The sequence below is a fragment of the Oncorhynchus tshawytscha genome, linkage group LG12 (assembly GCF_018296145.1).
Source record: "Oncorhynchus tshawytscha isolate Ot180627B linkage group LG12, Otsh_v2.0, whole genome shotgun sequence".
Lineage (NCBI taxonomy): Eukaryota > Metazoa > Chordata > Actinopteri > Salmoniformes > Salmonidae > Oncorhynchus > Oncorhynchus tshawytscha.
The window spans coordinates 69,880,295-70,024,473 of NC_056440.1; the positions used below are offsets into that span (position 1 = coordinate 69,880,295).

The 144,179-nt window shown below is 44.4% G+C and overlaps 2 protein-coding genes across 5 annotated transcripts; one reads left to right on the forward strand and one right to left on the reverse strand.

The window, feature by feature from the left end:
- The first annotated feature begins 596 nt into the window (after nucleotides 1-596).
- LOC112249333 (adenylate cyclase type 2) lies at nucleotides 597-75,794 on the forward strand. 4 transcript variants are annotated; one of them, XM_042331005.1, is made up of 28 exons: nucleotides 597-786; nucleotides 14,516-15,033; nucleotides 32,368-33,255; nucleotides 49,209-49,406; nucleotides 50,663-50,830; nucleotides 50,956-51,105; nucleotides 52,508-52,668; nucleotides 55,659-55,770; nucleotides 56,315-56,442; nucleotides 57,104-57,262; nucleotides 57,496-57,628; nucleotides 57,727-57,915; nucleotides 58,158-58,198; nucleotides 58,965-59,024; nucleotides 62,490-62,567; nucleotides 62,865-62,934; nucleotides 64,650-64,747; nucleotides 64,915-64,999; nucleotides 66,019-66,156; nucleotides 66,387-66,491; nucleotides 66,763-66,947; nucleotides 67,247-67,361; nucleotides 67,456-67,614; nucleotides 71,939-72,085; nucleotides 72,198-72,305; nucleotides 72,499-72,613; nucleotides 73,816-73,940; nucleotides 74,094-75,794. In XM_042331005.1, exons 3-28 carry the CDS (start codon nucleotides 33,091-33,093, stop codon nucleotides 74,238-74,240), a joined length of 3,339 nt encoding a protein of 1,112 aa, XP_042186939.1. In that variant the 5' UTR covers nucleotides 597-786; nucleotides 14,516-15,033; nucleotides 32,368-33,090; the 3' UTR covers nucleotides 74,241-75,794. The 4 variants fall into 4 exon arrangements, with proteins under 4 accessions (XP_042186939.1, XP_024274952.2, XP_042186941.1 ...); XM_042331006.1 differs by lacking the exon at nucleotides 597-786 and adding an exon at nucleotides 14,013-14,399; XM_024419184.2 differs by lacking the exon at nucleotides 14,516-15,033.
- Nucleotides 75,795-75,883: 89 nt separating this feature from the next.
- Nucleotides 75,884-83,632, reverse strand: LOC112249339 (bromodomain-containing protein 7). The gene is made up of 17 exons (XM_024419191.2): nucleotides 83,487-83,632; nucleotides 82,987-83,168; nucleotides 82,529-82,634; nucleotides 82,313-82,370; nucleotides 81,578-81,722; nucleotides 81,285-81,395; nucleotides 80,784-80,956; nucleotides 79,660-79,786; nucleotides 79,431-79,506; nucleotides 79,122-79,229; nucleotides 78,596-78,731; nucleotides 78,154-78,256; nucleotides 78,001-78,060; nucleotides 77,224-77,326; nucleotides 76,789-76,929; nucleotides 76,251-76,391; nucleotides 75,884-76,043 (listed from the first exon to the last, which is right to left on the reverse strand). The coding sequence occupies exons 1-17, from the start codon at nucleotides 83,527-83,529 to the stop codon at nucleotides 75,982-75,984; spliced, it is 1,875 nt and encodes a 624-aa protein (XP_024274959.2). The 5' UTR covers nucleotides 83,530-83,632; the 3' UTR covers nucleotides 75,884-75,981.
- Nucleotides 83,633-144,179: the final 60,547 nt, after the last annotated feature.

Genomic DNA, 144,179 nt, shown 5'->3' on the forward strand with positions numbered 1-144,179 from the left:
TTTAAGGTATATTGCTGCTCCCTGGTGTCATTCCTGCACCCTAACAGGGAGGAAGGGTAACGGAATAGCTGTAAAGACAAAATCATGCAAGCAACACCAATCTGGGGAGACATGTAGGCTGCGTTTACACAGGCAGCACAATTCTGATAGTTTGTTCACTAATCTGATCATAATTGAAAAAAATATTGATGTGAAAAGATGATTTGTCACAAGGCCAATTAGTGTGTGGAGGGGGGGTTAACTGGGTTTGCCTGTATAAACACAGGACGTGTCTACCCTGATAGGTGTTGCTTTCTTTATCTAGTGGTTTAAGTAGATTTATTTTATTGGGAAAGTGTTCACAGAGCACAGAAGACAAAGTGCAATGCTGCTATATAGACTGGCAGTAGATATCCCTCACTACCATGATGAGCTGTATTTCACACAGTGAGACGGATTTGATTGATATCCCCCCAGTTGTTACATAATTGTCCAACTCATAAACGCCAAACAATCAGTTAATACATGAGAGTGGAATGGCTTTGGCAAAACCGATAACTATCTTCTGTTCACTCTTAAATGTGGGTGTGAGTACACCGTAGCTACTTGATGAACATCTTTTCCGCATTCAAAAGCAAGTCCTCAAGAGCGCACGCAGAATGCACACCGGGACCCAGAGAACATTTCGCTCGCGGGGGAAGTAAACTTGCAGAGTGGACAAGAGAATAATTCGTCCACCACGAACTCGTCTCTAGAATACGTTCATTCTATATTTGGAGACAACCGGTATACGTTTGCCTACAACAGGTAAAACGCATTCTTAATTTGGGTTTGCGCTAGTGTTAATACGATGTAAACTACTGAGAGGAATTGTATCTTTGTGGTGCGCTACCCCAGTGTAAATAGTTGCACATTTCAAAGTATGTTGTCTATCCGTGTTACAATGTTGGTTTTAATGTAGCCTACGAATCCCACTACATATCGCAGTCTCACCTTCGCTTTACGTAAGTAGAGAGGTAGTCCATTGTAGGGGGTAACCAGTCGGTCTCGTGCAGGGCTGCCCAATTCCGGCCTTAATGGGCCGAAACACTTCTAGTTTTTATCCTCCCAATCATGGACTCATTCAGACCTGGGACACCAGCTGAGTACAATTTAACTACCAGGTAGAAACAAAAAACAGAAGTTTTTCGGGCCCCAGCACCGGAATTGGGCAGGCCTGGTCTAACAAACAGAAACTAATAAAAGTGTATCTCGTTTGAAGACCGTTGAATCAACTTTACCTTGTCCTCTTAAATAAGTGGGGACCTACCTTTTTGTATTGTAGCGCATTACAAAAAAGATTTGCCTAAGTACACATCTACTCAACCTACAATCAGTTTCTGATCTGCACAATGGTAGCCTATATAATAATAATTATAGGCATATTTATCCAAATATAGAGAACCAGATCTGTAGTGTCTGTGACATGTCCATCTAAAAACGATCCCATTAAGAAATAATAAAGGTTATGTTTTTAAATATGCAGCTGTATCTCTAAGAATATTATTTCAAGGGTTTATCCCCTGATATTTACCCTTTCAGCTAATCAGGTTTCCTTTGTTTCTCAGTGGTCTGCCCATGGGAGATAAACAGGATGAATCTTCTGCTTATTCCCTACAAAAACAGGGAATCTGAAAGCCTCGTGTGTTTCGTCACATAATAATACCATATGTTACAATTAGAAATACAGTGAGTGGTGTGCATTGATTTGCCCCTTATGGCCTCCAAATCGGAGAGTATTACTGTATTTGACTCAAAAATTGTTGAAAGAATGAAAAATAACATCTGAGGTTCTCCCTCTTAGTAGGCTACCAAAAATTGTATTCGTGAGATTGAGCAAGGTTTATTTTTCTGGAAAAGAGCCTAGTTTAAAGATTACATTTACTGGGGGCATAAATTGGGCATTTCCTAACCCAAGTTTCTAGATCGAGTATGTATCTCGGACTAGCAGTAGAACACTATACCACTGTGTGACGCGTTTACCGACATGTGCCTGTTTGGCAACGCTTTGGTCAGAGTTCTGATTCGGAATGCATCGGCGAACGGTGCCCAGGAAATAATGAAATCCAATTGTTAGACGCTACCAGCCCTTCCTCCCAAAGCAAAACCAAATATGGATTCCATGTTGTTCTCGCGTTGCACGTTCAGTCTGTGTTTCACACCTGTTTATCCTAGCTAATCAGCCTTGCAATACCGGTAACATGCTTGGTCTAGAAACCGGGCTAGTCATCTCTTTGTTTGTGCTCTGATGAACTGTCACTGTAGCAGACAGACCAGTAATGAACTCAGCGCAGATCAAATAGTCTGGTCTACAAGAGCTTTCGATTTGTGAGGAATGGTTATTGGCTTGACCTTCAGTGGTGATTTCACAGGTAAAGAGCAAAATGGGTGTTTACCTGTTATATAAAATCTTAAAGAACAATATACTGTTCAGGTTATGGACAGCATGGATGCTGCTATCATCATGCAATCAATGCAATCTTATTCGGTAAACAATAAGGAGCGCTGACATATTTTTTCCCCATGTAATTCAATTGGAAAAAAACAATAATGGCTATGCATGAATGTGGATTTAAACAAGCTTATGCAAGTTACAGTGAACGTGTCTCATCCTTTGCCACACAGCTGGGTGTAACAGCTGGCCACTGCAGACTGTAGTGCCTTCAACTTGGGTCAGAATGGGGCATTGGCACTACCCCAACAGCACCATCCTCAGTCCGCATCATTTCCCTTGTGTGGTGAATTGCATATAATATAAAACTGCGTGTTGACTAAAACAATGAGTTGATTTATTCAAAACACAGTTTTTAGGTGAGTAATGACATTTATGTAGCAGACGTATTGTTGTTTTGGTAGAGGATTTATTCCTCTCTATGTTATGTCTGGTTGTAAAAAGTGATTTATTTGTAGTGTGCCGCTTGGCAAGTCGTGTTCTGGGCTTATTGATGCCATTTCAATATCTCTTATGTCAAACAGCTCCGTCTGCGCTAGCATAGAAGAACCATCTGCATATAGATGTCACCAGTGCATACATTGGGCTTTGCATATGCTATGTGTATCATTTGGCTGATTACATCACTAACCCATTGTCATTTTGACTCAGTGGAGAAATGTATGCACCTGCCAGTAGCAGAACTAAATGCATACAGACAGACACATTGAGGCAGGGGCCTGCTGCTCATGGATCTGTGAGTCAGTGTTTAGTGTCCTCGTAGTAGAGCAGTCAGATCAGTCTAAACAGTGAAGTGTTTTAACGTTTTCCATTGATTTTGTAATCATCTATTGTGTTCTCTCAGTAATGTGTTCTCTACTGCTCTGCGGTAGTTATGGAAAGGCTGGTACTTTGATAGATTTGACAGTTTGACGAGTTGGGACGGAGCAGAGCAGGCCTTAGTACTACACTGGCTGGACAGATGCCAGGTTCTCCATCCTCATTGAGAGTTTTGTGTTGAATCTCTAATCATTGTTTTGCCTGAGTTGTTTTTCCTACATCGTGGGGTGTTTGTCCTATATGGCTCTGTCTGACCCTGTTTGTTTGCATGTCGGACCATATTGCAGGCAAATATTCTGATTTTTCAGCAATTATTAACTTCCCTAAAATCCTTAACTTTTAGGGGCCTGATTTTAAAGGGGAATAAATATATTCAACAGTTTAGCTGTTGAATCCACTGGATCGGAGGAAGAAATATATTCAACTGGGTCATGGAACCTACAGTATGGGTGAAGACACGATGAGGAACATGCTGTATGCAGCGCCATGTTGAATTCAACATCTTACCATTGGTGGTAAAGACAGTACAGACAGTGAAGATATACAGGCAGTTACAACAGGAAGTGAAAGTGTCTGTTTGCAGTGTCTCTTGAGAACGGGGGTCGCCACAATCTGTCAGAGCCACCCCCGCGTAGTGGAACATGTACACACACACTCCCCTACTAGCTCTCCTGTGTGGATGACTAGTGCTGCTCCTCCACCTCCTGGAACCCCTGAGTGTTTCAAATGCTCCATTTGCTTTAGTGTTCCCTCTGCTTCCGTACATCAGTGTTTCACAGAGAGTTTACTTTGTGTGTTTCAATTTATAAAATAATGAAAGTTCAGCCTCAGAGCAGATACTGGCATGATGATGATTTGGCTGGCCCCAGCCTGATCCTCTCTCTTATCGCTGTGTTTTTGGTGGGGTCCAGACAGATCTACATCTCCCTAGTGCTAAAGACTTCCTTCCTCTATCTCCTGGGGAAGAATTTGTGCCCCCCACCAAAGCCCTCCCCCCCTCTCCCTGGTTGACATGAGGAGGCTTCAGTGTGGCCAGTGTGCTAATCCCTGGGAACACACAATGAGGACTAATCTGACTAATTAACCTTGACTGCAGGGCCTCCAGCCAAGGCCTTCTACTAATCCTGCTGTACCACAGCCCTCACCACAACCACCCACCCATCATGATCATACTGTATGCATGCAACACAGACTGACAAATGTTATGCACTCTCAGTGAGATATGAAAATTGACTAAAACAATGAGTTTATTCAGTCAAAACACAGTTTCTAGGTGAGTAATGACATTTATGTAGCAGATGTATTGTTGCTTTGGTAGAGGATTTATTCCTCTCTATTATGTTATGTCTGGTTGTAAAAAATGATTTAGGAGGGGGTTGGATGTAGGCTATAACTGTGCATTTAGCTTTCCATTGCTGTTGAATGCTTTAACGCAGAATGTGTTTGATCTATTTGCTGTGTGCCGCTTGGCAAGTCGTGTTCTCCATACCTGTTCCCTTCAACATAGCTCTGAGGTCAAAGGAGCATTGGGTGGACATGACCTTTTGGGTGAAGTCCCCCTGTTGTCACTCCCAGGATATCCGCCTCTTTTGTGTTCTGTAAGCATAGGAAGTTTACCCCCTGAAAAAGATGGGCATGAGGACGACATTATTGCAAAGTTCCTCCGAAGCAGCTAAAGGATAAGAGACCATTCTATATGATCATCTACATACTAACCTTAGGCTGTTCTTAACTCCTCTGTTCTAAAAGGCCCAACTTGACAATTTACCTTTGTCACAGCCATGCACTAATGTAATGTGTTCTGTGGGAGGGTTGCCGTTGATTTAATGGAAACAATCACATTACCATTAGGTCAAAACACGTCACTGTTGACCTGTTGAAGTTCCCGTATCATTATGTACATCAAGTGTTATTTGTTTTATTTAGATTTGAAGGTATGCCCTTTTATATACAAATTAGTACAGCTAACAATAACACTGTATATTATGAAAACATTTTGTTCATTTTACCAGATGCTCTTATCCAGAGCTACTTTCAGTAAGTAGTTAGTGCATTCATTTTTTGTACTGGTCCCCTGTGGGAATCAAACCCACAACCCTGGCTTTGCAAGCTCCATGCTCTACCAACTTAGCCACATGGGACCCATTGCAAACATTTGTTTAATAATTGTATCATTACTGGCATACTGTGAGCTGGCACACTGACTAGGATATTGCTCAGCCAAGAGTCAGGACACAACAGACAGTTGGCTGTCTGTCTGACTCAGCCTGCCATTATCACAGTTGTTGTTGTATCAGGACAGACTGAGCCTCTAGTCTGCTACTCTATAATGATTCAAGTCTTACTACCTCTCTTCCTCAGTCAGCTACTCTACAGTCAATGACACTCTTATTACAGCCTAGAACACCTGCAGTCAGCAGTGTTTGGTTGTGTGCTGCCTTTTGTGAGGTGTGCCACTACCTACCCAGCCTTAGTAGCCAGCCAGGCAGGCAGTCTTCACACCTCATTTAAATGATGATTACCAGACCACTGTTAGCAGATTGGAGAACTACTGGATGTAATTGTTGGAGAATTACTGGATGTTATTGTTGCAACATCGAGGAGGGAAACTAGATGGAAGGCTTGACCTCCTTCCACTATTCCCAGCATATGCTTAGGTTGTGCAGTACGGGGGTATGGTAGCTAAGTTTGGTTGTCATATGATTTTCCCTGTGACTCCAGTAGTCAACTTGGATAATCATTGATGAGTGCACTAATCACCACCACACCAAACCCAAATCAAACAGGCTAATTTCCCCCATGTCAAATGAAAAGTTGTTGACAACATCTCTTGATGTGAACAAAACAGACCCTAGGTACAGACCCTAGGACTAACCTCTGACCAGGTGGTCTGGCTAATTGCCTGGATCCATACGAGAAGTCTGTTTATAAGGAGTTGCTGAGTGTCATGTAATGGAGGAATGTCAGGCACCAGCCTTTGTCTGAATGTCATCTCTGTTCTCTCACACGCTGATGGACAAGTCTGAGGGAGCTGTGACTCATTAGTTTACCTCAGGACAGACTTGTTATGTGGTCTTTTTACTGTCAAAAATGACTAAACTTTCTGAGTCTGTCAATAATATTGAGTTAGATTTCCTCGAAAGGACATTGGCAGTACACTGAACAAAAATATAAAGTGTTGGTCCCGTGTTTCATGAGCTGAAATAAAAGATCCCAGAAATGTTCCATATGCATAAAAAGCATATTTCTCTAATTTTGTGCACATATTTGTTTACATCCCTGTTAGTGAGCATTTCTCCTTTGCCAAGATAATCCACCCACCAGACAGGTGTGGCATATAGAGAATCTTATTAAACAGCATGATCATTACACAGGAGCACATTGTGCTGGGGACAATTAAAGGCCACTCTAGTTTTGTCATGCAACACAATGCCACAGATGTTTCAAGTTTTGAGGGAGCATGCAATTGGCATGTTGACTGCAGGAATGTCCACCAGAGATGTTTCCAGAGAATGTAATGTTAATTTCTCTACTATGGTGCATTTCTGTTTGTAATAAAGCCCTTTTATGTAGAAACACTCAGTCTGATTAGCTGGGCCTGGCTCTCAAGTGGGTGGGCCTATGCCCACCTATGGCTGTGCCCTTGCCCAGTCATGTGAAAAATTCATTAGGCCCTAATCTATGGTTATTTAATTTGATTGATTTCCTTCTATGAACTGCAACTCAGCAAAATCTCTGAAATTGTGTGCATGTTGCGGTTATAGTTCAGTTTACAGTGCCTTCAGAAAGTATTTAAACCCCTAGACTTTTTCCACATTATGATACGTTACAGCCTTATTTTAAAATGGATGAAATAAATAAAAATCCTTAGCAATCTACACAGAATACTCCATCATGACAAAGTGAAAACAGGTTTTTAGACATTTCTGCAAATGTATTAAACATAAAAACAGAAATACCTTATTTACTTACATACAGTTGAAGTTGGAAGTTTACATACACTTAGGTTGGCGTCATTAAAACTCGTTTTTCAACCACTCCACACATTTCTTGTTAACAAATATAGTTTTGGGAAGTCTGATAGGACATCTACTTTGTGCATGACACAAGTAATGTTTCCAACAATTGTTTACAGACAGATTATTTAATTTATAATTCACTGTATCACAATTCCAGGGGGTCAGAAGTTTACATACACTTAGTTGACTGCCTTTAAACAGCTTGGAAAATTCCAGAAAATTACGTTTTGGCTTTAGAAGCTTCTGATAGGCTAATTGACATAATTTGAGTCAATTGAAGGTGTACCTGTGGATGTATTTCAAGGCCAACCTTCAAATTCAGTGCCTCTTTGCCTGACATCATGGGAAAATTGTAGACCTCCACAAGTCTGGTTCATCCTTGGGAGCAATTTCCAAATGCCTGAAGATACCACGTTCATCTGTACAAACAATAGTACGCAAGTATAAACACCATGGGACCACGCAGCCGTCATGCCGCTCAGGAAGGAGACGTGTTCTGTCTCCTAGAGATGAACGCACTTTGTTGCGAAAAGTGCAAATCAATCCCAGAACAACAGCAAAGCACCTTTTGAAGATGCTGGAGGAAACGGGTACAAAAGTATATTTTTCCACAGTAAAACAAGCCCTCTATCGACAACCTGAAAGGCCGCTCCGCAATGAAGAAGCCACTGCTCCAAAACCATAATTAAAAAAGACTACGGTTTGCAACTGCACATTGGGACAAAGATTGTACTTTTTGGAGAAATTTCCTCTGGTCTGATGAAACAAAAATAGAACTGTTTGGTCATAATGACCATCGTTATGTTTGGAGGAGAAAGGTGGATGCTTGCAAGCCAAAGAACACCATCCCAATCATGAAGCACGGGGTGGCAGCATCCTGTTGTGGGGGTGCTTTGCTGCAGGAGGGACTGGTGCAGTTCACAAAATAGATGGCATCATGAGGTAGGAAAATTATGTGGATATATTGAAGCAACATCTCAAGACATCAGTCAGGAAGTTCAAGCTTGGTCGCAAATGGGTCTTCCAAATGGACAATGACTCCAAACATACTTCCAAAGTTGTGGCTTAAGGACAACAAAGTCAAGGTATTGGAGTGGCCATCACAAAGCCCTGACCTCAATCCTATAGAACATTTGTGAGCAGAACTGAAAAGGCGTGTGCAAGCAAGGAGATCTACAAACCTGACTCAGTTACACCAGCTCTGTCAGGAGGAATGGGCCAAAATGTACCTAATTTATTGTGGGAAGCTTGTGGAAGGCTACCCAAAACGTTTGACCCAAGTTAAACAATTTAAAGGCAATGCTACCAAATACTCAGTGAGTGAATGTAAACTTCTGACCCACTGCGAATGTGATGAAATAAATAAAAGCTGAAATAAATCATTCTCTCTACTATTATTCTGACATTTCACATTCTTAAAATAAAGTGGGGATCCTAACTGACTTAAAACAGGGAATTTGTACGAAGATTAAATGTCAGGGATTGTGAAAAACTAAGTCCTGTTTGGCATCCTGTTTCCATTGGTCGTCCTTGATGTTTCTACAACTCGATTGGAGTCCACTTGTGGTAAATTCAATTGATTGGACATGATTTGGAAAGGCACACACTTCTAACCGATCGCTGCAGCTGTACATAGTCCATCGGTAAATAGCCCACCCAATTTACCTACCTCATCCCCATACTGTTTTTATTTATTTACTTTTCTGCTCTTTTGCACACCAGTATCTCTACCTGCACATGACCATCTGATCATGTATCACTCCAGTGTTAATCTGCTAAATTGTAATTATTCGCCTACCTCCTCATGCCTTTTGCACACAATGTATATAGACTCTTTTTTTCTTTCTTTTTTCTACTGTGTTATTGACTTGTTCTTGTTTATTGTTTACTCCATGTGTAACTCTGTGTTGTCTGTTCACACTGCTATGCTTTATCTTGGCCAGGTCGCAGTTGTAAATGAGAACTTGTTCTCAACTAGCCTACCTGGTTAAATAAAGGATATATATATATATTTCAGGTCCCACAGTTGACAGTGAGTGTCAGAGCAAAAACCAAGCCATGAGGTCGAAGGAATTGTCCGTAGTTAACAATATTGACGAATACGCTGATTCGGTGTGCGAGTTCATTAGAACGTGCGTTGAAGATGTCGTTCCCATAGCAACGATTAAAACATTCCCTAACCAGAAACCGTGGATTGACTGCAGCATTCGCGTGAAACTGAAAGCGCGAACCACTGCTTTTAATCAGGGCAAGGTGACTGGTAACATGACCGAATACAAACAGTGCAGCTATTCCCTCCGCAAGGCTATCAAACAAGCTAAGCGTCAGTACAGAGACAAAGTAGAATCTCAATTCAACGGCTCAGACACAAGAGGCATGTGGCAGGGGCTACAGTCAATCACGGACTACAAGAAGAAATCCAGTCCAGTCACGGACCAGGATGTCTTGCTCCCAGGCAGACTAAATAACTTTTTTGCCCGCTTTGAGGACAATACAGTGCCACTGACACGGCCTGCAACGAAAACATGCGGACTCTCCTTCACTGCAGCCGAGGTGAGTAAGACATTTAAACGTGTTAACCCTCGCAAGCCTGCAGGCCCAGACGGCATCCCCAGCCGCGCCCTCAGAGCATGCGCAGACCAGCTGGCCGGTGTGTTTACGGACATATTCAATCAATCCCTATACCAGTCTGCTGTTCCCACTTGCTTCAAGAGGGCCACCATTGTTCCTGTCCCCAAGAAAGCTAAGGTAACTGAGCTAAACGACTACCGCCCCGTAGCACTCACTTCCGTCATCATGAAGTGCTTTGAGAGACTAGTCAAGGACCATATCACCTCCACCCTACCTGACACCCTAGACCCACTCCAATTTGCTTACCGCCCAAATAGGTCCACAGACGATGCAATCTCAACCACACTGCCCTAACCCATCTGGACAAGAGGAATACCTATATGAGAATGCTGTTCATCGACTACAGCTCGGCATTCAACACCATAGTACCCTCCAAGCTCGTCATCAAGCTCGAGACCCTGGGTCTCGACCCCGCCCTGTGCAACTGGGTACTGGACTTCCTGACGGGCCGCCCCCATGTGGTGAGGGTAGGCAAGAACATCTCCACCCCGCTGATCCTCAACACTGGGGCCCCACAAGGGTGCGTTCTGAGCCCTCTCCTGTACTCCCTGTTCACCCACGACTGCGTGGCCACGCACGCCTCCAACTCAATCATCAAGTTTGCGGACGACACAACAGTGGTAGGCTTGATTACCAACAACGACGAGACTGCCTACGGGGAGGAGGTGAAGGCCCTCGGAGTGTGGTGTCAGGAAAATAACCTCACACTCAACGTCAACAAAACTAAGGAGATGACTGTGGACTTCAGGAAACAGCAGAGGGAACACCCCCCGATCCACATCGATGGAACAGTAGTGGAGAGGGTAGCAAGTTTTAAGTTCCTCGGCGTACACATCACAGACAAACTGAATTGGTCCACTCACACAGACAGCATCGTGAAGAAGGCGCAGCAGCGCCTCTTCAACCTCAGGAGGCTGAAGAAATTCGGCTTGTCACCAAAAGCACTCACAAACTTCTACAGATGCACAATCGAGAGCATCCTGGCGGGCTGTATCACCGCCTGGTACGGCAACTGCTCCGCCCACAACCGTAAGGCTCTCCAGAGGGTAGTGAGGTCTGCACAACGCATCACCGGGGGCAAACTACCTGCCCTCCAGGACACCTACACCACCCAATGTTACAGGAAGGCCATAAAGATCATCAAGGACATCAACCACCCGAGCCACTGCTTGTTCACCCCGCTATCATCCAGAAGGCGAGGTCAGTACAGGTGCATCAAAGCTGGGACCGAGAGACTGAAAAACAGCTTCTATCTCAAGGCCATCAGACTGTTAAACAGCCACCACTAACATTGAGTGGCTGCTGCCAACACACTGACACTGACACTGATTCAACTCCAGCCACTTTAATAATGGGAATTGATGGGAAATGATGTAAATCTATCACTAGCCACTTTAAACAATGCTACCTTATATAATGTTACTTACCCTACATTATTCATCTCATATGCATACGTATATACTGTACTCTATATCATCGACTGCATCCTATGTAATACATGTATCACTAGCCACTAACTATGCCACTTTGTTTACATACTCATCTCATATGTATATACTGTACTCGATATCAGCTACTGTATCTTGCCTATGCTGCTCTGTACCATCACTCATTCATATATCCTTATGTACATATTTATCCCCTTACACTGTGTATAAGACAGTAGTTTTGGAATTGTTAGTTCGATTACTTGTTGGTTATTACTGCATTGTCGGAACTAGAAGCACAAGCATTTCGCTACACTCGCATTAACATCTGCTAACCATGTGTATGTGACAAATAAAATTTGATTTGATTTAGAGCTCAGAGACAGGATTGTATCGGGGCACAGATCTTGGGAAGGGTACCAATTGTTTTTTTTAGCATTGAGGGTCCCCAAGAACACCGTGGCCTCCATCATTCTTACTGTGGAAGTAGTTTGTAACCACCAAGACTACCTAGAGCTGGCTGCCCGGCCAAACTGATCAATCGGGGGAGGAGGCCCTTAATCAGGGAGGTGACCAAGAACCCGATGGTCACTATGACATCGCGCTCGAGTTCCTCTGAGGAGATGGGAGAACCTCCCAGAAGGACAACCATCTCTGCAGCACTCCACCAGTCAGGCCTTTATGGTATAGTGGCAAGATGGAAGCCACTCTTCAGTAAAAGGCATATAACAGCCCGCTTAGAGTTTGCCAAAAGGCACCTCAAGACTCAGACAATGAGAAACAAGATTCTCTGGCCTGATGAAACCAAGATTAAACTCTTTGGCCTGAAAGCCAAGTGTCACGTCTGGAGGAAATCTGGCACCATCCCTACGGTGATGCATGGTGGTGGTAGCATCATGCTGTGGGGATGTTTTTCAGCAGCAGGGGCCGGGAGACTAGTCAGGATCGAGGGAAAGATGAACGGAGCAAAGTACAGAGAGATCCTTGATGAACCTGCTCCAGAGTGCTCAGGACCTCAGACTGGGGCAAGGGTTCACCTTCCAATAGGACAACGACCCTAAGCACACAGCCAAGACAACGCAGGAGTGGCTTCGGGACAAGTCTCTGATTGTCCTTGAGTGGCCTAGCCAGAGCCCGTACTTGAAATTGATCGAACATCACCGGAGAGACCTGAAAATAGCTGTGCAGCAACGCTTCCCATCCAACCTGACAGAGATTGAAAGGATCTGCAGAGAAGAATGGGAGAAACTCCCCAAATACAGATGTGCCAAGCTTGTAGCGTCATACCCAAGAAGACTCAATGCTGTGTTTGCTGCCAAAATTGCTTCAACAAAGGACTGAATACTTGTGTAAATGTGATATTTCAGTTTTTTTAGCAAAAATGTCTAAACCTGTTTTTGCTTTGTCATTATGGGGTATTGTGTGTAGATACATTTTTTATTAATTTATTTTACTTTATTTAACTAGGCAAGTCAGTTAAGAACAAATTCTTATTTTCAATGACGGCCTAGGAACAGTGGGTTAACTGCCTGTTCAGGGGCAGAACGACAGATTTGTACCTTGTCAGCTCGGGGGTTTGAACTAGACCAACGCTCTAACCACTAGGCTACCCTGATGAGGGAGGAAAAAACAATTGAATACATTTTAGAATAAGGCTGTAACGTAACAAAATGTGGATAATTCAAGGAGTCTGAATATTTTCCGACGGCATTGTAGATTAGTTAAATTCCCCTAAAGTAGACCCACAGTCTAAGGATGTGCTTTCTTTCAACACTTTCAAACAAGTCATGACCAGATTAGTTTGCATGTGCAGGTTTTTCTTTTCCAATAGGCTTCAATGTTTTTACCAAAAAATATCAAATTAAAGTTTATTTGTTGTGTACACAGATTTGCAGATGCTATCGCAGGTGCATCAAAATGCTTGTTTTAAGCTCCAAGATGTTTGGATGTCAGTGTGTAGCATTGAAATATGCAGTATAGCAGTATATACAGATTTCATCCAGCTAGTATTACCTTGAGCCTCTCTGTCCCGGGCTGCAGTTCTGAGCACCGGCAGTCTCTTCTGAAGAGCTGAGAAGACTAAGTGAGACTGCCTTGGGGGCGTATTGGCCTATTTGAATCCTATAGACTAAAAACCATATGTGCATTTATAAAAAATAATTATAGACTTGATGAATCATTATAAGAAGTATGGCAAGGAGGTATGAAATTAAAAACTTGCATACATAATTGTGTCGTCACATTTCTCTTTCAGTCTTTCAATAATGAGACTTTATGTGGTAAACACATTCCAAAAATGTGATATTTGACCATATCATAATTTTTGTAAAGTAACATAAATGGGTCTTTGTTGCAAGGGCTCATTTGTTTCTCCTGTTTGAAGTGGATGGGTGTTATAGTGATGTGGTGCTTAGAGAAAGTGCTCTTCACGTTATTGTCCAGTTAATTGTTCCATTTCCAGGAAACCACTGGTAGCCCTTGTGAAACCACTCATCAGAATCCACCATCATGGGGCTGGGCAATAAAACATTCCAACGTGAACTCACACTCCCTAGATGTTGGGATGGATAAAAGTCCACAGTCTGTGTGCTTGTGTTTGCAATTAGCTACAAATACTTCTGCATATGCTCTAGAGATCACAACTCGATGCATGTGTGTAAGTAGACAGAGTCAATGTGTGCGTTTACACTGTGTGCGTGTTTCTGCCTAGCGTATGATTGTGTGTGGGTGTTATTCTCTTTTTCGATCCTGTTATTTTTTTGCGTTCTTTATGCTTGCGGCTCAAGGACATTGTGTTATGCCTATGACAGCACCCTAACTGGATAAGTGCCATTTGACGATGCCAAGCTTTTCACAGCTCACCTAGCGACAGTATTTTAGCTGGGTGTCCTTTTTATCAAAGACAATGCCATTTGGGGATTAGTCAGAGTTGGCATTTTGAGTTGGAACAAATAAGTATGAATAAGTGGGGTGACTTCATCGCCATTACTGTCCTATTGGAACAGAGTGTTAGAGGGTGCTGTCCTTGGTTTGGTGAGTGTTTATCTGAATACTTTGCTAATATGGAAGTACAATGCATTGCTAATGTAAAAGATGCTAACTCTCATTATTACAAGGTGATTCTAATGATGCAATGTTATGTCTTACAGGTTGTGTCGTGGACCTGGACTGTAATGTATGATTTGTTCCTATTGTTCGGGTGTACTGTATGCTCTCTCTCCGATGGGTATTTCTTGCTTGCCACAGAGAGGTTTGCAGTAGCTGGAGGGACGGTTGCAGACTGGAAACATGTTCAACAGACCTTCATTGTGCTCGGTTAGTTAATGACTGATTTTTCATGATTGGGTCTCTGTTTGAAGAGAGGTTGTTGAGGACCTGTTTGGCTGAATAGTGAGGAACACACTGACCCTAAGCTGGAGGAAGCAGGAAGGGATGCAGGGATTGGATGGACTTTGGCTGGTCTATTGTTTTGAGAAGACCGCACCACAGTGAGCGAATGGATGCTTTTGTGTTTTGCCCTGCGAGCAACTGGATCCTCTAGATGTGGCCGCCACCCCACATATCATCCTTTATCATGCTGTCAGTCACACAAGGACCAGGACTGTCATCAGTTGTATGTGATGCACTGGCCTCTACCTGACAGTGGAGAGCTGAGCATTGATTTCAGGTAAGGTCAGAGGTGAATTGGAACATCTTCATGTAATACATTACTCATCAAGCCAACTAAGTATGTTCTGTCTTCCAGCTCAGGGTTTCCCAAACTCGGTCCTGGGGCCCACCCTGGGTGCACTTTTCGTTTTTCCCCCCCTAGCACTACACAGACGATTCAAATAATCAAAGCTTGATGATGAGTTGGTTATTTGAATCAGCTGTGTAGTGCTAGGGCAAAAACCAAAACGTGCGGGGGGGGCGGGGCAGGACCGAGTTTGGGAAACCCTGTTCCAGCTGACAAAGCACAACCTTTAGCTATAGAAATGGCCTTGCTGTTTCTATACAGCAAGGCCATGGCCTATGGTCGATCCCCTTTTCAATATATGAACGTATTGTAACCCTATGGAGTTCTAAGCCTATTGCAACATAGTTGGAGGGCTGAACTGAAAATGACATGGTCCTTGTCGGATACAAAACCATAGCCTGCTTCTAACAGAGTTATCCAGAAAACAGATTAATTTATATATTTTGTGCTCCGGTAATGACATCTATCATTGCTTTCACTAACATCATTTGTCAAAGACTGAGGCTGACTGACTGTTGCAGCTGTTGAAGCTTCCCTTTATGAACATGTCCTTGCCCTGTTGTCAGGGAAATGAATCACGGTTGCTAAGGAAATGAGACTGTGTGGTTGACTACGGTGTTGACTAAGGTTCGCCTTGGCAAGACTATTTTGATGCGAAAGTAGACCCACATGCTTGGATGCAGTGTGAAAAAGCCATCAGGATTCATTTGGAGATCCATTTCTCCCATTGTTAGCTGATTATGCATGTGAATTAGTGGCTTTATTGACATTTTCACTCTGTAAAACACTTAACCATGTTTCTGTTGTTTTTTGCTTCTGAATGCAAGAATAAGTGGGGTTAATCAGTTCCCTAAATGTGCTCTGTGTGTGTGTGTGACTGAGGAAAAAGAGTGAGAGAATTAGAGACCGAGAAAGGGGAAATTAAATTTCCTCAACCTTGGTTGCCTTGATGCTGTTGTCTGGGTTTCTATGTTCTTATATTAAAGGCATTTAAATGCTGTCAGAACCACTGCCGGGTAATCCACAGGTGGTTGAGAGCGAAAGGGGGGGGTGTGTGTGTGTAAAATACACATGCTATTACAACTCATACAGTACCTACATACCTCAGTCTTTCCATGACATCACTCCTACTGTAGGCATGGTTTTCACTTCTAACAAGCCGTACTTATGAGAGGTGATACAATTAGGAAAGAGGACTATAACAACTGTATGTGGAGTAAAGTATGCTACTGCTCTGGTGTGTAAATTAATGCCATGAGAAGGATAATACCTTTTTTTAAAAAAAAAAGGAGAAACTGCTAAATGGCATAGAACCCTCAAATTAAAATCTGGACTTCGAAGCTTGTTCCACTGCTTCCCCCCCATTCTTCCCTTCTAATCAGGCACTGGGACACCAGGTGTATGCATTTAATTATCAGGTAGAATTGAAAACCAGCAGGCTCTGGACCTCATAGGGTAAGAGTTATATACTCCTGGCATAGAATAATGGCTCTTTATGCCGTTTTCAAGTCAGCGTCCAGTTTTTAATTGGACACATCTGTGTAGTGAAAGTAAGTCGGCATGTGTGTGTTTGTTGTTTTCTAACACCAGCCGGTAAGTGAACCCGTGAAGGTTCTGGACAATGGAGCTGTGGAATCCAGTGAAAGGAGGAAATTCCTGTGGCGTTCAGGCTGAACTATCTTCCATCCTCTGACTAAAGTCAGCTCGGTTGCTCGTTGATATACTGTTGCCTATTTCCTGGAAAGATGTTTCATTGGTTTCCTATCCTGTAGTTATTTAACAGCGCCCAGTCAAGATCATACCACTGAAATGAGTCATTACCATGTTGATATGGTATACTACTAGCAGTAACACTTGGAGTGTACACTTCACACTTGTATGATTTTGGCTGAGAAACACTGAGTAAGGGCATCTGGCAATGACTTGTGTTGAGGCGGAGGAGTAGGCTGTCATCTCCATTCTCCAGCCCCACCACAGTCTCTAGTACACCAGACACATCCAGCTATAGAGTAGCCTCTCCTTTAGCTCAACTCTCTACCACAGTAGGAAACTCTCCACCAGGAAGGGTGCTGGTTGCTTCAGACATTCCTGACTGTGTGGTTGTTAGACTGAGTCCTTTTTGGTTACATTCCTTGGTGAATACAGGAGGAGCTTTAAAAAGAAACTGTAACCCTAGCTCTGCACATATGGGTTACCCGCTGGCACAGACAAGGGATGCATTGAGAGCTGTGTAAGGCTCAGGACCTGAGAGGAAATCGGGATATATTAGTGTAGATACAAAACTCCATCCTAGGATCAGGACGTTTAGTGATAATTCACTGGGCAGGCCCCAACGAAGGACACAGATGCAGCCAAAGAGGCTGTGCCCTAATCATCAATAATGACAGGACTTGTGCACATTGGGGATGGGGAGGAAAGGGGGATGCATTAGGCATTAGTCTTCTCCCGGCTCCATCCACTCCAGTAGTCCTCAAAGAAGGCAGTGAGGGTAATGAGAGCTCCCTGTGGTCCCTGAGCTTCTCCTGCGTCACTCCTGCTGTCTGGTTGGTTGTTCTCCGCAGCACAGCTGTAATTGAGAACCTAACAGTGCGTGCTCTCTGCTACACTTAAGGCACATGTAGAGTTGCCCTCTCCAATGTCGTCTTTTGTAGCTATTGTCACCAGCAGCAAGGGATCACAATTCCAGTAACTGGGTGAGGCTGATGCTTAACCGTTGCTGTCTGGCCCTGTCCTCTGTAGTCCTGTCCTCTGGCCCTGCTCTGCGGCCCTGCCCGGAGGGTGTGTAGACTCTCTGATCTGGTCCTCAATGACTGAGTCTGGAGGACTGGAGTTGGGCCAAGCAGCTGCTAGCTTTGAGTGTTCTGGCTCTCTGGCATATGGGGTGACCGACGATCACTCCCTGCTGTCAAATCCCCACTACACACGTCACTAAGTTTTTAAAGTCTCCCATGCTGCATACACACATAAGCTGCCATTTACACACACTCCTTTCAAACAACACACACACACACACACACACACACACATCAATGCACTGACATGTTTGGCATCAACTGGTAGTAAAGCTTCTAAGCACTGCCTCAGGCCTTCACGGTATGCTCAGAATGAACACTACTTTTTCTATTTGTGCAAACAGGCAGTCTGCACCACCTCTTTCAAGACTTGTAGAAAACACTTACAGGTGAACATCTTAAAGAGGACATTGTACGCCCGATGAGATCAACTTAAAGGCCACCATGCCTGAATGACATTACTGTCCGTCTCCTTTCTGTAATCAAGTCACCCATGTCACTGCCTCTGCTGCTGATGCTACAAGTCAGAAATCACAAAATGTTTGCTCAATCCTACGTATTTTACATGCTGCTGAGCATTCCTGTAAACCCTAACCCCCTGTCCCTTTTACAGACCTGGGTTCAAATTAATGATATGTATTAACCCTAGATGACTGACAGACACCTTAATGCATACTTTAAATTATATTAAGTGAACATGACAATTTTGAAAGACTAAATGACATTCCTTAAATTATATTTTTTGGGGGTACTAATGTTATTGACCCTACTACAACAAAGAAATGCTTTTTAAAATATGTAATTTATTGAATTACTGTAGAATTCCATTCATTCCCATGGAGGTCTGCTCCTTCTGGGGAGTGCCAATATGGTGGCCGTAGGCCTCAAAGCCTCTCATTGGCCATTTTACATAGCATCCACAGTCCTGAATTTCTGCACATCATTGGTTCAAATACAATTTAGGGTATTTCAATTACTTTCAAAAACATTTCGAAGTATTTGAATATGTTTTCTTAGAAAATATAAGTAGTTGAATATTGCCATGTGTTTGAAAATACTGAAATACACATTCGAGTGTATTTTCAAATACAAATATTTAAATACATGCATTTAAACATGCACTATGCAGAAATCGCTCTGCTATTTCCTGGTTGCTAAAAGTCTAATAGCCTAATTTGCTTTTGTGACAAAACAATCAGTCATTGTGTAGATAATCATTGTACCATCTAAACCTCTGTGAAATATATTTTCCATAACCCAAAATATTGTATTTTCAGCTGTTTTGAAGCTGTTGAACTAAGCCGAAAGTAAAAGATGCAAAAACAAAACTTAAGAACGGGAAGCATAGAAATAACGCACATAGAACAGGATCTACCACTTGTTAGACTTGCTTTCAATGAGAATTAAAGATCTAGAACTTGCATTTCTATGTGAATTTGTCCGGGTAGCCCAAATAGTTACATATTGCAGTTTTTAAACCCTGGTCTGTTTGGTCCTAGGGTAATTTGAAATAATGTATTTGAAAATAGTTTCAAATAGTAGGCTAAAAACACAAAAAAACTCAAATAAATATTTAAAATACTCAAATGCACATTTATTTGAACCCAGCTCTGCCTGGTGATAAAACATGTTTTTTTCCTAGTGCTTTTCAAGCACCGAAAGACGCTTGTACGATAAGCCCATCTCTCCTTACTACAAGGCACCATTTAACTGATGTGAACTGTCTGTATATGTTAAGCCCCAGAATGAGGACAGATGTGGCCATCAGACCTACCCGCAGGCAGCGTCTGCCTGACCCAGAGCCCTAAGACCCTCAGCTGCTGCTGCTCTGGAGGAATTACTGGAGGATTACATTTTTTGATTTGTGGTGAAGCTGTAATCCACTAGCCTGGCTAAACCAGACTGAAAACTACAGCGCCTGAGTGTAGCGGCGTCATAGACCTTAGGAATTAGAACACTATAGTAATTTAATGAGCGGCGTTCAGTCTATTTTAACCAGGCTAGTAGGCCTAATCCACATGCCGTCTCTATTAGAGACTAAACCTCAGGACCGCCTGTGGAGAGACTGTGGGTTGGCGGGGCAATGAGAAGATGAACTGTGTGTGGAACCAGATTAAATGATGGGCCTTGTACACTAGTACTAGGAATTAAATAGTATGGTGGGATGGATGAAGTCAGTCTGTGCACAGACTAGAGGTTGACCGATTATGATTTTTCAACGCCAATACCGATTTATTGCAGGACGAAATAAGCAGATACCGATTAATCGGCCGATTGTTATTTATTTTATTTATTTTTTAACTTTTTTATTTATTTATTTTTAAAAATTTATTTATTTGTAATAATGACAATTACAACAATACTGAATTAACACTTATTTTAACTTAATATAATACATTAATAAAATCAATTTAGCCTCAAGTAAATAATGAAACATGTTCAATTTGGTTTACATAATGCAAAAACGAAGTGTTGGAGAAGAAATTAAAAGTGCAATATGTGCTATGTAAGAAAAGTAACATTTCAGTTCCTTGCTCAGAACATTGAGAACATATGAAAGCTGGTGAGTCTTCAATATTCCCAGGTAAGAAGTTTTAGGTTGTAGTTATTATAGGAATTGTAGGACTATTTCCCTCTATACCATTTGTATTTCATTAACCTTTTGACTATTAGATGTTCTTATAGGAACTTTAGTATTGCCAGTGTAACAGTATAGCTTCCGTCCCTCTCTTCGCTCCTCCCTGGGCTCGAACCAGCAACACAACAACAACAGCCACCATCGAAGCAGCGGTACCCATGCAGAGCAAGGGGAACAAATACTAGAAGGCTCAGAGCGAGTGACGTTTGAAACGCTATTAGCGCGCGCTAACTAGCTAGCCATTTCACTTCACTTTCATCTTGGGAGTTGATAGGCTTGAAGTCATAAACAGCGCAATGCTTGACGCACAACGAAGAGCTGCTGGCAAAACGCACGAAAGTGCTGTTTGAATGAATGTTTACGCGCCTGCTTCTGCCTACCACTGCTCAGTCAGATACTTAGATACTTGTATGCTCAGTCAGATTATATGCAACGCAGGACACGCTAGATAATATCTAGTAATATCAACCATGTGTAGTTAACTAGTGATTATGATTGATTGTTTTTTATAAGATAAGTTTAATGCTAGCTAGCAACTTACCTTGGCTTACTGCATTCGCGTAACAGGCAGTCTCCTTGTGGAGTGCAATGAGAGAGAGGCAGGTCGTTATTGCGTTGGACTAGTTAACTGTAAGGTTGCAAGATTGGATCCCCTGAGCTGACATGGTGAAAATCTGTAGTTTTGCGCCTGAACGAGGCAGTTAACCTACCGTTCCTAGGCCGTCATTGAAAATAAGAATGTGTTCTTAAGGTTCTTAACTGACATGCCTAGTTAAATAAAGGTCTAAAAAATATTTAACAAATTGGTAAATCGGCACCCAAAAAGACAGATTTCTGATTTGTTATGAAAACTTTAAATCGGCCCTAATTAATCGGCCATTCCGATTAATCGGTCGACCTCTAGCACAGACTCACAGGGGGGATTTTAATCCTTTGATCTAAAAGCTTTCGTCTAGTGCTACAGTAATGAACTGCTGCATTTGAACATTAGATTGGTCAGTCTTGACTGATTTGATATTACTGAGGGTCAATCAATGCTTTGTGAAAAGTGTGTGTGGGTGTGTTACCCGGTGTTGCAATAGTAATCAAGGGCTCTTCAATTATTGCGTAATAAACCCTTTGTTAATGTGATAAAGAAATCACATCTGTGAAAGACTGGCTGGCCTTAATTTGATATTGATTACAAACAATCTCACCACCCTGCTCTACAAACACTATATCTAGGAGAGAGGTTATATAAATGGCCACGGGAAGATGTGAATTTTTTTTCCCGTGCTGCTGACTGCTGTTTTGGTTCACTCTTACAGGAATAATTAAGGCCCAGTGCACTACTTTGATGAGATTTATTTTGACAAATCAGAATGAAATAAAACAAATATTTCCCACGGCTATGGCCGTTTTATAGTTGCCAGGTGCACAGTGTTTCCTCCGACACATTGGTGCGGTGTTAAGAAGCAGTGCGGCTTGGTTGGGTTGTGTATCGGAGGACGCATGACTTACAACCTTCGTCTCTCCTGAGCCTGTATGGGAGTTGTAGCGATGAGACAAGATGGTAGCTACTAACAAAAAAACAATTGGATACCACAAAATTGGGGAGAAAAAGGGGTAAAACAAAATGACTATCATGATATTTTTTTATATTAGTAGTTATTGAAACTGTTACTACTTCTAATGTTGCATCTATCAATTGTCCCATTAACAATCACCCATATTAGGAAACTTATTTCATTTTAAACCTCACATTTCTCTAGTAGGGCCCTATCGGTTATTTATCGTACTGAACAATATCAGCCAAATGCCCACGATAAGTGGACGGTTTGGTCGATATCGATAATGTTCTGTTTATTGTACCAGCTCTAGGTTTTTAGGTCAGCCTAAATTTAGTGTGAGTATGGTTTCAGTTTCCATGCACAGTAGGTTATGTTTAATGGTCCCAGAAGAACATTTTTGTTCAATGCATCACTAAACATCATAGTTGGTCATAAACACAAACATTCTAGAATTGTAGGACCTGAGTTTAGTCACATTATGAGCCTGGCTTCATGTTCAGGAGAGCGCAGATATAGGCCTAGATGTTACACACACACAATCAAAGTGCTGCTACTATAGTATGCAGTGGACTCATGCTTATGGAAAGTCACACCTGCCCAGTTTGCAGCTGTGTAAAAATAGTCTATACAGTAGAAAGCACATACTGTATGCATAATATTGATGTCAGGTATATTCGTTCATGTACTTATAGTTAGATCATTTTCAATCTGAGGAAATAAATACAGCTTCTGCCCTCTGGAAGCTCAGTTGTGACTGGTTCACTGAGGTATGTCATTCAACACTGGTATAAAAAATGGTATATTGTCCGGTATGTTCATGTATTCGCTGTAAAAGAGAGTCTAGTCCTGACTGGTTCACCAACTGACTGACTCATGATTCATTGGAAAATTTACAACAACCAGGTTATGACAGCTCAGTGTTCAAAACATGGACCATATGGCCATGTCAACACCCTTAACTGTATGGCACCATGGAAAATTACCCTCATTAAGCCTAGCTGGTGCTGAAGCTGGTGTCTCCCTCCCTTTCTCCCTACAACACCTTAGTAGCAGAGGTCAACACTGTCTAGACATCAAATCTACTTAAGTGATAATGCCCGAGAAGCCGGTGTTTGGAGGATATATTGGCATGGGTGTTGTTGCAAACCGTGCCAATGTATCTTCTAAACACCAGCTTCGAGGGCATTATCACTTTTATACAATGGGTTACCAACACAATCAAATAATGATTGACATATTTTCATTAACATTATTTTGATGAATTTATTCATTTGTATTTAGTTATTCATTACATGCTTGTTTGTTCTATTGGTTCAGTTGCCAGAGACACGACTCAGTCATTAAGTATTTTTGTTCCAGTCTTTGTTATAAATGTTCCGTTGCTATACTGGCTGGCAACCTTCTTATCCCTTGCTTGCTAGCTAGTCAACTTTGGCTAACACATTCACGTCAAACAGTGCAGCCTGTCACGCCTGCTCCCGCTTCCCCTCTCTGAAGCTCGAGGGCGCCAGGCCTGTCACCATCATTGCGCACACCTGCGCTCATTGGACTCACGTGGACTCCTTCACGTTTTGATTGCCTTCCCTATATCTGTCTGTTTCCTCTGTTTCATCCCCATGTCAGCATTGTCATTTTTGTTTTCTCCCTGTCCAGACGCTGTCCGTATTCTGTTCCTGTCCGTGTTTCATTAAATGTTCTCTCCCTGTACTTGCTTCTCTTCTCCAGCGTCTGTCCTCACAGAATGCTGACACCACTATTTGAAGCATCAGGGAGTTCTTGATTTTGGTGGTGACGTCGGTTCAGGGTGCCGCTGCCGATGGAACCAGTGGTGCCTCAGCTGGCTCGTCGTGCTTTCTCGCCTCGGCCGGTTCGTCGGGCTTTCTCGCCTCGGCCGGTTCGTTGGGCTTTCTCGCCTCGGCCGGTTCGTCGGGCTTTCTCGCCTCGGCCGGTTCGTCGGGCTTTCTCGCCTCGGCCGGTTCGTTGGGCTTTCTCGCCTCGGCCGGTTCGTCGGGCTTTCTCGCCTCGGCCGGTTCGTCGGGCTTTCTCGCCTCGGCCGGTTCGTCGGGCTCCCATGCCTCGGCCGGTTCGTCGGGCTACCATGCCTCGGCCGGCTTGTCCGGCGCCCACGCCTCGGCCAGGTGGAACACCAGGTGGCGCTCCTAGAGGGTGGTGTGGGGTGGGGGGTACTGTCACGCCTGCTCCCGCTTCCTCTCTCTAGCGTTCGAGGGCATCAGGCTGCCCTTCATCACGCACACATGTCACCATCATTACGTGCATCTGCGCTTATTGGACTCACCTGGACTCCTTCACTTTTTTTATTGCCTTCCCTATATCTGTCTGTTTCATCCCCATGTCAGCATTATTGTCCTTTTTGTTTTCCCCAGTCCAGACACTGTCTGCATTCTGTTCCTGTCTGTGTTTCATTAAATGTTCACTCCCTGTACTTGATTCTCGTCTCCAGCGTCTGTCCTCACACAGCCAGAATGAAGTATCTGCATTTGCGTTTGTTTAAGCTGTTTTCCAGTTATTTTTTTGGGGGGGAGGATACATCTATAAAAATGAGCGATTTCGCCTGGCATAGAACATTTGCTCTCTCGCCAGGCCATTGTTCAGAAGAGATAGCAAACACAATCACTTCAGACTGAAGCTGGAATGACAGCAAACTAGCTGCATTTCGTGTTTTTCTATTGACATTTCTTTGTAAATACGCATAAAAATTATGCTGATTCATGATTTTGACTGGCTGAGAAAAGCTGCCAGTCTGTCTCGTCCCAACTCCGGATACGTTCATAGGACAGCTGGAGATCGAATTTCAAAGTTGAAACAATGTTGCAAATGTCGGAGAGACAGACCAAAGGTTATTACAATTCTCTGCTGTTGAAACACAAATGCTAGTCTAAAAGAAATGGAAGACGAAGTCCAAATGCTTTTTTACAACGAATATGTAAATTGCTTGGCAAGGTTGATGAGACAGTGGATTGCACAGTCAGATGGAACTGTGTAAATAGGCATTTCAACGTCAGATTTAGCCAGTGGTATCTTGTGGAATAGACACTGTCTGGAATGCGATTTTTTTTTTTATTTTTTTATTTTTTTAAACCAATCAGCATCCAGGATTAGACCCACCCGTTGTATAATCTACTGTACTGCACTCTGTTGGGATTATGAGGTGGCGTCAGTAGTTCATTGGCTAGCGTACTGAGTAGTCATTATGGCTCCATGATCAGTGCCGTGGTGGTGGAGGCCAGGGAGGACAGGGAGGGCCGTGAGAGGGGTCCAGAGCCAGACCCTAGCAGGCTGCTGTGGGTTGAGAGGTCCTGGGCTGGGGCACTTAGCCAGCTCGCCTCAGCCTGGCCTGGCTCTGCTAACAGAGGGGTTATGAAACCAGAAATAGGGATGTGGTTGGCTGCACTGACTGGAAACAATGCTCTCTTCTTTCTTTCCTTTTCTTTCCTCCTCCAGTGTTTTCTTTTTGTTTCCATTTTAGAAAATGCTTTACTCTCATGCACAGGGAGTTATTGATTATTCAGTATGGGAAGGAAGGAACACTTATGATATTGAATGTGCAGGCAGTGGTTCTCATGTCCATAACTAGCTTCTCTTGAGAGAACAGGAAATTACCCAATCTGATTGATTCAACCTAGATATGGGCTTTTAATGATTAATTTTCTATGAATATCACTGTTCAGGACCATTCATTGTGTGTGTCATGTAACAAAATGGATGGCTCCACTTGTGTGTATGTGACACAGCGTTTGGAACACTTGTGTGTGACAAGGGCCCGGCTTCCGACCCACGCTTTCGCTCTCGCCTGTACTTCCTGTGTTTATCATAAACAAGCTATGATAAAGTAAAGAGCTGAAAACAGCCTGAGATAACATCCTGTTAATGTCATTGTCTTTCGGCAGCTCTCCCTGCTGCACCAAGCTAATTCAATACCACTGGATGATGCTATGGGGGTTGTGGGAGGAGGGGGTGATGGGAGCCTGATCTAATTTAAGGACAGTGCATTACTGTACATATTTCAGTCAGCTGTGAGACCATGCAGACAGGGTCCTGTTGTGTGGTGAGTTGGTTGACTCTGGTAGCCTGGTTAAACGAGACTGAATGCAGCGCCCTGCTTGATATACAGTGCCTTCAGAAAGTATTTACACCCCTTGACTTATTCCACATTTTGTTGTGTTACAGTCTGAATGTAAAATGGATTACAATGAGATTTTGTGTCACTAGGCTACACACAATACCCCATGATGTCAAAGTGGAATAATCTTTTTAGACATTTTTACAAATGAATAACCAATATAAAGCTGAAATGTTTTGACTCTAAGTATTCAACACCTGTGTTATGGTAAGCCTAAATAAGTTAAGGAGTAAAAATGTGCTTAACAATTAACATAATCAATTGCATGGACTCATTCAGTGTGCAATAAGAGTGTTTAACATGATTTTTGAAAGACTACCTCATCTCTGTACCCCATACATACAATTATAGGTCCCTCATTCGAGCAATGACTTTCAAACACAGATTCAACCACAAAGACCAGGGAAGTTTTCCAATGCCTTGCAAAAAAAGGGCACCTATTGGTAGATGGGTATCAATAGGTGGTATTTGTATTTATTATGGATCCCCATTAGCTGCTGCCTTCTTCCTGGGGTCTGGCAAAATTAAGTCAGTTATGCAATTTTAAAAACATAACAATACATTCATTACAGAATTCACAACACACTGTGTGCCCTCAGGCCAATACTCCGCTACCGCATATCTACAACGCAAAATCAGTGTGTGTGTTACTTCACAGTCCCCACTGTTCCATAAGGTGTATTTTTACCTGCTTTTTAAATCTGATTCTACTGCTTGCATCAGTAACCTGATATGGAATAGAGTTCCATGTAGTCATGGCTCTATGTAGTACTGTGCACCTCCACATAGTCTGTTCTGGACTTGGGGACTGTGAAGAGACCTCTGGTGGCATGTCTTGTGGGGTATGCATGGGTGTCCAAGCTGTGTGCTAGTGTTTTAAACAGACAGCTCGGTACCTTCTGCTTGTCAACGCCTTTTACAAAACAAGTAATTATGAAATCAATCCCTCCTCCACTTTGAGCCATGAGAGATTGACATGCATGTCATTAATGTTAGCTCTCCGTGTACTTTTAAGGGCCAGCCGTGCTGCCCTGTTCTGAGCCAACTGCAATTTTCCCAAGTTCCTCTTTGTGGCACCTGACCACACTACTGAACAGTAGTCCAGTTGCAACAAAACCAGGGCCTGTAGGACCTGCCTTGTTGATAGTGTTGTTAAGAAGGCAGAGCAGCACTTTATTATGGACAGACTTCTCCCCATCTTAGCTACTGTTGTTTTGATCCACGGTTATCCCAAGCAGTTTAGTCACCTCAACTTGCTCAATTTCCACATTATTCATTATGAGATGTAGTTGCAGTTTAGGGTTTAGTAAATGATTTGTCCCAAATACAATGCTTTTAGTTTGGGAAATATTTAGGACTAACTTATTCCTTGCTACCCATTCCGAAACTAACTACAGCTCGTTAAGTGTTCCAGTCATTTCAGTCGCTGTAGTAGCTAACATGTATAGTGTTGAGTCATCTGCACCCATTGGCCCGCAAAACACCAGTCTCAACGCCTTCTAGGCAGAGTTCCTCTGTTCAGTGTCTGTGTTCCTTTGCCCATCTTCATCTTTTCTTTTTAGTGGCCAGTCTGAGATATGGCTTTTTCTTTGCAACTCTGTCTAGAAGACCAGCATCCCGGAGTCGCCTCTTCACTGTTGACATTGAGACTGGGGTTTTGTGGGTACTATGTGATGAAGCTACCAGTTGAGGACTTGTGAGGCGTCTCTTTCTCAAACTAGACACTCTAATGTACTTGTCCTCTTGCTCAGTTGTCCACTGGGGCCTCCCACTCCTCTTTCTATTCTGGTTAGAGACAGTTTGCTCTGTTCTGTGAAGGGAGTAGTACACAGAGTTGTATGAGACCTTCAGTTTCTTGGCAATTTCTCGCATGGAATAGCCTTCATTTCTCAGAACAAGAGTAGACTGACGAGTTTCAGAAGAAAGTGCTTTGTTTCTGACCATTTTGACCCTGTAATCGAACCTACAAATGCTGATGCTCCAGATACGCAACTAGTCTAAAGAAGGCCAGTTTTTTTTATTGCTTCTTTAATCAGAACAACAGTTTTCAGCTGTGCTAACATAATTGCAAAAGTGTTTTCTAAGGATCAATTAGCCTTTTATAATGATAAACTTGGGTTAACCAACACAATGTGTCATTGGAACACAGGAGTGATGGTTGCTGATAATGGGCCTCTGTACACCTATGTAGATATTTCATAAAAAATCTGCCATTTCCAGCTACAATGGTAATTTACAACACTAACAATGTCTACACTGTATTTCTGATCAATGTGATGTTATTTTAATGGACAAAAAAGTGCTTTTCTTTCAAAAACAAGGACATTTCTAAGTGACCCCAAACCTTTGAATGGTAGTGTACATTTTAAATGTGAAAAATCATGGAATTGCCCAGCTGTGGCATACTCTGACTCATTAAAATGTAGTATGAATGGTGGTCTCCTGCACAACAATCCTACCAGGTCAAATAAAGTTTGCTCCCCTTCAATTGTAGTGGCAACTTTTTTCATTTCCTAGCCCTCAAATGTTGCGAGGCCAAAGAGAAGACGACATCCAGTCCCTTGAACTTCACAACCCCTATCTTGTGTTAATGCATGTTGTCTGTTTGCGACAGCAGCCATGTGCATTCTCATTCTCGTGGCAGGGATCTGAGTTGGCGATTACGTCTGTAGTTTTGTGCTGCGGCTGCTCCAGGAGTCAAATGACGCCAGTTTGCGAGGCCTCTGTGAGAATGCCTCGATTTGCCTCAGCTCTTTCAGAGAGAAAGGCCTCCCAGACAATGCAGTGCAGTTACTGCTATTCATCCTGTTCTTGAGAGACTCCAGCCTATTCAAGCCAGGCCGCTATTCCAGCACTGCTCCGCACGACTCCACTCAGCGGCAAAGACAGACAGAGATCCGCTGCATCGGTCCTTTGCCATGGCAACTTTAGAATTGGAACATAAAGAGGTTGTCGCGCTGGGAGCTGTAGATATGCGGTAGCGGAGTATGGGCCTGAGGGCACACAGTGTGTTGTGAATTCTGTAATGAATGTATTGTTATGTTTTTAAAATTGCATAAACTTCCCTGGTCTTTGTGGCCGTTGTCTCACAAACAAGCGCTCTATGGCGGTGTTAAATGGCTGCCTCTGAACAAAACATCCTGGAATGATCAGTACTAGTGTCCTACTGTCCGACTGAGACGGACCTATTCACTGATTGTTAACATCGTGGGGAACTGGGCCATCTGCCCCAGTACGAGGCTGCTCTCCAAATGTCTTCATTATTTCCTCACTGTCCTGACCTCCTAACATTGGAATGCACCCAGACAGTATGTCAGGCAATGAAAGTGATCCCGGTTTAACTAACATACAAAGTAGGCTACAAAGCCACTGAAAAGCACGAAAAATACATTGCGAAAGAGCACCCTCTTGTCATGAGCTGCTTGGCTTAAGTGAACAGGAAGTGAACAGGAAGATGCGCAGATTGAAAGGAGAACCATCATCCTGAGTTCCATTGATAAGCAGAAGTTCCCTGGAGCCTTCTAGATAATAAGTCTCCCCTGACTGCTCTCTGAGATATACTGTCTCAGTGCCATTTCACCGTTCCTTTGTCCCAGAACCATTCTCTAACAGTACCACCCTTAATGGTCTATTTAGACTTCCCTCACAGTTGTGGCTCATTGTCTATCTCCATCTGTCTATCTCTGCCTCTGTATCTCTCACTGCGGACTCATAACTTACTCTCTAAGTCTCCCTGTTTAAGGGTGATAACACCAACCTACCATGCTGCATTATCCAAGAGATGAGTAGTCATGACAAAATGGGACCTTTGGTCCTTTACTGTCTGCCATTGGGGCCTGGTTATCCTCACATTCATTCAACCTCCTCCCTACTGTTTACTCTGGTTGCATGCATGAGCAGTCATCTAGCCTGTGGGTTGAAGGGTCTGAAGGAGCTAAATCAGAGATATGATCTCATATTTCACAACACGTCTGATGTAAGGCTTGTAGTGTTTTGTGTGGGTGTTCTTTTTGAAGGAGTAATTTCCTTCATATGAACAGTGTGTATATCATAGATCTGAGGGGCCCTGACCTCCAAGGCCCCAGCTGTTTTCTAATAGAGAAGACAGATCCCTTACCAGTATGTGCTTTACCTCATCCTCTGCTTTAACTCCCTTACTCTGTCTGTTAGTCAGACTGCAGCATAGCCTGGGTAGTACAGGATAGGGGCTGGGTAAAGTGTTGTTAGTTGTTTGGCAGTAATAGTCTTAAAGTTATAAAAGGAACAGTTAAACAGCAAGGCTGTAAATTGCTGACCGGACCTCCATCAACACACGGCCTGTTGTGACAGAGCAGGTTGTCACTATGACTGGAGCATCCTGGGTGGTTGGCTGGCTGGGATATCCATTCACACAGCCCAACAGGTGTCCCTCCCTCTCTGGCCTTTAGGTACATAACCTCATCAGCCTTTGCTATTTTATGGCACATGGCAACTGTTGCAGTTGCCATGCTAAAAGACAAACCGGCAACAATGCTTCATACTGTTAGGACAGGTCCAGGAGTCGGGACTATTAGCAACTTCTGAGATGAGGTTGATATTAACTAACATTATGCAAGGTTCATTTCATATTTTTTTTCAACCCAGCAACATCTGGCGCCTCCCAAACACACCAGCCTGTTTATGAAGCCAAGAATATAATCCCTCCCCCAAAATGAGAGGTGATATCATAATCAGTCTCTGAGCCCAATGGTTTACTGTCATGCCCATATTGTAGCTGTGCTATTGTGTTCTGTGATTTTATTACCAGGTGAGACAAAGACCAGCCGCTGAGCCCTCTTTAAACCAACCAGAAAGGATGCCTAGTACTTCCTACTGCGTGCTTGAGACGATAGCCTCCCAAATGTATTTTTTATTCAGCCTTAGTTTTGTAAATACAACGTAGCCTCTGATTCACTGAGCAAACTTCCTGTGTGCCAGGGAGCCAGCCAGCGAGGGCAGACGGACTAAGGGGAATCAGACTCCTCATATACTGACTGGCTTTAGTGGCCTCTGCTCTGTGCTCATTAAGACTGGAGCAAAGTACATACTCTGCCCAGCCAATGGGATCCTAACAAAACATAGACCTGGTTTATTTTCCTACAGCTTAATACACCTTGATTTATTGATATTTAATGTAACTTCTAAGGGGCTGCATTCATGTCCTTAATCATTTAGTAAGATTGCAGTTTCACGTAAAGAAGAACGGTTTGGCCATACCCCAGTGCCGGAGATTTAAAATATGCCTCTTTCAGAGAGGACAAGTTATTTTTGTCCATCTTTGAAATGTGTTACATATTAAAACTATGAATGACAATCTCCTTAAACTCTTGTGAATGATTAGTTGCTAAGGTAAAATTCTTGGCAGACATAGACTGAGACTCTTGGCTAGCATTTAAACTCCACAATGCTGAATGCGTTTTGTCAGAGTAAATTTAATAAGATAGAAGTAAATGAAGTTGAGGCCATGATGCAAGAGTTCTTCCCTCGATGGCGTATTCTCGAGTAAAGTGCTCCATGGAGAGTTTATTCATTAGAAGGGCTAGGTGTCATCATGCCAGTTCTCCATGGAGAGTTTATTCATTAGAAGGGCTAGGTGTCATCATGCCAGTTCTCCATGGAGAGTTTATTCATTAGAAGGGCTAGGTGTCATCATGCCAGTTCTCCATGGAGCTGTGGCCAAACCGGGACAGAGACTGAGGACTGGGGCTGGGACTGAATACAGACAAACCAAGCTTTCTTGATCGTGGGAACAACTGCAGGGCTTGGGTTGAATGAGGATTGAAGATTCACTCACGTGTGTACATATTTACACCCTTGGCTAAAACAACATATGAAGGGACTCACTGTACTGTACTCTCACTGTGTACAGTTTGGCAGACAGTTATGTAGTTTCAAATCACATTGCTAAACTGTACATTTTTTTTATGCCAGATAAAAATGTAATCTATTTATTAAAACTTAACAAGCTTAGTGAGTGCATCGACATTTTCTGACATGTCGACAAGAGAAAATGCTTTGAAGAGCCATGCCCCTCAAGTGTTGTGGATTGCTATTTCACTTTACTTCTGTCTTTTATCAGTGGTTCCAGTAAGCTCACCCAGTTTGTCTCTGTTGTCTCCTCCCCAGGCCTCTGACTGTGACAGCTCCAGTGGGTGGAGCTACATTGGGCCCCTCTCTCTACCCGCTCAGCACTGATGGGACAGAATCCTGAATCCTGGAGGAATCCTTGACGACCCCTCTTTCTTTCTCCGCCCTCCCAGGCTCCACCCTCTTTCCCCTCCTCCTCTCGTCTTTCCTTAGACTCTCCTCCTCCCCCAGTCTCTTCTCTCAGCACTGGGATCATTATTCAACCCCAATGAAGAATGGAACACAGTAGCTGGCAAGGATGAACTGGGTCTGCCTGCCAATGCAGAAAAGGAGATAAAAGAGGGAGAAAGAGAGAGTGAAAGAAAAGCGAGCGAGAGAAAGTTCTAAACCTGTGAGTGAAAGAAGAGGTACATATTAAAAATGCCCTTGAGGGAGAAAATCGACAACTGCACTTGAGCAGTATGAGCTAGAAGACCTCAGCAAACCTGCCGACCTGGATGTGTGGATCTGTAGACACACACACACACACACACGACTGTCTCAGTCGCAGCAGAAGACGGCTCCTACCCTGCCCTACACTGTGGGGTGGTGTTTTCAGCGTTATTCCCTGCCTACCATACCTGTGTGAGGAGTGGTGGAGAGGAAATTCAGCAACTCTTAGAGGACAGTGGAAGTTGATAGAAATGCTTCTTTGTTAAAACCAGCGTGTTTTGGGCCGTAACCTTTTATCAGGGTTTTAGTAGTGAACAGGTCAGCACCACCATGCCGGCTAAAGGGAAGTACCTGTTAAATGACCAGGAGCTGAAACATGAGGCCCTGTACAGGAAGTTCTCCTGTATCAGCCAGTACCGGCCTCTGGTGCTGCTACTGGGCCTCTCCATGCTGTCCTGCGGAGTCCTCATCATCCTTTTCTTCGCCCTGCACCTGGTGAGTGTGAGTGTGAGTGTGAGTGTGAGAGTGTGAGTGTGAGTGTGAGAGTGTGTGTGTGTGTGTGTGTGTGTGTGTGTGTGTGTGTGTGTTTAGCTGATGTGGAATTGCTAGCGGCCGTTGTGTAAGTGACATCATCTACCGAGACCTAGAAGTGTGTGTGCACCTACCCATGTATGAAGTGACAGTATGCTACACATCAGAGCCCAGCTACTTACAGCTTTTTTGAATGACTTAGTAATATCCCGTTAGGGGGTGTGCTGTCCTCTCTGGATGAGTTGACCGATAATGGATGGAGATTAGCACATTAAAGACGCCATTGTAGTATGATATTTTTCTGTAGTACAGTAACTGTGCCTAGATACTGAATTAGAGGTCTTTGGGTTTTTTCTCCTCGAAATGACTTTCTGTGGCAATGTTTTTGGTGTAGACTTCAGAGTTTAAGAAGCAGGTAATCACTGTGTTTGTGTAGCAGGTAAATATGTCACCAGTCTAGAGTTTTAGTAGACATTTTAGGTTACATGTACACCACTGTGTAGAGCAGTAGGTAATCACTCTGACATGTAAAGCAGCACTTACACTACCGTTCAAAAGTTTGGGGTCACTTCCTTGTTTTTGATAGAAAAGCAAATCTTTTGTCCATTTTTAAAATAACATCAAATTGATCAGAAATACAGTGTAGACAATGTTAATGTTGTAAATAACTATTTTAGCTGGAAACAGCTGATTTTTAATAGAATATCAACATACAGTGGTTGCTCCACTAAAAGTTTTGCGATCATGCTGCGGGACTTAGAGGTCATTTGAGGTTTAGTACGGTACCTTGCGTCACTACTTCATTGCTCCAGACCAGCACAAGGGGGAGTTAGAGTACTGATTATGTTTTGGGTCCTACTGTGTCTCTAACTGACAACGAATGGGTGACATAAACCTAAATAGAAACTGATAATTGTGCACGACTTCAGTAGTACTTACTAAAACTGTTGTTACACTAAGGTTTTTATTGTTTTGTTAGAATTATTTTGGTTTTACTGTAGTACTGTAGCCCACTCCTGACCAGGCATGAGGTACAGCGTCTGAGTGGTGCAATGGTCTAAGACACTGTGTGGCAGAGCAAGCTGTGTTGCTTCAGATGCTGGATCAATGCCCGTGCCACACTCGACTGGGAGACTGTAGGTTTTTGATTTCTCTCCCTCGGAAAACAGAAATAAAATATTCTAAATAACAAACTGGCCTCTTTCTCACAAATGTTACATTATTTGAAAACAAAACCATCTCCAAAGTATATTTTTTTTAAACAAACCAATTTATTATTAATTCACAATTATATAAAATCCCTTTGGATATTCTTACAGATATATTATGAATCCTGTTATTAGCAGGACAATATATATTGGTCATGGCTCCAGAGGGGCGCACAATGGGATTGCCTTGCAGTTCTCCAGCTGTATCCACTGAAACAGTGGTGGGTGCGTGAGGTTCAAGGCATGAGGGCAGGGGGCACGGGATGGGCTGCAGAAGACGGACCTAGCCCATGGGGAAGGGAGGAGGAAGGGGTAAGGGGGGGCACGGGATGGCGCACAGAAGACGGACCTAGCCCATGGGGAAGGGAGGAGGAGGAAGGGGTAAGGGGGGCACGGGATGGCGCACAGAAGACGGACCTAGCCCATGGGGAAGGGAGGAGGAGGAAGGGGTAAGGGGGGCACGGGATGGCGCACAGAAGACAGACCTAGCCCATGGGGAAGGGAGGAGGAGGAAGGTGTAAGGGGGGCACGGGATGGCGCACAGAAGACAGACCTAGCCCATGGGGAAGGGAGGAGGAGGAAGGGGTAAGGGGGGGGGGCACGGGATGGCGCACAGAAGACGGACCTAGCCCATGGGGAAGGGAGGAGGAGGAAGGGGTAAGGGGGGCACGGGATGGCGCACAGAAGACGGACCTAGCCCATGGGGAAGGGAGGAGGAGGAAGGTGTAAGGGGGGCACGGGATGGGCACAGAAGACGGACCTAGCCCATGGGGAAGGGAGGAGGAGGAAGGTGTAAGGGGGGCACGGGGAGAAGACAGACCTAGCCCATGGGGAAGGGGAGGAGGAGGAAGGGGTGGGGGGGGCACGGGATGGCGCACAGAAGACGGACCTAGCCCATGGGGAAGGGGGAGGAGGAGGAGGAAGGGGTAAGGGGGGCACGGGATGGCGCACAGAAGACAGACCTAGCCCATGGGGAAGGGAGGAGGAGGAAGGTGTAAGGGGGGCACGGGATGGCGCACAGAAGACAGACCTAGCCCATGGGGAAGGGAGGAGGAGGAAGGTGTAAGGGGGGCACGGGATGGCGCACAGAAGACGGACCTAGCCCATGGGGAAGGGAGGAGGAGGAAGGGGTAAGGGGGGCACGGGATGGCGCACAGAAGACGGACCTAGCCCATGGGGAAGGGAGGAGGAGGAAGGGGTAAGGGGGGCACGGGATGGCGCACAGAAGACGGACCTAGCCCATGGGGAAGGGAGGAGGAGGAAGGTGTAAGGGGGGCACGGGATGGCGCACAGAAGACGGACCTAGCCCATGGGGAAGGGAGGAGGAGGAAGGTGTAAGGGGGGGCACGGGATGGCGCACAGAAGACAGACCTAGCCCATGGGGAAGGGAGGAGGAGGAAGGGGTAAGGGGGGCACGGGATGGCGCACAGAAGACGGACCTAGCCCATGGGGAAGGGAGGAGGAGGAGGAAGGGGTAAGGGGGGGGCACGGGATGGCGCACAGAAGACGGACCTAGCCCATGGGGAAGGGAGGAGGAGGAGGAAGGGGTAAGGGGGGCACGGGATGGCGCACAGACGACGGACCTAGCCCATGGGGAAGGGAGGAGGAAGGGGTAAGGGGGGCACGGGATGGCGCACAGACGACGGACCTAGCCCATGGGGAAGGGAGGAGGAGTAAGGGGTAAGGGGGGGGGGGGCACCCACCCCGCCACTCTGGGTAGCACAGAGCAACACTTTTAAGGGGCATTGCACTAATAATGGTGCTAACTAGGGAAATGTTCCCACTGTTCTTAGTGCAAGTCTGCACGTTCAAACTATTAGACCTCTCACTAAAGGCGTCAGTCAAAAGTGATACTTTAATCCGAAGTGGATTTAACGAAAAATGACACAGCACACATTTGTAAATCCCAAACTCTAAAAGTAATTGGAAAGATAGATACAAATTATTTGTGACATTGTGGTTACAATAAAGAATGTAAACAAGATGCTGTGTTTTTATTTACAGTAGTGATGGACAGCTGGTGGCATTTTGAAAACACGTTTTCAAACACTTGTAGCCCGATTAGCAGGACAATAGACTCTTTATAGCCTGGCTACTGTAGGTGTGAACATCCCCCTACCTGCAAAAAATGACATTGGGACCAAAGAGAACAGACGAAATGGACATTTGTTTTCATCAAGCTAGCTTCTTTCTATGTTGCTACCCGTTCCAGGACTTAACCACAAGAGGACTTGAAAATGAGCCGAAGCTGAGAGAATCACCAAAACTAAAGGTATTTTGGTTTCAGTGCATTTAAAAAAAAAATGTTGGCATACTGTGTAATAAAATCGATAATTAAATGACAGTTAAATAAATAAAAATATTGTGTACTAAAAACGTGAATGTGTTTTTACAATGCTGGACAACAAAGGGCTGGACAACGGGCCGCACCGAAAAAAAACTCATGGTTGCCAAGAAAGCGGATAGTTTTGCTAGATTCTTGAAAGCATTTGTGTGTTAGTCACGTTTGAATTCTTAATTGATCTACTGTTTCTATCATAGGCGACTGTAATCGATGGGGGCTCAGGGTGGTACCATTCTGCTCATCTGAGGATGGTGCACATGGATCAGATTCAAACTTTGAAGACCAAGATCGAGTCATTAAAGGCAGACCAGCAGAAAGAGAAACATTATTGGAGGGCAGAGATACGGGCGACAGCTGATGCATTGGTCCAGAGCCAGGCGGCATAGGCGGAGAATGACGCATTGAAGAGGGCGAGGAAAGAGATGGAGTCACAATCCATGCCAGGCACACCTGTGAGCTCTGGAACTCCACCTCCTACAGGCAGAGTCAACATACCTGGCGAGTTCATCGTCGGTTCACCCTGACATTTCCATTCCTATTCTGACAACAGAACTTGACCAACTGCTCACCAGGCACAGTAAGGGCCATCCAGACCGTTATGCTGTTCTGCTGCAGCCTAATAAACAAATGCAGGTGGCTTATATCTTCAAAATGCTTTATTATCCACATGTAAAAGCATATACTGTACAGTACTGTATTTCTTCATCAGCATCTTTATGCTTTTGTTAATAAAATAATTATAAAAATACTCTTTCAAAATGCCAATGTTTATTTAGTTATAGATCCATAACTAATTACTATGGGAATAAACATCACTGAATTACAAAAATATTGGAACAAAGTTGTCTAATAAAGGAAAACAAATTGTTGCTTACTGGAAAATATTATTTCAAACACACACACAGTCACGTTGTACAGCGCCATTATGGCTATTAGCAGGGCTATATTTCGGCCTATTATGGGCGGTGCACAATTGGCCCAGCGTTTCTCTCCCTCTAAAAACAAATGTTTTGGCCTTTTTATTCAGATTACAATCACTCACTTTAGTTTTTTTGAAAACGAAATAACCTCCAAAATATCGTTATATATTATCAAGTTGATGGCACAGTCATATAGCCAGCACCTACATAAAGCTGAGTGACTCACTCATTCATGGCTTTAGATCAAAATAAGTACCAACATTCTTTCTGATAGTCTTTTAATAAATACATATTTTTGTTATCCTGACCTGGACACCATGTACAGTATTATAATAGCCCATTATGGGCTATTGGCAAGACAATATACCTTTACCAACACCTCTCTGTATTTTCATACTTTGTGGATGGGGGCTCCCGCAGTGCAAAATGTGTTGCTACAGATGCAGGTTCAATACCCTTGCCGGCCGCCACCGGGAGACCCATGAGGCGGCTTTTGGTTTTCATTTAGAGTCCTCCAATCCTCTATATGTAATTATTGGCAGAGAGTCACATCATATTTTTTGATATACTGTAGGCCTACCGTAGGCGACATGAGTCTCACTAGTGTTGAGTAATTTGCTGTTAAAAGTGGTGTAGGTCTTATTTAAAGAGCATATTGCAGTTAGAAGCAATAAGATTTGAAGCAATAGCCTACAACTATTTTAGCACCGTTTCATGCTCTGAGACAAGCATGGGGACTGGTCTTGATAAATCAAAGAGTTTTTTAATTTTTACTGAATCTCTGTTTGGTGTAGAAATGTTATGCTCTTAGTGTAACCTTTTATTTAACTAAGCAAGTCAGTTAAGAACAAATTCTTATTTACAAGGACAAGCCTACTCCTTCCTCCCCGTCGAAATTGAACCCGGTGTCCCGCGTGCCCGCACCCCCATGGATTATTTAGCTAAATAGCCCAGTACTGTAACCTCCTCCTGACCGTCACGTTGTACAGCGCCATATTTTCCGTTCCATTCTAACGGAAACCCAGAGAATTTTTGTTTTTCTTGGGATAGAAACACAATAATATGAATCAAATTAACTAAGCAAAATGTCTTAATCAGTCCCATATACTAAGTTCTTACAAAAAAAGGTTTTAAATTCTCTAGTACAGTCACTATTGAAGGCTATCAAATGCTTCTCAGAGATGCCCTCTGGTGGTCAAACTAGCACTTACTAGCATTAATGGTACCAGTGGTTGGCACTTAAATAATGTGCCATAGAATTCTGCGGGACCATGCAAGCTGTGCCGCAGTATGCAACTCTTAAAGGATGAACCACTGTAGGCATACATTATCAGCAACCATCACTCCTGTGTTCCAATGGCACCTTGTGTTAGCTATTCCAAGTTTATAATTTTAAAAGGCTAATTGATCATCAGAATCCTTTTTTAAATACACTATCGTTTAAAAGTTTGGGGTCACTTAGAATTGTGCATTTAAAATATAATCAAATTGATCAGAAATACAGTGTAGACATTGTTTATGTTGTAAATAACGATTGTAGCTGGAAACAGCTGATTTTTAATGGAATATCTACATAGGCATACAGAGGCCCATTATCAGCAACCATCACTCCTGTGTTCCAATGGCACGTTGTGTTAGCTAATCCAGGTTTATCATTTTAAAAGGCTAATTGGTCATTAGAAAATCCTTTTGCAATTATGTTAGCACAGCTGAAAACTGTTGTTCTGATTTTAAAGAAGCAATAAAACTGGCCTTCGATTACAGGCTCAAAATGTCGAGAAACAAAGAACTTTCTCCTGAAACTCTTAAGTCTATTTTTGTTCTGAGAAATGAAGGCTATTCCATGTGAGAATTTGCCAAGAAACTGAAGATCTCGTACAACGCTGTGTACTACTCCCTTCACAGAACAACGCAAACTGTCTCTAGCCAAAATAGAAAGAGGTGTGGGAGGCCCCAGTGCACAACTGAGCAAGTACATTAGAGTGTCTAGTTTGAGAAAGACGCCTCACAAGTCCTCAACTGGCAGCTTCATTACATAGTACCCGCAAAACACCAGTCTCAACATCAACAGTGAAGAGGCGACTCCAGGATGCTGGCCTTATTGGCAGAGTTGCAAAGAAAAAGCCATATCTGACTGGCCAATAAAAAGAAAAGATTAAGATGGGCAAAAGAACACACTGGACACTGGACAGAGGAAGATTGGGAAAAAAGTGTTATGGACAGATGAATCTAAGTTTGAGGTGTTCGGATCACAAAGAACATTCATGAGACGCAGAAAAAAAATGAAAAGATGCTTGAGGAGGGCTTGACGCCATCCGTCAAGCATGGTGGAGGCAATGTGATGGTCTGGCCGTGCTTTGGTGGTGGTAATGTGGGAGATTTGTACAGGGGTAAAAGGGATCTTGAAGAAGGAAGTCAGACTATCACTCCGTTTTGCAACACCATGCCATACCCTGTGGATGGCGCTTAATTGGAGCCAATTTTCTCTTACAACAGGACAATGACCCAAAGCACAACTCCAAACTATGCAAGACCTATTTAGGGAAGAAGCAGTCAGCTGGTATTCTGTCTATAATGGAGTGGCCAGCACAGTCACCCGGATCTCAACCCTATTGAGCTGTTGTGGGAGCAGCTTGACCATATGGTATGTAAGAAGTGCCCATCAAGCCAATCCAACTTGTGGGAGGTGCTTCAGGAAGCATGGGGTGAAATCTCTTCAGATTACCTCAACAAATTGATAACTAGTATGCCAAAGGTCTGCAAGGCTGTAATTGCTGCAAATGGAGGATTTTTTGATGAAAGCAAAGTTTGAAGGACACAATTATTTAAATTAAAAATATTTATTTATAACATCTTGACTATATTCCCTATTCATTTTGCAACTCATTTCATGTATGTTTTCATGGAAAACAAGGACATTTATAAGTGACCCCAAACTTTTGAACGGTAGTGTACTGTAGGTGTTATTAGAGTGTTATTAGAGTTATTGCAGGTCTGAGCTGAGGGGGAAGTACATTTAAAAAATATATAAGTTAAACAATTTCAAAGATTTGCAGTTCATATAAGGAAATCAGTCAATTTAAATATATTCATTAGACCCTAATCTATGGATTTCACATGACTGGGCAGGGGTGAAGCCATGGGTGGAGGGCATAGGCCCACCCACTTGAGAACCAGGGCCAGCCAACCAGAGTTAGTTTTTCCCCACAAAAGGGCTTTATTACTGACAGAAATACTCCTCAGCATTCCACCCTCTGATGATCCCGTAGGTGAAGAAGCCGGGTGTGGCGGTCCTGGGTTGGCGTGGTTACACGTGGTCTGCGGTTGTGAGGCCAGTTGGATGCCATTATTTGCCTGTTTGTGTTCCGCCTGTTAGCTTGCATGATTCTTGCCATCCTCATTCGACCTCTCATCAACGAGCTGTTTTTGCTCACAGGACTGCTGACTGACTGGAGTTTTTTTGTTTGTCGCACCATTCTCGGTAAACCCTAGACACTGTCGTGCGTGAAAAGACCAGGAAGGCGCCTGGCACCGATCATAACACGCTCAGTCGCATAGGTCACTAGCTGTTCAATCGAACTGCAACTGAATGCCTCGATGCCTGCTTTACATAGTAATGCCACGGCCACGTTGGAGCGATCCAAGCAAGCCACTGTCTGTACTTTATTGTCACATACACGGAATAGGTGCAGTGAAATGTGTTGTTTTACAGGGCTTCAGTCAGTTAGGGCCAGTGAATGATGATGTGGTTGCGTATTAAAATGGCACCCTATTCCCTATATAGTGTACTTCTTTTGACAAAAGTAGTGCACTGTATAAGTAAAAGGGTGCCATTTGGGACACACTCATGCTGTTGATATTGGCAGGGCCTGAGGCACTGTAGCACTTTTCTCATTCAGGTGTTGATGCCAAACTAGGTCCATCATCAGGTCTCATTACTGCTCCCTCCTAAAGGAAAACGAGCCCTCACTTTCCTGTCATTGTGCTGCTTTCAGAACCCAGACACGCTGATATATGGATGGATAGAGACTTCCATCACTTCCTAGTCTCAGATTTCTCTCGGTCTCTCTCTCAAGGGGCTTTATTGGCATTGGAAACATGTTTACATTGCCAAAGTAAGTGGAATAGATAAAAGTCGACCCCCTACTTTTTCGAACATTCTGTTAAAAATCGCGCAACATTTTGGCATCCTGCTACTCATGCAAGGAATATAGTATATGCATATGATTAGTATGTGTGGATAGAAAACACTCTCACGTTTCTAAAACTGGTTAAATCACGGCTGTGACTATAACAGAGCGTCTGTTTCATCGAAAAGCGCAAGAAAAACTGATCACTGAAAACTGGAAAAAATATCCATGCGCCACTTGCATGTATTGTTTAAGGGACACGAAATTAAATGGGGCCGAGATTGCAAGTCCTACAGCTTCCACACGATGTCGCCAGTCTTGTCAATTGCCTTCTCATTGTTTCTTGGTCAAATGAGGAAGAGAGACCACTTTCCATCCGGTCTCCAACAGGAAGTTTTGGAAGAGAGATTTCGGAACATGATTTGAAATCGTGGAGCTATTGAATACACATCGCCCCGTGATCAATTTGATAGATTATTAACGTTTACTAATACCTAAAGTTGGATTACAAAAGTATTTCGAAGTGTTTTGTGAAAGTTTATCGTCGACTTTTTTAATTTAAAAAAATGACGTAGCGTTTTGAAACGGTGTTTTTTTCTGAATCACACAGTTTCTATAGATGGATATTTTGGGTATATATGGACCGATTTAATCGAAAAAAAGACTCAATAGTGATGTTTATGGGACATATAGGAGTGCCAACAAAGAAGCTCGTCAAAGGTAATGCAAGTTTTATATTTTATTTCTGCTATTTGTGTAGCGCCGGCTACGCTAATTCTTTTGTTTACGTCGCATTCAGGTATTTCGGGGTGTTGCATGCTATCAGATAATAGCTTCTCATGCTTTCGCCGAAAAGCATTTTAATAATCTGACTTGTTGGCTAGATTCACAACGAGTGTAGCTTTAATTCAGTACCCTGCATGTGTGTTTTAATGAACGTTTGAGTTTTAACGAGTGCTATTAGCATTTGGCGTAGCGCATTTGCATTTGCTGATGGCTAGATGGGACGATTGCGTCTCGGGTCGACTTAAGAGGTTACAAAAGTGAAATAAATATTCTGAAATTAACATTTCAAATGTTATATTGCTGGCTGTGTACAGTGTTGTAACTATGCAAATAGTTGAAGTACGAAAGGGAAAATAAATAGACAGATCAATATAAACTGAAATTGTTGCATGTTGCGTTTTTATATTTTTGTTGAAAGATTTTTCTGAGTTACAGTTCATATAAGGAAATCGGTCAATTGAAATAAATTCATGAGGCCCTAATGTATGGATTTCACATGAGTGGGAATAGAGATCTGTTGGTCACTGATACCTTTTTAAAAAAGTAGGGACGTCGAGCAGAAAACCAGTCACCCTTAGCCTCATGCAGCGCGACACATCTCCTTCGTGTAGAGTTGATCAGGCTGTTGATTGTGGCCTGTGGAATGTTGTCCCACTCCTTCAATGGCTGTGTGAAGTTGATGGATATTGGCGGGAACTGGAACATGCTGTCGTACACGTCGATCCAGAGAAATCCAAACATGCTCAATAGATGACATGTCTGGTGAATATGCAGGCCATGGAAGAGCTGGGACATTTTCAGCTTCCAGGAATTGTGTACAGATCCTTGCAACATGGGGCTGTGCATTATCATGCTGAAACATGAGGTGATGGCGGCTGATGAATGGCACGATAATGGGCCTCAGGATCTCGTCATAGTATCTCTGTGCATTCAAATTGCCATCGATAAATTGAAATTGGGTTTGTTGTCCGTAGCTTATACCTGCCTATACCATAACCCCACCCTACCGTCACCATGGGGTACTCTGTTTACAATGTTGACATCAGCAAACCGCTCCCCCACACAACGCTGTCTGCCATCTGCCCGGTACAGTTGAAACAACTGGAATTCATCCATGAAGAGCACACTTCTCCAGCGTGAAGTCGGTTGCGATGCAGAATTGCAGTCAGGTCAAGACCCTGGTGAGGATGACGAGCACGCCGATGAGCTTCCCTGAGACTGTTCCTGACAGTTTGTGCAGAAATTCTTCAGTTGTGTAAACCCAGAGTTTTATCAGCTGTCCGTGTGGCTGGTCTCAGACAATCCCGCAGGTGAAGAAGCTGGATGGGGAGGTCCTGGGCTGGCGTGGTTACATGTGGTCTCCGGTTGTGAGGCCGGTTGGAAGTACTGCCAAATTCTCTAAAACGACAGAGGCAGCTTATGGTAGAAAGATTAACAATAAATTCAGTTGTAACAGCTCTGGTGGACTTTCCTGCAGTCAGGATGCCACTTGCACGCTCCCTCAAAATTTAGACATCTGCAGCGTTGTGTTGTGACAAAACTGCACATTTTAGAGAGGCCTTTTAATGTCTCCAGCACAAGGTGCACCTGTGCAATGATCACTCTGTTTAATCATCTTCTTGATATGCCACACCTGTCAGGTGGATGGATTGTCTTTGCAAAGGAGAAATGCTCACTACAGGGATGTTAACATATTTGTGCACAAAATTTGAGAAATATGTATTTTGTGCGTATGGAACATTTCTGGGATCTTTTATTTCAGCTCATGAAACATGGGACCAACATGTTGCATTCATAGTTTTGTTCAGTGTAGTTTGTATTTAAAATGGTATTTGCTTCCCTGAATGTCCTTTCTTTTGGAAACAGATCACAAATATTGCTGCTGTGCTGGCACACTGGTATTTCATGTCATAGATATGGGAGTTTATCTAAATTGGATTTGTTTTCAAATTGTTTGTGGGTTTGTGTAATCTGAGGGAAATATGTGTCTCTATGGTCATGCATTTGGCAGGAGGTTAGGAAGTGCAGCTCAGTTTCCACATTCTGTGGGCACATACCTGAGAACTAGACAGGCTATGCCTACGGCGGCCTCTCTCAATAGCAAGGCTATGCTGATTTCCTTGCTTGTGGAACAGTCACAGTGTTCAGTTATTCTGCCACTGTACTCTCTGTTTAGGGCCAAATAGCATTCCAGTATGCTTCGTTTTTTGGGTAGTTCTTTCCATTGTGTCAAGTAATTGTCATTTTGTTTTCTCATGATTTGGTTGGGTCTAATTGTGTTGCTGTCCTAGGGCTCTGTGTGGTCTGGTTGTGTTTGTGAACAGAATGCCAGGACCAGCTTGCTGAGGAGACTGTCCTCTAGGTTAATCTCTCTGTATGTGATTGCTTTGTTATGGAAGGTTTGGGAATCGCTTCCTTTTAAGTGGTTGTAGAATTTAACATCTCTTTTCTGGATGTTGATAATTAGCGGATATTGTCCGAATTCTGCCCTGCATTTATGATTTGGTGTTTTATGTTGTGCACAGAGGATGTTTTTGCTAAATTATGCATGCAATCTTAATTTTAGTGTTTCTCATTTTGTGAGTTCTTGGTTTGTGAGTGGACCCCAAACCTCACAACCGTAGAGGGCAATGGGTTCTATAACTGATTCAAGTATTTTTTTTGCCAGATCCTAATTGGGATGTCGAAAGTTATGTTCCTTTTAATGGCGTAGAACCCACCACTAATGTTTTTGTGGCAGGTTAGTTAGCATGTGTAGGCTAATGCCTAATGTTAAGTGCACAGGCCTGTGAGGATAAGTGTGATATACAGTTGAAGTCGGAAGTTTACATACACTTAGGTTGGAGTCATTAAAACTCGTTTTTCAACCACTCCACAAATTTCTTGTTAACAAACTATAGTTTTGGCAAGTCTGTTAGGACATCTACTTTGTGCATGACACAAGTTATGTTTCCAACAATTGTTTACAGACAGATTATTTCACTTATAATTCACTGTATCACAATTCCAGTGGGTCAGAAGTTTACATACACTAAGTTGACTGTGCCTTTAAACAGCTTGGAAAATTGCAGAAAATTTTATGTCATGGCTTTAGAAGCTTCTGATAGCTTATGACATAATTTGAGTCAATTGAAGGTGTACCTGTGGATGTATTCAAGGCTGACCTTCAACCTCAGTGCCTCTTTGCTTGGCATCATGGGAAAATCAAAAGAGATCAGCCAAGCCCTCGACATAACCTGAAAGGCCACTCAGCAAGGAAGAAGCCACTGCTCCAGACTACGGTTTGCAACTGCACATGGGGACAAATATCGTTCTTTTTGGAGAAATGTCCTCTGGTCTGATAAACAAAAATAGAACTGTTTGGCCATAATGACCATCGTTATGTTTGGAGGAAAAAGGGGGAAGCTTGCAAGCCGAAGAACACCATCCCAACCGTGAAGCATGGGGGTGGCAGCATCATGTTGTGGGGGTGCTTTGCCGCAGGAGGGACTGGTGCACTTCACATAATAGATGGCACCATAAGGAAGGACAATTATGTGGATATATTGAAGCAACTCAAGACATCAGTCAGGAAGTTAAAGCTTGGTCGCAAGTGGGTCTTCCAAATGGACAATGACCTCAAGCATATTTATTTTATTTTATTATTTTCTATTTTTTATTTAATTTTTGAAACATACAATATACTTGCAGTGAAGCCGCTCAATAACTACATCATACCAGTCATCCAACAGATTCCCATTTAGAGCGACACACAGAAGCATCCAGGGTCAATGCCCTGCTCAAGGGCATGTTGACCGATCTACCACCAAGCCAAAAAATGTGAATCCGAACACTCGAATCTCCCCCCACAGTTCCCCCAATAGCTCTCCCTCAACCATTCGAGACCCCTTCCACAGTCTCCCCCCCCAGGAAGAAAAAATATAAAAAAATACAATTAATTCCATTCCCCACCCCTCAAGAACCCCCCAAAGCACCAACAACCAAGAGAATGAACTAATGAGAAAAAAGGTAAAGACAGAAGAAAACAGCTAACAACAATGAAAAAAATAAAATAATAATAATACATTTAAAACAAAGGACATCAAGGCCAACTAAAATCATAACAGCAATGCCAACTGTATATGTTTGTGTGCATGTCTGGCACTATTCCATGTATGTATGTGTGTGTTCTTGTAATTGTTTATTTTAATGAGAGTGTGTGTATATGCATTTTGGCCATTTTTTAAAAACTTTTCTTTGACCATCATTCTATCTCTCACACAGCAACTCCACTCCCACTTGTCTCTAATTCCAGATTCCAACCCTCAGCTTCCCTCAGCCCATCCCATCTATCTCTGCTGTCCACCCACTTTGTGTTTCTATGCAACACAAATCTTTCAACTATGCTGTGATGTTTAACGTACAATTTCAATCTATCTAATCGAATAGAATCCACAGATTGCGAGTTGAAGATAAATACTTTACTAAGAGTATTAGTATACAAGTAATTGACTGATCCAGTCTCTCCAGATCTCCTAACAGTACTATTTCTAGGGTCAATTTTAGATCAATGCTATGCATTTTAAGAGATTCCTGAACCTGAGACCAGAAACAGGCTACCTGAGGGCAATACCAAAATAAATGGTAAATGAACCCAAGCATACTTCCAAAGTTGTGGCAAAATGGCTTTAGGATAACAAAGTCAAGGTATTGGAGTGGCCATCACAAAGCCCTGACCTCAATCCCATAGAAAATTTGTGGGCAGAACTGAAAAAGCATGTGCGGGCAAGGAGGCCTACAAACCTGACTCAGTTACACCAGCTCTGTCAGGAGGAATGGGCCAAAATTCACCCAACTCATTGTGGGAAGCTTGTGGAAGGCATCCCGAAATGTCTGACCCAAGTTAAATAATTTAAAGGCAATGCTACCAAATACTAATTGAGAGTATGTAAACTTCTGACACACTGAGAATGTGATGAAAGAAATAAAAGCTGAAATAAATCATTCTCTCTACTATTACTCTGACATTTCACATTCTTAAAATAAAGTGGTGATCCTAACTGACCTAAGACAGGGAATTCTTACTAGGATTAAATGTCAGGAATTGTGAAAATCTGAGTTTAAATGTATTTGGCTAAGGTGCATGTAAACTTCCGACTTCAACTGTGTTCAACTTGTATAACTTCCCTCTCCACTGTGGATAGATAGACTACCTGTTAGAGACCATGAGCCCACCAGTGAGCGAGAGGAGGGCATTCCAACATATATTTCTAAGTGGTACTTCAACAGGATAGTTGGGCTCAGATTGAACAAAGGGCCTATTGAGAGCCCTGTTGTTTTAGTTGAATAAAGTCCTTTAGATTCTAACAAGGGTACAGGGAGTGTAAGAGAGTCAAAGAGAGCACGGAGAGGATGCTTTTACAGTGGTCCTCATTTTACATAAGTTAACTTAACCCACCAACAGACACTAGAGAGAGTGTATGTTCTTGTGGGTTTACTTTGGTCATTATTGTAGAATTACGTTTCGCACGGTTTGTTTCCTTCCCTAAAGAAGTGATCTGATTTAAGATCGACACTACAGAGCACGCTATCTTCACCATCTGATACCAAACAAAACCTGATGTGAATTTCAATGCCCAACAGATGTAAACATGCACTTATGGCAGGCTGAGACTGAGCAGATCCCACCTGGGTCATTGCTTTTCAGATGAGATTTCAAGAGGAGAGGATCAGAAGCAATCTGTTCTCTAATTGTATAGACTTTCACTACTTCCTTCCATCTGAAAATAAATGAGAAAAGGAAATGAACAAGTCTCCTATAGGTCGATTTAGTGGGTGTGGCTGTAGTTAAATGTACTAGTAAAGGCCTTCACTTCCGCTACCATGGAGACCAGCATGCTCAATATACAATGCCGAGATGGCCTTCTGCTCAGGGACCTTTACACAGTCATTCCCACTCAAACTCTTTCCCATTCTCTCTTTCTCTCGCTCTCTTGCTTTCTCACTAACTGGCATGCACGCAAGTTGACGCAAGTGTATATGCACACACACACACACACACACACACACACACACACACACACACCAGAAATCTATATCTGAGCCTTCCTCTTCCCTCTCAGTGTAATTCAATCAGGAAGATGCTGTGGCCTCTAGCAACAGGACATGACGCAGAGACAGATGTGCAATAAACCTGAATAAGCCACGATGCTGAATTAGATATGGGCCGCTCTCATGACTAGACCGTACATAGGCATAATAAAGGGACTTGAATGATGTTGAAGGGAAGTTGAGTGAATGTTGTTTAGACATATCATTGTACCTGGCCTATATAACACTTCAAACCTGTCCTCAGACAGAATGTATATTATAGCCTGTTTTTTAATCCTTGTCTTTTCATTAGAGGAATAGAGCATTGTGTGTCTGTATGGCTGTGTGTAGATGGATATGGCGTCCTTGTCTATGACTGTGTGTATATCTCAATGTAGAGTATAATGTAAATTCCATGATTGTGATTCAGTGTGCATTATGTTCTCCCTCTCTGTTTCAGAGTGTGGAGGAGCACTGTGCATTTGTCAGCGTGGTGAGCTGCAGCCTGTGTGTGTTCCTGGCTGTGTTTGTGCTGGTGTGTACAGAGACCCTGACCCAACGCTGGAGGAGACTGCTGGGTCTGGTGGTCTGGGCCACTCACCTCACCATGGGATTCACCTTCATCTTCAGCGGACCCCTCATCCTGCCCTGGGACCAGGTATACACTCTCGCTCTAAATAAAGGTTGCACGACAACCTATTGGCTTTCAAAATAAATGGAGATTGGGTCCCCCTGGCACCGACAGACAGGCACACAGACACTAATCATGGAATGGAATGCAGTCTTTAGGTTATCACCAAGCCATGGAAAATCTACTGTCAGTGTTAACACAGACACATGAGAGTTCAAAGAGCCCTATTCTGTTGCCTCTAAGAAAAACAGTGTGCATGTACTAATATAGGAATACATTGTATTATAAAAGTCATGTGATTAACATAATGTTGTATTTCTATGACACCCACTTCCTTTGTCCTCTTCCACTTCTACAAAACCAGACAGTTTATTAGGTACACCCATCTAGTACCGGTCGGACCCCCATTTACTGAATTCTTCAGGCATGGATTCTACAAGGTGTAGCGTTGAAGCGTTGTGCAATTGGTATCTAGGATTCTAACTTGTGCCAAGGAAACATTAGCCATACCATTACACCACCTCCACCAGCCTGTATCGTTGAGACCAGGCAGGATGGGGCCATGGACTCATGCTGCTTACGCCAAATCCTTACTTTGGTCATTGTTGCAAAATTACGATTCACACAGTTTCTGTTTCCTTCCCTGAAGAAGTTATCTGATTTAAGATCTACCCCACAGAGCACGCAATCTTCTCCATGTGATAACAAACAAAACCTGATGTGAATTGAAATTCACATCAGTTGGCAGTGGTGTAATGGTATAGGGAATATTTTTCTGGCACACGTTAGATTCCTTGATACCAATTGAGCAACGTTTGAACGCCACACATTGTAGAATCCATGCCCTGATGAATTCAGGCTGTTCTGGAGGCAAAGGGGCACCGACGATCATACCATGCTCAGTTGTTAGGTCACCTAATTTGTCCATTCTAACGTTCAATCGAACAGTAACTGAATGCCTTGATGTCTGTCTGCCTTCTTTATATAGCAAGCCATGGCTACGTGACTCACTTTCTGTAGGAGCGAACCATTTTTGTGAACATGAACTACCTAATAAACTGGCCACTGAGTGTACCTACATTATTTTCACAAATGAACAGAAGCATCAAAAAGTTATATTTGTCTAGTTATAGCATATCTTGCCAGTACACTGATGTGACAGTTGTCCAGTAAAATCACTTGTTCTTTGGGTGTAGTGCTGCCAATCCAAGACTCATTCCCCACACTGTGTTTCGTGTCATATCAGTCTGACCTATCTCTCTCTCTCTCCTTTTCTCCTGTAGGTTCCCTTCTTCCTGTTCATCATCTTCACAGTGTACACCATGCTGCCTTTCCAGATGTGTTATGCTGTGGTACTCAGTGTGATCTCCTCACTCTCTCACATCATGGTCCTCACTCTACGCCTCACTGTCTTCAACACCCAAGATCCCAGCCCCTTTCTGGCCAATCAGGTGTGTTATTAGTTATGCTGTTAGTAACAATTATACATGATCTCCTGGTGAGGATTCTCTGAAAACAGACAATAAAATGCTTATGCTGTGCAGCTAGGATGTAATGTATGTCCCTCTGTCCCCAGCTGCTGTCCAATGCGGTGGTGTTTCTGTGTGGCAGTGTGGTGGGGGCCTTCCATAAGGTCCTGATGGAGAGAGCACTAAGACAGACCTTCCAGGATACACTCAGATGTCTGGGCATCCGCATGAAGCTGGAGATAGAAAAGAGACAACAGGTGAGAACATCTTATCAGACACTCTGCTATATTCTTGATTTAGTTATTCAACCTTTAAGGAAAGACCCTTCAGATTAGAAACCTATTTGGCGAGGGCAATCTCCCAGTGTATCAGAAATCCTGGTCTGGTTGAATAAGATGCTTTTGGTGTCTCTTTCTGAACAGAGGCTGACCTGACTGAATACAGGAAGTATGAAAGACTAATACAAGTTAATAGTGTTAGGCAAAAACATAATAGCACTGGTTAATTTTTTACTTCATTTAAGACCAGCAGCCTTGTTGTTTTCTAGGTTGTATTTTTCATTACGATGTTCAAATCCCCCTCATATTAAATTTCATTGTGATGATTTTTCAAGTAGATGTCTGTGTGTGCTCCGTTAGTAAAAAACGGGTGTCTGTTTCAAATGGCTTTTTAACCATCATTTTTTTCATTTGTAATAATAGTTGCTTAGGAAATGACACCACACTCCGTGAGAGAGAGGAGGCCGCTGGCTGCTCTGTTGCCTAGCAGGACAGAATGGAATGATATAATCGTTAACATTTGAACCGGCTCTGTTCTACTCTGTTGTATTGAGCCCGAAAAAAGGAGCAGTGCCACAGGGGTTAGCCAAAGAGCACAGGCACCATAAATAAAGAGAAGAGGGAAGGGAGGGTTTGAAATGGGTCCCAACGCTGAGCACTATGCCATTGTTCTCTAGACCCAGTCAGATAGAATCTGCCAGATCAATTACAGCACAGAGCTGAGCTGACTGAACCAAATCAAGGCCACTTTGTGCAGAATGACTTTCCATGCTTTACGGTTTACTGGAAAACCTGCTCCAGTCATTTGAACCAGCAGGTGGTAATCTATCTGGGAGAGTATGTAGGCCTAACCAGCTGCCCCGTGACACTGGTCTTGGGTCAGTTTTACATTGCTTCCACTAATGGTTAAGGTTAGGATTTGATCCTAGTTCTGTACCTAGGGGCAACTCCCCCCCATGGATGCAGCCAAACCAGAGAGGAAAGATAGTAGTCCAGTGCCTCAGTATTGCATCATACGGGTGAACAGGAATTATGATGGGGTCAATGGGGATTGAAGAATGATTTCCTGAGACATCTCCTTATTAACTTCTTAGATTCTCATCTCACCTGACTCTATTCCATTCCAGAGGCTCTCAAAGCAATGTTCTATCTGTCTGTTGACTGGCTGTACAACCAGACTGGCAGCACAATGATTATAAAGCTTTTAACAGTAATCTAAGTGAATGAGGCCCTTGTTAGTGGAGCTACCAGATCAGCAAGACACTCTGACAGCTGGTTGATACTCAGATTGGGTTTCTCCCAGATTGGATGGGTTCATGACCCTTTGTCTATCAGACAGTGTGTGTGGTGTGTCGATGCTAACGTGTGTGTGCGTGCGTAGGAGAACCTGCTGCAGTCTGTGCTGCCGGTCTACATCTCCATGAAGATGAAGCTGGCCATCATGGAGCGTCTGCAAGACTGCAAGGACAAAGAAGAGCAGCAACGACTCGTCAAAGACAACAACTTCCACAGTCTCTACGTCAAGAGACACGAGAACGTCAGGTACAGTACAACAATAGCCTGTCAAGGACTAAGAATATGACTGAGAAACATACAGCATGTTGAAATAACCTGTTATATTCTAAGAAAATTACTAAGAAACACAGTAGAATCCTATCCTTTGCCTGTCACTCATTGCCTGTCAAACTAAGCACGGTTTTCAGTCTACCAAATAACACACATTGAAAATATTTCCCCAACCGAAATGTTCTCTTGAATGAAACTCCACTTTTGGCTTTAGCCTTTGATTTTCTCTTTCCCTGCCTTTACATTTTGGCTCTTTTTCTGCTTTTCAGCTTTAACACAAGTGTAAACACTCTTATGTTATACTAGGGAACGGCCCAGTACATCACCGGGGCCAAGCTTTCTTCCATCCAGGACCTCTATACTAGGCGGTGTCAGAGGAAGGCCCTAAAAACTGTCAGACTCCAGCCACCCTAGTCATAGACTGTTTTATCTCCTACCGCACGGAAAGTGGTACTGGAGCACCAAGTCTAGGTCCAAGAGGCTTCCAAATGGCTTCTACCCCCAAGCCATAAGACTCCTGAACAGCTAATCTAATGGCTACCCAGACTATTTGCAATGCCCTCCCCCCTTCCATGCTGCTGCTACTCTCTGTTATTATCTATGCATAGTCACTTTAATAACTCTACCTACATGTACATATTACCTCAATTACCTCGACACCGGTGCCCCCGCACATTGACTCTGTATATAGTCTCGCTATTGTTATTTACTGCTGCTCTTTAATTATTTGTTATTCTTATCTCATACTTTTTTTGTTGTATTTTCTTAAAACTGCATTGTTGGTTAAGGGCTTGTAAGTACGCATTCCACTGTAAGGTCTACTACACTTGTTGTATTTGGCACATGTCGCAGATTCTGGTTTTGAAATTTGTTTCCATAGCTAGGGAAGAGCAGAATCAGTTGCTTTGTGAGAAGGTGTTAAAGTTCACAGTCAGCCATTGTTGTGTAAATGCCAGCTGAAAAGTACCAGTGGCCTGGCTTTGGCCCCAAGTAAGAGCAGGTCCTCCGGATCCATGGCCCAGTGAGACCCGGGTGCCGGCCCGCAAAGATGGAAACAAAAGTCTGAGCCTTGGGTAAAACACTGGGTTAAATCATATGTTGCGTGTGTGCTTTGAATAGTTAGTATAGTTTGTGATCTCTAATTGTATTAATTTAATTTCTCCTGATATCCTCTGGCCCCGAGGACTGGAGTTGCCCATCCCTGCTCTGGGAGGTCTTTTTACACTCACAATGCCCAGTCAGTTCTCATGGAATTTAGCATGACAGTGTTAGCTGAGCATTGACCCAGATGAGGCCTTTTGTTTTATGGGCATTCATTTAGAAAGTGCTGACAGACATTGGCTTTGTAGCCTATCCAGTGAACCTTGGCAGATGGCTCAATAGATTCCCTAAGTTTTAGACTCTGCTTACAGACTATACTGTACCTTCTACCTTCCTGGAGAGAGAGGGAGTCCATTTGTTGCCCAAATTAAGGTCAACACAGCAACACTCTTCAATCTTCTCAGTAGCCTAACAAACTAACATTTGTAACTACCTGGTTGATTTGTTGATAAGTTTAGGCTTGTAATACATATGATTTCATAGAAAAGGAAGGACATTAAAACTGTCTGATCTGAGAAGGCCTTGTGAAGATCAGACTGTATCATGTGCTGCTGTGGCTCGGCTAGTGATGAATCCTCATTTAAGCCCTTTGATGTTACTGTGAATTATAGCCCAACCACCTCCCCATTTGATCCTTGTAATGACACAAGACATGCTTGTCATTAGACATGTTCTTTCCAAGGAAACACCTGGATGTTGTCAGTCAGAGTTACTGGGCAGCCATGGTTCTCTGGTCTGCCTAGTGAGCAATAGGCTAACGTTAGTTACTTTAATGAGGACTGACCTTGGCAGCAGTTAGCTCTCTGAGCCCTGGTAATGAGCCAGTGATTAGGCTGTGGCGGCTGAATGTGTGGTGGCCTGGGTCAGGTGCTCTGTGTGGAGGATAGGGTTAACAACAAGCTTATAGCACTTCCAATCAGTGTACAGTGCAGTGCTTCCCCTATGATTTTTTTTTTCAGCAGCTGTGGCAAAGTTAGCATTGTGGGGGTGGGGGGGGAGTGTTAGTGGGGGTGGCCAATGACAAACGTTTTAGTGGTTGTCCTCTAGGCTACAGACAATTTATTTCATGTTTTAATTTTATGTTTTTGATTTCATGCAATTCTATACATTTTGTCATGGACGGAGAGAACATTTTACAGTTTTAAAGATAGTTTCCTGCAATTTGATGAACACTTTTTTGTTTACTACAAGATTCCATATGTGTTATTTCATAGTTTTGATGTCTTCACTATGATTCTACAATGTAGAAAATAGTAAAAAATTAAGAAACCCTGGAATGAGTAGGTGTGTACAAACTTTTGACTGGTACTATATATATATATATATATATATATATATATTTCTTTTTTTTTTTAATCATATATTTTGGAGTGGAGGCAACGATGCCGCTACATGAATATGGGGAAAACACTGCTGTAGTTTGTCTTAGAGCCAAACCCCTTAGCACGATCTCCCTTCAACTCAGTCTTCACCTCCTCTCTAGCCCCATAGGATTACTGTTCACCCGGGATAGGACCTCTAGCTGTAATCAGTTATCCCCACTCCATTTCAACACCCCAGGAGTCAACCGTTATCTGACAATGACACCCTTGTTTAGTGATACAACAACATCAGAGGGATTAATCAGTGTAGCGGCCAGCCCGGCCGTATCCATGCAGACAACGGGTTTCATTATGACACTGATGTCTTGACCCCATATGTCCTGGGTCGGTCGTGATCAGTAAGCATGAAATGCAAGAAAATGCTTGGAAACTATGTGCAACAGGGAGGGACCATCTAAACTTGTCCAATAATGAATGCTTCTTGTTTTATTTTGGAAACCGTGTGTCTTAATGAACACACCCTTGTTTTTTCTCTTTTTACAGTATTCTGTATGCTGACATTGTGGGCTTCACCCGATTGGCCAGCGACTGCTCTCCGAAGGAGCTGGTCATCATGCTCAATGAGCTGTTTGGGAAGTTTGACCAGATTGCAAAGGTGAGTTAATAATTTGTAAGATTTGCACCTTTAGTTAAATTAACATGGACTTTTCAGCTTTTATTTAATATTTAGCTACATTTTTATGTTTATTACGATAAGACGGCAGTGTGTTAATGCATAATCCACTTGTTATGTGGCATTAATCAGTACTTGCTTCATCATAATAATTCAAGTAATAATATTTGTATTTTATAGAGTGCGTTTCATGACAGATCATCTCAGATACTTAAAAACAAGTACATGTAGTTCTTGGGCTGGACACGTATGGATGTGATTCGTGTTTGGTTCTTCAGGAGAACTTCTGATACCTTGTTTGTGTTTATGCTAAATCCAGTTGACATGTCTGCTTCTTTATTTATTTATTTAACCTTTATTTAACCAGGAAGGGCTCATTGAGATTTAAAATCTCTTTTTCAAGAGCGTCCTGGCCAAGATAGGCAACACCAAGTCATTACAAAAATGACAGACAAACAACATGAAAAACTACAAGTAATCTACTTCTTAGATGGTCTATGTGGTATTTTTCTGTTTCATTCTTCAGGAGAACGAGTGCATGAGAATCAAGATTTTGGGAGACTGCTACTACTGTGTGTCTGGCCTGCCTGTCTCCCTGCCCATGCATGCCAAGAACTGTGTGAAGATGGGTCTGGACATGTGTGAGGCCATCAAGTGAGTTCAGAGGAGCCCCAAGGGCGTCTGGGGGGAAAACAATTACTTAAACATGTGATCCTTCTGGTTAGTTCCAGGACTTTAGCAACATGTATTCTCATTAGATTGTGAGATAAATAGTGTATAGTAAATTAAATGTGTTAGTTAGGGAGGGTAGTGTTATTGTATAATGCAAGGGGGACCTTCTGGCCTATGTAGTAGGTGTTGATATGAGTTGTGTGGTACGAGGTAATAACATTGCTATATACAGGAAGTACCAGTACTGAGGCGATGTGCAGGGGTACGAGGTAATAACATTGCTATATACAGGAAGTACCAGTACTGAGGCTATGTGCATGGGTACGAGGTAATAACATGGCTATATACAGGAAGTACCAACACTGAGGCGATGTGCAGGGGTACGAGGTAATCGAGGTAGTTATGTACTATACATATAGGGAGGGGTAAAGTGACTAGGCAACAGGATAAATAATAGACTGTAGCAGCAGCGTATGTGGTCAGTATGTGTGGCGTCAGTATGCATGTGTGCGCATGGTATGACAAGAAGGAAAGTTGATTTGTTCAGCTGGCTCTGATGTCAAAGCAATAAGAAGGAATCCCAGGGAAACCTAAATGAACACACAAATACACACATCTGACAGATTCTGATCCCGCCCCTCAGACAGGTGCGCGAGGCCACAGGTGTGGACATCAACATGAGAGTGGGCGTTCACTCCGGCAACGTGCTCTGCGGTGTGATTGGCCTCCGCAAGTGGCAGTTTGACGTTTGGTCACATGACGTCACCCTGGCCAATTATATGGAGTCTGGAGGCTTACCTGGGTATGTTAGTAGTTGAGTTAACCATGTATGGTAAATCTTTAATCCTAATGGTGTCATTTTTTATTTTATTTTACCTTTTATTTAACTAGGCAAGTCAGTTAAGAACAAATTCTTATTTTCAATGACGGCCTAGGGACAGTGGGTTAACTGCATTAATTATTAAGTTACTAGTAGTAACCTAGTCCTAGTAAGTCCATTTTACTAATAGTAACCCCCATCTTTGTCTTGATCAGGCGTGTCCACATCACTGAGGCCACCCTGAAGCACCTGAACAAGGCCTATGAGGTGGAGGAGGGGAATGGTGGGCTAAGAGATGCCTACCTGAAGGAACTCAACATACAGACATACCTTGTCATCGATCCTCGGGTGAGCTACCTCATTTAAAGTATTACCTCCAGAATCCCTTACAAGGGCCTTATCTGTATATGTGAGACTGTACTCCTCGTTAACGTGTGTGTCATCAGTCTAAGGACCAGGCTCTGAACAGCCGCAGCATGCCCAAGCCGCGTGTGAATGACGGACTGAAGATGCGGGCGTCAGTGAGAATGACCCGTTACCTGGAGTCCTGGGGCGCCGTCAAACCCTTCGCCCACCTACAGAGCAGAGAGGGGTACACCACAGACACCATGGTCAATGGAAAATCACGCTGCAAGGTGAGTGACAGCTGGGGGGCCACTGCATTATAACTGATGAAAAGATTACCAGACATACTTCCTCTAACAGAAATAGTCCACTTTACACATCAAGCATAACAGGTTGAAATGTATTGCTACAAGCATAAGTATTTCCTGTGGATGACTGTTGCGACTGTTGATGACATATTTACATGCTGCTTTACTTCTTGCTGTTTTACGCACGATGTGTCTAACAACAGTTGTTTTAAAAATGTTTCTAGGACATCCCTCTGCGCACAGCTCACTCGAAGATCACTGAGAGGTAAGGAAGGCCAAGTCTGAGAACGCAGAGAGGATGAGTTCATTTGTTTATATGTTAATTAACAAGAGCCCTGAACTGACGTCAGACTCTCCTTACTGGATTGATACTCCTGCTATGCATCAGTCTGTTGATACAGTGGGTGTTTATGGTTGTGGATGTGTATTTGGGAAGCCAGTTCTTTTTTTGAATGACCAAATGCAAACATATCAGTGACTGTACAGTTAATGTTAAGCAATTTGTAAGTCCACTTAATGTTACACGTATTGTATATAAAAACACAAACACATTTACTTTTTATAAGGTCATCAAGTTTGGTCGCAAAGGGCTTAGAAGTTGTCTCTTTTTCCTCCTTACTGACAAAAGCTGAACCACATGTGAGTGCAGTAGACAGGACAGTGAAATAAGAAAATTGCCCCGAAAGACCTTTTGTCCCTGCTGTAGTTCTAGTGGACACCGATACTGTGAATGGACACTTAAGAGGTTAAGAGGAACCGGCTGTGTTGCTTCCGATGTGTCCGGTGGCCCTTCCTATGTTCTTTCATTTGGTCAGGAACAGTCCCTCTTCATGTCATGTTTAATAAAAACAAAATAGTTTCTTTATTCAGTTACAATACAAGCTTTATTAATATTTGATCCTTTCTACGGAGACAGACATTTGTTGCTTTAGCACACACGAATCCTCACATACAACACACAACAGTCCCATACAGCGACAACGATGTCACCATGTTGAATGTGTCTATCTCTCACTGTTGGTCCCTGACAGCTTTGATGAGTCTGTAGAGGAGCCCTTCTCCTCGCCCGCCCCTCCGCTCAGCACCTATAAGTGAGTGGAGCCAGCATGGCTCACAACACAACTGCTCCCTTCTGAGTGGAGGAGGAGAATCTTGATGTTTCACAGCACCATTAACCTCCAACCCTTCTTTCTGGGTTAACACTCCTCCCTACCCCCCCATCCTGCCTAGAGCTGCCTCCCTCTTCTGTATAACAGGGCATCACAGGGATTCCCACGCCTTTACAAAGCAAGCAGGGCATAGTAACCACTCCCTAGTGTTTAAAGTGTGTCTTTTTGTTTTCCTACTGTAGTTATGTGCTGTTATAAACACCCTGTGTGTGTCTCTGTCTGTCTGTGTTTCCTTCCTGGTGAGGCATGGGTACTGCTGGGAGACTACTGTTCAGTCACCAGAGTTAAACTAACACACACAACATTCTGCACATACCCACACTATTGAATGAATGACACACACACCCCTTCTCTCTGTTTCCACTAATGCTGAGAATGGCCTAAACCAGTTGCCTTCCTGCACAGCACACTGGGACTGAATAACCTGCATGACCTTGGCTGGTTTACCAGCATCCATCTGTCTGTCTGCGTGTGTCAGTCGGTCTGTCTGCGTGTCGGTCTGTCTGCGTGTCGGTCTGTCTGCGTGTCGGTCTGTCTGCGTGTCGGTCTGTCTGCGTGTCGGTCTGTCTGTGTGTCGGTCTGTCTGTCTGCGTGTCGGTCGGTCTGCGTGTCTGTCGGTCTCTCTGCATGTCGGTCTGCATGTCAGTCTGCGTGTCGGTCTGTCTGCGTGTCGGTCGGTCTGCGTGTCAGTCGGTCTGCGTTTCTGTCTGCGTGTCGGTCGATCTGTCTGTTTGTCTGCGTGTCGTTCGGTCTGTTTGTCTGCATGTCGGTCTGTCTGTCTACGGGTCGGTCGGTCAGTCGGCCGGTCTGTCTGCGTGTCGGCGGCTGGTCTGTCTGCGTGCCGGTCGGTCGGCTGGTCTGTCTGTGTGTCGGTCGGTCTGCGTGTCTGTCTGTTGGTCAATCTGTATGCGTGTCGGTTTGTCTGCAAGTTGGTCAGTCCGTCTGCGTGTCTGTCCATCCATCGGTCTGTCTCGTGTCGGTCTGTCTGCGTGTCGGTCTGTCTGCGTGTCGGTCTGTCTGTCTACGGGTCGGTCGGTCAGTCGGCTGGTCTGTCTGCGTGTCGGCGGCTGGTCTGTCTGCGTGCCGGTCGGTCGGCTGGTCTGTCTGTGTGTCGGTCGGTCTGCGTGTCTGTCTGTTGGTCAATCTGTATGCGTGTCGGTTTGTCTGCAAGTTGGTCAGTCCGTCTGCGTATCCATCGGTCTGTCTGCGTGTTGGTGTCTGCGTGTCGGTCTGTCTGCGTGTCGGTCTGTCTGCGTGTCGGTCTGTCTGCGTGTCGGTCTGTCTGCGTGTCGGTCTGTTGGTCGGTCTGTCTGCGTGTCGGTCTGTCTGCGTGTCTGTCGGTCGTGTCTGTCTGTCGGTCTCGTGTCTGTCGGTCGGTCTGCGTGTCTGTCGGTCTGTCTGCGTGTCGTCTGTCTCTCTGCATGTCGGTCTCTCTGCATGTCGGTCTGTCTGCATGTCGGTCTGCGTGTCAGTCTGTCTGTCTGCGTGTCGGTCGGTCTGCGTGCTGGTCAGTTGGTCTGCGTGCTGGTCTGCATGTCGGTCTGCGTGTTGGTCGGTCTGCATGTCAGTCCGTCTGTATGTCTGTCTGCGTGTCGTCCGGTCTGTCTGTCTGCGTGTCGGTCGGTCTGCGTGCTGGTCAGTTGGTCTGCGTGCTGGTCTGCATGTCGGTCTGCGTGTTGTCGGTCTGCGTGTTGGTCGGTCTGCATGTCAGTCCGTCTGTATGTCTGTCTGCGTGTCGTTCGGTCGGTCTGTCTGCGTGCCGGTCGGTTGGTCTGTCTGTGTGTCGGTCGGTCGGTCTGCGTGTCCGTCTGTCGGTCAGTGTGTATGCGTGCCGGTTCGTCTGCAAGTTGGTCAGTCCGTCTGCGTGTCTGTCTGCGTGTCGGTCGGTCTGTCTGCGGGTCAGTCGGTCTGTCTGTTTGTCTGTGTGTCGGTTGGTCTGTTTGCGTGTCGGCGATCCATCTGCATGTTGGTCAGTCCATCTGCGTGTCTGTCTGCGGGTCGGTCGGTTGGTCGGTCTGTCGGCCTGTCGGCGGGTCTGTCTGTCTGTCGGTCGGTCTGTCTGTCTGTCTGCGTGTCAGTCTGCATGTCAGTCTGTCTGTCTGCGGGTCAGTCTGTCTGTCTGCGGGTCAGTCGGTCTGTCTGCGTGTCGGTCGGCCAGTTGGTCTGTCTGCGTGTCTGTCTGCATGTCGGTCGGTCTGTCGGTCGGTCGGTTGGTCTGCGGGTCGGTCGGTTAGTCTGCGTGTCGGTCGGCCAGTCTGCGTGTCGGTCGGCCAGTCTGCGTGTCGGTCTGTCTGTCTGCGTGTTGGTCGGTCGATCTGCGTGGCGGTCGTTCGTTCTGCATGTCGGTCTGTCTATCTGCGTGTCGGTGTGTCGGTCGATCTGTCTGCGCGTCGGTCGGTCTGCGCGTCGGTCGGTCTGCATGTCGGTCAATCTGTCTGTCTGCCTGCCTGTCTGTGTCTTGTCAGTCGGTCTCTGTCTGTCTGTGTCAGTCGGTCTCTGTGTCAGACGGTCTCTGTGTCAGACGGTCTCTGTGTCAGTCGGTCTCTGTGTCAGTCTTTGTGTCTGTGTCGGTCTCTCTGTCGGTGTCTCTGTCTGTCTGTGTGTCTTGTCTGTGGTTTCTGTGTCAGTCGGTCTGTCTGTCGGCCTCTGTCTGTGGGTCTCTGTCTGTCTGTCTGTGTTAGTCGGTCTTTCTGTCTGTCTCTGTCGGTCTGTCTGTCTTTCTGTCTGTCTGTCTGTCTGTCTGTCTGTCTGTCTCTGTCTGTCTGCCTGTGACTGTCGGTCTATGTGTCTGTCTGTCTGTGTCTGTCGGTGTCTGTCGGTCTCTGTGTCTGTCTGCCTGTGTCTGTCGGTCTGTCTGTCTGTGTGTCGGTTGGTCGATCTGCGTGGCGGTCGGTCGTTCTGCATGTCGATCTGTCTATCTGTGTGTCGGTCGGTCTGCGCGTCGATCTGTCTGCGCGTCGGTCGTCTGCGCGTCGGTCGGTCTGCGCGTCGGTCGGTCTGCATGTCGGTCAATCTGTCTGTCTGCGTGTTGTTCTGTCTGCCTGCCTGTCTGTGTCTTGTCAGTCGGTCTCTGTGTCAGTCGGTCTCTGTGTCAGTCGGTCTCTGTGTCAGTCTTTGTCTCTCTGTCGGTGTCTGTCGGTGTCTCTGTCTGTCTGTGTGTCTTGTCTGTGGTTTCTGTGTCAGTCGGTCTGTCTGTCGGTCTCTGTCTGTCGGTCTCTGTCTGGTCTGTCTGTCTGTGTTAGTCGTCTGTCTGTCTGTCTTTCTGTCTGTCTCTGTCTGTCTGTCTGCCTGTGTCTGTCGGTCTCTGTGTCTGTCTGTCTGTGTCTGTCGGTCTCTGTCTGTGTGTCTGCTAGTCTACCTCTTCCTTATTGTCTGAGGGTTTTACAGGAACAAGTCCCAGAAGAGCAAGTTTGATGAGGAGCTGCACAATGAGATGACCACCACCATCGATGAGCTCAGCAGCAAGTGAGTCTCTATAGTCACTAAATAGTCAAAAGACATTCTGAGATTAGTCACTAGGTAGGACTTAAGCCTAATCTCAGAATTAAGGGTCTAATGTTATCTAATCCTTCTAGCCACCAACATATCCCTTGAGAAAAGTATTATTTAGCCAATTGTGAATAATATTGACAAAGACGAGTCAAAGCTATCTGAAAATGTATTTTACATATTGAGTTGTAAAAATAGAGAGCTCGCTCTCACATACACCCACTCAATCTTTCACACTCTCTTCATCACGCTTTCTCCCCGTGTGACCTCCAGGCAGTGGGTGAAGTCTGAGGGGATTAGCAGTCTGGCTGTGTGGTTCCCTAAGAAAGAGCTGGAGAAACAGGTGAGTCTGTCTCAGAGCTGTCTAGACACTGTTGAGAGGAGCATACATCTGTACAATGGCAATGTCAAGAGCCTTTATGTAAGATACAGTATAAAGAAAAACATTTGTACCTGAAATTTTAAATCCTAACCCTTACAACATGTTAAATTTTATATCAGAATCTATTTATATCTCTGATTAGCCTACACAGACCACACGTGTTCTTAGTGCTTTCGGAAAGTATTCAGACCCCTTTCCTTTTTCCACATTTTGTTACGTTACAGCCTTATTCTAAAATGTATACTTTTTTTCCCCTCATCAATCTACACATAATACTACATAATGACAAAGCGAAAACAGGTTTTTAGAAATTCTAGCACATTTATTACAACATTTTTACGTAAGTATTCAGACCCTTTTCTATGAGACTTAAAATTGAGCTCACGTGCATTCTGTTTCCATTGATCATCTTTGAGATGTTTCTACAAATGATTGTAATCCACCTGTGGTAAATTCAATTGATCCCACAGTTGACAGTGCATGTTAGAGCAAAAACCAAGCTATGAGTTGAAGGAATTGTCCGTAGAGCACCGAGACAGGATTGTGTCGAGGCACAGATCTGGGGAAGGGTACCAAAACAATTCTGCAACATTGAAGGTTCCCAAGAACACAGTGGCCTCCATCATTCTTAAATGGAAGAAATTTGTAACCACCAAGACTCTTCCTAGAGCTGGCCAAACTGACCAATCGGGGGAGAAGGGTCTTGGGAGGTGACCAAGAACCCGGTGGTCCCTCTGCCAGAGCTCTAGAGTTCCTCTGTGGTAATGGGAGATCCTTCCAGAAGGACAACCATCTCTGCAGCACTCCACCAATCAGGCCTTTAGGGTAGAGTGGCCAGACAGAAGCCACTCGTCAATAAAAGGCACATTACAGCCTGCTTGGATGACACATGACAGCCCGTCACATCTGGAGGAAACTGGGCACCATCCCTACGGTGAAGAATGGTGGTGGCAACATCATGCTGTAGGGATGTTTTTTAGTGGCAGGGACTGGGAGACTAGTCAGGATTGAGGGAAAGATGAACGGAGCAAAGTACAGAGAGATCCTTGCTGAACCTGCTCTAGAGCGCTCAGGACCTCAGACTGGGGGCGAAGGTTCACCTTCCAACAGAACAACGACCCTAAGCACACAGCCAAGACAATATAGGAGTGGCTTCGGGACAAGTCTCTGAATGTCCTTGAGTGGCCCAGCCAGAGCACGGACTTGAACCCGATCGAACATCTCTGGAGAGACCTGAAAATAGGTGTGCAGAGATGCTCCCCATCCAACTTGACAGTGCTTGAGAGGATCTGCAAAGAAGAATGGGAGGAACTCCCCAAATACAGTTGTGCCAAGCTTGTAGCGTCATACCCAAGAAGACTCAAGGCTGTAATCGCTGCCAAAGGTGCTTCAACAAAGTACTGAGTAAAAGGTCTGAATACTTCTGTTTTATTTTATTTTTAATAAAATTACAAACATTTCTAAAAACCTGTTTTTGCTTCGTCATTATGGGGTATTGTGTGTAGATTGATAAAGAAATATATTTTCTAATCAATTTTAGAATAAAGCTGTAACGTAACAAAATGTGGGAAAAGTCAAGGGGTCTGAATACTTTCCGAATGCACTATACATACTGTAAAAACGGTGTTCTTAGTATTTGTGAGAGGTTCAAACATGACTTCTTCTTTTCTCCCCAGTACCGAGCCATTGATCTGCCCATGTTCAAGCACTACATCGGCTGTGCCACCTTCATCTTCTTCTGCATCTTTGTGGTTCAGATGTTTGTGACAAAAGAGTGAGTGATTTTCCCTTGTGGCTATAAGAAACATATTTCTCAACTGCTATTGCCAGGTACGGTAGTAATAATAGCTTTCCTCTTAAAACATGGAACAATAATGGCATGACAACCAATATTTGAACTTTTGGTATTCAGTGTTGGATCTTTCCCTTCCCGTCCCTCAGTTCCAAAATGTTGGGAATGTCATTTGGAGTGCTGGCCTGTGTCCTCCTGTTGACCTTGGGCATCTGTTTCGCAGGTCACCTGCAGGTCAGTGGGAGTTTTAGGCTTAGGTCACAACAAGCCCTATTTCTGGACAGGGCAAGGCTTAGTTGACTGTGTGTGGGGGTGGGGTACATGTGTGTGTGTGTGTGTACTGTGTGTATTTCTTACTGTGACAGTGGAAACATGCTTTCTGCCTAGGTTTTATAAGCTATTCCATCTATCCCTGTTTTTTTTCCCAATCTATCCCCGGGAAGCTGTACATTACTGTTATTGGCCATTAACAGCTGGTGCATACCATCCCAATGCCATGGTGCAGACAGATGGGCAGTGTAGTTATTACATTCACTATTCAGAGATACACCGAGTGTACAAAACATTAGGAACACCTTCCTTCTACCATACCCCATTCAAAGGAACTTCAATCTTTTGTCTTGCCCATTCACCCTCGGAATGACATACATACACAATCCATGTCTCTTTAACCATGTCTCTTTAACCAGGTCTCCTCCCCTTCATTTACACTAATTTAAAGTGGATTTAACAGGAGGGACAACAATAAGGGATCATAGTTTTCACTTGGTCAGTCTATTTAATGGAAAAAGCAGGTGTTCCTAATGTTTTGTACACTCAGTGTATTATCCTGTCTTTTTGAAAATAGACTGAACATTCAGTGCTGCTGTGTTAGTAAGTCACACATTGTCTCAACATGGAAGATGTCATCAATGTCACATGCTCGTGTATCTTAATGCTCGCTTATCCCCCACCCCCCACTTATACACACTCACCTGTCCCCGTCTCCCCCTCCGATCCACTCCTCCTCTCCCATGCATTTCACCCCCACTTATACACACTCACCTGTCCCCGTCTCCCCCTCCTATCCACTCCTCCTCTCCCATGCATTTCACCCCCATATACACACTCATCCCTTCCCCTCTCCCCCTCCTATCCACTCCTCCTCTCCCATGCATTTCACCCCCCATATACACACTCATCCCTTCCCCTCTCCCCCTCCTATCCACTCCTCCTCTCCCATGGCTGGATGACTCGCTCCTCCCACCCCTCAGCGCTTGTTTCCGGAGAAGTTGTCGTCCTGCCAGTGGCTGCCTGCTGTGTCCGAGGCAGTGGTCAAGAGACCATGTGTGCGCCTCCCTCTGGTTACTATCACCACTGCGGTCATCATCATCCTAGCAGTCTTCAACCTGGTAAGTTAACGCAACAACTCACTATCTCACTGATTTAACATAGAACAGAATGCCATCACGTGTACATGCAATTACATAAACTTGTCATAGCAACAAGAGCATTAGCTTGTTATTGTAAGAAGAACATCAAGTCATCAACAGACATGCCAATAACACATGCTTCACAGCCTTTTTGTTTTCAGTCAGACCCACTTAGCGGTTAACTATCAGTCAAATCTGGTTCCCTCTAGTGCTTCATCCAGACGAAGTCACTGTGTGAAATCAATGGTAACCCTGATCTGATTCCATCTGACAACTCCAGTGAGCAACATCCAGACAGCCTGTTCTACCTGCCAGTGAGTGATGCCTACAATATCCCTCACTAACCGGTCTTCTGTAGCTCAGTTGATAGAGCACGGCACGCTTGCAACACACAGTTATGAAATGATGCTTTCAATTTCAGTGTTTTTATTGTTGTTTGCAAATATATACTCAGCCATTTCACATAAAAATAATAAATTACAAATAATAAACATTGATATTAAGAACTGGCACTTTCCATTGATGGTTTTCATTGTCTCTTCACTCCATTATCTCTCGCTGTCTCTCTCCCCATCTTTCTCTCAGTACTCTGTGTTCAGCTGTATCCTGGCTCTCATAGCTTGTGGAGTGTTCCTGGGGGTGAGCTTTGAACTCAAAGTGGTTTTTCTCATCCTGGCCTCCACAGCCTACTACATCATCATCCTCAGCGCCAAGGCTGGTCTCTTCAGCTGCTATGGACAAATGCTTTACAACCAACTCAATGAAAACAGGTACTATATCATGTGTTGTGTACCAGGCCTGGGGTAGATTCAGTTTTCAATTCAGGAAGATTTTCAGGAAGAAATAAATCATGTATATATAATTAAGTCATTTCTGAAAATTGCTCATTTGTTTTCTATGAAGGTTGTTATAATTCATTAATTGAATTTCAATCCACTTACTAAATTGACTACTGAATTGACCCCAACCCTGTTCTGTACTGTGCATAAAACACCTGGTATTGTATCCAGCCTGGTTTATACTGAGCTTTACTTTATATTACCTCTAACCCCTGAGCTCTGTATTCCAGAACTGAGGACTCTGGGACCATCCTAAGAGCATTGGGGCTGGTCAAACACCCTGAGGTGATGAGCTGTATATATATCACCTTGTTCCTGGTCACCATGCTCATCATCTCACAACAGGTCAGGACATGTTCCTTTCTCTTCTTTGTTGGCCCTCTCTTCACCTACCCCTTTCCTTTTATTACTAAATGACCACATCACTTCTGTCCTGTAGAATGAGTCATACTTCCGCCAGGACTTCCTTCTGAAGAACAAGAACCGTACGGAGCAGGATGAGATCGAGACCAGGGAGAACCTGAACCGCCTGCTCCTGGAGAACGTGCTGCCGGCCCATGTGGCTGCGCTGTTTGTTGGGGAGAATAAAAAGAACGAGGTGGGATTCCTCACAAACACTTTACTTACTGAGAAGTACAAGGTAGGAGTCCAGGACGGATGACTGGTAGTCGACTGAGTCCAACTCATCCTCCCTTCCTCCTCCTATCTGCACTGGGGTCCCATCTCCACTGGCCTGCACTCACTAAAGCTTAGTGGGAAACACTTAGTCGTGGAATTGTTTGGATTTACCCGTAAATGGTTTATTATGATTTTCCAGTAGTGTGGTTAAGGGATGGAACCCCCAGGGTAAGGACGGTCCCACTTCTATGGATCATTGTACCGTATATCAGTACCTGTCTCACCCCACCTACCAACTCACAGCTCCATGAATCAGCCCCTTCATCGGAATTGTGATTTGTGATGTCATCTTTGTGTTAGCATGGTAGAGACAGAGCCACTGCATTCTAACAGCAACATCCTCAACTCCTACTGCCCCTACTCACAGTCACTCTCAAATAGTCCACATCAACGTCTTCAACTCCTACTGCCCCTACCCTCAGCCACTCTCAAATAGTCCACATCAACGTCTTCAACTCCTACTGCCCCTACCCTCAGCCACTCTCAAATAGTCCACATCAACGTCCTCAACTCCTGCTGCCCCTACCCTCAGCCACTCTCAAATAGTCCACATCAACGTCCTCAACTCCTACTGCCCCTACCCTCAGCCACTCTCAAATAGTCCACATCAACGTCCTCAACTCCTGCTGCCCCTACCCTCAGCCACTCTCAAATAGTCCACATCAACGTCCTCAACTCCTGCTGCCCCTACCCTCAGCCACTCTCAAATAGTCCACATCAACGTCCTCAACTCCTACTGCCCCTACCCTCAGCCACTCTCAAATAGTCCACATCAACTCAACTCCTACTGCCCCTACCCTCAGCCACTCTCAAATAGTCCACATCAACGTCCTCAACTCCTGCTGCCCCTACCCTCAGCCACTCTCAAATAGCATCAACGTCTCAACTCCTACTGCCCCTACCCTCAGCCACTCTCAAATAGTCCACATCAACGTCCTCAACTCCTGCTGCCCCTACCCTCAGCCACTCTCAAATAGTCCACATCAACGTCCTCAACTCCTGCTGCCCCTACCCTCAGCCACTCTCAAATAGTCCACATCAACGTCCTCAACTCCTACTGCCCCTACCCTCAGCCACTCTCAAATAGTCCACATCAACGTCTCAACTCCTACTGCCCCTACCCTCAGCCACTCTCAAATAGTCCACATCAACGTCCTCAACTCCTGCTGCCCCTACATCAACGTCCTCAGCCACTCTCAAATAGTCCACATCAACGTCCTCAACTCCTACTGCCCCTACTCCAGTCACTCTCAAATAGTCCACCACGTCTTCAAATACTGCCCCTACCCTCAGCCACTCTCAAATAGTCCACATCAACGTCCTCAACTCCTGCTGCCCCTACCCTCAGCCACTCTCAAATAGTCCACATCAACGTCCTCAACTCCTGCTGCCCCTACCCTCAGCCACTCTCAAATAGTCCACATCAACGTCCTCAACTCCTGCTGCCCCTACCCTCAGCCACTCTCAAATAGTCCACATCAACGTCCTCAACTCCTGCTGCCCCTACCCTCAGCCACTCTCAAATAGTCCACATCAACGTCCTCAACTCCTGCTGCCCCTACCCTCAGCCACTCTCAAATAGTCCACATCAACGTCCTCAACTCCTGCTGCCCCTACCCTCAGCCACTCTCAAATAGTCCACATCAACGTCCTCAACTCCTGCTGCCCCTACCCTCAGCCACTCTCAGTCCACATCAACGTCCTCAACTCCTGCTGCCCCTACCCTCAGCCACTCTCAAATAGTCCACATCAACGTCCTCAACTCCTGCTGCCCCCTACCCTCAGCCACTCTCAAATAGTCCACATCAACGTCCTCAACTCCTGCTGCCCCTACCCTCAGCCACTCTCAAATAGTCCACATCAACGTCCTCAACTCCTGCTGCCCCTACCCTCAGCCACCTCAGTCCACATCAACGTACCCTCAAATGCTGCCCCTACCCTCAGCCACTCTCAAATAGTCCACATCAACGTCCTCAACTCCTGCTGCCCCTACCCTCAGCCACTCTCAAATAGTCCACATCAACGTCCTCAACTCCTGCTGCCCCTACCCTCAGCCACTCTCAAATAGTCCACATCAACGTCCTCAACTCCTGCTGCCCCTACCCTCAGCCACTCTCAAATAGTCCACATCAACGTCCTCAACTCCTGCTGCCCCTACTCTCAGCCACTCTCAAATAGTCCACATCAACGTCCTCAACTCCTGCTGCCCCTACCCTCAGCCACTCTCAAATAGTCCACATCAACGTCCTCAACTCCTGCTGCCCCTACCCTCAGCCACTCTCAAATAGTCCACATCAACGTCCTCAACTCCTGCTGCCCCTACCCTCAGCCACTCTCAAATAGTCCACATCAACGTCCTCAACTCCTGCTGCCCCTACCCTCAGCCACTCTCAAATAGTCCACATCAACGTCCTCAACTCCTGCTGCCCCTACCCCAGCCACATCAAATAGTCCACATCAACGTCCTCAACTCCTGCTGCCCCTACCCTCAGCCACTCTCAAATAGTCCACATCAACGTCCTCAACTCCTGCTGCCCCTACCCTCAGCCACTCTCAAATAGTCCACATCAACGTCCTCAACTCCTGCTGCCCCTACCCTCAGCCACTCTCAAATAGTCCACATCAACGTCCTCAACTCCTGCTGCCCCTACCCTCAGCCACTCTCAAATAGTCCACATCAACGTCCTCAACTCCTGCTGCCCCTACCCTCAGCCACTCTCAAATAGTCCACATCAACGTCCTCAACTCCTGCTGCCCCTACCCTCAGCCACTCTCATAGTCCACATCAACGTCCTCAACTCCTGCTGCCCCTACCCTCAGCCACTCTCAAATAGTCCACATCAACGTCCTCAACTCCTGCTGCCCCTACCCTCAGCCACTCTCAAATAGTCCACATCAACGTCCTCAACTCCTGCTGCCCCCTACCTCAGCCACTCTCAAATAGTCCACATCAACGTCCTCAACTCCTGCTGCCCCTACCCTCAGCCACTCTCATAGTCCACATCAACGTCCTCAACTCCTGCTGCCCCTACCCTCAGCCACTCTCAAATAGTCCACATCAACGTCCTCAACTCCTGCTGCCCCTACCCTCAGCCACTCTCAAATAGTCCACATCAACGTCCTCAACTCCTGCTGCCCCTACCCTCAGCCACTCTCAAATAGTCCACATGATACAGACATAAACACACTAGACAAACCACTGATAAGCAGAGTCACTTAATCAAAACGGTGTAATTTTAGTTCAAGAAATGTACAATGTTTATTCTAAACAAGCTGGACAATACTTTGTAATATCTTTTTGTCTTACTTCATAAGATATGACAAACTTTCAGAAATTCAGGACTTGGCTTACTTTTACCGCTGAAGGCCATGGACATCTCCTCCTCTATGATGTCTCCCTCACTCCGGCCCTCCACAGCCCAGTCACAGGGTTATGTGTTACCTCTAAATCACCATGGACATCTCCTCCTCTATGATGTCTCCCTCACTTCGACTCTCCACAGCCCAGTCACAGGGTTATTTGTTCCCTCTAAATTACCATGGACACTCTGACACATTTTGACTAAGGTCTTAAAGTCAGTGACGGAGAAATAATTCAGCCTTTGTATAAATCTGGTTGAACTATTTACTCTTGACATCTTTTTCTGGAAGCACAAACACAACATAACAGCTATTTGTGTTTGACATGTAGGTTACCGCCTGAGAAGTACTGTACTGAAGCTGCTTCCACTGTTAAAGATGAGTGTTCATCAGCTTAGCTAGAACACTGCATATACCTGACTAGTAATCCCAATGGATGGCACAGTGTCAAATCAAAAACAAAAAGCATGAGGGGGGAAATAACGAGTTAATATGCTTTTAAGTTTTCCTAAGATTTGACATCTAGGAGCAGAAGCATGGGACTTCGATGGCCTCCCTCTCTACCAGAGAATGGGTTTTAGAGGCCCTGTTTAACATTGGCTCCTCTTGTACAGCATAATCACTGGCTATTTCCTTGCCAGACGTCAACACAGTGAAAACCGTTAGGAACGTCTGGCACTGGAGGAACTGTTGTGGTGTCTGTCTCAGCATTCTGAATTAGCTTTCTCTTAAAGATGTGGCTCTGTGCTCTAATGTCTCCTAATATTTCTTGTGTGAACCTGACACTTCCCTGTATCTCTGTTGTGAAGTGTATGTCTATGTTCTTCTGCTTAGCGTTACTACATGGCAGTGCCTCTTAAGTTGTACACCTCCTTCCTCCTCAGGACCTGTACTACAAGTCATATGACTGTGTGTGTGTGATGTTCGCCTCGGTACCGGACTTCAAAGAGTTCTACACGGAGTGTGACATCAACAAGGAAGGCCTGGAGTGTCTGAGGCTCCTCAACGAGATCATAGCAGATTTTGATGAGGTCAGAGAACCGCTAGCAACCATCAATTAACTAAAATGACACGTGTCCCAGTAATAGAAATAAGTAAACGGCTAACCCTGGCTCACATATCCACTTGTTTACCCACACACAGCTGCTGTCCAAGCCCAAGTTCAGTGGAGTTGAGAAGATCAAGACCATCGGAAGCACTTATATGGCAGCCGCAGGGCTGAGTGGCACCCCAGGACAGGAGAATAACCAGGTAGCTACTAACCATTTGACCCAGGTCACATGGAAGGGGAGGGGTTACACAGCATGCAACTGTGCATACCTTTGATTTTCTATACTATAGAACTTTACCATAAAACTTGGTTAACGTTGCAGTATAGATAAAGTTATGTATGTCAGTAGTAGTGTCCTGTGTGTGGACTTCATGATGTACTGTGTTGTTTCAGGACCGAGATAGGCAGCAGGCACAGATAGGGAACATGGTAGAGTTTGCCATTGCCCTCATTGGCAAGCTGGATGGCATCAACAGACACTCCTTCAACAGTTTTAGGCTGCGTGTGGGTGAGTCAAGCTTGGGCACTGGCCTGGGCATATATGAACTATATTCATTAACTAGTACCATATACATTAACTACCCATTACGTCTGCAATGTGTCTGGTTCTATCCATCTTTATTAGGGTTTCATTGGTTGTTATTCTAGTGCTAAGAGTTTTTCCTGAACACCTGCACCTGACCTGGTCAGGAGAAATTGCGAGCTCTAGTTATAGAACAAAACACTCCTGGCCCTGTGATACCCTGTCTATCTAACCACGTTGGAGGACATTCTTTCCAACTGTCCACAATAGCTAACATTGACTCTACATAATACCGCTGGTCTCCCTGTGTACTGTTGAGACATAGTTCTCAGACAGCTTATTCTGAGCAGATCCCCCAGGCTTTAGGAAAACATTGATAATACTCGAGAGATAAAAGCACACATTAGGGTTTTGATACATAAACACAAAAAGCTGGCATGAAATACAATTTTAAAATATCAAAGGACTGGTGAGTCAAAGGATTTATTTCACATCTGTGTCCCAAGAAAAATCTAAATAACAAATGAAGTCCACATAATTCTCCCTGGAAGATATTTTTTTATTAAAAGGCTGAGATTCCAACATGAACAAATGGTCTGGCTGAACAACTGGCAGCAGTGGCAGGTAGCATAGTGGTTGAGAGCGTTGGGCCAGAAACCAAAAGGTCGCTGGTTCGACTTCCCTAGCTGACTAAGGGAAACATCTGTCGATGTGCCCTTGCGGTACCCCAATTGCTCCTGTAAGTCGCTCTGGATAAAAGCTTCTGCTAAATGACTAAAATGAAAATGTAAAATGGTTTTGACTCCCTGTGGTTGACTCAGCCAGACAAGCTGATGGTACCTGTTAGAATATATTTATTTCCAATTGTTTTCTGTGCCATCAGTTATAGCGCTGGGCCAGTATCCGAAGGTTTGCTGGATCGAATCCCTGAGCTGACAAGGTAGAAATCTGCCCCTGAGCAAGGCAGTTAGCCCACTGTTATCCGGGCGCCCAAGACGTGGATGTAGATTAAGGCATCCCCCCCGCACCTCTCTGATTGAGGGTTTGGGTTAAATGCGGAGGACACATTTCAGTTGAAGGCATTCAGTTGTACAACTGACTAGGTATCCCCCTTTCTCTACAGTATTTGACTGGTTTATTCCCAGCAGGTATCTTGTTATGTGTCACTGTCTGCCTGCCTTTCACAGGCATTAACCATGGGCCTGTCATTGCTGGGGTGATTGGAGCCAGAAAACCTCAGTATGACATCTGGGGCAACACCGTCAATGTGGCCAGTAGGATGGAGAGCACTGGAGAGTTGGGCAAGATTCAGGTTCAGTACAACAACCTAGTCTTGTCAGTCATACAGTATTGTCCTTGCTAGTCTGGCTGGAGAGATTAACTATAACCACACAAAAACCATGGCTGCATGCATTCAGCATAGTAATGTGTCTTGTTCCTTGCTACGTGTCTGTTTCTGCTCCAGGTCACAGAGGAGACGTCGGACGTGCTCCAGAAGCTGGGCTACTCCTGCGAGTGCCGAGGCCTCATCAACGTGAAGGGAAAAGGCGAGCTGACAACCTTCTTTGTGTGTACGGACATGAGCAAGCAGCAGGGAATGGGCCTGAGCTGAGGTCTACAGTGAGCACACTACTGTGTGTGTGTGTGGACTCTGGGCCTGGTTGCTTATATGTGTGCTGGGTCGGTTACAGGACACAGTCTAGCATTCAGCACAGACTAATTACATGAACGCACATAAGTTAACATGCTTAGAGTAAACCTACCGGAGCACAGAAATATAATCCATCTCAGTGCTTCAGTCAGCGATCATCCTGACCGGACCAGAACAAGACTTGAAGACATGACCTTGTGGCCCTAGAGGTTATAGTTCAGATTGTTCATGTTTCCAGGAATCCCTTTGGGAGATTCTTGATTGGAAATACATTTTTACTGCAGCTGACTTGTTTTGGAGATCCAGTTCCAATGTGTGCATTCAATTGACATGGAGGTTACGTCAAGCACTGGTCGTCGTCATACTGGATTCTATCACCTGATATTCCTGGAATCATGATGCACAAAAAACATATTCAGTCCTCTCTTAAAACTGAGCTGTTTATCAAACAAATGGTGACCAAAACAATGGAGTGAGTTCTGCTGCATGTGGAGTGACAGAAGTGTACTGTACATAATCATGGTTTTCTAGACCTTAAAAGGTAGACTAAGCTAAAAGACGTTGTCCCAAGCTGCACTGCAGATATTATGATAAGTGAGATGCAAGACTTTGCTCACGGGTTCCCTTCATGCTGTTAACAGCGTGGCAGCATCGGAACCAAAACAGTTTAAACTTGCACTCCAACGCTCTGTGGAAATTATTACTGTGTAATGGACAGTTTATATGGTATGAGGTGTACCGTTTACCAATTTCTATCATAAGCTTAGAACACATGCCTGATTAAGAATAAGTGCTATATGCACTACAATCAATTAGTAAAACAAAACATTCTGGTGACTGTATGAAAAGTTTCATTTGACTGAAACAAAACAGAATTGTCTTGAGAGCCTAACTCAGTGCTGTGCAGTATACTTCAGCCATAGTTGTAAATGTATAGATTGCATTGAGTAGCCAACATTAACCTGCAGTGTCATGTGCAGACAGGCAGCATATGCTTTTTGGCAATCGCTGGTCAAACTAACATTCTACTTGGTGTTCTTTGTGTACCTAAACCTGCTGTCAAACAATCAACTGTCTGTATTGTTGCAGTTAACATTAGACTAACATACAGGTTAGAATAGTGTGATGATAATGCCATTTTTAAAACACCACCTGAAATCCCAGCCTGTTTGGTGGGATGGAGTTTTGGCCAGGCAGTAAATGAGCTAAGACCAATAAGAAAGAGTTCCAAACAGCTTGTTTTCAGCTCTCCCCAATCACATCACGGACAGTCCTAGCAAAGAGCAAATTTAGCTTAGAAGCAGTTTGTTTGAATGTTGTTCCATTGAAAACAGTAACATACTTGTTACCCATAAATGATTTGATAAAAGGTCCAATGCAGACATTTAAATCGTAAGATACATTCTTCTGTGCCTCAGAAAACCGACTTGTCCTGTGGGCTTACTCAACATCTGACTGCCAAACGAATGCTTTCATGTTATGCTGTCTGAGGAATAAATGTGAGTTTGCATTTTGTACAGTTGCGATATTGTTTTGCTAAAGGCTGAATCCCAACTTGATTTACAAAGACAAGGAATAACAGATTGGATAAGGTAGATGACAAATGGCTTAATATAAAAGGTTTATTAAAAGAAATGCAAACAAAGAACATGTTTTTGTACACTACAAATGTTACCAGGAGGATGGTTGCTGTGAAATTCCATTATACTGCGATGACTGGAATCCGCTGAACTTCAGGCACGGTATCCATCGGCTCAGCATCCACTGGAATCAAGATGAGACATAAGGGAATAGCTTTGACATTTCAATTCCTATGTAGCCATAACATTTGTTTATACACACCAATTTTAAAAAGTCAGTTTTGCAAGTAGGCTTACTACTTCACTGAACACGTTCACAAAATTAACCAGTATATGGTTAGAATGTTTACTACCCATGAACTAAATGATATGCCGGGTGGTTTAAGCCTACTTGTGGTGAGGTCTATGAGTGGTTCATCTGCCTCTAAGGGCAGAGCAATGCCCATTGCCCTCCTGATCCCGTACACACTGCTCACATCTCCTGGAGCCACCTGACTGGTCAGTTGGGCCAGGTTACCAGTCACCTTCTCCGCTACAGAGAGACAAATGGGAAATTATATTGGAGTCCAACTTCAAGCCAAAGGTGGAGTCCAAATAAAAATCACTGGTAGCGGTATAGCTGAGAAATGGATGGCCCAGGCATTTCTTCCATTGGAATTAAGATAGTCAAAAGGAAATAGCTTTGACAGAGAAATTCATGTTTCGTCATAACCGTTTCTGGCTGCACGATTTTTACAGGGTTCAAACCAAAGCTTGAATCCAAACAAAGACTTGTGGGGGAAAGGTGACATCTAGTCAGCTGCACAACAATGACTTCAACTGAGATGTCTTCCGCATTTAACCCAACCCAATTGAATCAGAGAGCTCCCACCCAATAAAATAGACAGTGGAATTCCATTCTCCTTTAAAATAAAACAATTAAGTGTTACCCAGCTGCAGCTCCTTGGTGGTTGGGGCTAGCAGGCAGATGTTAAGGGGCTGCTTGACACTCAAGCGTTCCCTCTGCGCTTCCTGCAGCTCGCAGAGGAGCTTTGTAGTCTCATCCAACTTCTGCTGGAAATGTTGGGCCTCTGATGCACAAAGACATTCACACGCTTGTTACTTAAATATCAAAGGAAGCTTGCAGGGTCATCTACAATGGGTTCCATTTCTTGAATCATCTTCATAGACCTCATTCAACTGGGACTGCACATACCCTACAACAGCCCAGTGAGGCTGCAGGAGTCAGAAATGCCTCAATTACCTTGAGGAAGGGTTTAAGCCTAGGGGATTTAAAATGTAACTCTTTGGCTCTCAGTAGCTTTAGAGAATTAACTGGCATACTGTTGGGGTTTGCCCTTTGGTCAGTTAGAGCTGATCTTTACCCTCAGAGAGGAGGTCAGGTGGATTCTGGAAGTCCAAGCTGATCACAGAGCCCAGGGAGGCTATCCTGCTTACAGCCTGCTTGCGGGGTTCAGGTTCAACCACCTGAGGGAAAAACAGAAGGGTTAGGTTAGTAAAAAGCATTTTTGTTTGGATTCCAAGTCACCCAGCGCTGCAGTCAGTTAATCTTTGAAATTGCATTGCTGAAAGGAGAGGCATCAGCCAGGCCAGCTCTTTTCTGGTAGCTCCAGTCGATACCTCTGTTAGCCCCTTTCCAATAAAGAGCAGCAGCAACACCCAACCAGGGAATGAGGATAAACTGGACACTGGCCAAGCACAGCAAACAGCCAGGTATAGAGCTGCTGTGTGCTTAAGAGAGGCCTGATGCTTTTCTTTCCTCCAGCCTCTACACTGCTGTGACTGAGGAGCCATTCAGCCGCCCAACGAAGGTGGCGCAGAAAGAAAACAGACATTTCCACATCCCTGACAGAGTGGGTGAACAGACCTGGTCTCAGGGGCTGTTGGAGAGAGGCAGTGTTTTGAAGGGGAAATGTTCTTTCTGTGTGTTGGATCATAGCAGCTAGCTAACGAGCCTGCCATGTTGACACAGCTGGAACAGCTACGGCATGTGCAGAAGCTGTTAATATTATCCAACACTGTTGGTGGGGCAGGTTAGCTGGGGTTCACTTCAGCTGGGTGTAGTTGACCTAGGGTGTGGTGTCTCTCCTTTATCTGCTGAGGTTGTCCACGTTTAGTGTCCTAGTGTATCTGAGACTTGCCTCCATGTCCTTGTCTCCAGTCTCAGAGGATTCTGTTGGCCCTTGCTCATCTGGACGGGTCTGACGGGCAAGAACACATCAAGTTAGTATTGTCCAAAGAAATGTTCAAATAGCCATATAATTCCCATGCAGATACATGCTTAATGGTTCTACCTCTCTCAGGGTTTTGGAGTGCTCCCCGTTAGTCAACGCGTCCAGGAGGTTGTCTGCCAGTATGTACATGTGCTCCTCCGAATTGGACAGGAACTCCAAGAGGCTGCAGACACAATGACAAACACATTACATCAGTGTGTGTTTGTGTATGGTAGTCACATTTGGTCTCCTCTCAGAAGCAGCAGTAGGGTCGTATCAGGTTTACCATGTGGTTTTAGCCTCCACCACAGTGAATCTTATCCACACCAACAGAACCATAAAATGCCTACTCTCATATACAAACCCAATGAAATAGAGGGGCATCTGGACTGTTATGAGCATGCTGGAATGCTCAAAGCTTTGTTTGGAATTATTTACTGTAAAGTAGTTCCTTGTAAATGTCAGATCTTGACCACAATATTACACCGTAATGTAGGGGGAGGATGAGGAGCAACATGCATACCTCTCAGATCCCTGGAGGCTGGCTTCCTCTCCATAGAAGGAGTAGATCAGGTCAGTGTCCCCTTTCCCGATGTTGGCGAAGCTCGAGTCGTAGGCGGGCGCGTAGGAGGTGTACGGACCATAGTTCATGTACGATACTGTGAGAGCAGAGATTGGATTACATTACAGCTCGTAAACACTGATGGAGATACAGGACCACAGGCTGAGAGCTCAGCCTCTCACAGAGATACATTTATAGGACTATGAAAAAGTTTTTTATAGAATCACAATCTGACATGGCTACATGACCTTATCAAATCTTATGGAAAAATAATTGTTGCCCATGAATGGATTTATAAATGGATACATTGAGACTGGTATTTATGTTGCTTGAACATTGGATTTATACATGTGCTTCTATACAAGCTCTGGGTTCAGTCACTCAGATGAGAAAGAGGTTATTCAGCCACTCTTGGGAGACGATGGAAGTCGATAAAAGAAATGCTTTTTTATTATTAAACCTTGTCACTAAGGCCCCTTCAGCTTACCTGGTGTGACCATGTTCCTCTTGTCCTCCTTAAAGCCCTGCAGGGTGTTGATGCCACTCTGCAGCCGGTTGGACATCATGCCCAGCTTCACAGGGCAGTAGCCCACATCTGTAGAGATAAGAGTTGATTGAGAAAGAGGCTCATTTACAATTAAAAGCTGATGATTTTATTACACTTGTTAGGTTCATCAGAAAGATAGAGTTGATGACAGTTGGAATCAATCATAGATTCCTGTTTTCCCATGTTGCACAAATAGAAATGGATATAGCACAACGAGCTAATTGCGGGCATGACCATGACTGGACCTACCTCCAGCCACAAGGTCGACTGGGTTCAGGATTGCCAGTGTGGTGGAACCATCAGACTTTCTCCTCTCAAAGTCCAGCTACATAACCAAATAAAACAATAGTTGTATTATTATATTAGTGAACATAAATATATTCACTAAATTAGACCATACATTTCCTTTATTGTAGATGGGGTAAGAGATTGGTTGGCCTAAACAGTTTAAGCCAATTCCATAGCCCGTAGCTCTCACCTCACTCTCCAGCCCTCTGTTGGACAATTTGCCTCCTGAATTGTCAATGAGCTTGCGGATCTCCTCAAGCTCCTTCTCTGCCTGACTGACAACCTTCGACACTTTGTCTTTGGAGTCGTTGTCTTTCCTGGAAGTATTGGAGAACACAGAGTATAGAGGAGTAGGAGACTTTGAACTTAACTGATTCATAGGGTTTCATTGTTCAATACCAGAAAAGGATCAGCAGAAAATAGGAATTTATTTTGCTGGCAGCCATTAGTGATTACAATACATTTTGAAACAGTCATCTAAATCTAATAGAGAATACATTTCATGCTATAGCTACAGTACATGTTCCCAATGAATATGCTGCCAGTATACTTTCAATCAAACTTCACATCAAATCTTATAAGTCCTCATGCTGTAGTCTGTTATTTGCAAAAGCATTTCAAATAAAATTGTATTTGTCACATGCCCCAAATACAACAGGTGAGAGTAGTGTGCATTCTACAAGCATGGCCTTTTTCACCTCGTAGCTAAGTAACCCAAAACCTAAGTTGCATTGTGATTGGACAAAAGCAATGACTGTACAGCCCCTCCCTAGAACTTATTATTATCAGACCTTAGTGAAATGCTTACTTCAAGCCCTTAACCAACAATGCATTTAAGAAAATACCTTAGAGAACAGAATTTCCTACCCATTACACCTCAGTGGGGTTTACAAGGACAACAACTCCTAGGTTTCAGAGTGATTGGTGTGAAAGGTACTGCGTAGTGCTGACTGAACACAAGACCTGACACGCTCAAAGGCATTCCTTTCATTATCGCTCATCCTCCAGCCAGAGTCTGTGGAAAGAACTGATCCACCAAACACTTGGGAGAACAAGCCCACAGCACTTGGACACTATCCATGACTTAACATTAGTGTGTAATACTGCTTGCTTGCTTCTTGGTTGGGATCTGTGTCTGGCAAATGGCCGGGAACAGCTTCTCACAGTCTAAGCACCGTAACCCCTATCGGAAGTCTATATATTAGTCTATGTAAATTGTGTCCGAGATCAATATCCATATGATGACTCTCCAAGCAATTAATAACTAAAAGCATATTGTCAGTGTTCATGTGCAGGGTAAAGTTATCACGGTACCTGGGAGTGTTTGGTGCAGACTGGGTAGTCTCGCTAGGATCTGTGGGGCTGGGGCCGTCTTTACACTGGTCCATGCTTGAGTTCCCCACCTCTCCAGTCTTACTTGACTGGTTGGCTGGGTTCTCTAGGTCAGCCATGAACTCAATACTCTGCCTCAGGCTCTCAAGCCTCTCCTGTGGGACAGCGAGAGAGACAAGAGTTGACTCAGTGTTTCACCAAAATGTATGCCATAATCTGTCGTGTTCCAATCTCAGGGTCTTGTGATTAGTCTTCTGGGGCCCCAATTATCAACAAAACATTGTGGTGAAAATTCATATCTAAACATTCAAGTATGAATACGGTGCCCTCTGCTGTTCGTATGTGGCAACTAGTGATTATTTCACCCAGGCACACATGGCCAGTTTCCTATATACAGAGCCTAATCCAGGACTAAAACCCATTCTCAAGGGAAGATCCCATATGCATGTGTCAAATTTACTTCTGTAGAGGCACTCCCCTTACCGGGCGGAGAATCTTCATGCCAGAGTGGAGCAACTTCCTGGCAGCTTTGTGGTAAATGGTCTCTGGCTTGTTGTAGATCATGGCATTCTCACACATGATCCTGAAGTCCTCCTGTATCAATGGAGACACACGGCAGTCAGTCACTGGACTCTGCATATGTTTAACACTGGTTTTCTATTTAATCAACACTTCAGGCTTGATTGTCAATCAACCCACTGCTTTAGAATGAGACGACAAAATAAAGCTATTCTGAAAGTTACTTGTCAAGAAGGTAGAGCAGCTGACTGGTGTACCTTAAGCTCCTCTAGTGACTGGTAATACTTATTCTTGACTTTCTCCTTCATTGCGCCGAAGTCCATGGGCCGCTTGATGATTGTGGAGTAGCCAGGAGCGATAAGGTCAGTCACAGGGAACGAGAAAAGCGCACTTGGGTCTTTCCTACAAGAGAAAGTTAGTTGTTGCTTTGATAGGCCTCAATGCAACAGCTATTTTACCAGGTAAGTTGACTGAGAACACATTCTCATTTACAGCAACGACCGGGGGAATAGTTACAGGGGAGAGGGGGGGGTGAATGAGCCAATTGGAAGCTAGGGATGATTAGGTGGCCATATGAGGGCCAGATTGAGAATTTAGCTGGGATACGAGGTTTTTATTTGACTAGGCATGTCATTAAGAACCAATTCTTATTTACAATGATGGCCAAACCCTAACGACGCTGGGCCAAATGCGAGCCACCCTATGGGACTCCCAATCACGGCCGGTTTGTGATACAGCCTGGAATCAAACCAGGGTCTGTAGTGACGCATCTAGTACGGAGATGCAGTGCCTTAGACCGCTGCGCCCCTACTCTTACAATAATTGCCACGGGATCTTTAGTGACCATAGAGTAAGGACACCCGTTTGAAGTCCCATCTGAAAGACAGCACCCTACACAGGGGTGCACTACTCTGGGGCATCGGGATATGTTTAGACCAGAGGAAACAGACTGCTAATCAATTCAATGACAATTTCTTAGTAACAAGCTTCACCTTTGGAGCTGTCTGATGAGTTGACTCAAGGCTTCCTGCAGTGGGGTCAGTTCTTTCTCTGAGAATGAGAGAGAAAAAGCACACGAGGGAGTGAGGTGGGTAAAGAAGATAAATAATGGTTCAAATGACTTTATATATATATATCAATATAAATTAATGGCCAAGAAAGGATTATGGAAAAGTGGCAGCCATTGTAGAAACTGGCAAGTAACTTACCTTCCACTTTATTCAAAGAGGACGCCAGATCTGAACGGATAGGGGTCCTGCTCGCCTCCCTATCATCCCAGTCTGTATCGGCGTCCTGTCCCTTCTTCTTCGTCATCTAAATGCACCATATAAACATGTTTGACACAATTATAATTTTGATAGATCACCTAGGAGTCAGTCTATTGGCCAAATAAACCCCTTTTTGAATTCTGAAAATCAAAAGCCACTTCAACGTTTAAGTATTGGGCTCTTGAGCAAATCCATGTTGTCAGAGCTGAATTCCCCAACAGGATGGTCTCTGCTCCATTCAGTTGGTGGAGTTCAGACACTTAAACATAGGTGGAGTTTAGTCAGCTAGCACCACCCATGGCATGCCATGGAATGAAATGGCAGCTAGACATTCCCCTCAGAAACAGTACACAAAGGTAAACATGGGCTGTAATGAAAATATGGATTCCCAAACTCACCTTTTTCTTGTCATCAACTGGTGACATGGTATCGATCCTTTCCTTATAATTTCTCTTTTTCTTGTCCTTGTGTTTCTCTAAATCTGGATGTTCATCAAATGTGTTTTCAAAGCTCGAGCTTCCAGTCGTCACCTCATTTCCAGCAACCTTGAGAACCAATTTAAGTGGTCTCTCCCCGTACTCTGTAGGTGGGACACATTGTGTTAGCTTTAAGTATATTTCCAAATATTTGATCGTAACCAACTCAAGTTGCTGCTGACAGTTCGCTAGCCAGCTCGCTCAACTGTGAGGTATCCAACTAGTTAGCTAACTTAAATTGCTATGTTGCAAACAACAACGTTAGCTAACGTTACCTCCCTACCTGGCTAAAATATATAAATAGCTAACTTTTAGTGAATTCAAATGGGTGATTATGCGTTAGCTAACCGAAGCGCAAGCCTTTTAATTGTCCCAAGGACTTCAACCAATACCAGCGCATTGGCGATCTAAATGTGTCTTACCTTCATATTTTTCAGACTTGTGCTTTTTATGCTTCTTGACCATTATTTATATGTTTTGAATCTTTACGCTAGCTAACAACAATGTTTTTCTTTGTTTTCTCTCCCGGAAGGGATAGCAATCGATTGCAGCGTGCTTGTTTGGTGCAGCGCCGCATGTCGGCTGGAGGTAAAATCACATTATTTTATCACCATGTGCAATGTTTATTTGTAGATAAGCCAAACCTACCTAACGTGTCCATGTTGTATGTTTTTACTGTATTTTTTATATTTTTTGGTTTTATTGTATCAGAAATGGTCCCAGGCTGTATCACATCCCGTTGTGATTGGGTGTTCCAATGGGCGGCGCACAATTGGCCCAGCATTATACGGGTTTGGCAGGGTAGGGCGTGATTGTAAATAAGCATTTGTTGTGAACTGACTTGCCATATATATATGTATATAAAAAATATGTATGTATGTATGTATGTATGTATGTATGTATGTATGTATACATACATACATACATACATACATACATACATACATACATACATACATACATACATACATACATACATACATACATACATACATACGTATGTATATATCTGTATGTATATATATATATACAGTGCCTTGCGAAAGTATTCGGCCCCCTTGAACTTTGCGACCTTTTGCCACATTTCAGGCTTCAAACATAAAGATATAAAACTGTATTTTTTGTGAAGAATCAACAACAAGTGGGACACAATCATGAAGTGGAACGACATTTATTGGATATTTCAAACTTTTTTAACAAATCAAAAACTGAAAAATTGGGCTTGCAAAATTATTCAGCCCCTTTACTTTCAGTGCAGCAAACTCTCTCCAGAAGTTCAGTGAGGATCTCTGAATGATCCAATGTTGACCTAAATGACTAATGATGATAAATACAATCCACCTGTGTGTAATCAAGTCTCCGTATAAATGCACCTGCACTGTGATAGTCTCAGAGGTCCGTTAAAAGCGCAGAGAGCATCATGAAGAACAAGGAACACACCAGGCAGGTCCGAGATACTGTTGTGAAGAAGTTTAAAGCCGGATTTGGATACAAACAGATTTCCCAAGCTTTAAACATCCCAAGGAGCACTGTGCAAGCGATAATATTGAAATGGAAGGAGTATCAGACCACTGCAAATCTACCAAGACCTGGCCGTCCCTCTAAACTTTCAGCTCATACAAGGAGAAGACTGATCAGAGATGCAGCCAAGAGGCCCATGATCACTCTGGATGAACTGCAGAGATCTACAGCTGAGGTGGGAGACTCTGTCCATAGGACAACAATCAGTGTATATTGCACAAATCTGGCCTTTATGGAAGAGTGGCAAGAAGAAAGCCATTTCTTAAAGATATCCATAAAAAGTGTCGTTTAAAGTTTGCCACAAGCCACCTGGGAGACACACCAAACATGTGGAAGAAGGTGCTCTGGTCAGATGAAACCAAAATTGAACTTTTTGGCAACAATGCAAAACGTTATGTTTGGCGTAAAAGCAACACAGCTCATCACCCTGAACACACCATCCCCACTGTCAAACATGGTGGTGGCAGCATCATGGTTTGGGCCTGCTTTTCTTCAGCAGGGACAGGGAAGATGGTTAAAATTGATGGGAAGATGGATGGAGCCAAATACAGGACCATTCTGGAAGAAAACCTGATGGAGTCTGCAAAAGACCTGAGACTGGGACGGAGATTTGTCTTCCAACAAGACAATGATCCAAAACATAAAGCAAAATCTACAATGGAATGGTTCAAAAATAAACATATCCAGGTGTTAGAATGGCCAAGTCAAAGTCCAGACCTGAATCCAATGGAGAATCTGTGGAAAGAACTGAAAACTGCTGTTCACAAATGCTCTCCATCCAACCTCACTGAGCTCGAGCTGTTTTGCAAGGAGGAATGGGAAAAAATTTCAGTCTCTCGATGTGCAAAACTGATAGAGACGTACCCCAAGCGACTTACAGCTGTAATCGCAGCAAAAGGTGGCGCTACAAAGTATTAACTTAAGGGGGCTGAATAATTTTGCACGCCCAATTTTTCAGTTTTTGATTTGTTAAAAAAGTTTGAAATATCCAATAAATGTCGTTCCACTTCATGATTGTGTCCCACTTGTTGTTGATTCTTCACAAAAAATACAGTTTTATATCTTTATGTTTGAAGCCTGAAATGTGGCAAAAGGTCGCAAAGTTCAAGGGGGCCGAATACTTTCGCAAGGCACTGTATGTATATGTATATATTTTAAATGACATAAGAATGTATCAACTTTAGCCACCTGTAGGGGGTGTGATTAGCACAGTATTGGTCTCCAGGTTTTCCTAAGACTTCTAAACTGGACAGCGGTATCAGAAGCAATGTAGGCCTATAGTACATTTGTACATTTGTTTATGTATTTTTTTATTTCACCTTTATTTAACCAGGTAGGCCAGTTGAGAACAAGTACTCATTTACAACTGTGACCTGGCCAAGATAAAGCAAAGCAGTGCGACAAAAACAACAACACAGAGTTACACATAAACAAACGTACAGTCAGTAACACAATTGAAAAATATATGTACAGTGTGCAAATGTAGAAGAGTAAGGAGGTAAGGCAATAAATAGGCAATAGAGGCGAAATAATTACAATTTAGCATTAACACTGGAGTGATAGAGGTGCAGATGATGATGTGCAAGTAAAGATACTGGGGTGCAAAAGAGCAAGAGGATAAATAACAATGTGGGGATGAGGTAGTTGGTTGTGCCATTTACAGATCGGCTGTGTACAGGTACAGTGATCGGTAAGCTGGTCTGACAGCTGATGCTTAAAGTTAGAGAGGGAGATATAAGACTCCAGCTTCAGTGATTTTTGCAATTTGTTCCAGTCATTGGCAGCAGAGAACTGGAAGGAAAGGTGGCCAAAGGAAGTGTTTGCTTTGGGGATAACCAGTGAAATATACCTGCTGGAGCACGTGCTATGGGTGGGTATTGCTATGGTGACCAGTGAGCTCAGGTAAGGCGGGGCTTTACCTAGCATAGACTTATAGATGACCTGGAGCCAGTGGGTTTGGCGAAGAATATGTAGTGAGGGCCAGCCAACGAGAGCATAGAGGTCGCAGTGGTGGGTAGTATATGGGGCTTTGGTGACAAAACAGATGGCACTGTGATAGACTACATCCAGTTTGTTGAGTAGAGTGTTGGAGGTTATTTTGTAAATTACATTGCCGAAGTCTAGGATCGTTAGGATAGTCAGTTTTACGAGGGTATGTTTGGCAGCATGAGTGAAGGAGGCTTTGTTGCGAAATAGGAAGCTGATTCTAGATTTAATTTTGGATTGGAGATGCTTAATGTGAGTCTGGAAGGAGAGTTTACAGTCTAACCAGACACCTAGGTATTTGTAGTTGTCCACATATTCGAAGTCAGAACCGTCCAGAGTAGTGATGCTAGTCGGGCAGGAGGGTGCGGGCAGCAATCGGTTGAAGAGCATGCACTTAGTTTTACTTGCATTTAAAAGCCGTTGGAGGCCACGGAAGGAGTGTTGTATGGCATTGAAGCTTGTTTGGAGGTTTGTTAGCACAGTGTCCAAAGAAGGGCCAGATGTATACAGAATGGTGTCGTTTGCATATAGGTGGATCAGAGAATCACCAGCAGCAAGATGGACATCATTGAAATAATCAGAGAAAAGAGTCGGCCCGAGAATTGAGCCCTGTGGCACCCCCATAGAGACTGCCAGAGGTCCGGACAACAGGTCCTCCAATTTGACACACTGAACTCTATCTGAGAAGTAGTTGGTGAACCAGGCGAGGCAGTCATTTGAGATGCCAAGGCTATTGAGTCTGCCGATAAGAATGTGGTGATTGAAAGAGTCAAAAGCCTTGGCCAGTTCGATGAAGGCTGCTGCACAGTACTGTCTTCTATCGATGGCGGTTATGATATCATTTAGGAACTTGAGCGTGGCTGAGGTGCACCCATGACCAGCTCGGAAACCAGATTGCATAGTGGAGGAGGTACGGTGGGATTCGAAATGGTCGGTGATCTGTTTGTTAACTTGGCTTTCAAAGATTTTAGAAATGCAGGGATGGATGGATATAGATATAGGGGGATGACCGCGGCAGCTTTCCAATCTTTGGGGATCTCAGACGATACGAAAGAGAGGTTGAAAAGGTTAGTTATAGGGGTTTCAGCAATTTCAGCTGGTAATTTTAGAAAGAGAGGATCCAGATTGTCTAGCTCAGCTGATTTGTTTGGATCCAGATTTTGCAGCTCTTTCAGAACATCAGCTGTTTGGATTTGTGTGAAGGAGAAAGGGGGGGGGGCTTGGGCAAGTGTCTGCAGGGGGTGCTGAGATGTTGGCTGGGGTAGGGGTAGCCCGGTGGAAAGCATGGCCAGACATAGAAAAATGCTTATTGAAATTCTCGATTATCGTAGAAGTATCGGTGATAATGAGGTGATTGTCCTATCTCTCTCTGACGTCATCACATCCTCCTACTGAGTAATTTTGTATTATAGTAAATGGACACTTGCTTTAGAAAGGTGAAGCACCCTAAGGTTATCAGATGCCCCTGGCCCGAACAATCAGGCAAACTGGTTAAAACAGACAGAGCCGAGAGGGATCCCAAACAGAGAGGAACGGAGGGTGAATGTAGCCTCTGATGTGTGAGTAACAGGCTTCCCCTCCATGCCCTCTCTGGAGCTAACTAGGATAGACAGCTAGACCACTGTTTCTCACCTATTTGGAGCCTCCACCCCCTCACTTTGGACACATAGGGAGTGAATAAGTGGATTTACTCATAGAAAATGTATAGAAATAAATTAGGTACAGAGACAGTAACTTTGACCCACTAACATCCACATGGCGGTTGCCTCTCCCACTTTCCATTCCCCTCCTCTGTGACTTTTCACGTTGACGAGCATAAAAGGCCAACCGATCCAGGACACATTTTTACTGTACGTTTAGCTTTCCCTGAGGCAGCCCCCCCAGACCATTCACTACATTGTTTACTTTACATTTCCACCAGTCCAGTTTGCCTTTAGTGTCACGACTTCCGCCAAAGTCTGCTCCGCTCCTTGTTCGGACGGCGTTCGGCGGTCGACGTCACCGGTCTTCTAAGCCTTCGCCGCTCCACTTGTCATTGTTCCATTGTTTTGTCTTGTTTCCCCGCACACCTGGTTTACATTCCCTAATCACACTACATATATATTCCCTTAGTTTCCCCCATGTCTTTGTGTGGAACTGTTTTGTTACATGTTTTGTGTTACTCGCCAGGCTGGTTTTTCCCCGGGTACCGTGTTTAACTTATGCATTATTGTGATTGTTGTCACGCTTTGCACTTTTGCCATTTGGCTGGAGGATTTTAGACGCAGTTGCGTCCGTCTGTTGTCACTTCTGCCAATTAAAGTGTGCGCAGGATCACAACTCTCCACTCTCCTGCACCAGACTTCTTACCAGTAGCGCACAACCTGACATTTAGTTCTCTGTCGGACTGTCTTTGTGTGGTTGCCGATAGATAGTAATACTCTAACGTGAACCTGCTTTGAAACACTGAATTGTTTTTATTTCATGTAATATCTCCTATTGTCATTATGGATCACAAATAGGAGTTTTACTTGCCCTGGCCTGGGACAAAGACCAGAAAACTGTGAACTGTCCAAAGGGAAAGATAGCCTAAGCTAACTCTTGTACATGGCTTATTATTAGGACACTGCACAGGCTTCTGCTCTGCCTCCTCTATCCCCTTCAGAGCTGTTATGCTCTGTTAAATCGCCACATATTTTACAGGCCGATGAATGACAGATGTTTTATTCATGGAGGGAAGATAGTGTGCATTCTTTGAAGCACATTCCAGGTTTTATGAAGAGGCAGAGGATGGGGGCCGAGAATCCAGTTTCTCATATTCAGAATTGGTGGAAACGAAAAGAAACAGAATTGGCCATTCCGATCATACCTTCCTTTCAGATGGAAAGGTGATTCTGAGGCTCTGATGAATGTATAATTTGTACAATCATCTATGTATACTCATGTATGGCTATCAAAACAATACTCAACAAATTATAATTTATCTGGATATCAACGCCTCTACATTTTTGTGAAGTGATCATATTTTTACATTTCAAAGTTGATCACTGAGGATTTTAGTTGTATTCTATCTGTACAGCTGTACAGTTTAGCGTTATCACTGCCCAGCCCACGCAAGCAAATACAATTTTTATTTTGCCCTTAAGGATAACCGTTTTAAGCAGTGAGGTAAATCATGTCAGTTGATTTAAAAACCCATCACTCTGGTTCAGCTCAGGCTTACTGTCACTGTCTGGTGAGTTCTGATACAGAAGCCTAAAGGAGGAGCAGTGTCGCAGCTTCTTTATCAATAGTCTTGACTATTATCTGCCTGTGTTGTCACTCTCTATCCCTCACAAGCCTTGGGGAGAGAGAATCACTGTCCAGTACTCTGTGTCCCTTGAAACTGAGATAAGGCTCAAACCATTCAACACTGACATGTCAAATCTTCACTTTTCTTGAGGAAAGAGCTTGAATAAGCTAACATTATGGCTGAAAAACACTACCACTACACTGAATACCTATAAACATATGACAGAGGTCCTATACTTTCAGTGCATTTGAAGGGATGTACTGTAACTCAATAGAAAGCTGTATAGCGTGTGTCCTAGCCTGTACTCCTACTCCCCAGCCCCAGCTCTTATTCCCAGCCCCATCCTCTGCCTGCTTGCCTGTCGGTACTCTGTACTCCTACTCCCAGCCCAGAGAGGCCATGGGATCCATCTGTTTCGTTCAATCTGTGGCTCTGCACACGCTTTGGAAGTCCATGGACGTCTCGGGATTAAAAGGAGATCGGTTACACCGAACAGGGCTAACAAATGGCAGATGTTGTGAAATTCATTATCCCCTGTCACAACAGAGGGGCTGAGGGGACCCAGAGATTATTTTCCACATGAAAGCATGCAGCATCCTAACGGAACCATGGGAAACCGCTTCCCACTCTGTGGCCTGTATGGAATGAACATGTTTGGTCTCCATACATTCACAACAAAAACACAAACAAGGGGACACAAAAGAGGGTTTGAAATGGTTTATCTGTCTTGCACATGGTTTGGGTTTGACCAACCCATCAGCACTCGAGTTCTGCAGTGTTTATATGCCACTGTAGGGCCAAAATACTATCATCATTTGAAATTTAAGCCATTGGAAAAATCCAGTTTCTATAGTTTTTGAATAACATTTTTGTACAGACATTGGTAGTGCTTTTTTATGACCTTGGACAACCCAGTTTTATGCTATTGTCCATTGAAAATTGTCATACTGCCTATATGTTATTCTCTATAAGCTTTTGCAATGCACATCATCTAGGATCTCCAGCACATAATCATTATTTCTAAATGACCTGAAACCATGTAATCAAATCAAAGAAAATGTTATTGCTCGTGTACACAGAATGAATGGCACATCAGTTGTTCCCTGACAGAGATGAACACTGCGAAGCAGATTAACGTTTTCTTCTTTAAACTCAAAGGGCAGAAATCTGAATCCTATTCAGATGTGACACAGATGATGGTTTAGGGTCACCATGTCTTGTCAACAACGAACAGGGTTTGAAGATGTATAACCAGCAATCAGATAAAAGAGATATAAACATCAAAGAGTCAAAGCCAATCATTCTTTCTCTCCTGTCTGTCTGTCCTGACTGCTGCCAATCTGTCACTGTGATGGCTGCTTTGAGACTCCATCACTCACTCAATCACAGAATGACGTTTAACTCTCCTCCTATCTACGGCCTTCACGGTGTCTGTGTGTAGCTTTGTTTTTCTGTTAGACTGTTATGAGACTGTACATTTACCATGGCAGAGGTCCCAATATCTCTAATACAGCCTTGAGCCACTGGAGTCAGTGGATATGACCTGGCTCTGTTGGAAGTTCCAACTTGGAGCAAAGCACTGTACATCACTATGGTGATGAAATCATCATCTACTGTAGTCTGTACTGTGTTGATTGTGTGATTATTCGCTCAAACTATTGCAAAACTAGTTTCAACAGCCAGGGTACCTCGTGCTGCTACAGATAGAGGAGAATCAATGCAGAGCTGTGTTTGAAGTGCTGCATGAGGTCATTTGATATGCTGTCATTAGCATCTCCCGCTTCCCATCGTCAGACCTAGTCTTCTCTGATCCAATTACTGTAATGTATATTTTATTGGGATTTACGTCATGTTTTTGTAGTTTAATGTCTTGTGCTTTAAGGTGCTTTAATGTATTATTCTGTTTTTGAAAGCTCCATTTCAATGGATGTGGAAGTAATGTTTTGTGTGAATGGAGAGTTCTCTGATGTGTGACTGTGGGGGAGTCTTGTTGGGGGTTGACAGTGTCTGCGTGTTTATATGACAAAGAGAAGGAGGGGGAGGAGGTGTGTGTGTTTTCAAGAAGGGGGGGCAACCAATGATTTATGTCGCTCTTGGACTTTTTTCTCTATAAGCCTCTGAAGACAGTGGTCCTGGGGCGGGGAGAATACAGGGGACCAGTGTTCAAAGCCTGGTGATGGTCCTCTTTCAGATCCTAAGTTGTATGAAAAGTTCATATAAACTGTGTAGCAGCCATTAGCAAATGGTCTCAGAGTCTGCGAACACAATGAGAGTTCACCATCCAGACCCACTGATTGGTACTGTATGAGGAGGTAACACTGTCTGTGCTCTCGTTGATGTTCCACATTTTATGGGGGAAGGAACTTCCAACTTTGGGAGTTAACCTTTGGTTGGAATGTCAGGTTATGACTACCAATTTGACACCCAATAATGAGAGGAGGTATTGACTCATCCCAAATTGTTAAAGATGGCAAAAACCTGTAAGGCCTATTTTATCAGAGTGAACCATTAACTGCCCCAGGGCAGCAACTTTAACAGTATCTTTCCATCTGCTATACTAACTGCCCTAAGGGTAGTAACATCTATACCTTTCTGTAGCATTGACCGGGACTGTTAGAAAATGAGCCTGCATGCTGCCCTCTAATGCTCTTATGGTGTTATAAAATTCAATCTGCCGGTAAGGGATAAATAGCCCACATGAATGTGATTTCCAAGGCCTTGGCAGAGAGGGAGGGAGAATACCATGTGGCGAAGACCGCAGTAATTGTCTCATTTCTAGACAGATGCCCACAGGTAAGAGTAATTACAAACGCCCATTACTCCCCATCCCGTCCGTACATCTGGTCTATGTGTTTGTGTGCCGGTCTCTCGGGCAGGCGGGCCCCGCTGCAGATTCAGATTGCATAGGTGTGGCTTTGGTGCGACATCCGAATGTGACACATGAAAGACAAAAGAGGCCTAGATCAACAGAGGGCGTCTCTGCCCCATTCTGCTGCTTCGGCGTCAATCTGGCAGATGGCATGGGTCTGTCTGAGGCCCGGCATCGAGGAGTGCAGCGGCTTCAAAGCGCCTCTGTAATCTGCAGGAACATCACAGGCTGGGAGAAAGTGACTGTCTCTCCCAGACACCCGCTCTGCTAAGAGGGCGAGTGAGACCGTAATGAAAGGCAGATAAAGGGATTGTTGGGATCGCTAGGCGCAGGCAGCCAGGGCCGACTAAGCCTCACATCAGGTAGAGAGGTAAGATAGTCTTTCTTCTTCTTTCACGCTTTTCTTTTTCTTTTAAGAATCTGCAGATAAATGATCAAGTCAGTTATTTTGTGATACATCCCAAAAAAAACATGAACACAAGCGAACAACAAATAATTACTTGTTTCAGTCGAAAAATGGACACACTGATAGGTAAGGTAGGGGTATGGGGTAAACTCAGTGGTGGAAGGAAGCATGATGAATACCACAAGTTACTTACAAGTGTTGCAGTTTCTTTTGATGTGCCAGTCAGGCCTGATGTCTGATGTCAACCACAGTACTAATCAGACAGGAACTCAGGTCTTTGTCACCTCCATGTTGTATTCATATGCCACATGCTGACTGCTGTGTGGATCCCTCACTTCATTTGGACTAATTACATCTGACTTTAAAGTGACTTCCCAGTTCACTGCAGGTTTATGTCTTATTCCAGGGACACATTGATGCCTGATGATACCAGCAATATAAAAGGCGCAGCGTAGTATAATTTAGTTTCCTTCTCCCCAGTTGTACCATGGTTTTATGATTGATAAGGGAACAATGTCAAATGTAGACCTACTTTATCTTCCCCTAGTCTTTCCCCACAGCCGCTGTGGAGTGCCATGAGTCTTACAAGCAAGACTACCTTCCTCCTAATTTGGAAGGGGACGAAATTCTTGGAGAATATTTAATGATTATAACAACTGTATGGATGGTGCATTCATTTAGGCATTGCTTTAGATACACATAGGCGCTAATAGTCTTTGTGTGAGACTAGCTACACTGTATATCCCATTGATTTATACATGAACAAGGATCCTCTCCACCTCTCTCTGAAACTCTTTTTGATCCCTAATGTTCCACATGTTTGACGTGGTGTGATGGGGGATGTAGTAGACAGCTCTGTCCCAGGAGACCAGCTCTAGACTGGTGGTAACAGCAAGCGTATGAAGCTGGAGCTGCTCAGTGGTCTAGATTCGCATGGATGGATCCGCCATAGTCTGCAGCCCCCCACTCTGTTCCAGAGCCTGGGGACTTGTTAGCTTAGCTACCATTTGTCTGGTCAGATATTTTCCACTCCTATGGTAGGCCTACAGTTCAGATTCCTCTACCGTCTTGACAAGCAACTGGACTGTGCCAGCCTGTCAAAGCTCTTAATGGTTCCAGCTTTCAAAACTTAGATTGTGCAGGTTTCTTAGGTTGCCCGTTCATTCCCAATCCTTCCAAGGGTTAAGAACCACACTTATTTAGCGTGGTAGTGCAGATAGGCTTCAGTATAATGTGTCACACCCTGATCTGTTTCACCTGTCCTTGTGTCACCTGTCCTTCTCCACCCCTCCAGGTGTCACCCATCTTGACCCTTGCCTGCCTTGACCCCCGAACCCGCCTGCCTGACCATAATGCCTGCCCTGACCTCGAGCCTGCTTGCCACTCTGTACCTCCTGGACTCTGACCATGTTATGATCTTTTGCCTGTCCACAACCATTCTCTTGCCTGCCCTTTGGATTATAATAAATATCAGAGACCCAAACCATCTGCCCCCCGTGTCTGCATCTGGGTCTCGCCCTGTGCCCTCATAGTACGAACTGGCCATGACAGACTGAGTAGACTTGGACCAGCTCCGCCATGCTGTCTCCCTGCAGGGAGCTACCATCGGGAGGCATGAGGAGCTACTGCTGGACCTTTTGGAAGGGCTTCGTTCCCTGACGGAACACCACGACCAAGGGTTCAAGGCTATTATGGAGCAAATCAGTGAGTTAGCGCATAGGTAGCCTGCCACCTCTGAGAACTCCCAACCACCCAGTAACCCGTCTACTATCAGTGGTGGGTTTGTACAGCCTACCCCGGCTCCCCGAGAACCCCACTTAACTCCTCCGGAGCGATATTCTGGGGATCCTGGATCCTGCTGGGGTTTTCTTTCTCAGTGCTCCCTTATTTTTGAGCTACAGCCATCTTCGTTCCATTCCGACCGATCGAAGATCGCATATATTATTACGCTAATGTCAGGAAGGACGCTCTCCTGGGCTAATCAGACAGGAACTCCGGTCATTGTCACCTCCATGTCTGGAAGGGAGCTCTCCTGAGTCTCTGACTCACCCCTCAGCTTCGCCGACCACCCCGTGTGCCGCCCCCCCAAAATGTTTTGAGGCTGCTTCTTGGGCCTACGTCGTGGCCGCGAACCCCGGTGTCGTCGCTGTCCCTCCCTCGCTGCTTCCTTCTGCTTCCGGCCAGGATTTCCTCCCACGTCCAGGATCCGTTCCCGTCCAATATATCCTCCCACTTCCAGGATGTCTGCTCCTCGTGGGCACGCTGCTTGGTCCGTGGGTGGTGGGATCTTCTGTCACGATCATTTGTAGAATGAACGGACCAAGGCGCAGCGTACGTAGAGTTCCACATGTTTAAACAAATGAAACTCACAAAAACAACAAAGAAGAATAAACAATACGTGAAGCTATGCAGTGCTCAAGGCAACTATACACAAACAAGATCCCACAACAAACAGGTGGGAAAATGCTGCCTAAATATGATCCCCAATCAGAGACAACGATAAACAGCTGCCTCTGATTGGGAACCATACCAGGCCAACATAGAAAACAGGATAGGAACACCCCCCCCCTAATCACACCCCGACCTCACCTAAATAGAGAATAAAAAAGGCTCTCTATGGTCAGGGCGTGACAGCTATGCCCTCAGGCAAACCATCAAACAGGCAAAGCATCAAATCAAATGTTATTGGTCACATTTCACATGGTCAGCAGATGTTATTGCGAGTGTAGCAAAATGCTTGTGCTTCTAGTTCCAACAGCGCAGCTATATCTAACATGTAATCTAACAATTCCACAACAACCACCTAATACACACAAATCTAAGTAAAGGAAATGAATAAGAATATATGGATGAGCAATGACAGAGCGGCATAGGAAAGATGCAATAGATGGTATAAAATACAGTATGTACATATGAGCATCAATACAGGACTAAGATTGAATCCTACTACACCAGCTCTGACACTCATCGGACGTGGCCGGGCATGCAAACTATTAAGGACTACAAAGGGAAACCCAGCCGCGAGCTGCCCAGTGATGTGAGCCTACCAGACGAGCTACATGCCTTTTAATGCTCGCTTCGAGGCAAGCAACACTGAAGCATGCATGAGAGCACCAGCTGTTCCGGATGACTGTGTAATCACGCGTTCCGTAGCAGATGTGAGCAAGACCTTTAAACAGATCAACATTCACAAGGCCTCGGGGCCAGACGGATTACCAGGACGTGTACTCAGAGCATGCACGGACCAGCTGGCAAGTGTCTTCACTGACATTTTCAACCTCTCCCTGACCGAGTCTGTAAATGCCTACGTTTCAAGCAGACCATCATAGTCACTGTGTCCAAGAAAGCAAAAGTAACCTGCCTAAATGACTACTGCCCCGTAGCACTCACGTCGGTAGCCAAGAAGTGCTTTGAAAGGCTGGTCATGACTCACATCAACACCATCCTGGAAACCCTAGACCCACTCCAATTTGCATACTGCCCCAACAGATCCACAGATGACGCAATCTCTATCGCACTCCACACTTTCCCATCTGGACACAAGGAACACCTATGTGAGAATACTGTTCATTGACTAAAGCTCAGCATTCAACACCATAGTGCCCACAAAGCTCATCACTAAGCTAAAGACCCTGGGACTAAACACCTCCCTCTGCAAATGGATTCTGGATTTCCTGATGGGCCGCCTCCAGGTGGTAAGGGTAAGCAACAACACACCTGCCATGCTGATCCTCAACACTGGCGCCCCTCAAGGGTGCGTGCTTAGTCCCCTCCTGTACTCCCTGTTCACCCATGACTGCGTGGCCAAACATGACTCCAACACCATTAAGTTTGCTGACGACACAACAGTGGTAGGCCTGATCACCGACAAAGATGAGACAGTCTATAGGGAGGAGGTCAGAGATCTGGCAGTGTGGTGCCAGGACAACAACCCCTCCCTCAATATGAGCAAGACAACGGAGCTGATCGTGGACTACAGGAAAAGGAGGGCCGAACTGGCCCCCATTAACATCGACAGGGCTGTAGTGGAGCGGGTGGAGAGTTTCAAGTTCCTTGGTGTCCACATCACCAACAAACTATCATGGTCCAAACACACCAAGACAGTCGTAAAGAGAGCACAACAACACCTTTCCCCCTCAGGAGACTGAAAAGATTTGGCATAGGTCCCCAGATCCTCAAAAAGTTATCCAGCTGCACCATCGAGATCATCCTGAGCGATTGCATCACCACCTGGTATGGCAAGTTCTCGGCATCCAATCATAAGGCACCACAGAGGGTAGTGCATACGGCCCAGTACATCACTGGGGCCAAGCTTCCTGCCATCCTCTCTGGGATAAGCGTCCCGCTAGTGGGACAACTTCCGGTGAAACTGGAGGGCGCGCAATTCAAATAAATAATCATACAAATGATGGATATTAAACATTTATGTACATACAAGTGTCTTATATTGGTTAAAAGCTTAAATTCTTGTTAATCTAACTGCACTGCCTGATTTAAAATAGGCTTTACAGTGAAAGCATGCCATGCGATTGTTTGAGGACGGCGCCCAACATCAAAATATTTTTACACCAGCACAGGTTTCATACATTCACATATAACGATTAAATATTCACTTACTTTTTGAAAATATTTGTCTGATTTGTCATCCAAAGGGTCCCAGCTACAACATGTAGTGTCATTTTGTTAGATAAAATCTTTCTTTATATCACAAAAAGTCTGTTTAGTTGGCGCCATCGATTTGAGTAATCCACTCATTCAACATGCAGAGAAAGGAATCCAAAAAGCTAAACTTTGTTAAAACAAGTCCAAATACATTTCTATCTAATCCTCAGGTACCCTAAAATGTAATTAAACTATAATATTTCATACGGAAAGAAGTATGTTCATTCAACGATATTAGCAGGTGTGCGTCCTCTTCGTCGTGCGCACAGACTGATTTCCAAGTCTGTATCCCAGTACTAAAACTCATAATTCTTCCTTGTTTGGGAAGAAACAAACCTGAAACACTGAACAAAGACTACTGACATCCAGTGGAAGCCATAGGAATTGCATACTGGGAGCTGGATTACATTTTTTCCCTATACGTTCTAATGGAAGAGCATGGACTCTCAATTTTTTTATTTTCGTTTGGTTTTTCTTTGGATTTTCTCCTACCGTATATTTATTGTGTTATAGTCTCCTACATTTTTAAAAAAATTCTACAAATGTCAGAGTGTTTTCTTTCCAATGTTACCAATTATATGCATATACTGGCTTCAGGGCGGTTTACTTTGGGCACGTCAGTCAGACAGGAAGTGGAGAAAATAGGAGCCTTATGATATACTAGGCGGTGTCAGAGGAAGGCCCAAAAACTCCATTCACCCAAGACATAGACTGTTCTCTCTGCTGCCAAACGGCAAGTACCAGATCGCCAAGTCTAGTTCCAAAAGGCTCTTTAACAGCTTCTACCCCCAAGCCATAAAACGGCTGAACAATTAATCAAATAGCCACCCGGACTATCTACATTGACACACATCCCCTTTGTTTTTACACTGCTGCTACTCGCTGTTTATTACCACTTTACCCCTACCTACAGTACATGTACAAATGACCTTGACTAACCTGTAACCCCGCACATTGACTCGGTACCATTACCCCTTGTATATAGGCTCATTATTGTTATTTTATTGTGTTATTTGTACTTTAGTTTATGTACACCTGTTGTATTCAGCACATGTGACAAATAAAATGTTGATCCTCTTGAACTTTCTCTTTTGAATATTCATAGGTTCTGTAAGTTTGCTTTAAATTCAGGTCTTTACCTGATTCCATTTTGTTCACAGACATCTCTTCAAAGTGCTTATGATGATTATACGATTATTCTTATGTAGTTCACGCTAAATGTGAGATGATGACATATGTTATCCATCTCTTTCGTGTAACACTATTACTCCTGTCAGTTGATGATGGTTGATATACCACTGGGCAAAACTGGTTGAATCAACATTGTTTCCACATCATTTCAACCAAAAAACTCTGTGATGACGTTGAATCAACATGGAAAACTGATTGAATTTGCAAAAACTCATCAACGTAAGTGTCATGTATTGTCATATTATGTCTTGTTCCTGTTCTTTCTCTTCACTCCATTTCCCTCTGCTGGTCGTATTAGGTTACCTTCTCTTCCTCTCCTTCCCCCAGCTGTTCCTCATCTTCTCTAACTACCTCGTTCACTCTTTTCCCACCTGTTCCTTTTTTCCCTCTGATTAGGTCTCTATTTCTCTCTCTGTTCCTGCTTCTTTCTTTGTCAGATTCTCGTTTGAGTTTCTCATGCCAGAACCAAACTATCGTCTTGTTTGCTTCACCCTTGTCCCATCCTGTCGGAATCTGCCTGTTCTTCTGATGCTACGTGTGATCAGGTACCTCTGTCCGCTACGACCCGCGCCTACCCAGAGAGACCAGCAGTCTGTCGCCGCAACCCAGCTATTCTCCTCTGCTGCTAAGAAGGGGACTCTTTTGTAAATATCAGAAGGACTTTCTGTTTCATTTGTCGCCCTCTCTGAGGGTTGTCTATTTTGCCATTTTCTACATCTGAAGAGGATCTGTGTCTTCCCTGTGTTTTTACATTAAAGGACTAAGGGCATTTAGTATTTTTTTCACCCAACGTTTAACCTAAATCCATTGACATGGTAACAGTTTTTGTTGATTGGATATCGAATACACGTTAGTTGACAAGTCAACCAAATGTAAATCAAAACTATATGTTGAACTGATGTCTGTGCCCATTGGGATGCTTTAATGTTTAAAGCAGTCATCCTCCATCTGTAGTTGGTCCTCAGCCACCTTCCCCTGTTTATATTATTATGGAGATACAGTAATGGCAACAATATCTTCCTTGTGGGTTTAGATATAATTACATTTTAACATAGTATCACCTGAAATTGACAGTATAGTCCTACTGTACCACACTAGTACCACTTGGGAATTTAATTACTATATAAACTATACATGATGTTGTAAAATGTCATAAAGTGAAGACCAGAGTTCATCCCATACTCACAAATCTGTTTTCCTCCATCTATCCTGTTTTGGGATGGTATATTTTGGGGTCTGTGTCCCAAATGGCACCCTGTTCCCTCTATAGTGCACAACTTTTGACCAGAGCCCTATGGGCCCAAAGCTCTGGTCAAAAGTAGCGCGCTATACACTGAGTGTACAAAACATTTAGAACACTTGCTCTTTCCATGACAGACTGACTGCAACTACATTTTAGGAAGGTGTTCTTAATGTTTTGTACAGTGTATCCGGAATAGGGTGCCATTTGGGAGGCACACTTGTAGTAGCTGGCTCTGAGTAAAGAAAGCAGAAAGCTGAAAATGTCTGGCTGTCAGCTGGTGTTTCACTTTCAGCAACAACACATCCAGGCCCTCCCTACATACTTTCCTTTGAAAGATTCAAGAGCCATTCAAGAGGTGTGTAATTAGCTAGAGTTTAATTAAAGACCCATTTGAAATGGGCAGACTGAAAGGCAAATTAAAAAGGCTTATAAAACAGAAATGAAATGCTTAACAAGCTCAATATCACTCTTCAACAACATTATTTAAATGGCAGAGTTTTTACAGTTAGAATGTTTACAGTTTTGTGGGTTCCGAGTTACTACACTGTTGTGATAAAACTGATGCTATATTTATAATATGAGACCAAAAATATTTTATAACCTGTCAAAAGCTTTTTCTCCTGCTGTGAGAATCATTTTGACACAGAAGTCAAATACTACAACAAATTGAATCGCTGCAAATGTAAAAAATTTGATTGAAATTTACTTAGACAATGCAATCTGCTGGAGCAGGCATGTAGAAAGAGCCACTAGTTTAAATCAAACACTGTACATGTGCCCAAGGAGTCTATCCTCACTATGGCTGTTGGGTATTTATAGCATTGAGGTATATTAAAATAGGGGTGAAAGTAGAATTCATTTATTTGCGGTACGGGAGCTCCTATATGTGCACGCTGTGACGGTTTTCATATAGTGGTGATGAAGGAGAGTCGGACCAAACTGCAGCGTGTCGATTGCGATCCATGTTTAATATAACAAAGAAACACGAACTTACAAAAAACAATAAACGAAACCGAAACAGCCTATCTGGTGCAAGCTAACAAAGAGTACACATAGGACACTAAGGACAATCACCCACGACAAACTCAAAGAATATGGCTGCCTAAATATGGTTCCCAATCAGAGACAACGATAAGCACCTGCCTCTGATTGAGAACCACTCCAGACAGCCATAGACCTTGCTAGACAACCCACTAAGCTACAATCCCAATACCACCACCAAAACCCCAAGACAAACACACCACAATTACAAAAACCCCATGCCACACCCTGGCCTGACCAAATACATAAAGATAAACACAAAATACTTTGACCAGGGCGTGACAGAACCCCCCTAAGGTGCGGACTCCCGAACGCACCTCAAAACAATAGGGAGGGTCCGGGTGGGCGTCTGTCCATGGTGGCGGCTCCGGCGCGGGACGTGGACCCCACTCCTTTAATGTCTTAGTCCCCTCTCCCTTCGTCCCTGGATAGTCCACCCTCGCCGCCGACCATGGCCTAGTAGTCCTCACCCAGAACCCCACTGGACTGAGGAGCAGATCGGGACTGAAGGACAGCTCGGGACCGAGGCAGCTCGGGACTAAGGGGAAGCTCGGGAGTGAGAGGAAGCTCAGGAGTGAGAGGAAGCTCAGGAGTGAGAGGAAGCTCAGGAGTGAGAGGAAGCTCAGGAGCTCAGGAGTGAGAGGAAGCTCAGGCAGGTCGATAGATCTACCAGCTCCTGGCTGGCTGGTGGTTTCAGCAGATCCTGGCTGACTGGCAGATCCTGGCTGACTGGCAGATCTGGAAGAGTCTGGTCTGACTGGCAGATCTGGAAGAGTCTGGTTGACTGGCAGATCTGGTCTGGTTGACTGGCAGATCTGGAAGAGTCTGGTTGACTGGCAGATCTGGAAGAGTCAGGTTGACTGGCAGATCTGGAAGAGTCAGGTTGACTGACAGATCTGGAAGAGTCAGGTTGACTGGCAGATCTGGAAGAGTCTGGTTGACTGGCAGATCTGGAAGAGTCTGGCTGACTGGCAGATCTGGAAGAGTCTGGCTGACTGGCAGATCTGGAAGAGTCTGGCTGACTGGCAGATCTGGAAGAGTCTGGCTGACTGGCAGATCTGGAAGAGTCTGGCTGACTGGCAGATCTGGAAGAGTCTGGCTGACTGGCAGATCTGGCGGCGCTGGGCAGACTGGCGGCGCTGGGCAGACTGGCGGCGCTGGGCAGACTGGCGGCGCTGGGCAGACTGGCGGCGCTGGGCAGACTGGCGGTGCTGGGCAGACTGGCGGCGCTGGGCAGACTGGTGGCGCTGGGCAGACGCTGGGCAGACTGACGATGCTGGGCAGACTGACGGCGCTGGGCAGACTGGCGACGCTGGGCAGACTGGGGGCACTGGTGGCGCTGGGCAGACTGGCGGCACTAGCTGCTCCATATAGGCTGACAGCTCTGGCGACTTCTTACAGACTGACCGCTCTGGCGGCTCCGTGCTGACTGGCGGCTCCTTGCAGACTGGCAGCTCCTTACAGACTGACAGCTCCGTGCAGACTGACAGCTCGGTGCAGACTGACAGCTCCGTGCAGACTGACAGCTCCGTGCAGACTGGCAGCTCCTTGCAGACTGGCAGTTCCATGCAGACTGGCAGTTCCATGCAGACTGGCAGCTCCATGCAGACTGGCTGCTCTGCAGACTGACAGCTCTGGCTGCTTCATGCAGACTGACAGCTCTGGCTGCTCCATGCAGACTGGCTGCTTCATGCAGACTGGCAGCTGGCTGCTCCATGTAGACTGACAGCTCTGGCTGCTCCATGCAGACTGGCAGAGCTGCAGACTGGCAGCTCGGGCTGCTTCATGTAGACTGACAGCTCTGGCTGCTGCTCCATGCAGACTGACAGCTCTGACTGCTCCATGCAGACTGACAGCTCTGGCTGCTTCATGCAGACTGGCAGCTCTGGCTGCGCTGAACAGGCGGGAGACTCCTGCAGCGCTGTGTCGGAGGAAGGCTCTGGCTGCGCTGAACAGGCGGGAGACTCCGGCAGCGCTGGAGATGAGGAAAGCTCTAACAGCGCTAGATAGGCGGTAGACTCCAGCAGCGCAGGAGAGGAGAAAAGCGCTGGCTGCGCTGAACAGGCGAGGCACACTGAAGGCCTGGTGCGTGGTGCTGGAACTGGTGGTACTGGATCGAGGACATGCACAGGAAGCCTGGTGCGGGGAGCTGCTACCGGAGGGCTGGGGTGTGGAGGTGGTACTGGATAGACCGGACCGTGCAGGCGCACTGGAGCTCTTGAGCACCGAGCCTGCCCAACCTTACCTGGCTCGATGCCCACTCTAGCCCGGCCGATACAAGGAGCTGGAATATACCGAACCGGGCTGTGCACCCGCACTGGAGACACCGTGCGCTCCACAGCATAACACGGTGCCTGCCCGGTCTCTCCAGCCCCCGGTAAGCACAGGAGTTTGCGCAGGTCTCCTACCTGGCATAGCCATACTCCCTGTGAGCCCCCAAGAAATTTTTGGGGCTGACTCTCGGGCTTCCATCCGCTCTGCCGTGCTAGCTCCTCATAATGCCGCCTCTCTGCTTTTGCTGCCTCCAGCTCGGCTTTGGGGCGACAATAATCTCCAGGCTCATTCCAGGGTCCTTTACCGTCCAATTCCTCCTCCCATGTCCATTTCTCCAGGTGGTGCAACCTCTCCCACTGTAGCTGCTGCTGCTCCTGCTGCTGCTGCCTCTGTTGCCTCTTCTCCTGTTGCTCCTTTGGGCGGCTACACTCCCCTGGTTTAGCCCAGGGTCCTCTCCCGTCGAAGATCTCCTCCCATGACCAGAAATCCTTGTTGAGCATCTCCTTTTCGGCTGCTCCTGCCTGTTGACACGCCGCTTGGTCCGTTGGTGGTGGGTGATTCTGTAACGGTTTTCATATAGTGGTGATGAAGGAGAGTCGGACCAAACTGCAGCGTGTCGATTGCGATCCATGTTTAATATAACAAAGAAACACGAACTTACAAAAAACAATAAACGAAACCGAAACAGCCTATCTGGTGCAAACTAACAAAGAGTACACATAGGACACTAAGGACAATCACCCACGACAAACTCAAAGAATATGGCTGCCTAAATATGGTTCCCAATCAGAGACAACGATAAGCACCTGCCTCTGATTGAGAACCACTCCAGACAGCCATAGACCTTGCTAGACAACCCACTAAGCTACAATCCCAATACCACCACCAAAACCCCAAGACAAACACACCACAATTACAAAAACCCCATGCCACACCCTGGCCTGACCAAATACATAAAGATAAACACAAAATACTTTGACCAGGGCGTGACACACGCGTGCGCATAAAAAAAAAAAATCTGCCTAATCATAGAATCTCTATTAGTTCAATATGATCGCCGTGGGCCTAGTCATAATTTGTCATTTAACTTTTAAAATACACTACCTTTTTATTGTGGCATAAATAAATCCAGTCATGATGTTTTCATCTGATTGTCAAACAATCACTTCTAAGGACTCCTTTACTAAGCTACCTGCGCATGTTCATCCACTCACAACATATTACCAGTCTCCAAACAGTGGTGAATGGAAAGAGACTTCTGTTACACAAAACACCAACAAGTGTAATGACATTTGGCGATAGTCATTAGGCCAGAATTTATGCATCCACTGCTGTCAGCACTTTGGCCACTCATCTCTGCCTTGGCAAAATGTCAGTGTTCTTGTGGAACCACATCACATTTTGGAGTGTAGTCTATACCACCCAGACCATTTGCACATTTGTCATGCCTCTAACTTGTAATAATGATAAAAAGTGGTCTAATTGCCTACAGTTTTCTTGACATTTTGTTTTAATTATTGTGATAGGCAACTCATTAAAAGTGGAGTAAATGTGAAACAGATCCGCCCAACCATGAAAATATACAGTTGAAGTCGGAAGTTTACATACACATTAGCCAAATACATTTAAACTCAGTTTTTCACAATTCCTGACATTTAATCCTAGTAAAAATTCCCTGTCTTAGGTCAGTTAGGATCATCACTTTATTTTAAGAATGTGAAATGTCAGAGTAATAGTAGAGAGAATGATTTATTTCAGCTTTTATTTTTTTTCATCACATTCTCAGTGTGTCAGAAGTTTACATACTCTCAATTAGTATTTGGTAGCATTGCCTTTAAATTATTTAACTTGGGTCAGACATTTCGGGTAGCCTTCCACAAGCTTCCCACAATACGTTGGGTGAATTTTGGCCCATTCCTTCTGACAGAGCTGGTGTAACTGAGTCAGGTTTGTAGGCCTCCTTGCTCGCCCACGCTTTTTCAGTTCTGCCCACACATTTTCTATGGGATTGAGGTCAGGCTTTGTGATGACCACTCCAATACCTTAACTTTGTTGTCCTTAAGCCATTTTGCCACAACTTTGGAAGTGCGCTTGGGGTCATTGTCCGTTTGGAAGACGCATTTGTGACCAAGCTTTAACTTCCTGACTGATGTCTTGAGATGTTGCTTCAATATATCCACATAATTTTCCTACCTCATGATGCCATCTATTTTGTGAAGTGCACCAGTCCCTCCTGCAGCAAAGCAACCCCACAACATGATGCTGCCACCCCCGTACTTCACGGTTGGGATGGTGTTCTTCGACTTGCAAGCCTTCCCCTTTTTCCTCCAAACATAACAATGGTCATTTTGGCCAAACAGTTCTATTTTTGTTTATCAGACCAGAGGACATTTCTTCAAAAAGTACGATCTTTGTCCCCATGTGCAGTTGCAAACCGTAGTCTGGCTTTTTTTATGGCGGTTTTGGAGCAGTGGTTTCTTCCTTGCTGAGCTGCCTTTCAGGTTATGTCAATATAGGACTCATTTTACTGTGGCTATAGATACTTTTGTACCTGTTTGCTCCAGCATCTTCACAGGGTCCTTTAGTGTTGTTCTGGGATTGATTTGCAATTTTCGCACCAAAGTATGATCATCTCTAGGAGACAGAACGCTTCTCCTTCCTGAGCGGTGTGACAGCTGCATGGTCCCATGGTGTTTATACTTGCGTACTATTAATTGCACAGATGAACATGGTACCTTCAGTCATTTGGAAATTGCTCCCAAGGATGAACCAGACTTGTGGAGGTCTACAATTTTTATTCTGCGGTCTTGGCTGATTTCTTTTGATTTTCCCATGATGTCATGCAAAGAGGCACTAAGTTTGAAGGTAGGCCTTGAAATATATCCACAGGTACACCCCCAATTGACTCAAATGATGTCAATTAGCCTTTCAGAAGCTTCTAAATCCAGGACATAATTTCCTGGAATTTTCCCAAGCTATTTAAAGGCACAGTCAACTTAGTGTATGTGAACTTCTGACCCACTGGAATTGTGACACAGTGAATTATAAGTGAAATAATCTGTCTGTAAACAATTGTTGGAAAAATTACTTGTGTCATGCACAAAGTAGATGTCCTAACTGACTTGCCAAAACTATAGTTTGTTAACAAGAAATATGTGGATTGGTTGAAAAACAAGTTTTAATGACTCCAACCTAAGTGTGTGTAAACTTCTGTATGTGCTATATGGACATCAGTCTAAATGTAAGAATATTGAATGATGTTTCTTCCTGGCATAATAATATCTGACCTGAAAAAATATGTTTGGTAAACAGTTTAGGTTTGAATTGTGTAGCGCCTAACTAAATACAAATTATATTTAGTGTATCACAACTTTCAGCAAATGATAAAAACATGATTACCATCTGTTTTTTGAAGAGGTCGTTGCTAAACCTTTTGATGAGGAACCAGAGCCGGTTAATACCTCTAGCAGATGTTGTGGTATACTCAACTGGGAAGACTTTGACAAAGGCAATTCTAAGAACGTTTTATCCTCTTGGAAAAACAGCTTTCTTGTTAACCTGGGTGACAGATCCATTGTTGAAGCCAATACGTATACAAACTCTTCCTCTGTGCACATTTGTCATTAGGGCTGGGAATTGCCAGTGACCTCACGCTATTATTACGATACTTAGGTGCCAATACGCTATGTATTGCGATTCTCACGATTCTATATGTATTGCGATTTTATACTGCGATTCAGAGAGACGAGAGAGCATGAGAAAATACGTTTTGATCAGTCAGGGAAATGAAAGGGCTCACTATTTAAAAGGAATATGGAGAACAAGCTATAGGATGACAAATACCAGAGTTTTGGCGAGGTACAACCGGATAGCGCTAGATAATTCTACTGCATATATACACTACATTACAAAGTATGTGGACAGCTGCTCGTCAAATATATCATTCCAAAATAATGAGCATTAAAATGGAGTTGTTCCCCCCTTCGCTGTTATAACAGCCTCCACTCTTCTGGGTAGGCTTTCTACTAGATGTTGGAACATTGCTGCGGAGACTTGCTTCCATTCAGCCACAAGAGCATTAGTGAGGTCGGGCACTGATGTTGGGCTATTAGGCCTGGCTTGCAGCCGGCGTTCCAATACATTCTAAAGGTGTTCGATGGGGTTGAGGTCAGGACTCTGTGCCGGCCAGTCAATTCTATCACACTGATCTTGACAAACCATTTCTGTTTGGACCTCACATTGTGCACACGGGCATTGTCATGCTGAAACAGGGAAGGTCCTTTCCTGTTACAACTAAGTTGGAAGCACAGAATCATCATCGCAGAATGTCATTGTATGCTGTAGTGTTAAGATTTCCCTTCACTGGAACTAAGGGACCTAGCCCCAACCATGAAAAACAGTCCCAGACCATTATTCCACCTCCACCAAACTTTACAGTTGGCTCTATGGCTCTATTGGGGCAGGTAGCTTCCTCCTGGCATCCGCCAAACCCAGATTTGTCTGTTGGACTGCCAGATGGTGAAACGTGATTCATCACTCCAGAGAACGCGTTCCCACTGCTCCAGAGTCCAACGGAGGCGAGCTTTACATCACTCCAGCTGATGCTTGGAATTGCACATGGTGATCTTAGGCTTGTGTGCGGCTGCTCGGCCATGGAAACCCATTTCACGAAGCTCCCGACGAACAGTATTTTTCTGACGTTGCATCCAGAGGCAGTTTTTATGCATTACACACTTCAGTACTCGCGGTCCCGTTCTGTGAGCTTGTGTGGCCGGCTGAGCTGTTGTTGACATTTCCACTTCACAATAAAAGCACTTACAGTTGACCGGTGCAGCTTTAGCATGGCATAAATTTGCCGAACTGACTTGCTGGAAAGGTTGCATCCTATGATGATGCCACGTTGAAAGTCTCTGAGTTCTTCAGTAAGGCCATTCTACTGCCAATTTTATACACTTGTAAGCAACGTGTGTGGCTGAAATAGCCAAATCCACTAATTTGAAGGGGGTCCACATACTTTTGTATATATATATTACCTGAAGTGGATTATTTCAAGGTTTTTCAACCACTCCACAAATTTCTAGGACATCTACATTCAAACAATTCCAGTGGGTCAGAAGTTTACACACACAGTTGCTTTAAACAGCTTGGAAAATTCCAGAAAATGATGTTGCTTTAGAAGCTTCTGTTAGGCTAATTGACATAATTTGAGTCAATTGGAGGTGTACCTGTGGATGTACAAGGCCTACATTCAAACTCAGTGCCTCTTTGCTTGACACCTCTTTGATTGAAAAGTGCAAATCAATCCCAGAACAACAGCAATGGACCTTGTGAAGATGCTGGAGGAAACAGGTACAAATCTATATCCACAGTAAAACGAGTCCTAAAAAGACAAAACTTGAAAAGCCGCTCAGCAAGGAAGAAGCTACTCGCCATAAAATAGCCAGACTACGGTTTGCAACTGCACATGGGGACAAAGATCGTTCTTTTTGGAGAAATGTCCTCTGGTCTGATGAAACAAAAATTGAACTGTTTGGCCAAAATGACCATCGCTATATATATATATATATATATATATATATATATATATATATATATATACAGTGGGGCAAAAAGTATTTAGTCAGCCACCAATTGTGCAAGTTCTCCCACATAAAAAGATGAGAGAGGCCTGTAATTTTCATCATAGGTACACTTCAACTATGACAGACAAAATAAGAAAAATCCAGAAAATCACATTGTAGGATTTTAAATGAATTTATTTGCAAATTATGGTGGAAAATAAGTATTCCAGTGGGTCAGAAGTTCACATACACTAAGTTGACTGTGCCTTTAAATAGCTTGGGAAAATTCCAGGAAATTATGTCCTGGATTTAGAAGCTTCTGAAAGGCTAATTGACATCATTTGAGTCAATTGGGGTGTACCTGTGGATATATTTCAAGGCCTACCTTCAAACTTAGTGCCTCTTTGCTTGACATCATGGGAAAATCAAAAGAAATCAGCCAAGACCGCAGAATAAAAATTGTAGACCTCCACAAGTCTGATTCATCCTTGGGAGCAATTTCCAAATGCCTGAAGGTACCATGTTCATCTGTGCAAATACTTATTTTCCACCATAATTTGCAAATAAATTCATTAAAAATCCTACAATGTGATTTTATGGATTTTATTTCCTCATTTGTCTGTCATAGTTTAAGTGTACCTATGATGAAAATTACAGGCCTCTCTCATCTTTTTAAGTGGGAGAACTTACACAATTGGTGGCTGACTAAATACTTTTTTGCCCCACAAATACAATATATACACATACAATATATACACTGAGTGTACAAAACATTATGACATAGACTGACCAGGTGAATCCAGGTGAAAGCTATGATCCCTTATTGGTGTCACTTGTTAAATCAACTTTAATCAGAGTAGATGAAGTAGAGGAGACAGGTAAAAAATATTTTTTAAGCCTTGAGATAATTGAGATATGGAATGTGTATGTGTGCTATTCAGAGGGTGAATGGGCAAGATAAAATATTTAAGTGCCTTTGAGCGGGTTATGGTAGTAGGTGTCAGGCCAGGCGCACTGGATTGCAACGCTGCTGGATTTTTCACACTCAACAGTTTCTCGTGTGTATCAAGAATTGTCCACCACCCGAAGGACGTCCAGCCAACTTGACACAGCTGGAGTCAACATGGGCCAGTATCCCTGTGGAACGCTTTCGACACCTTGCGGAGTCCATTAGGAAGGTGTTCTTAATGTTTTGTACACTCAGTGTATATCTTCTTGGAGTCAAATATCGATATAATATCATCCGAAAATAATATTGCGATATGTAACTGTATACATTTTTTCCCCCATCACTATTTGTCATACTATGTAACAACTATGTAATAAAAAGGTCAATTGTTTGCAATTCCTTTTTCTTCTATCTTTTGTTTGTTTATTAACGTCATCACTATCAGGTGGCATTACTGTTGGTTGGGTTGAAGCTTTGAGCCATAATTGGGTCCCTCTTTTCCTGCACATGTTTACACAATTACACCCCCAGGCATGCACATCCATAGAAGAGAAGTATATCAACCCCCCCCCATCAGTCTGCTTCATACCCCATTATAACGAAGAGCATTGCACAGAAACATGTTTCCTCTAATTGAACTGGATCGAACCAGAAAGTTGCTCTTTCCACGAAGAGATGTGTGGGTTGTTGATATTTCCTGAGTTTCTACCTCTTTAAAAAGAAGCAGAAGCCTCCTCCTTTCTCTTGAGAAGCTTTCTGTGTGACCTTGTTTCCTTGGAGTTAAAAAAACAGAGAGAGAGCAGAGAGGAGGAGGGTAAAGAGAGGGAGGAGGGGAGCAGGCTGGGTAGGGGTAGGGAGGAGGGGAGATGGGGTAACTTCAAAAACCCACATCAAAAGGAATAAATAATTGTTTCTGCTGGTTTTGTTGTTGTGATACGGATCGGCAAAGCAGCGAGTGGCGAGCAGGAAGCTTTGATTTGAGGCAGCCTTCCTGGAGAGGGGTTCCTTCTGTTGGCGGCTGAGTGGAGGAGAGAGCGGGGGCCCTACTGATTAAACTCCTGTTTGTTTTAATCTTCCCTCTGCCCCAGGGGAGGCCCACAGAGAGGCAGAGAGCCTGCTGGGGGGAGACGCAGCGCAACGCTGGGCTCCGGAGGCCCACGCCCTCTCCTCCACCAGCGTCCTGGAAGAGGGAGAGAGCTAGGCGACATGGGCTGCATCACAGTGTAAAGAGGGAAAAGGGGGTTGGTGGATGACTAGGAATTGGGTGTTCACAATGGGGGGGTTGAGTGGGTTTGGGGTTAGCGAGAGATTGCAACAGTTGAGTGGGTTTGGGGTTAGAATGAGATTGCAACAGTGAAAGCTTATGAGCTTGTTTTCAACTGTAATTTCATTGCTTGATTGTCAGATGTTGGGTCCACAATGATGTTGCCCAAACATCTGTCTGGTTGTCTATTGACTGATGTTCTCCAGGCCTCTGGTCTATCATGTTTGTACAATATGTTTCCCCACTTCCATATGCACAGCAAGATACATTCCTCTTTAAAAATGGCCTAGGCCTTGAGGTCTCCAAATAGCATTGTGCAGTAGGCCTATAAGCATTTTGTTAAGATGGTGTTTTGACAAGATGGCGATGGCAGACACAGTCGCCCTGTTGCTAGTTCCTAGCCAACTTTGCAGTCTTGTTTATTTTAGAGTAATTTTTACTTTATTTGTTTTGACACTTATTATTGATATTGATCAGTGGCGGCCGCTGATTGGCTGAATACACAGGGTGCAAGGTGGTTGGAGTTGTCAACAAAGCAAGCATGACAGAAATATGATGCCAAGTTTTCTAACTACCGGAAGTTTCTTTGAGAATATATATATGTGATCTGTGCACTTGAATATAAGCATAAATACACCTATTTCACTAATGACCACTGCTGCACATGCTGCCACTGTTTGAACAGATTAGATGATACTATTTAGAACGAGCAGCCAGGTCAAGAACAAATGAGTGCACCAGGGAGAACGCAACAAGCATGCAGATGCAATAAGTGGAAACACATTATCTAACTGGGGATAGTTAGCTAACATAATGTCAAAAAGCCAGTTAACTTTTCATTTTGAAATAACTTTATATTTCTGAGTCCGTCAGATATTAGTCTTGAAAGACTTGAAATTGGCATGGGAGATAAATAGCTAGCAAGCTACCAGCTAGCTATGGCTACAGTAGCTAGCTGCTTATTAAAGGTAGATAACTTTAACAAAAAATCAACCAAACAATTTTCTCACTGTTTCTCAAAATTACTGTATCTGGCTAATTCATTTGATCATGCTCTGTGATACACCCAGTTTTATGCTGTTTTAGTCCACACAACATGTCGCCCTGTCACCTAGCTACAGTAGAACCTTATAAAACAACGTGGGGGAAAACAATAAGCCACCGTTATGCTGTTTTAGTCCTCACAACCCTGTCACCTAGCTACAGTAGAACCTTATAAAACAACGTGGGGGAAAACAATAAGCCACCGTTATGCTGTTTTAGTCCTCACAACCCTGTCACCTAGCTACAGTAGAACCTTATAAAACAACGTGGGGAAAACAATAAGCCACCGTTATGCTGTTTTAGTCCTCACAACCCTGTCACCTAGCTACAGTAGAACCTTATAAAACAACGTGGGGGAAAACAATAAGCCACCGTTATGCTGTTTTAGTCCTCACAACATGTCGCCCTGTCACCTAGCTACAGTAGAACCTTATAAAACAACGTGGGGGAAAACAATAAGCCACCGTTATGCTGTTTTAGTCCTCACAACATGTCGCCCTGTCACCTAGCTACAGTAGAACCTTATAAAACAACGTGGGGGAAAACAATAAGCCACCGTTATGCTGTTTTAGTCCTCACAACACCCTGTCACCTAGCTACAGTAGAACCTTATAAAACAACGTGGGGGAAAACAATAAGCCACCGTTATGCTGTTTTAGTCCTCACAACCCTGTCACCTAGCTACAGTAGAACCTTATAAAACAACGTGGGGGAAAACAATAAGCCACCGTTATGCTGTTTTAGTCCTCACAACCCTGTCACCTAGCTACAGTAGAACCTTATAAAACAACGTGGGGGAAAACAATAAGGCACCGTTATGCTGTTTTAGTCCTCACAACATGTCGCCCTGTCACCTAGCTACAGTAGAACCTTATAAAACAACGTGGGGGAAAACAATAAGCCACCGTTATGCTTTTTTGTCCCACCAGATCCCCCATGAGAGCTAGTGTGCTAGCAGTGCTCCCTCATATCAAATAGCTGGCAAAACAATCCAAGTAATGTTTGCATGCCTATGTGCCCGTGGAGGTGGAGCTTCTGCTGCTGGCAGTCACTGAGGGGCAGAGTAGTAAGTAACTGAACAGCTTATTTTGAAACAGGAAAATGTAGACATTTAACACACCTTTACCAATCACAAGTGGGGTGCCGCCCCTAACGCCCTAATGGGCGGGCCGCCACTGATATTGATTATTGTACTGCAATGTTGAGGGAGTTAGTGCACAAGCATTTCGCTGCACCTTTTATACCTGATGTAAACGGTGTATGTGACAAATACAATTTTCTTTTACACAACACTGTTTTGACTGCCCTCTCTGTTTCTACTCCCATCCTCCATTTTGCAGCTACCCACATGGTAGCTAACTGTGCACGGCAGTGGCGGTCGGTGCCGTTTAAGATGAGGGAGAATGTTTAAAAAAAAAAGTTTTATGAGCATTGCCTTGTTTCTTTTATAGCATATTGGATGACTATATTTCACATTCCATTCACCCAGCTCAATGTAACATCAATGGGTTTAGGCTACTACATGATACTCAAATTTCCCCTATACCCAGCATGTGGTTGCTACAACCTAGCCTATGAATTAAAGTTTACAATGTAGGTCGAGAGAATTTTGAGTAATCAAGGTGACAGACAGTAACACATTCAATACTGTCTTGCACACTCTTACCTGCACCTAGCTGATCTAGGGTGTAATCATTTGTCCAACAGACTTTCTATTGGACAAATTCAGGTATGTTTATCCCCGTTTCGTTCTGTTTGCTTCCGTTAAGAAACGTTTTTCAACCGAATCGGCAGAATGAATACTTTCACAGCAGCCATATATACACAGCATGATCACTTTGCTCCTTGTATATATAATTCCTTCTCACAACTACTGTATCTATGAACTCTCCTCCTCTCATCTTTTCCCTTCACTTGTAGACCTCAGTGCACAACACATCAGCTGTCTGTGACCTTTCGAAAAACCTTTCCAAGCCAAACCTTCATATCATGACTGCTAGGCCGTCATTGTGAATAAGAATTTGTTCTTAAGCTAGCTGAGTGAAAGTGAAAGTTTTAAAAAATACAACCAAATATATACAGTCATGTGAAAAAGTAAGTACAGTATTATTATTATTATTATTTTTTACATATTTGGACACATGGATATTTGAGCTAAATTCCCACCACCATTCATTGATAAAGATAACCCAATTTAACAAATCACACACACAAAAAAAGTTATTTGAAAATGTTATGCAATTAAAATAAACAAAAATCTATTTTCCTTACGCAGAAAAATTTAGTACACCCCTACCTATACCATCACAAAAATGGCTAAAATTAGAATCAGGTGCACCAAAACAGCTGCAAATGATTAGAAAATCATTAGAGAGAAACTTAGGAGAGTCCAGCCTGCCATAGAGATTAGAAACTTGGTATGGTTTGGTCTTAACCAAATGGGTGTGTGGTAACACATCATGCCAGGATCAAAAGACCTCAGAAGAAAGATTATTGATGCCCATGAGTCTGGGAGTGGTTACAAATCCATTTCCAAACAATTCGAAGTACATCATTCCACTGTCCGATGGCTCATCTACAAATGGAGAAGATTCCAGACCACTGGCAAACTATTTAGGACAGATTGTCTCACCAAATTCAGCCCAAGAGCTGACCAGAAGATGCTCATATAAGTCTCTAAGAACCCCAGGGTGACATCAAGGGATCTACAGGCCTCTCTTGCCACAATAAATGTTGAAGTGCATGAGTCAACTGTCATAAAGAGACTGCACAAACTTGCCCTACATGGGAGGTCAGAATGGAAGAAGCCTCTGCTCTCAAAAAATGATATCAATACATGATTGATGTTTGCCAGACAACACCTGGGTAAAGACCAGAACTACTGGAACAATGTGCACTGGACAGATAAAGATGGAGTTGTTTGCCCACAATGCCAGATGCCATGTTTGGCGAAAACAACTACTTCCTTTGAACAGAAGAACCTCATACCAACCGTAAAGCATGGAGGCGGTGGCAATATGGTTTGGGGCTGCTTTGCTGCCTCAGGGCCTGGCCAACCTGCCATCATTGAGTCAACCATGAATTCTGTATTGTACCAGAGAATTCTTGAGGAGAATGTGAGGCCATCTGTCAAAAAGCTGAAGCTGAACCGAACATGAATCTTGCAAAAGGACAATGATCCAAAACATGAAAGCAAAGCTAACACAGAATGGCTCAGAAATAAGAAATGGAGGTTTATGGAATGGCCAAGTCAAAGCCCAGATCTCAATCCTATCGAAATGCTGTGGGGGGACTTGAAGCGGGTCGTGCATGCAAAAAACCCTCAAACATGACACAGTTGAGGCAGTACTGTAAAGAAGAGTAGGCAAAAATTCCTCCCAGTCAATGTAAGAGACTGATAGACAGTTACAAGAAATGGCAACTTGTAGTTATTTCAGCCAAAGGGGGCAACACAAGCTATTGAAGCTAGGGGTGTACTTATTTTTTCCACACTATGGAATTACATTTTGGTTGATTTTTGATGAATAAATGATTGCAAAGTATAATCTATCAGTGTCATTTGTTAACTTAGGTTACCTTTATCTGTAAATTGTGTTGAAGTGAAGATTCCATATCCATCTGTCCAAATATGTAAAGAAAATTTTAAAAATCCAGGGAGTGTACCTACTTTTTCACATGACTCTATCTCCCTCTCTCTCTCTTGCTTCTTCTTAATTTTGGAAAAAATGCATTTCTTCAAAACTGTTCAACTATTGTTTTTCTCTTTGAGTCAACGACACACCACATTTTATGCACTGCAGTGCTAGCTATCTGTAGCTTATGCTTTCAGTACTAGATTAAATATCTGATCCTTTGATTGGGTGGACAACATGTCAGTTCATGCTGCAAGAGCTCTGATAGGTTGGAGGACATCCTCTGGAAATTGTCATAATTACTTTGTAAGTCTGGAAGGTGGTGAGAACCAAGAGCCTCCTAGGTTTTGTATTGAAGTCAATGTACCCAGAGGAGGACAGACGCCAACACGGAACCCAAACCGGCTGCGCGCATGCGCCATCGTGTGCCATCGTGCATACATTTATTCCCCCACACCAAACGTGATCACGACAGGCAGGTTAAAATATCAAAACAAACTCTGAACCATTGACATTAATTTGGGGACAGGTCGAAAAGCATTAAACATGTATGGCAATTTAGCTAGCTTGCACTTGCTAGCTAATGTTAATTTGTCCTATTTAGCTAGCTTGCTGTTGCTAGCTAATTTGTCCTGGGATATAAACATTGAGTTGTTATTTTACCTGAAATGCACAAGGACCTCTACTCCGCAATTAATCCACACATAAAACGGCCAACCAATTAGTTTCTAGTCATCTCTCCTCCTTCCAGACTTTTTCATCTTTGAACTTATACGGTGATTGGCATCTAAACTTTCATTGTATTACCACGACAACAAAGTTCGTCTTTCAATCGTGGGTATAACCAATGAGGAGATGGGAGAGGCAGGACTTGCAACGCGATCTGCGTCAGAAATAGGAATGATCTACTTTAGCCCTCGGCGTTGCAGACGCGAGAGGTGTGGGTGCAATAATTGAATAACATGGATTTCTAAATGTATTTTGCGACGATCGTGCACGCGACGTGTCCAGTCTGGTCAGCATGTTACCTACAGAGTGCTGCTGAGGCTACTGTAGATCTTTATTGCAAAATGGTCCTCCACTTCCTCCTCTGGACAGTCCTCTACTTCTTCCTCTGAGGAGCCTCCACTGGTACATGGGGGGTGTAGATGTGCACCCTACCGACCGTCTCTCTGTGTAAAAGGGCAGTTTTAGGAGCTGAGTTGCCAGGTTGTGTAAAACAGCATAGCAGCAGGGGGCTGCATGTTGAATGTGTGCATTTGGGGGAACGGGGCTCTCACGTGCTAATCCCATCAGTTGGCCCCACTGTTAGCTAGAGCCCCATGTAGCCCCCTCCTAGACAATATTTTTATTTTACTGGGCAAGGCAGTTATAAAAAAAATATTTTTTACAATGACAGCCTAGGAACAGTGGGTTAACTGCCTTATTCAGGGGCAGAACAACAGATGTTTACCTTGGCAGCTCAGGGAGATGATCTAGCAACCTTTCGGTTACTGGTCCAACACTTTAACCACTAGGCTACCAGCCGCCCCACTAGGCTACCAGCCGCCCCACTAGGCTACCTGCCGACAATGCAGGTTTACAACTCCAAAACATGAAGCAGAAGAGTGCACACTGATTAAGATTTAAGGATAAGAACATGGGACAAAGGGGTATAAATTATGTGCATTTATAGATAATCTGCTTGACTTAACAATACCTGCAGTTGCTTCGCAAGTAAGGCACAGTGGATGAATGAACAGAATCGCGGTGCTAGAGGCGCACTCTAGAGAATCCTTGTGGCGGCCGGGCGCATGCACGCTGACTTCAGTTGCCAGCTGTACGGTGTTCCCTCCGACACATTGGTGCGGCTGGCTTCCGGGTTAAGTGAGCAGTGTGTCAAGAAGCAGTGTTGGGTCATGTTTCGGAGGACGCAAGGCTCTCGACCTTCGCCTCTCCCGTGTCCACACAAGAGTTTCAGCGATGGGACAAGACTGTAACTACCAATTGAGGAGAAAAAGGGGTAAAAAGTTTTAAAAAATCAACTTTACATAACAATACCTGCAGTTACTTGTAGAGTTTTTGCAAGTTTTTAACTCCAGTGGAAATACTTACTTTTTCCAGTGGAAAAAAGTACTGTAGGAATGCTGAAGTAGTGCGCTGAATTTGCTGGACGGCACATTTTGTGTGAATTTGCTGGACGGCACAAGTCCTTTTGTGGTAGTTGTTCAAACATAATCGTCTCATCAGACGATTTTCAACTGTTTTCATTCTCTGAGAGTAAACAATCCCTCTGTCCATCCACCTCTCCACCAGGCAGCATGAACTATATAGCTCGTTATAGAGCTCACATCAAACGCCCCATCACCACCAACTGATGTTTTAAATTTGGAATTGATCGTTCAAAACCTGCGGGCGTATGCACGCATTGGATTTGAGGAGAGCTTGGTATGTGCTGACATGAAGACAGATGTATATTTTAGAAGCCATTTCCCTGCTAAACTGCCTAGTGGCTGTGGGGATGACACAGATGAAATGAGAGCTGAGCTGCAGATCTTTTGGATATGTCTCTGGGGCTGCTGCTGTAAGTGGCGTGGAACCCTTCCCCCCGTCATCCCCCCATCCCTCCCCTCATCCTTCCTCTCCGCACTCCCTCTATCTTAGCAGAGGTTCTCTGAGCAAAACAGAGGCCCCACGCAGGGCATCTGGGCAGGCAGCAGGGACACTAACGAGCTGTAATGATCCACAGCCCCGACTATCTACTGTTCTGTGCTCTTCCAACTCACTCACACCAATACTCGCTTACACTGAGACCTACTCAGTACTTACACCAAGGCAAACAGAGCAGGCCTCAACACAGGGAGCCCACAGAATTCACAGTTTGTATCGGTAGGTCTGTCCATCTCACAGGGTTTTTTGGTCTAAGGATCGCTGCCAGATCTAAACATGAGTCTTATCTCACACATGAAGGAGAAAGGGATTAATGGAAAAGGAGTTACTGTAAATTGGGTATTGAGGAAGATGGTAAGAATGTATTGATTGATCTTTTTATACTGCTTCTGGAATAACATTGGATGATGTCTGCTTTGATATGATCAAGGTGTACTGCCGCCATGCTTCTCTCCCCCTCTCTCTCTGCCCTCACCCCCTATCCCATTACGTTGTGTTCTATCTCCTCTTCTCCTGCCCCCTGTTCTTTCTCCCCCCCTCTCTCTCTTTCACTACCCCCATCCCCCCTGCCTCCCTCTACTTCTCTCTGACCTCCATGCTTTTATTGGCCTGTCCATCCTCAGAGAGCTGAAGCCAGATGTGCGAGGGAGGGAGGGAGGCTGGAGAGAGAGATTGAAAGCCTGGGTAATTAAGAGCATGTGCCTCTTATCTCGATGGGCCAGAGTTGACGTTACCTAAGGAGAAAGGAGAAAGAGAGACGACCCTGACCCCCTACATACCACAGCATACCACAAGGACCTGGAAGCCTGGGATGTCTGTGTGTGAAGAGCCTCAGACTGTACTGTCTGCACACAGACCCCTCTCTCTGTGAAGTGCAAATCACTAGCCTTTCAACCATTAATGATGTGCAGTGGTCCAGCGTCAAAACCGTCAAAAGGAAAATCCTGCATAACCAGTCAGGTCATCCATTCTTCAGGGTATTGCACTGTGTGCTGTTGCCTTTGACAACGTCATAGCTGAGGACGCCCCAGAGAGCTTTTCATTCATTGCCCGTCTTCAACATACAGATGTAGGATCTTAATTTGAGCCAGTTTGCTACAGCAGGAAAACAACCCTGCAGCAACAGGAAATATGAATTATTATGTGGACTATAATTCATTTGAAATTTTTGTAGGGGTGATACATTTTTGATTAGGGCACATTATTAAGTCTGAAATGTCAAAGTGGAAATGACAAACTTTAGAAGCCTTTTTAAAACTCAAATACACTACAAGTTTGCATTTCCTGCTGTGCAGGAACATTCTCAGCAACAAAAGATCCTACATCCGTTAACACACAGCCTTTCTCAGGCCCTTCCCATCAGTTACTTATAGTATTGTACATACTGTAGCCTACAGCTCAACTGTGCCATTCTGTGGGGAAATGGCAGAGGGAATCAGAGTGACATCCAGCCCTGCATGCCTCAGCATGACTCACTTTAAGAACAGCACAGCTGTCACATCAGCACTAAATGATTCTGAGGGTCACATACTAGTGAGTGGCACCAGCATCCCCTACAGCTGATAACAGGGCTTCTGCTGATGCTAATAGCTGATGGTGCTGATGCTAGTCTACGAACAGTTTACCTCAATTCAAGAGACTCAGACCAACACTAGGTTTCATAGATAAATAATACGAACAAAACTCAAGTATTATCTCTGAAGTAGGTTTCATCATAGATGTAGCCTGTTACAGTAGTTGTCTTGGTTGTTCAAACTGAACAGCTCCTCTGGGCATTGATTTCAATAGCCTGCCTACTCGAATACTGGCCATCTCCAGGGAGCTTTTCACAATTGCTATTGCGAGTATGGCAGGAAGTGCCTGTTGTGTTAACAAGCGGGATATCCTTTTAACTTTCAAAGTTAGTTACATAAACCTAGGATTGACCAGCATTCAACAACCTCGCAGGGTTGGCTTATTTATTTCACTGGGCTCTGTGTCTCATAGTGTCTGTGCTGCTGGCTTTTGAAGGATGAGGGCTTGTTGATGTCACCAGCGAGGCTCTACAGAAGTCATCAAACAGGCCATTTTCAGAGGAGGTTCAAGCCTTGGCAAGCGGCCGATGTAACAGATTAAAAGATGACTACATCAAAGTTTTAGCAGCACATTGTTTAGATGGCAATGCTGTTTGCCGTCGGTTCCAGCTAGGTCTTCTTCCTGGAAATTAAGTTTGAGGCTGAGTGGTAGACTACACTGTAGTGTCGTTGTTTTGAAAACTCTCTGTAGTCAACCCTAGTTGGCCTCAGTGAGAGACAGAGACACACTGTCTGCCACAAAAGTCAGTGTCCCCTTTTTGTTGTTGTGGAGCTGGAGCATATTCCCCTGGTGGAATAATGAGCATGAGGCCGTCAGACAGACTGCAAAGCTGGAGTTGCTCTGTGAAGTGAGTGCCAGGAACGCACATCCATCCTCGTTAGAGTGGCCCGCAGCCCCTGAGAACAAAAAGTTCCCGTCTTCCAGCACTTTGAAAGTCATTGTGTTTGTATCAGTCCCCCTTCAAGTGTGTAATTGAGTGCTTACTGGATCTTTTCATTAACTCACAATTTGGATAGACTACCGCAAGTGACTAGCCCAACTATGGCATAGCATGGTTCAGCTTCACTTTCAACCCAGTTTCCCTTTAAACTCATGTTTCTATGTTCTATGTTTCCTAAAATGTGTCTTGAAGTGCGTGAAATTAACAGTGAACCGACTTAAAGGTCTTTACGGTTCCTTCTTTGAAATACATCAGTAGCCACTTGCTGCCTTGCCTCGCTCCTCGCTCTGGATATATGAGAGAGGTGTGGACATACATTTCATATTGGACGTTCAATGGAAATGAATTTTTGGTTATTTTGATCCAAGTTTTGAAAGTAGATAAAAAGGCATTGGTCTAAAAAGCGTATATAAAGGGCCTACATTTTCTATAATATTAAACCAAGTCCGGCCTTTGATCTTTTAATCCTGTGCTCATAAGGTTGTGAGATAAGCAGGCATTACTAACTTCTCTTTCTTAGCCAATCTAATAGTCAAGAAAGAACAGAGCCTACATAATGAGCTCATTTACCCTCTTTTGAAGACAAATTGGAATGAAAGTCCATGTTTAATGGATCTTCCTTTCAACAGAACTCTGTTTAAAGTGGACACCGAGATAGGAAGTGACATTAGGAGTTCCCCAAACCCCAAACAGAGTGGAGAGTACTGGAGTCTTTCCTCTCAGCTCCAGATCTTTATCTCGTCCTGGCTGTCTGCCCTTCTTTCTCATGTCTTCATGGTACCATCTTGATATTATATCTTTATTTAGCCCTACACTGTCACCCAGAATGACTTGCAGAGCTTAGGTAAATATAAGAGGGGACACAAGTCGTCCTACCCATCATATAGAGTCCCGGACCAGCCCAGGGCTCTGTGTCTGTCGGCCTTGTCATCATCATCTTCAGATCTGCCAATGCCAGCTGTGTACACCTCTCCCTTCTGAGTCATACAGCTCTATTTGGGATGTACTGTCCGAATGCCTGCCTGTCCGTCTGTGTGCGTGTGTGTGCCTGTCCTGCCATCCCGTCCTGCCAAGTATATCCATTTACTTACAGACAGATTAGAACTATCTGTCCCTCACCTGATTATTATATTTTGGCAATGGGCTCGGTCTGGCTGTCTCTCACAGACTGCGTTGGACCTTTAATTGGACAACTTTCTCTCTCTCTCTCGCTCTCTCACTTTCACCAGCAGAATAGTTATTTACATCGCTAATGCTTTCATCTGATATTCCCTTTGTGCTATTGTTGTGCAACTGCAAGGGGTTCTCGGTTCAGATCTAAAAGACATCACTAGCAGTACAAAGAAAAAAAGCATATTTGATTTTATTAATATGTTATTTTTCTCATATCTTGTATTCTCTGTAGACAGATTATGTCACTGAAATGATTAGGGGTCTGTTTGGCAGGGTAAGACAAGGCCAGCTTGTACTGTATAAACTAGAGAATAACGTCCAGGGCTGGAGCACACCACAGGGACATAATTCAGATATTACATTTTTGTTTTATACTTCTGAGGGCCCCTTGATCGTGTGGCTGCATTCATCTGTTCTTTTGATGCCGGCTAAAGGAGAAGGCAGCCATTGTCCCCAATAGCCTGCAGGCATGTTGTAGGCTATGCAGAGTGAGTCAATGGGGAGCGAGAGAGTCGGGGGCTGGTTAAATGTCACCCTCACATGGCTGCCTACTCGGAACGCTCCGCTCACACATGTGTCTGTGCCTGAGCTCTGGCCCTCTCTTTCCCCCACTACGCTCTCTGTCTCCTTGTCCCCTCATCCATCTCTGTGTCTCTTTATCCCTCTGTCTCCAGTCTCTCCGCGGTCTGCTCTGTCTCAGATGTACATGCCATCTGGTCTGGCTCCACATCTGTGGATATCCTGTCTACAAAGCCTAGACAGAGACAGCAGCGCTCTTTGTGCAGTGACTCTGCTGTGCTCTCTGTGCTCTGGGGCACCTGCTATGGCTTAAATCAGTTTACTGATGCAATAGTGGGCTAGACCATTAATAGTGTCCCCCAATGTTAAGCATCACACATCGTAAAGCATTTGTTGGGAATATCATTTATAGCCACAGGTTTAGCCCTTGGGAAACTCTGGGAATACATGCATACAGGCGGCAGTACAATGGACGAGTCTACAGTGCACATTTGCACATTCATCAATGTCAACCCTTTGCTATCAAGAGAATGATGGTAAGAACATTGGACAGAACAAAATTGCTTGAAAGAAGCATTCCTGAGCACCTACAGTTGAAGTCAGAAGTTTACATACACATAGGTCATTAAAACTCATTTTTCAACCACTCCACACATTTCTTGTTAACAAACTATAGTTTTGGCTAGTCGGTTAGGACATCTACTTTTGCATGACACAAGTAATTTTTCCAACAATTGTTTACAGACAGATTATTTCACTTATAATTCACTGTGTCACAATTCCAATTGGTCAGAAGTTTACATACACTAAGTTGACTGTGCCTTTAAACAGCTTGGAAAATTCCAGAAAATGATGTCTGAAAATCATGGCTTTAGAAGCTTCTGATAGGCTAATTGACATAATTTGATTCAATTGGAGGTGTACCTGTGGATGTATTTCAAGACCTACCTTCAAACTCCGTGCCTCTTTGCTTGACATCATGGGAAAATCAAAAGAAATCAGCCAAGACCTCAGAATAAAAATTGTAGACCTCCACAAGTCTGGTTCATCCTTGGGAGCCATTTCCAAACACCTGAAGGTACCACGTTCATCTGTACAAACAATAATATGCAAGTATAAACACCACGGGACTACGCAGCCGTCATACCACTCAGGAAGGAGACGCGTTCTGGGACTGGTGCACTTCACAAAATAGATGGCATCATGAGGTAGTAAAATTATGTGGATATATTGAAGCAACATCTCAAGACATCAGTCAGGAAGTTCAAGCTTGGTCGCAAATGGTCTTCCAAATGGACAATGACTCCAAGCATACTTCCAAAGTTGTGGCAAAATGGCTTAAGGACAACAAAGTCAAGGTATTGGAGTGGCCATCACAAAGCCCTGACCTCAATCCTATAGAAAATTTGTGGGCAGAACTGAAAACGCGTGTGTGAGCAAGGCGATCTACAAACCTGACTCAGTTACACCAGCTCTGTCAGGAGGAATGGGCCAAAATGTACCCAATTTATTGTGGGAAGCTTGTGGAAGGCTACCCAAAACATTTGACCCAAGTTAAACAATTTAAAGGCAACGCTTTCAAATACCAATTGAGTGTATGTAAACTTCTGACCCACTGGGAATGTGGAAATAAATTTAATAAATCATTCTCTATGTCACGTTCTGACCTTTTATTTCCTTTGTTTTGTATTTATTTAGTATGGTCAGGGCGTGAGTTGGGTGGGCAGTCTGTTTGTTTTTCTATAATTTGGGTATTTCTATGTTTCGGCCTAGTATGGTTCTCAATCAGAGGCAGGTGTCATTAGTTGTCTCTGATTGAGAATCATACTTAGGTAGCCTGGGTTGCACTGTTTGTTTGTGGGTGATTGTCTATGTTAGTGGCCTGTGTCAGCACAGGTCTATTTTGTAGCTTCACGGTCGTCATTTGTTTATTGTTTTTGTATGCAGTGTCAGTACTTTCTTTATTAAAGATTTACCATGGACACTTACCACGCCGCATTTTGGTCCGACTCTCCTTTTCGCCTCTCCTCTTCAGATGAAGAGGAGGAAGACCGTGACAGAATCACCCACCTACCAAGGACCAAGCGGCGTGGTAAAAGACAGCGACGACAGCAGCAGCAGCAGCAACAACAGCGGCCAGCATCACAGGACTCCTGGACATGGGAGGAGATACTGAACGGAGAGGGACCCTGGGCACAGGCTGGGGAACATCGCCGTCCGAAAGCAGAGCTGGAGGCAGCGTAAGCTGAGCGGCGGCGATATGAGGAGGCAGCACGGCAGTGCGACAGGTACGAGAGGCAGCCCCAAAAATATTTTTGGGGGGGGCAGACGAGGTGTGGTACTAAGCCAGGTAGCAGACCTGAGCTCACTCCTCGTGCTTATTATAAGCAGCGCATTACTGGTCAGGCATCGTGTTATGCAGTTAAGCGCACGGTGTCGCCAGTGCGTGCCCATAGCCCGGTGCGCTATAGGGCAGCCCCCCGAAAGTGCCATGTGAGTGTGGGCATTGTGCCAGGGCGTATGGTGCCTGCTCAGCGGGTCTGGTCGCCGGTACGCAGTTTTGGTCCAGGTTATCCTGCGCCGGCTCTGCGTGCTGTGTCTCCGGGGCGCTGGGAGGGTGCAGTGCATCCTCTGCCTGCGCTCCGCTCGTGCCGGGCAAATGTGGGAGTGGAGCCTAAGGGAGAGGTGCGTGTAGTAAGCACTAGATCTCCCGTGCTTACCCACAGCCCGGTTCAACCTGTGCCTGCACTCTGGAGGGTCCGGGCTAAAATAGTTGTCCAGCCTGGGGAAGTGGTGCCAAGGTTGCGCACCAGAGCTCCAGTGCTCCCCCACAGCCCGGTCCTTCAGGTGCCTCCTCTTAACATCAAGCCTCCTGAAGGTCTCCCCAGCCTGGTGGTTCCTGTGGCAGCCCCACGCACCAGGCTGTCTCTCTGTCTCCTCCCTGCAGGTGGTCCCGTCTGTCCGGCGCCGCTGCCGGAGTCTCCCGCCTGTCCGGCGCCGCTGCCGGAGTCTCCCGCCTGTCCGGCGTCGCTGCCGGAGTCTCCCGCCTGTCCGGCGCCGCTGCCGGAGCCTCCCGCCTGTCCGGCGCTGCTGCCGGAGCCTCCCGCCTGTCCGGCGCCGCCGGAGCCTCCCGTCCGCGGCTGCCGGAGTCTGAGGCGCCAGAGCCCCTCTGTCCAGAGCTTCTGCCCAGATCTTCTGCCCCTCTGTCCAGAGCTTCTGCCCAGATCTTCTGCCCCTCTGTCCAGAGCTTCTGCCCCTCTGTCCAGAGCTTCTGCCCCTCTGTCCAGAGCTTCTGCCCCTCTGTCCAGAGCTTCTGCCCCTCTGTCCCGAGCTGCCCCTCTGTCCAGTGGGGTCATTGAGAAGGGTGGCCATGGTGAGAAAGCCACGGAGGCGGACAATGAGGCGGACTAAGACAATGGTTAAGTGGGGTCCGCGTCCCGCGCCAGAGCCGCCACCGCGGACAGACGCCCACCCAGAACCTCCCCTATAGGTCAAGGTTTTGCGGCCGGAGTCCGCACCTTTGGGGGGGGGTACTGTCACGTTCTGACCTTTATTTCCTTTGTTTTGTATTTATTTAGTATGGTCAGGGCGTGAGTTGGGTGGGCAGTCTATGTTTGTTTTTCTATGATTTGGGGATTTCTATGTTTCGGCCTAGTATGGTTCTCAATCAGAGGCAGGTGTCATTAGTTGTCTCTGATTGAGAATCATACTTAGGTAGCCTGGGTTGCACTGTTTGTTTGTGGGTGATTGTCTATGTTAGTGGCCTGTGTCAGCACAGGTCTATTTTGTAGCTTCACGGTCGTCATTTGTTTATTGTTTTTGTATGCAGTGTCAGTACTTTCTTTATTAAAGATTTACCATGGACACTTACCACGCCGCATTTTGGTCCGACTCTCCTTTTCGCCTCTCCTCTTCAGATGAAGAGGAGGAAGACCGTGACACTCTATACAATTATTCTGACGTTTCACTTTCTTAAAATAAAGTGATGATCCTAACTGACCTAAGACAGGGAATTTTTACTTGGTTTAAATGTCAGGAATTGTGAAGAACTGAGTTTAAATGTATTTGGCGAGGGTGTATGTAAACTTCCGACTTCAACTGTATCTTATTGAGCTTATTGATCTTATTGATAGCAAATGGACCTAAATCTTTATTTTCTCTTTTGTCCTTTGTTCACATTTTTGGTTGAGGGGGTTTTGTTTTTTGCCTCTGGCTTCAAACAATGACATCAATGTGTAGAAGACTAATTGTTGTTCATTCCGTTTGGCCTTGGCAGCGCTCTGCTCTCCAGATGTGTTCAATATGTGAGAAGACAGAGAGAGCAGCAATGTGCATACAAGGATTGAGGGGCTATGTGTCATTAACGGTTGCCATGGGGAATGAGTGCTTGTAGATGTTTGATTCATTATACAAAGTTACAATACCTGTGTAATTGCATTGTTATTATCCTAGAAGCATCATAGTAACAGTCATTTACTGCTTTGTAATTACATATACACTTGGGCTCCCGAGTGGCGCAGCGGTCTAAGGCACCCCTACAGACCCTGGTTCGATTCCAGGCTGTTACAAACAGCAGTGATTGGGAGTCCCATAGGGCAGAATTGGCCCAGTGTCATCCGGGTTAGGGTTTTTCCGGGGTAGGGGCGGGTTTGGCCGGGGTAGGGGAGGGTTTGGCGGGGTAGGGGAGGGTTTGGCCGGGGTAGGGGAGGGTTTGTCCAGGGTAGGGGAGGGTTTGTCCAGGGTAGGCCGTCATTGTAAATTAAGAATTTGTTCTTAACTAACTTGCCTAGTTAAATAAAGGTTCAATACATTTACAGACAGACTTTATGGCAGTGGTATTCAAAGTCAGGGTCATGACCCTAGCGCGAGGGAACTGCAGTGGGAGGGAGGGATTATTGTATGGGACAATATACAAACGTTTTTGTGAAAGATAATTTGAAAAATACAATTTTATTTAGTAAATTCATACATTGGTTTCTTTTCATTTTGATGAGATGAAAATGCAAAAATTATTTGCTGATGTAAATATTGAAATGGACCTATTTTAAGGTTGTGTCATTAGATTTAGGGTGGGGTCCAGTCACAAGAAATCCATGGGAAAACAATGGGGTCTCCAGATATTCTGGCCGAATAAATTGGGTCTCCGCTGAAAAAGATTGAATACCACAGCTTTACGGTATGTTGCCTGTAAAAAAAGAATCTGCCTATGTTTTTAGAGCCCAATTCATACAATCCAATTTTTACCACATTCTTGCCGGGATAAGTCTTTTATATCTCCAATGCACATGTTTGCAAATGTATTAAAGAAAATAAAAAACAGAAATACCTTATTTTACAAAAGTATTCAGACACGTTGCCCTCTTTGGACACAGCGAGCACCCTCCCCTACCTCTGCACCCAGGCTGCTGTGGTCAGAGAGGTCATAAATTCCTGGAGGAGACTGTGGCCATCTCCTCATGGCCACAGTATATAGAAAGAGAGTTTTCATAGAGAGAACAAAGGAATTTCTTCCACCTCACAGAACTGGAGGTCCGAACAATATTTATGTTCTGGAGAATGTATAAAAGATCGGTGAAGAATCCAGTTACGAACTGGTCCATTTGGTACAATTTTGTGAAACACATGAGAGACAATACAGCCACATTACCATAACGCTGTTAATACAATATCCTTAGTTATGAGGCTTACATCTAATTGTTGTACAAAATGAATGAGTAAAGATGATACTATTTGTGAAATGATGGATGCTATGTAATGAAGTTAATGTGAGAGAATTGTATTTCTGTGTAAAGTTTCAATAAGTCATTGGCACGCACCCAAGGGCACAGACAGGACCTGGCGTCATGGGAACACCCCCAGGGGCACAGACAGGACCTGGCGTCATGAGAACACCCCCAGGGGCACAGACAGGACCTGGCGTCATGGGAACACCCCCAGGGGCACAGACAGGACCTGGCGCCATGAGAACACCCCCAGGGGCACAGACAGGACCTGGCATCATGGGAACACCCCCAGGAGCACAGACAGGACCTGGCGTCATGAGAACACTCCCAGGGGCACAGACAGGACCTGGCGTCATGAGAACACACCCAGGGGCACAGACAGGACCTGGCGTCATGAGAACACCCCCAGGGGCACAGACAGGACCTGGCGTCATGAGAACACCCCCAGGGGCAGACAGGACCGGGCGTGAGAACACCCCCAGGGGCACAGACAGGACCTGGCGTCATGAGAACACCCCCAGGGGCACAGACAGGACCTGGCGTCATGAGAACACCCCCAAGGGCACAGACAGGACCTGGCGTCATGAGAACACCCCCAGGGGCACAGACAGGACCTGGCGTCATGAGAACACCCCCAGGGGCAGACAGGACCTGGCGTCATGAGAACACCCCCAGGGGCACAGACAGAACCTGGCGTCATGAGAACACCCCCAGGGGCACAGACAGGACCTGGCGTCATGAGAACACCCCAGGGGCACAGACAGGACCTGGCATCATGAGAACACCCCCAGGGGCAGACAGGACCTGGCGTCATGAGAACACCCCCAGGGGCACAGACAGGACCTGGCGTCATGAGAACACCCCCAGGGGCACAGACAGGACCTGGCGTCATGAGAACACCCCCAGGGCACAGACAGGACCTGGCGTCATGAGAACACCCCCAGGGGCACAGACAGGACCTGGCGTCATGAGAACACCCCCAGGGGCAAACAGGACCTAGCGTCATGAGAACACCCCCAGGGGCACAGACAGGACCTGGCGTCATGAGAACACCCCCAGGGGCACAGACAGGACCTGGCGTCATGAAAACACCCCCAGGGGCACAGACAGGACCTGGCGTCATGAGAACACCCCAGGGGCACAGACAGGACCTGGCGTCATGAGAACACCCCAGGGCACAGACAGGACCTGGCGTCATGAGAACACCCCCAGGGGCACAGACAGGACCTGGCGTCATGAGAACACCCCAGGGGCAGACAGGACCTGGCGTCATGAGAACACCCCCAGGGGCACAGACAGAACCTGGCGTCATGAGAACACCCCCAGGGGCACAGACAGGACCTGGCGTCATGAGAACACTCCCAGGGGCACAGACAGGACCTGGCATCATGAGAACACCCCAGGGGCAGACAGGACCTGGCGTCATGAGAACACCCCAGGGGCACAGACAGGACCTGGCGTCATGAGAACACCCCCAGGGGCACAGACAGGACCTGGCGTCATGAGAACACCCCCAAGGGCACAGACAGGACCTGGCGTCATGAGAACACCCCCAGGGGCACAGACAGGACCTGGCGTCATGAGAACACCCCCAGGGGCAAACAGGACCTAGCGTCATGAGAACACCCCCAGGGGCACAGACAGGACCTGGCGTCATGAGAACACCCCCAGGGGCACAGACAGGACCTGGCGTCATGAGAACACCCCCAGGGGCACAGACAGGACCTGGCGTCATGAGAACACCCCCAGGGGCACAGACAGGACCTGGTGTCATGAGAACACTCCCAGGGGCACAGACAGGACCTGGCATCATGAGAACACCCCCAGGGGGGCAGACAGGACCTGGCGTCATGAGAACACCCCCAGGGGCACAGACAGGACCTGGCGTCATGAGAACACCCCCAGGGGCACAGACAGGACCTGGCGTCATGAGAACACCCCCAAGGGCACAGACAGGACCTGGCGTCATGAGAACACCCCAGGGGCACAGACAGGACCTGGCGTCATGAGAAACACCCCAGGGGCAAACAGGACCTAGCGTCATGAGAACACCCCCAGGGGCACAGACAGGACCTGGCGTCATGAGAACACCCCCAGGGGCACAGACAGGACCTAGCGTCATGAGAACACCCCCAGGGGCACAGACAGGACCTGGCGTCATGAGAACACCCCCAGGGGCAGACAGGACCTGGCGTCACGAGAACACCCCCAGGGGCACAGACAGGACCTGGCGTCATGAGACAGCCCTTTTCGATGTTCCCAATAAAACCCCCACCTAAGTTTTCTATCATCAGACCGAGCTTACATCAATTACGAGGGGGGCTAAGGGTTGAGACCAGTACCTCTATCATAGAGGAAAATAAGGTTTAGTAGATGCTGAATCTTTTAACCATCCCAAGTGGTTAAACTTTTAGACTATCAATAACGACAGAATAAAAACAAGTCTTTGATATTAATTACTAGTCTGCAGCTTGGAATTCGGTATTATTGAACGCGAAGACCGACAACCGCCGAAACATTCTATTCTCACTCTGCATAGCCTTCTATTCTATAACGACATGAATGAATGTCACTCTGAACTATCCATTCTAACCACGACAGAGAGAGGGCGGACAAACTCTCCAACAGAAACAAACTTTTCAACAGAGATCCCAACGACACACTGAGCGCAAATATATATATTGATTGCAATTATTCCCAAATGAGTGAGCGTTCATGTGCAAAGGATTAGCATTTCAAATGTTATAATTATCAACTCTGTAGTGACTTCTCAGCTGACCCCCACTCCCCTTTTGTCCACCAAGCCGCGATACCTGTTTATCCCACTAGGTTAACTCTGTTATCATTTCCTTGTAACTATCTATTGTTTGTTTATGCATTTCTGTGAATTACTTAGTTAGTAAATCAATTATTTAAGACAATTGATGTATTGATGACTCATAGTGAAGACTGGGTTCGTGCAGATAACCAACAATTTACGACGTTTGGAATGAGACTAACATGAGGTACAGAATAATTTCTGAAAGTTATATTAGGACAATTATAACTTTGTAATCTGAATATTTTCCTTGGTGCCCCGACTTCCTAGTTAATTACAGTTGCATGATTAATCAGTTTAATCGCGTAATAATAATTACAGAGAGTTATTTGTTAAAAACAAGTCTTCAGTTTTAATGATGCCAAAGACACAACAGTAGAGTGGCCAGACAGAAGCCACTCCTCAGTAAAAGGCACATGACAGCCTGCTTGGAGTTTGCCAAAAGGCACCTAAAGGACTCTCAGATAATGAGAAACAAGATTCTCTGGTCTGATTAAACCAAGATTGAACTCTTTGGCTTGAATGCCAAGTGTCACGTGGTGATGGCAGCATCATGCTGTGAGGATGTTTTTCAGCTGCAGGGACTGGAAGACTAGTCAGGATCGAGGCAAAGATGAACGGAGCAAAGTTAAATCCTTGCTGCTCCTTCCTGCTCAGAAACGCTCCGGACCTCAGACCGGGGCAAAGGTTCACCTTCCAACAGTACAAGACACACTTAGGCTACCCTGATCACAGTCAACACACAGACAGGATAGGCTATTTTTATTTAAAAAAATGTTTTACCCCCCTTCTCATGGTATCCAATTGTTAGTAGTTACTATCTTGTCTCATCGTACGGGCTCAGGAGAGACGAAAGTCAAAAGCCATGCGTCCTCCAAAACACAACCCAACCCAAGCTTCTAAACACAGCGCGCATCCAACCCGGAAGCCAGCCGCACCAATGTGTCAGAGGAAACACCGTGCACGCGGTGACCTGGTTAGCGTGCACTGTGCCCGGCCTGCCACAGGAGTCGCTAGTGCACGATGAGACAAGGATATCCCTACCAGCCAAACCCTCCCTGCGACAGAGCCTGAGCGCAAACCCAGAGTCTCTAGTGGCACAGCTAGCACTGCGATGCAGTGCCCTAGACCCAGAAACAGTGCCCCTCTGTGTCTGTATGTGTAATCCATCTATTTGATGCTGTCTGGTCAAAAAGAGTATGATATTGTTGCTGCACGTAGCATTGAATGCAAGGGAAGCCAGTAAGCATTTGGCCTCCCTTGATAAAAAATGATATAATAATAGCCAATCAGCGTAGAGCTAAACTAAGTGAGCTCAACTGTGAATGGTCCTGAAAAGTGTAAATGGGAGCCAGTTTTGGATTTGGCTTCAGACCAATCATATCACATCAATCCAAAAGTCATTGACAAGAAAATTTGAATTGTTGCATCTCATTGTGTTGTTTTCCTCTGGTGACTAGCTAGCTAACTAAAATTGTTCCTTTCCTAAATTAGCCATGGACAGAAAAAAATTCCTTTCCTAAATTAGCCAAGGACAGAGATATGGATTCAGATACAGTATGTGGTTTAACTTAATTCTCTGTACTGGCCAATGATTATAACGGTGATTCTGATCCAACCATAAATTCATACATTGTGCCTCTAGCCTGAGAGGATGGAAGTTCGATATGTAGCTAGATGCAGTAGGCTAATGTTAACTAGCTGGCTAATTGTTTTCCATGAAAGGAAGGTAGGCTAGTGAGCGAGCATTTTAGGCAGGAAAAGCGTATACTGTACACTACCGGTCAAATGTTTTAGAACACCTACTCTTCAAGGGTTTTTCTTTATTTTTACGTTTTTCTGCAATGTAGAATAATAGTGAAGACATCAAAACTATGAAATAACACATGGAATGTTTTTATTATATAAGGAACACAGACTGAGACCAAGGTCTCTTTTTCAGCTGGGCCCTGCGTATACATGTTTACACATACAGTTTTGGTACAATGATTAAGAAACTACACAAGACAAACAAAACGATCACAGATAACACAAAAAAATACAGCAGCAGATTATTACATTTACACACAGGTTATTCGCTTAACAGCACAATAACTTGCATTACCCGAAACAGATTCAAGCAATACAAAAATACAAATCCTCCTATAAATATTTAAAATGGGCAAGGGGGACAAGTGTCTCAAGTTTAAGTTTAGTCTGCAGGCTATTCCATAAGCAAGGAGCGTAACAGGAAAAGGCAGCCATACCCAACTCTGTGGAAATCGTATGGTCCTCAAGTGTAATCCATGCTTGAAACCTGGTTTTAGGAATTCTAATTATAATATTGATGACTGATGATAAATAAGAAGGTAGTTTATTCAAAAGTGCTTTATAGACAAACACGAGAGCATGTTGTTCTTGTCTCATGGACAGCGAAGTCCACATTTTGATATAAAACACAGTGGTGAGTTCTGTAGCTAGCACCCGTAAAAAACCTAAGTGCGCAATGATAAGTAGCATCCAGTGATTTAAGTGTTGATGCCGTAGCATGCATGTAGATAATATCCCATAATCAATAACAGAGATCGCTTGCACAATTGGTCTTCTATTTGTAGAGGTCAAACATGTCCTGTGTCTATAGAGGAAGCCTAGCTTGATTTTTTGCTGTTTACAAAGTTCGTCAATATGCATTTTAAAAGACAGTTTATCATCCAACCATATCCCTAAGTATTTATATGCAGAGACCTGATTAATTCGAGAATCATCTAAGCTCATAAGTGCAAGTTCAAGCAACTTTTTGAACCTATTGAAAATCATAAAATGTGTTTTCTTTGCATTTAAAACAAGTTTCAGCTGTATAAAAGACCCTTGTAATATCTTAAAATCTTTCTCCAATAGTGATAATGCTTGGTCAGCTGTTGAAGCGATAGAGTACACGACAGTGTCATCAGCATATAAATGAATTTGACACTTTCTTATCTCATCACCGATATTGTTTATGTAGAGAGTGAACAGTAATGGACGAAGTATAGAACCTTGTGGGACCCCTTTAACCAACTCCAATGGCTCCGACTGGATGCCGTCGACTCTAACAGCCTGATTTCTATCCTTTAGATAGTCATGAAATCCACGACAGGCATCCAATCCCAGTCCTATTGACAACAGCTTACACAAAAGTATCGCATTGTCTACAGTATCAAAAGCTTTAGACAAATCTATGAACAAGGTGGCACAGTGCTTTCTATTATCTAGGGCATTAGTAATATAATTTACAACACGTACAGTGGCCGTAATAGTACTGTGTTTAGGTCTGAAGCCAGATTGATTACTAGAAAGAGTATTGTTAACAGTTAAAAAAAGATTGTAGTTGCCTATTCACCAATGACTTTGGCAGTTTAGCCAAACAGGAGAGCTTAGGGATGGGCCGATAATTATCCAACTCACTACCATCACCTCCCTTGAAGAGTGTGCCTTATGACTAACGTGACATGGTGTGATGAAAGAAACATACAGGAACTCAAATCCTTCTGTTCACCTGATTTAGAATTCCTCACAATCAAATGTAGACCGCATTATCTACCAAGAGAATTCTCTTTGATTATAATCACAGCCGTATATATCCCCCCCCAAGCAGACACATCGATGGCTCTGAACGAACTTTATTTAACTCTCTGCAAACTGGAAACGATTTATCCGGAGGCTGCATTCATTGTAGCTGGGGATTTTAACAAGGCTAATCTGAAAACAAGACTCCCTAAATTTTATCAGCATATCGATTGCGCAACCAGGGGTGGAAAGACCCTGGATCATTGTTACTCTAACTTCCGCGACGCATATAAGGCCCTGCCCCGCCCCCCTTTCGGAAAAGCTGACCACGACTCCATTTTGTTGATCCCTGCCTACAGACAGAAACTAAAACAAGAGGCCCCCACGCTGAGGTCTGTCCAACGCTGGTCCGACCAAGCTGACTCCACACTCCAAGACTGCTTCCATCACGTGGACTGGGAGATGTTTCGTATTGCGTCAGACAACAACATTGACGAATATGCTGATTCGGTGTGCGAGTTCATTAGAACGTGCGTTGAAGATGTCGTTCCCATAGCAACGATTAAAACATTCCCTAACCAGAAACCGTGGATTGATGGCAGCATTCGTGTGAAACTGAAGGCGCGAACCACTGCTTTTAATCAGGGCAAGGTGTCTGGTAACATGACTGAATACAAACAGTGCAGCTATTCCCTCCGCAAGGCTATCAAACAAGCTAAGCGCCAGTACAGAGACAAAGTAGAATCTCAATTCAACGGCTCAGACACAAGAGGCATGTGGCAGGGTCTACAGTCAATCACGGACTACAGGAAGAAACCCAGCCCAGTCACGGACCAGGATGTCTTGCTCCCAGGCAGACTAAATAACTTTTTGCCCGCTTTGAGGACAATACAGTGCCACTGACACGGCCTGCAACGAAAACATGCGGTCTCTCCTTCACTGCAGCCGAAGTGAGTAAGACATTTAAACGTGTTAACCCTCGCAAGGCTGCAGGCCCAGACGGCATCCCCAGCCGCGCCCTCAAAGCATGCGCAGACCAGCTGGCCGGTGTGTTTACGGACATATTCAATCAATCCCTACACCAGTCTGCTGTTCCCACATGCTTCAAGAGGGCCACCATTGTTCCTGTTCCCAAGAAAGCTAAGGTAACTGAGCTAAACGACTACCGCCCCGTAGCACTCACATCCGTCATCATGAAGTGCTTTGAGAGACTAGTCAAGGACCATATCACCTCCACCCTACCTGACACCCTAGACCCACTCCAATTTGCTTACCGCCCAAATAGGTCCACAGACGATGCAATCTCAACCACACTGCACACTGCCCTAACCCATCTGGACAAGAGGAATACCTATGTGAGAATGCTGTTCATCGACTACAGCTTGGCATTCAACACCATAGTACCCTCCAAGCTCGTCATCAAGCTCGAGACCCTGGGTCTCGACCCCGCCCTGTGCAACTGGGTACTGGACTTCCTGACGGGCCGCCCCCAGGTGGTGAGGGTAGGCAACAACATCTCCTCCCCGCTGATCCTCAACACTGGGGCCCCACAAGGGTGCGTTCTGAGCCCTCTCCTGTACTCCCTGTTCACCCACGACTGCGTGGCCACGCAAGCCTCCAACTCAATCATCAAGTTTGCGGACGACACAACAGTGGTTGGCTTGATTACCAACAACGACGAGACGGCCTACAGGGAGGAGGTGAGGGCCCTCGGAGTGTGGTGTCAGGAAAATAACCTCACACTCAACGTCAACAAAACTAAGGAGATGATTGTGGACTTCAGGAAACAGCAGAGGGAACACCCCCCCATCCACATCGATGGAACAGTAGTGGAGAGGGTAGCAAGTTTTAAGTTCCTCGGCATACACATCACAGACAAACTGAATTGGTCCACTCACACAGACAGCATCGTGAGGAAGGCGCAGCAGCGCCTCTTCAACCTCAGGAGGCTGAAGAAATTCGGCTTGTCACCAAAAGCACTCACAAACTTCTACAGATGCACAATCGAGAGCATCCTGGCGGGCTGTATCACCGCCTGGTATGGCAACTGCACCGCCCTCAACCGTAAGGCTCTCCAGAGGGTAGTGAGGTCTGCACAACGCATCACCGGGGGCAAACTACCTGCCCTCCAGGACACCTACACCACCCGATGCTACAGGAAGGCCATAAAGATCATCAAGGACATCAACCACCCAAGCCACTGCCTGTTCACCCCGCTGTCATCCAGAAGGCGAGGTCAGTACAGGTGCATCAAAGCTGGGACCGAGAGACTGAAAAACAGCTTCTATCTCAAGGCCATCAGACTGTTAAACAGCCACCACTAACATTGAGTGGCTACTGCCAACACACTGTCAATGACACTGACTCTACTCCAGCCACTTTAATAATGGGAATTGATGGGAAATGATGTAAATATATCACTAGCCACTTTAAACAATGCTACCTTATATAATGTTACTTACCCTACATTATTCATCTCATATGCTTACGTAGATACTGTACTCTATATCATCGACTGTATCCTTATGTAATACATGTATCACTAGCCACTTTAACTATGCCACTTGGTTTACATACTCATCTCATATGTATATACTGTACTCAATATCATCTACTGTATCTTGCCTATGCTGCTCTGTACCATCACTCATTCATATATCCTTATGTACATATTCTTTATCCCCTTACACTGTGTATAAGACAGTAGTTTTTTGGAATTGTTAGTTAGATTACTTGTTCGTTATTACTGCATTGTCGGAACTAGAAGCACAAGCATTTCGCTACACTCACATTAACATCTGCTAACCATGTGTATGTGACAAATAAAATTTGATTTGATTTGATTTGATTTTGAGTGGTAAAACAAAAGCTGTTTTCCAAGATTTAGGAATCTTTCCTACGAATCATGTAGTAACCAAAAAAGAGTTCAACAAATCAAAATATATTTTATATTTGAGATTCTTCAAATAGCCACCCTTTACCTTGATGACAGCTTTGCACACTTGATGACAGCTTGATGACAGCTCTAGGAAGGTGGGTAGGTGGGAGGGTGGGGGGGGTATACAGAAGACAGCCCTATTTGGTGAAAGACCAAGTCCATATTATGGAAAGAACAGCTCAAATAAGCAAAGAGAAATGGCAGTCCATCATTACTTTAAGACATGAAGGTCAGTCAATATGGAACATTTCAAAAACTTTGAAAGTTTCTTCAAGTGCAGTCGGAAAAACCATCAAGCGCTATGATGAAACTGGCTCTCATGAGGACCACCACAGGAATGGAAGATCCAGAGTTAACTCATTGCAGAGGATAAATTCATTAGAGTTACCAGCATTGCAGCCCTAATAAATGTTTCACAGAGTTCAAGAAACAGACACATCTCAACATCAACTGTTCAGAGGAGACAGTGTGAATCAGGCCTTCATTGTCAAATTGCTGCAAAGAAACCACTACCTAAGGACACTAATATGAAGAAGAGTCTTGATTGGGCCAAGAAAAACGCGCGATGGACATTAGACTGGTGGAAATGTGTCCTTTGGTCTTTAGTCCAAATAAGAGATTTTTGGTGCTGCTGTGTCTTTGAGAGAAGCAGTGTGGGCTCTCCGCATGTCTATTTCCCACCGTGAAGCTTGGAGGAGGAGGTGTTATGGTGTGGGGGTGCTTTGCTGGTGACACTGTCTGTGATTTATTTAGAATTCAAAGCTAATTCAAGGCTATTAGCTGGCTATTTGAAGAATCTCAAATATAAAATATATTTAGATTTGTTTAACACTTTTTTTGGTTACTACATGATTCCATATGTGTTATTTCATAGTTTTGATGTCTTCACCATTATTCGACAATGTAGAAAATAGTACAAATAAAGAAAAACCTTTGAATGAGTAGCTGTTTTAAAACTTTTGACCGGTAGTGTATATGACAGAGTCATAGACCGTTTCGGCAACAAAAAGGAGAGGGGGATGGCATTGGCGTTTCTCTTCAAGTAGGATGAGTCAACATGTTTTTTCTACTTATGCACACACAGAGAGACAGACATACACAAACACAAACAGAAATCAGTAACATAGACAGCCACATGATTTTTAGCTTACATTGATTGGACTAAATTGTGTTTGGAATCTTTTAGTTGTTACTGTATTAGACTATGCAGAGGTGATTTGATGAAGTTGAAATGGTGCTGGAATAGTGGATCCAGCTCCTGTTTTCTTTGTGATTTGCGGTAACTCTTCGGTATTCTAAATCAATAGTAGTTTAGTAGTCCGAAAAAATGTTGGAAACATTAACTTGATCATGCTTTATGTTATGTCACTGTTTGTTGCATGCAATAGGCTTTGTGGACTCCACTGGGCAGATGTTTCTCTCCTGTTTTGTGATGAAACAAAGTTGTTGTTGAATTTATTCTGCCACTGTGTCTTCTTATTGTCTCAACCTTAGGCCTATATATCATGGTGTCAAGGCATATGAACTGTCAGGTTATAGAGCAAACAACCAGGTTGTAATATGGCTTTTTTTCTGCCTTGGCTTCCCCAGTGATTTTAACTATGCTCCGCTACTGAGCCCAACCAATATCCAAACGGAGATTCACTGGGAAAAAAAATCTGACATTGATTGATTTATCCAGAGCCCACGGTTGTCACAAGGCTGCACGAAACAGCTGACCACACACGTGTAGGCTATTGCTTTAAATGGGGAAGGGAAATACTTATTAGTCAGTTGCATTGAATGAATCAGAGAGGTGCGGGTGGTTGCCTTAATCGACATCCATGTCATAAGCGTGGGGGAGCAGTTGTTGTTGGGGGTTAACTGCCTTGCTCAAGGGCAGAAGACTTGCCTAGTTAAATAAAGGCAACATTTTAAAAAAGCTTTATTTTTCCACCTTGCAGGTCTCGGGGATTCAAACCCTCGACCTTTCGGTTACTAGCCCAACACTCATAATCACTAGGTTACCTGCCACACATGTAAGCCAATTATAACAATTGGATGATTTTGGGAGTTTCATTAAGCAACAATTCGATGCCTTCAATTGCATCATTTTTTATTGAACCTTTATTTAACTAGGCAAGTCAGTTATGAACAAATTCTTATTTACAATGACCCATTAGCCTTCTTAATTCCAATATTTTCATCATTCAGTGATGTTTGTTCACACAGTAATTCTGTATGGCTCCATCCAGTTGTGGTTCAGAAAACAATTCATATGGTGGGCTATGCGATGAGATGGGTGAAGTGACATGTCTCGCAAAGTTTAGAACTGCCAGGTGGATAGTAGTAACGTGCGCTGTCAGCCGCCCTTAAGAGTTTAAGAGTGTAGTGCGTGCCAATGCCACATCAGCATTACGGCAACATTTCATACTAAGCCGTAGGCAGAACATGACTAGATCGTTTGGCGGAAATTAAAGTAGGGGCTTTGTCGACGGAAATACCTTTCACATATAAAGAAAAGTCGCCAAAAGTTTGGCGGGATGCTAAACTTGGACGGAAAAACGTTGTGGTTTGAAAGGTGTAATAGTTAGATGTTTTCCATTATTAGACAGTTCCAGCTCTGACATGGTGGCACAGGACAGGCAGCAGGAGGCCATGGAGGGGGTGAGTAATGCTTGTAACCCATTATACATCTCCTAAAGGCATGTAGTGGGCAGAACAACAGCTAGGCCAAGCACAGAGGTAGAGAGAGGGGATGAACCACACATCAACCAGCCAAGCACACACTTTAAAACTGCAGGGTAGTCAGTCACCCTGAACAGACAACAATGAGTCATAGTAGCCCTGTCACTTATGTCAAAACAACAGACAAGAGCAGGGCTGCTGGAGCATGTCTGGCTGGGTGGGTGGGTAGGTTGAGGAGAGCTCATCTCATCTGCCCTCAGTCAACTCCCTGTAAGATGGTCTCTGGAGGTCTCTGGTTTGATTGATTTGATTGGCTTTATTTGGGAGGGAGGGACATGAAACAAGCAAATGATTAAATAATTAGCATGTTGTGGCAGTGCGCCTTAGCACTCCATGTATGCACCATGTGACGGAGCTGGCCAATGTCCTATGCACAGAGGCAGATAACACAAGTTCTCACAAATACTGTAGATCTTAACACACTACCACCACTTTCATTAGATACAATAAATCCATTCTTCTTCGTTTCATGACCTCGGCCCATCCTTCTCTCAACCATACATTCTTAGCAAAGAAGTGGCTATCTAGAACCTTAAAGGGTTATTTGGCTGTCCCCAAAGGAGAAACCTTTGAAGAACCCTTTTGGTTCCAGGTAGAACCCTTATGGGTTCCATGTAAAACCCCTACATGGAACCCCAAAAGGTTCTACCTGGGACTAAAAAGGGTTCTCCTATGGGGCCAGCTGAAGAACCCTGTGGTGCTTGTGTAAAGGACTGGAAAAACTTCCTCCCGATGCAGTTCCTGAGCAAAGTGATTCAGTAATCAGCTCCCCCATGCATTCTGTCCCACTGGTAGCCTACCTGTCAGAATGCTTCCAGATGTCCCTTTTCCCAGCAATCACCTTGATTAAGTCCCAGCTCTGATACATACTGCACCCAGAGTTCCAGACAAAAGACCACATCTATCCTCTGGGATCAAATATACAGTGGGGTCCGGAATTATTAGGACTCTTAATAAAGATTAGCAAAAAATATAGTTTATACTAATACAATTGCTCAGAGATTTTGTTAAGAAGTAATAAAAAAAATCTTTAAAAGATAGGGGTCGAAATAACAGTATTGGATCCCCTGTTTTCAATACTCCAGAACCCTCCCTTTGCCAGGATAACCATACGGATCCTTTTTCTAAAATGTTTCATGAGATTGGAGAACAAATAAATACAATTTTATTTGACACATGCTTGGTAAACAGCTGTAGAGGAATAGTGAAATGCTTACTTATGAGCCATTCCCAACAACGCAGAGAGAAAACAAGATAAATAATAACACAAGGAATAAATACACAATGAGTAACAATAACTTGGCTATATACAGTGGGGCAAAAAAGTATTTAGTCAGCCACCAATTGTGCAAGTTCTCCCACTTAAAAAGATGAGAGAGGCCTGTCATTTTCATCATAGGTAGACTTCAACTATGACAGACAAAATGAGAAAAAAAAACAGAAAATCACATTGTAGGATTTTTAATTAATTTATTTGCAAATTATGGTGGAAAATAAGTATTTGGTCAATAACAAAAGTTTATCTCAATACTTTGTTATATACCCTTTGTTGGCAATGACAGAGGTCAAACGTTTTCTGTAAGTCTTCACAAGGTTTTCACACACTGTTGCTGGTATTTTGGCCCACTCCTCCATGCAGATCTCCTCTAGAGCAGTGATGTTTTGGGGATGTTGCTGGGCAACACGGACGTTCAACTCCCTCCAAAGATTTTCTGTGGGGTTGAGATCTGGAGACTGGCTAGGCCACTCCAGGACTTAAGCAGGGGGACACGTCTGGCACTACAGGATTTGAGTCCCTGGCGGCGTAGTGTGTTACTGATGGTAGGCTTTGTTACTTTGGTCCCAGTTCTCTGCAGGTCATTCACTAGGTTCCCCCGTGTGGTTCTGCTCACCTTTCTTGTGATCATTTTGACCCCACGGGTGAGATCTTGCGTGGAGCCCCAGATCGAGGGAGGTTATCAGTGGTTTTGTATGTCTTCCATTTCCTAATACAGTAATTGCTCCCACAGTTGATTTCTTCAAACCAAGCTGCTTACCTATTGCAGATTCAGTCTTCCCAGCCTGGTGCAGGTCTACAATTTTGTTTCTGGTGTCCTTTGACAGCTCTTTGGTCTTGGCCATAGTGGAGTATGGAATATGACTGTTTGAGGTTGTGGACAGGTGTCTTTTATACTGATCACACGTTCAAACAGGTGCCATTAATACAGGTAACGAGTGGAGGACAGAGGAACCTCTTAAAGAAGAAGTTACAGGTCTGTGAGAGCCAGAAATCTTGCTTGTTTGTAGGTGACCAAATACTTATTTTCCACCATAATTTGCAAATAAATTCATTAAAAATCCTACAATGTGATTTTCTGCATTTTTTCCCCCTAATTTTGTCTGTCATAGTTGAAGTGTACCTATGATGAAAATTACAGGCCTCTCATCTTTTTAAGTGGGAAAACTTGCACAATTGGTGGCTGACTAAATACTTTTTTGCCCCACTGTACATGGGGTACTAGTACAGAGTCAGGATGTGCAGTGTTACGTGGTAATTGAGGTTGATATGTACCAGAGGTCGACCGATTAATCGGAATGGCCGATTATTTAGGGCCGATTTCAAGTTTTTATAACAATCGGAAATCTGTATTTTTGGACACCGATTTGGCCGACAAAAAAAAAATATGTATATTTATATATTTTTTACACATTTATTTAACTAGGCAAGTCAGTTAAGAACACTTTCTTATTTTTAATGACGGCCTAGGAATGGTGGGTTGACTGCCTTGTTCAGGGGTTAACTGCCTTGTTCAATGACAGATTTTTACCTCGTCAGCTCTGGGATTCAAACTTGCAACCTTACAGTTAACTAGTCCAACGTGCAAACCACCTGCCTCTCATTGCACTCCACGAGGAGCCTGCCTGTTACGCGAATGCAGTAGAAGCCAGGGTAAGTTGCTAGCTAGCATTAAACTTATCTTATAAAAACAATCAATCAATCAATCATAATCACTAGTTAACTACACATGGTTAATGATATTACTAGTTTATCTAGCATGTCCTGCGTTGCATAAAATCGATGCAACGCAGGGGAATGATTTAACAAAAGCGCTTTTGCGAAAAAAGCACAATCGTTGCACGACTGTACCTAACCATAAACACCAATGCCTTTCTTAAAATCAATACACAGAAGTATATATTTTTAAACCTGCATATTTAGCTCAAATAAATCCAGGTTAGCAGGCAATATTAACCAGGTGAAATTGTGTCACTTCTCTTGCGTTCATTGCACGCAGAGTCAGGGTATATGCAACAGTTTGGGCAGCCTGGCTCATTGTGAACTAATTTGCCAGAATTTTACATAATTATGACATGACATTGAAGGTTGTACAATGTTCCAGGAATATTTAGACTTAGGGATGCCACCCGTTAGATAAAATACAGAACGGTTCCGTATTTCACTGAAATAATAAACGTTTTGTTTTCAAAATGATATTTTCCAGATTCGACCATATTAATGACCAAAGGCTCGTATTTCTGTGTGTTATTATGTTATAATTAAGTCTATGATTTGATATTTGATAGAGCAGTCTGACTGAGCGATGATAGGCAGCAGCAGGCTCGTAAGCATTCAA

What these genes read in the sequence shown, in the direction of transcription:
- LOC112249339 (XM_024419191.2), bottom strand. Translation starts at nt 83,529, where the DNA reads ATGGTCAAGAAGCATAAAAAGCACAAGTCTGAAAAATATGAAG. An exon ending in CAGTTGATGACAAGAAAAAG is followed by an intron (nt 82,635 to 82,986) that starts GTGAGTTTGGGA and finishes TGGTGCATTTAG; the next exon opens with ATGACGAAGAAGAAGGGACA. An exon ending in CTGGAGACAAGGACATGGAG is followed by an intron (nt 77,327 to 78,000) that starts GCAAGTCTCAGA and finishes TTTTTCCCTCAG; the next exon opens with GTGGTTGAACCTGAACCCCG.
- LOC112249333 (XM_042331005.1), top strand. Translation starts at nt 33,091, where the DNA reads ATGCCGGCTAAAGGGAAGTACCTGTTAAATGACCAGGAGCTGAAACAT. An exon ending in CAGATGTTTGTGACAAAAGA is followed by an intron (nt 64,748 to 64,914) that starts GTGAGTGATTTT and finishes CCCGTCCCTCAG; the next exon opens with TTCCAAAATGTTGGGAATGT. An exon ending in GTTTCGCAGGTCACCTGCAG is followed by an intron (nt 65,000 to 66,018) that starts GTCAGTGGGAGT and finishes CCCACCCCTCAG; the next exon opens with CGCTTGTTTCCGGAGAAGTT.